Consider the following 134,284-nt stretch of genomic DNA (forward strand, 5'->3'; position numbering starts at 1 on the left):
ATGGAGTATTTCTTATTACTTTGAATGAAATAATATTTCTTATATATAATACGGAGTACTAAGTTGTCTTTACATTGTGATAATAGTCATATTAAATTAGGTCGTTCTATGAAGTACTCGTATTACATTAGAAGAATCATTAGACAACTTTCTTTATTAATTAAAATATGATACTTCCTCGGATTATTATAATCATACGTTTCCATGGTAGCCTTTAAGGAGCATATCATAAATAGTGAACAAATATCTAGTAACCACTTCTAATACTAATAATAATAATAATGGGTTACTCAAATTTACTTTGGTGTTTAGAGAGCCACAAGATCAATGGGTGATGAGAATCGATCACAGGATAACCAGGAATTGAGAGGGGAGCTCTAACCACTTAAGTTATCCCTCACTCTCTCTAAACACCTGTTTGTTGTATAATTGTCTTTTCTTTTTTATCAAATTGCCAATGTAACATAATGCAATTATTTAAAAGGAAATTAAAGATATCAAGAGATATGATCTCTCTTGCATTATTGGCATCATCATTGATAATACCATATCTTGTTATCTTTGCAAAGGATATTACTCCCTCTATTTTTTATTTGCATCACTTTTCTTATATGGATGTTTTTTTTTTTTAAATGCATCACTTCTATGTTTGGTAACTTTATATTACATTTTATCATTTCTCTCTCTTACTTTAAACCTCACTCAAATTATTTTATCATTTCTCTCTCTTCTATGATTCTCATTTAAATAATAAAAATATTTATCCGACCTCTCTCATATACTATCTCTTTCATGGTCCCCATCTTACTTTTACTATAATAATTTATTCATCCACTCACAATATTATATTACTCTCTTAAAACTTTGTGCATTCCCAAATGATGCAAATAAAGAAAAAAATGGAGGAAGTATGTTATTTCTTTGATAATATATCTTTACCCACTAATGTCCCCACCCGTACTCTCTCGTACTTTTATCATTTCTCACTCCTCCAATGTCCTCACTATCTCTCACACTACATTACTTTTTAATAAAATAAGAACATTTTGTCAATTACTATCGCATATTAATTAATGTCATTTTAAAAAGGAAAATTTGTTAAAAATAATCCCAAATTTCGCGTATTCGCTTTAAATAATCCCAACTTTGGATTATTATTATTATTATTAAATAATACCAAATTTGTGGTGTATTCGCTCAAAACAGGCCATGTAACCGGTAACCTATTAAACAGGTAATTTTTTTTAAGTTAATTGACACGTGTCATCGTGTTAACGGTTGAAAATATAATTAAAAAAAAATTAAAATAACTAAAATAAAAAATAAAAAATCCAACCCCATATGGCCAAGCCCCCAACCCACGACAACCATCGTCGTCGGGCCTGCCACCGGCCTAGCCCAAGTCCTCAACCTCAGCCTGCTGCGGCCAGACCCCTCCATCACGCGGTCACGTTGGCCCACGCTGGCACCGCCCTAACCGACACCCCTTTCCCTCAAACAACCAATCTGCAACCTTTACCAAATCCTTAAAATATCATCCCCCACCGCTAAAAACCACTAGCTGCCCCTCCACCACCATCGAAACCCTTGCGCTAGGGTTCCGATGGTGGTGGAGGGGCAGCTGGTGGTTTTTATGCGGTGGGGAGGTGATTTAGGGATTTTGGGTGGTTAGGTGGGTAGGATTTCGGGGGTTTTAGGCTACGAAATTGGTGGTTTTAGGGGAAAGGGAGCTACCGCCGTGAGAGACGGAATTCTGGCCGGCACGTGGGTGGGGAAGGGGGTTCCGACCGCCGCGGCTGTTGTGGGGAAGGTGGTTCGTGGGTGGTGGGGAAGGTAGTTCGTGGTGGTGACTAGGTTACATTTTTTAAAAAAAGTTTTTCTTTTTTTTTTTTAATTTATGAACCAATCACATGGTGACACGTGTCACCTTAACCTATTATAACAAGTTAGTAACCGGTTTGGGTCTGTTTTGAGCAAATACACCCCAAAGTTGGGATTATTTAATAATAATCCAAAGTTGAGATTATTTAAAGCTAATACGTGAAAGTTGAGATTATTTTTAATAAAGTTTCCTTTTAAAAATTACTACCGCAAATTAAAAATCTTCTGAATTACTATCGTAAAAAAATTTTAAAAAATTGATTTTACTACCAAACTTCTCTTTAAACCATTTATGACATCATATTTTCCCATTAACCCTTGGTTAACCATTTACACGACAAGGAAAAATAAAATCCCTCCTAACACATGGTTTTCCTAGCTAAACTACCCTCTTTCCTTTCTTTCTTTCTCATAACTCCACCTTTTTTTTTTTACAACCTCATAACTCCACTTTGACTCTCTGACCTTCAACCTCCATTGAAGAGCACTTTACAAATTGGCGTCACAATATTCCGCTATGCAACGAAACCTTTACTTTGCAAAATTGATCGAAATTTCGAGAAATGAAGGAAAAAGGAGGGATCCCTAAAGGAGGAGGACCGAAAAAGAAATAATTTAGGGTTTTTCTAAGTTATGCCCCCAAACTTCTTCGGTTTCTAAGTTGTGCCCTCAACCTCACTAATTTTTATTAACAATAACCTCTGACGTTAACAATAACCTTTTTATTATTGAATTTTCTGATTTTTAATTTTTTTTTAAAGTGTTAAACCAATTAGAACGGAACACGTGTCAAATTAATAACGCCACGACACCATTGTTGATAAAATAACTTAACTTTCGTTAACGGATATGACTGTCAAAGGGTATTGTTGATAAAATATCGTGAGGTGGAGGGCACAGTTTATAACTTTGAAAAAGCATGGGTACAACTTAGAAACCGAACAACTTGGGGGGCATAGCTTAAAAAAACCCAACAATTTATCATTCCACACTTGAATTCGTTGATAGCTTAATTCAAATAAAAATCACATATTATGCTTAGTTGATAGCTGTATTCAAAGAAAAATCACAAAATCCTTATGTTAATCAACCAAAATCATAATTCATTAACCCTAAAATTCGAAAAGAAAAATTGACAAGAATAATCTCAACTTTGCTCCGTCCGCCCAAAATAATCCCAATTTTTTTATTATTTTTTAATAGTCCCAACTTTATACTTCATCCGCTCAAAACAGTCTCGGGTGACCGATGACCTATCAAACAAGTATTTTTTTTAAGGTTAATGCACATGTGTCATCACGTGATTGGTCAATTTTTTTAAAAAAAAAACTAATGAATTAATTAAAAAACAAAAAACCAAATCCCTTCGCACCACTCCATCCCTTCCGCCAGGTGCCACCCTCCCCCATTTCCCTTGCCGGCACCAGGCCTAACTACCTGCGGTCGGCGCTAGACCTAGCTACCCCCACTGTCGGCGCCGCCCCAAACCCTATCTCGCCGTCAGCCCTTCCCCTTAAACCACCATCCCCTCACTCAAAACCCTACAAAACACCCTTTAAGAACCCTTCCTACGCCCGACCACCCCTTCCCCTACCCTCGAAACAGGGGAAAGAGCGGTCGGGCGTAGGAAGGGTTTTGAAATGGTGTTTCATGGGGTTTTGAGTGAGGGGATGGTGGTTTTCAGATGAAAAGGAGATTGGTCTAAGCGGTGCTGGCGCCGGTGGAGGGGGAAGCTATTTGGGAGGCGGCCGGCGCCTAGGAGTTAGGGGGTTGAGCACGGCGATGGTGGTGGCTAGGTTGAAGGCTGGTTGTTTTTTTTATGTTTTTACTTTTTCTTTTGGAAAAATTGTCATGATTAATCCCAACTTTACCTCATCTGCCAATATTAATCCATACTTTGGATTATTTTTTATTAATTCGAACTTTATACCCCATCCGCCAATAACACTTCCAAGTGACTGGTGACTTGTTGAGGAGGTAATCTTTTTTTTAAAAAAAAATTAATATACATGTGTCAGCATGTTATTAGTCGAAAAATAAATAAAAATAAAAGAAAAAAACCCAAAAACCTAGAAACCCAAAACCACCAAGGCCAGCCCCCCCGCCACGGTGCCACCACGACCATCCCCGCCCAACCCTTCCCCCTGAGTGTCTGCCGCCACCCACACCCCCTTCCCCTTCCCCCGGTGCCAGCGTTGCCCCGACCACTCTCCCTTTCCTCTTAAAACCTCCTGTAATACCTCTTCCTCCCGTCTAAAACCCATAAATAACCTCCCTGACCGCTGGAAAACATTGAGTCGCACCTCCCCGCACCGCCGCAGCAGCCTTCCGCTGATATTCCTTTTCTCTCTCTCCGCCCTAGCCTTCCTCTGTCGGATTTCGAAGGTTAAGGTTATGGTTTGGGATTTGGGGGATTTTTTATTTTATTTTGTGGTGATCGGGGCAGGTGGTATGGACAGCGCTAGTAACAGGGGAGGGGAAGAAGTCTGGACGGCGGCCGACGTTCGAAGGGGGTAATCTGGCATTTGGGTTGGTTTTGGTGTTTTTGTTTTTATTTATTTTTTTATTTTATTTTATTTTATTATTTTCTTAAACCAATCTAAAACTGACACGTGTCTTCTTATCTGTAGTATTAGGTTAGATGACCGGTTGGGAGTGATATTGGCGGATTGGGTATAAAGTTGGGATTAATAAAAAATAAACGAAAGTTGAGATTAATATTGAGTGATGGAGCAAATTTGGGATTAATCAGGGCAAATTTTCCTTTTCTTTTCCTTTTTTTTTAAAATTTTTTTTTAACCTGGCGTAGGATGACATGTGTCCGATAACTTGTAATAGCAAGTTGTATGACCAGTTGGGACTGTTTTGGGTGGATGGAGTATAAAGTTGGGATTATTTAAAGGTGATCAATGGGCGGGCCTAGCCAAGGTAAAAAATATGCCCATTCATCGAGTCGGGCCGGGCTGGGACAAACTTCGAGTCGAAAAATATGTGCCCAAAGCCGCCCAAACTAGGCGGGCCATGCGGGCTTTTCGGGCTGGGCCAAAAAAATCAACTAAAATTGCATAAAATTGATTTTCCAAGCCCACTTAAATTTTAAGTTTTTATAAATCGGGCCGGACTGGGCCCGACCCAAATTTGGGCCGAAAAAAGTTATCCAAAGCCTGCCCCAAATCGGGTCGGACCAACGGGGCCAGGCTCAACTTGATCACCTTTAGGATTATGAAAAATAATTGAAAGTTGAGATTATTTTGGGTGGATGGAGCAAAGTTGAGATTATTCTTGGCAATTTTTCCAATTCAAAAACCCTAAAATTCAAAAATCCTAATAGGCGACTATATTAGAGGCGAATTACATGTTCACTTGGAGCAATTGGAGGATCAATGAAAAAAATTAGTGTGAATTTGGAGCGAGAAGCTTGAAGGGTATTTAGCAATGGTGAAGGAAGAAGATTAGTTAGGTAGGGTAACCATGGTTTAGGAGGGTTGTATTTTTCCTTTTTTTGGGTCGTTTAAATGGTTAACCAAAGGTTTAGGGGAAAATATTGTAAGACTTTATATACTTTAAGCGGAATTTCATGAATCATATTCATAAGCATCTAATAACCAAGATCATTGCATGACAAATAAAGAACAAGTAATTATACCTTTGAAGTGTGATTCCACGTGCGATTGAGCGAGAACAATGGGAGATAAAGAACCCCAAACGTGATTCCTCTACTTGGTCCACGGGCACAGATTAAACCTCCGCTAATGCTAGTTAGTTGTGATTAAACGTTTCAATCAAGCTTCTACGGAGAGGAGAGGAACGAATCAACCAAGAACCACCACCACGAACACCACGCGCCACCTTAATTGGGTGGCCGGCCGTACGGAGGGGTGAAAGGGGAAGGCGTGCTTGAGAGTGATAGAGAAAGAGCTTAGGGTTTTGGGATTGGTTGCCTTGTTTCACAATTTATTGTAAGTTAATTGTGACTTAATGCAACCCTAGGCATGGATCTTATTTATAGATCATATCTCTAAATAAGAGTCCATGTCAAGCCCAAATACCTAACTCTAATCTAATTACTCTAGCCCAACTCCATTCATGGTATGTCATATCTTCATGAGGTCCAATAATGGGCCCTTAACTTGTTTAACCCAATACCCTTGTTGTGTGACCTCATAAAATCCATTCTAGTGGGCTTTGGATTATTTGACTAGCCCAAAAATCATTTATCATAATCTAGCAATAGACAATGATGACCCAAAAGAATAAACTTATTATCTCCATAATAGTGATCCTTAATATATCTAGTAATTGCACTTATCGAAGACATAATTCTTCAAATATGACGTCATAAATTGTCTAAAGGAGACTTTGGTAGTAAAATCAGTTTTTTTAAATTTATTTACGATAGTAATTTACAAGATTTTTTATTCGTGGTAGTAATGCAACCCCCCCCCCCCCCTCCCATCATTCCTTTCCCTAGATGAGTAAGTAGACTTCCGCTTTGAAAAAACAGCAAAAAGGAATACGACCCCTGAATTTTCCAAGGTGACCTCTAGGAAGACCTCTTTCAAGAATTCAAGTATTTTTGAAATCATTGTAAGTGACCAGGACTTACTCAAAACATGCTTTGCAATGTTGTTGGCATCTGCCTAGGGACTTGAGTTCACTGATTTTCTCGTCTATGGTTTAGACTATTTTTTTTATCACATTGAGCTAAAAGAGGGCTGTATCTGGGAAGGCGATGGATTTGCCCAAGTTCGGACGTAGTTTGATATGCCTATAAACTTGCTAGTGGTTTGGTGCAGAATATAATTGAAAAATCCAATAGAGGAGTTAAGACTTAGCTCCTTCTTCTCCGCTATGGAACCTTCAAAATGACATTAATACGAGGTAGTAAATGATCGACTATATGTGTCTAGGGGTGTTCAAAAATTGGTCCGGACCTGACCGCACCGACCTCGAATCGGACATGACCGAATTAATCGGTTCAGTTTTTGGGTTGAGAAATTCATTTTTTCGGTCTTTGGTTCGGTCCAAAACCCTATAAAAATCGGTCTTGGACCGGACCGGTTTTTTACTTAAAAATATGCATAAAACCTTCAATAATGATTAAAATTATCCTTAATATACCTAGAAAAAATTAATTTTATGAGCTTTTTATACTAATCATACATAAAAAGACATTATAATATTGTTTTTCCTTTATTTTTTTTTTAGTTCTCCATAAAAAAAAAAATTAGTTTTCCATAAAAAAAAAATAGATTTTTTCTTAATAAATCCTAAAAGTGGTCCAAAGTGGCCCGGTTTAGGTTTTGGACCTATTTTTTCGGTCAAGTCCGGATTCGGTCCCAACTTAAACGGTCCGATCATCGGTTCTTGAAATTTCTAATTTTCGATTTTCAGTCTGCTCCGGTCCGGTCCGATCCAGTATTGGGCTGATGAACAACCCTACATGTGTCGATGAAAAATAAACAATACATCTAACTTGTGTTGAATTTCAAACAACATTGTGCTCAAAATTTATGTGAATTAACTAAAAGTTAGAGTAGGATAAGTATTTTACTCGACCAGAATAAGTAGTTGAGTACTATTTTATACTTACCTCTGTTTTTTTTTTTAATTGACACGTATTCATTTTTAGTAAGTTTAATTTAAGTTGATAAATTTTCTTTTTGGGTTATACCTTGCTTTTTAGTGTACCCTACTTGCTTTATTATTCTCTCGCATTCTTTATTCACTCCTTAATATGTGTGCCTAAATTGAACGTGTCAACAAAATAAAAATGGAGGAAGTATAATAATAATAATATGAAAAAAGCTAAGATCAATAAATATACAAAGTCGCATTAAAAGTTGTTTTTCTTGTGAGGAGGGTTTTCCGATGTTATTTTTTTCTTACTTTTATTTTTAAAAAAACTTTATGTGTATATATATACAAAATACTTCATTTTTTTTAGGGATACAAAATACTTCATTTAAAAATAACTTTTACTCTGTATGTGTTTAAAGTTTAAACAACTTCATTTGGAAAAATACTTATTCATCAATAATGTTAATATTATAATTACCAATTAACTGTTGGTATAGTGTTATTGGGACTATACTTAGTAGGAAGGATCGTGTGTTCGATCTCTCACAATAACAATTGTGAGTGGATTGAAACCTAATCACCCAAAACTGATGCTCGATTCCGAATTACCCTAAAGGGTGAACCGGGAATTAATATATATATATATATATATATATATATATATATATATATATATATATATATATATATATATATATATATATATATATATATATATATATATTTTATTTTATTATTATTTTTTTTATACTACACCCGTTTTTACAGACAAACCAAGTGCCCAAATATAAGGAACTAGGGGTGTCAAAAACTCACCCGACCCGAAAGGTTCATCTAAAACCGAACAGTTTTCGAACTGGCTTAACCCGCGAATTTTTTATCCGAATTCGATCTGGAGTCAACCCGAAGTTAACTCATAACCGACTTCACCTGGTAATATATGGTCCAAACCCAACTTGGAATCAACTCATAGTTAATCCGAAACTATTAAGACTCGATAATTCAAGATCCGAATTCGATCTAATCCGAAACAAAATCTACCCGAAACCATTTTGACCCTAAAAGTATCTCTTTTTACCCGATCTATGTATTACCCGACCTCTATTTACCCGACTTGAAACATCCTTTGACCCAACTTAACCCGACCCAAAATTACTCATGTTTAATTTTTACCCGACCCTTTTAATTAACTTAATCCAAAAAATTTCATGACCATCCTCTCCAACCATTTTAAGTTGTGGGGTTCAAGCTTAGTTATAATTAGGAAAAGTGAGACATACACTATCACATTTACTTATATATCCTTTGCATTCGTCTAACTAAGCTAACAAACTATAATTACATCCAAGAGCCCATGATTTCACACATCTAAATATTCTACATTTCTACAACATTGCAAACTAAAAGCTCATGGATGACCAAAAATTTAACGCATGTACATTATTAATTAATTATTCTTGTCAACACCAATGCCAAAATCAATCCAATCATTCGTTAGAGTGAGATATGGACCTTGTGTTAACATATTTTATATAAGTTAAATAAATCTAATACTAATAAAAAAAAAGTTAGAATATATCCTCTGCATTCATCTAATACTAATACTATACTTATCCTGTGCATTCATCAATAGATCTAATACTTATCATCTGCTTGACTGCTTTCATCTAAATGATCAATAAATTATTGTATTGAAAAGCTAGAATTTAAAATTTGATAAACAAAAATAAAATTAATACTGCATTGAAAAACATGGAGTAAAAATTATTATGTAATTTTATTTCTAATGTCCACTACCGCTACCGAAATCAAATTACATTTATTTCGAGTTATAAAAACCATTGCACACAATAACAAAAACTAAAAATCTGGGAATGTAATCTGATTCATCACGCAGCGGCATCAACACTTCAGCAATGTTGAATGGAGTCAACATATTAGGGACAATAAAAATGTACAAATTGTCATTGATTGATATTAATGCATGGATTAGGGACGGTACAATGATCATTGATTGATATATTTAGACAATTAGTCTATGATTTTGCACTCTAAAGTCAAACAATCCAATATTATCATTATACCATCAAATATACTTCCTAAAATGTATAAAATTTGAAGTTTATGACATTAAATATGTATATATGTTATATTAATGTGATTAGGTGTATTATATTCACGATTTTGATGAATCTGAATTTATCTGAATTTATTTCAACTTAATTGAACTTATCTGAATTTATTTCAACACATGTTACATATATGGATTTATCTGAATGAATCTGAAATAATCTGAATTTAATTATTTGAATTTATCTTAACTAATCTTAATAAATTAAAACTTATCTAAACTTATATGATATAATCTGAACTTATTACACAAAGTCTTATATATGTGGCTGGTCACATCGTGTGGCAGGGGTTACTTTATTAGTGTAATCGCGGTTACTTGATCAGTGTTAAAGAGGTTACTTGATCAGTGTTAAAGGGGTTACTTCGTCAGTGCTATAGGGTTACTCAGTGTTATAGGGGTTACTAAGTTTGTATTACAGGGGTTACTTGGTCAGTTCGTTTTATATGAGTTACTTTTTTTTTAATAAGTGGTTACTTGATGTGGCTGGTCACACACAAGACGGGCTGCTGAACTTATAGTCTTGTATATTTCATCTGATTGTCATTAATCTTATCTTATTGCCGTATTGGCCTAGTTTAGGGTTTACATTGCATAAAGTTGTAAGAAAATTACAAGGTATGGTCCAAATTGAGAATTTTATAATATAAAGTGTAGTTAGTGGAAATATAATTAATTGTTAATATGAGTAAGAAATAATAAAATATTTTTGTTGGTAGGATTAATGAGGAGAAATAATAAAATATTCGTAGTAACGTGTCCTTACTAAATAAGATGTTAGAATTATTATGAAACCAACGTAAAGTAAATATGTGTTGCGATTATTATGAAATGGAGGGGTATAACTTCATTAATAATAACAAAATCAAACGTTACTAAAATATGAAAAATCTTGTATTCTTAGTCACGAGTTAGTTGCTAATATACAATAGACAATCTTGATACTTCTAATAATCGAGTAGCCAATGAATTGGCGATGATAAATAGCCACAAAGACGATGATAAACCAAAACGTAAGGAAACATTTTATAATATTTGATAATCACCTGATCAAGGAGATAAATAATCATTTTAATTTCTTTAATAACTTGAGTTGTCAATCTTATATCAATTCTGATAAGCCAATACAAAAACTTAAACGAACCCAAAAAATGATCTGAACTATATGAATAAAATCTCCAACAACAAAAATGACATGACTATTCTAATATAGCTAAAAGCCGAGTTGAACCGAGATTAACCCGAATTCAAATTATTCGATCCAAAAGAATGAGCTAACTATCGAAGTAACGAGATTCAATTTTTTGCCGGAAGTGAATTGATTTGAACCGAGATCTAATCGAATACGAAATGACCCGACCCAAAGCTAAATAAATCCATTTTAACCCAAATAAACCCGATAAAATCCGGACTCGAGTTCTTCTGAACTCGATATGACTCGACCCGAATTTGATATGGGCCAAGTTTGATTTGTATCTGACCATGCTTGAACTCAACTTTAACCCGAAACTGATTAAGCTCAACCTGATTTGATTTGGTTTGTTAAGTTAAAATGACCCATCATTACCCGATCCAAACATCACGACCCGTCGTGGGTCAACCCAAACTCAATCTGGGTACCCGATTTGACACCTCTATAAGGAACACTGAAAAAAAAAAAACCCAATAATTTTTTCATCACTCATAAACTTTTACAAAGCGGGAATTAAAAATCCAAAAAACTTTTCGAACCCACCCACAAAATCAAACCTTTCCCGCGAACTTCCATCTTTGACCCCACCTTGCCACGCTGGCAATCCGTGTTACTCCCTCTCAACCAATCAAAACACACCAAACCGTTCTATATAAACCAAACTCACCTCTCATCTCTCACAACAGTCACCATTATTAACCCTGATTTCTTTCACTACAACACAACCACCGCAATTTTCAACCGATCAATTTCTCTCTCCTAGGGTTCCGATCTCCGGTAGGTTTCCGGCAACAATATGAGCGGCAAAGAAGGCGGCGCATCCACCAAAGGCGGCCGAGGCAAGCCTAAGGCTTCTAAATCGGTTTCGAGGTCGTCGAAAGCTGGTCTTCAGTTTCCTGTTGGAAGGATCGCTAGGTTTTTGAAGGCTGGAAAGTATGCTGAGCGTGTCGGTGCTGGTGCTCCGGTGTATCTCTCCGCCGTTCTCGAGTATCTCGCTGCTGAGGTATTTCATTTTAATCCTCTGTGTTTTAGATCGTGTTTTTTGAAAGTTTTTGGAATTGATTTTGAGGTTTTGAGTTTGTTGAAGTTTTTGGAATTGATTTTGAGGTTTTGAGTTTGTTGAAGTTTTTGGAATTGATTTTGAGGTTTTGAGTTTGTTAAAGTTTTGTAAGTTGATGTTAGCTATGATTTTTCTCGTTTGTTTTGGTTGATGTTTTGGATTTGAGGAGTTTTTAAGCTATAATTTCTTTTGCTTATGATGCTAATCGATGTTCTTAATGTTCTGTATTTTTAATTTGATTTAATTTTTGGTTTTCAAATTGATTCTGTTTCATTTCAATCGACTTTACTTCAAAAACTGTACAATCGATTATTTCTTAATTTGACAATCAAACTTGATAAAGCTGCAATTAATTTTTCAATGAATTTGATTATGCTGATTTTTCACTTCAATTGAATCAATTTTTATCCAAATTAGCAATTCTAGGGTTTGTTCTAACAAATTTCTGGTAAATTATGAAATTGATACAGGTATTGGAATTGGCTGGAAACGCAGCAAGAGACAACAAGAAATCACGAATAGTACCGCGTCACATCCAACTAGCAGTTCGGAACGATGAAGAGTTGAGCAAGCTATTAGGGCAAGTAACAATCGCAAACGGCGGCGTTTTGCCAAACATTCATCAGACTCTTTTGCCTAAAAAGATTGGCGGTGGTAAAGGAGATAATACTCAATCTCAAGAGTTCTAGAATATTCTCGGATGTACTTAAAAAACAAGGAAATTAAAGTTTAGTATAATTTTTTTTTCTTTTTGGGGGGTTTTGGTTTTGGACTTTTGGTTTTCTTCCCCCTTTTGTTTTTAGATATAGCAATCAATGGGGGTTATAATGTTTATGTAATGTAGTATTAGTTAGTTTATGGGATTTTAATTATCGGATTTGCTATTTTCTAATGGAGTATTGTGAATTTTCTGAATTTCTTCATTTGTAGTCGATTTTCCAAGTATTTTCTGCATTTATTCATCATTTTACACCATAGAGTTTTCGGTCATTTTGCCTGCATTTGAAAAACAAATCTAGTTGCTTTTGTTGAGTTTAGGCTGTCATCTTTAACCATTTGAACTCTTGTTTTTTTTGGGGGGGTGGCTGGAAAGTTGGACACTCTGCATTAGGACTTGATGTCGTATTTATTAAATTGATGATAATTATTTTTTAAACTGATACTGAAACATTGTTTTTGGAGGGCAATTTGTTAATTGGATCAATCAAACAAACGTTGAATTAAGTATGTTTTAAGTGCGTTGTAGGAGATATACTTGTATGTAGTAGCTTGACAACAAATATGCTATAGTGACAAGAAAATGCTATGTGGAATTTGTCTAATTGGTTCTAGTATAATTTGCTCAATAATTACAGCATAACAATTGAATGATGATTGTTTCTTAACTACATTATCAACTAGAGGATCTAAATATGCCATTGGGTTAGACCAATCTTATGTATGGCATGGCCCAACACGAAAAGGCATAGTAGGTTGTGTGTATTGGGTTATGAATTGCCTTTATTTGGGAGAATTATGACCAAGTTTGACATGTTAAGACAAAATATCTTACGGAGTAAAATTTTGCTTAGTCGTGCAAGCACGACATGTAGTCATGGCAAATGGGCTTAGACAACCTTTTGAAAATTTTGACATAAGATGGCATGTAGCTTGTGGATTAGGCTTAGCTAACCCTAAAGCATGTGGGCTTGGTACGAGGCCAGGCGTTACTCAAATCAATTTTAATGCATTTTTAGCTTTTTTAAAGCCTTTTTGAAAAGAAATTGATCCAACACTTTGTATATTACTGGAGTATAATGCTAAGGCAATTAAAAATTACACCGATTAAATAGTGATTTTCTCATGTATTTTAAAATTAATATGGAGTACCATATTAGTTTATGCATTCTTTATTTATTTTATGACCTTGTTGAATATCTTTATTTTTGAAATATCAACCCCTTTTACTAATTGTGCAATCAAACTAAATTGTTTACTTTTAAATGCAACCCTTTTTGTTACATGTTTGTCAAAACATTATTTCAATCTTTAATACAAGTATCATTTAATATTACTCTGTAATATGTAAAAATTACTTTGTATATGAATTATATATTAATAAAATATAAACCGACACGAATCTAATAAGATTCACATGACTATATATTTTTTTTTTTACTATAAATTATCAAATCTAATCAAAGTGGAGTACAATATATAAATAGTGTAAAAGTCAAAATGTTGATTGTCAAAGAAATACGTAGGACATGTTCACATTTACTGAACTGAATTGAATTGAACTGATTGGAGCTAAACAGAAGTGAATTGAAATTAAACTGAAGTGAACAGGCCCGTAGAAGAATTATATATGAAGTATGACCTTATGATTTTAAAAAAATAAAAACAAATACGTGTTATCTTATTACTCCGTATTAAATCCGTATGTCCAAATGTAACTTTTTTTTTCATATTTTTTTTATTTTCATTGATAATATTGAATAATCGAATTTGAATAGAATTTTACTTTTACCCAAACTTAGATCAAATCCCATATACTGATATACGTAGTCACATTGTCAAACTATTCATAGATTTATTAGATTAGATTATTCACTAAGACAGAGATCTGCCAGAAATCTCCAGTAAACTTAAACATCAGTGACTTACAACAATACAAAAGTCCTTGAACTTCAAGTCTTCCCTTATTCGAGTCTTCATTCTTGAATAACCAAATCTTCTCTCTCCTCCTCATCAATGGCGGTTCAGTGGGCTTTAGTCTGCCATGGCATAATCACAACCTTAGTAATAGTCTCCTTTTTATGTGGGCAATGGCCAATTTTTCAGGGTACTTTCATCGAACGCATTCACAATTTCATCATTTTTGGCGCCTACGATTACTTCCTGTAAATCTTCTCTTCTATATCTTATTAATTTCAATTTTATTTCATGGGTTTTGAAAATTAACCCTTCTAATTAATTTGTTTGGATTTTTTAGGAGATTTGTGGGATGGGTTTGTGGAGATCGAGGTATGAATGCAGTTCTATCTGTCGAGTACTACTGTTGCTATCGTTCTAACCCTACTTTGCAGGTAATTTTTTTTATTTTAAGAGTGATTTTAATTTATGTTTTTATAATTAAATGTTATTGTAGATTTGTTTTTCTTGAATTTTGATTGGTATATTGATGTTTTGGGGTTTCTAAGAGCTGAAAATGGGGATTAATTAAGGGCAATTTTTGGGGTGGATCCTGCTCACTTCTTTGAGTTGAGTTGGGTCAATTGTTCATTGTTCTAATGTTCTGTATCATTAAGGATTGGTAGTTTAATTTTGTTCCTTTCATTGAATGTCTTGGCTATAAATCTTGTTTGATCAGTATGATCAATTTCGAAGTGAAGAGAACTGAGAATTCTTATCGTAGGAGAATCGAATGCGGGTTGCCAATTTGCCTGTTCTTTTGTATAGTTCCTTTTGTTGTTGGTTAATGAAATTGAAGGGATGAAGTTACTTTATTATTTGTCAAAGCTTTTCCCTGGAAAAAAGATGCCCGGTGATTGGGATTTGGAAACTAGGAAGTACTCTGTGTATGATGCTGTTTGATAATTTTAGATGTGCACCAACTTTGTTAACTTTGGAGATGTCATGCCAAAGTGTAGGCAGAAGCTTGGAGTTATAGTTTTATTTGAGCAATATTTCACTTTTAAATTTGTGAAGAATGAATTAGTAGATTTACGGCGGATGTTTTTACTCTGAAGCTGTCTCTTGAGCTCATTATTGAGATGATTGAAGTTAGTTATTGAGGAAGTATGATGCAGAACTGAACTCAAATCATAAGTTATGTTGATGTATACAATGTCTAATTAATGATCGATGTTGTAACTTCAATGTTACGAGGTAGAAGAACTTGAATGCTTTATAATTGAGTTTGAAGTTGAAAAGCTTAAAGTGCTTGGTCCTTATTCTTGAGGGTTCTTTAGCTAAAAGAGCAGTTTCTGCCATCATCAACTCATCATGGGTACACTGGAAATGGGTTTCTATTTTCCTGTCATGATCTTTAAGTCATATTAATTTAAGGCCTTAATATACATGGGATGAGCCTGATGTGTATTTAGAAGAGGATTTACAATAATGAGATTACTTACCACCTACTTCTTAGAATGTGGTTAGAATTAATTTTCGATGGAGGGGGAGAATGTTATGGATTGCCAGTAAGTAGTTTGAACTTTGAAGATTAAGGTCTCTTTGGCTTGACTTTAACCAATTTAGATTTCCAATTTTTTTGTTCACTTTATCTTGCATCAACCCTTTTTCTCTCACTCTTTACTATGCCATCTATTTACTTTCATTTTTACTCTCTTCTTCCACTACCTATGTACAATTTTTATTCAATTAGTAGTTTAGTACTCTTAACATCCATGCCAAAGTCAACTAATATTATCTTTGTGGGATGGAGTGAGTAAGTTCTCTTGACCTCATGATCGAACTTGGATAGAAGTATCCTACATGCCTTGGCCTAATCTTTATTAAAAAGTTGTTCTAACTATTCTTTCTATCTAATCTTAAGACTCTTAATTCTCTTATCCTGAACAACTGCTATGAAATATCTTTAAACCATTTCATCACACAAAGATCTGTAGTCTTTGTTATCTTGTTTATATCCTTTTGTTCTTCCTTTGAAAGTAACTTATAAAATACAAAGTAAAATTAATATACGCTTTTGCTTTGAATATCGAAAACGCTTCCTTTCCCTTTAATTTTGCATTTTTATAATCATACTTCCCATCTTTAAGTACCGTTCTTGTATTTCCTCAAACCCTTCCTTTACCCTGTCATTTGACCATGAAGTTTAGGCCATGTAACTGTGTGTCGGTACAGTTCCCCTGGATTCTGTAGAAGTTTCTTTGTATCCTTAAATATAGTTGTACCTTTGTCCACTTGGAACATGGACCTTTTGACCTCAACCTTTTGTATATGTTATTGATTAATTATCCTTTTTGGTTGTTTGTTTGGTTTGAGTTCTTATTCTTCTTAGACTGACTTTAATGTCTATAGCTGTTGTCTCAGTGTGTATATCCTTTTTTTATTTTTATTTATTTTTTTTTATTGGTAAGAAAGGTAAGGATTATATTGCATTCCATCAAATTTTGTACAGCAAAGAAATCAATTAGGATGAACCTTTGGGAAAAACCAAATTTTCTAAAAAAATAAAATACTGCCTTGGCTAAACAAAGCCTGAAATAAACTATTACAGCCTAATTATAGAAGGAGACTATCAAACCACACCATAGCTAGAACTCTATGCTTTACATCATTTTTTGTATAGAAGTCTTTGATTCTAAAAGACTTCATTCTGGAATTCGATATCTCCATATCTGGTAGATCATAGCCAGAGCATCGGTAATAATGGTGTTTCTGTTGTATTTAGAATCCCCCTGTCTTCTTTTTTACCCTCACTGCACTTTTCAGACTGTTGTGCTTAGGACCATTCCCAAGCCATTGAGATAGCTAGTCACAACATTTCCTGTTATTTATGCAGTTAAAAAATAGATGATCGTGTGTTTCAATCTCCACACCCTAGAGTAAGCAAGCACTAACAGATGCAAACCCATATCCTTGTAGCCTATCTTCAGTCTTCAATACATTTTTGGTAGCCATTCATGTCTTAAAACTATGCTCAGGGATAGCTATCCTCTCCAGACATAGATTCCCAGACGTACCTTTGGCTAGCAAGCCTCAACTCTTCATTAGGTATGATCTTACAGTTGGTCAACTGCATCTTTCAAGGATATGAGCATCTGAAAGCACAATATGATAAATTGTATAAAAGAGTAAAGAGCTCAAATTGTAAAGTCGAGGACTTTTAAAATAAACAAAGGAAATTTTGGAAGCAATTTGGAAATTCTGATCTTTTATAGGGTGTGGCTATTGCTAATTGTTGGATCTTGACCATCATATTGTCATGGTCCCTCAGACTTATATGTTAAGATGTCTTCAATTGATCACATAGATTGATAGATGATTCTTTTGGCTTTAGTTTACCTGCCTACATTGTGACATAGGATAGACTAATTCTGTAATGCTGCTGTCGCCTTCCCCTAATGAGCACTGCAGCTATCTTACCTATCTCAACTTTGAGTTAAACTTTTCATCTTCGGTAGTTCATAACCCTTAGTATCTGTTTAATACCTCTGCTGATACGTTCCAATCTTTCCTGAGACTTTGATTGGCATGTAAGATACAGTTATTTCGCTTACATGATAATTGCTATTACTTATTATGGTTTCAAAAACCATACTGTTATAGATCATGCATAGAATTGACTACCTCTTTGAGATGACTTAAACAAGAAGCTATTTAGGTTAAGAAGAATGCATAATGTATTTCCTTGTGAATTTTGAAACTTGTTGAGTTTGGTTGATGAATATGATGATTACAGAGTTCACAAGTGTTCTGTGATCTTCTTACTTTTATACTCTCCTACACTATGTAAAATGTGTTAATAAAACTTGAAATCTTTAATCATGAAAATACTTTCCTTTTTTTCAAGTATATATATGCATATATGTTTATAGTTTCACACTGATTTGTTTGAGCTCTATCTCATAAAGTAAATAACGAGGATGACATAATTGTGTTTTCAGCAAAGAACATGCTCCTTTTTTCTAAGTAGAAGCAATTTTTTTTTTTATTTTTTTTTTATTTTTTTTTTTTATTTTTATTGGGCCATATTAGGGCCTATGGCGAGATTCATATTATTAGATTTTTCCTTAAGACTTAACTGATCAATAGTTAAATACATTTGTGACTTAGGGTTATTGAAAACCTATTTACAGGAATTCATTCAAAAGGTAGTGTGAGGTATGTTTTGATGTGGATAGAGTATGTATGACTGGAGTAACTTACCAAGGGCCTAAAGTATTCTTTGAATATACTTGATTGTGAGGATGATGGTATGGTGTTAATTCTCTTATAAATAAGGCTGGGAAGCAATGTTGTAAGTGTAAGACTTGGGAGAAATATTAAGCATATAGGCTATGGTTGTATTCTCAGTTTAATGGTGCTGAATGCTGATAGCTAACATGTGTGGAGCAATTTATCAAGAGGGATGAAGTCCTGTTGAGATATTAATGAGATCTATCTTCTCATATTTTATACTGTCTCTGTGTTGGTGCATTGGCTGTGTTTTACATGTTTTGTTTTTATAACTTGGAGACAGAGCCTATCCCTAATAATTGATTTTGTGCCAATTTTTTTTACAGTGATTTATTTGTTTTTTGCAGATTTTTTACCTTGCAATACTTTCAACAACATACTACTTTATTGTGACATCTTCGTTTGTTTACATCCCTAATTATTATTTGGGTGAAATTCATAGGTAATATACCACCTGAAAATAATATACATAATGGATGTTACTTATCTATGATACTTTTTTAACATAATTTCTTTTGATTTGTCATCTATATTATATGTTTTTGCAGGTATATAAGCATATTGGCTGTTGGTGTAGGTGTTGTATTATTCTTGTTAACTAGCTTTTCAGATCCTGGAACTGTGACTGAGAAGAATGTATCCCAGTATATCTCTGCATATCCCTATGATGATGTCATATATTCAGAGAAAGAATGTTCAACTTGCAAAATTTGGAAGTGAGTTACACCACTTTATCTTCTAGATGTTTTATCGTGGAGCTTTTGCTCATTGTATATTGACAAGATCTCTGGTTGGTTTAGACCTGCAAGATCCAAGCACTGCAGTGTGTGCGATCGCTGTGTGGCGCGCTTTGATCATCACTGTGGATGGATGGTTTGTAAATCTTATGCACTTTTCTTTTTTAAAAATTGGTAGTGTTCAATTCTATTGACCAGAGTTGTTTTGCTGACCTGCAGAATAATTGTATCGGAGAAAGAAACACTAGGTACTTCATGGCTTTTCTTTGCTGGTGAGTATTTGTATGGGCAGTATGTGGTTTCTGTGCTGTGGAATTTATGATCTAACTTATACTGATATTAAGCGGGGTAGTGGGTATATATTTCCTTAACCATAATCAACAAAGCTGGCGAAGCAGAGTGTGTGAATAGTTTATAAGTCAAAGTGCTGCAAGTAAAACGAAACAAAAGAAGTATATAATTTGATAATCTATTAATTTTGAACTTAGACATGGGCCCATATAACAACAATACTTTGTGCTTGGAATTGGCTGTTGAATCTGGCCCTCTGTCTTCCATCATATTGGGGATTTGGGGTCTATTTGGAGCTATGTAAATGATGTCATTATATGATAGTATTTAAATTACAATGCTTGGTCGAAATAGAAGTTGGAAGAGGAATTAGGATATGTAGCGTGGTGGTATTACTCTTCTATTGCTTTAAAAATACAATTTCAGTTTTGAACCTTGGGAAGGTGAAGCAAAAATGTCGTGCTAGCTCCAGTTTTAACATGTGTTGTGCTCTTGCAGGCATTTCTTTCTTTGCCTATATGGAGCCATTGCTATAATTTTTATTCTGGCTAGTCGGTTGAAGGAAATGAGGATAATTCATATTCTGACAGGTTGATATTGTTAATACCTTGCAATTTGCATGATGAACCTGTCCATTTAGCATATTGTTTGAAATACTTTTTTTCCCTTGTGATCTGCAGTCTACTATGGTGTTGAAAATTCAATCCGAGGGTTAGCTCCTCATCTTGCACAGGTAAATTGGTTAAATTAGGCTAAGAAGCATGACATACTTTGATGATTTACCAATATAAAAATAGTTTAGTGTAGGCCTTTTGTTTCTAAAGACCATAGATACCTGTGAAAAATGAGTGTCTAACCTCCAGATTTACGCAGTTAAACATTTTTTACTGGGTAAAGGCTTACTTGTTTCACCTTGGAATAGTTAAACTCTAATCAATTTTGTCACTCAATGAAACAAGGATGAATACATAGATTAGAGAATGAAGAATAAAAAGTTAGAATACAAGATGTAGTCAATGGGTAAAAGGAATTACCCTGTTCTGCTGGTTATGGATGTATTGAGTTGTTTTGTTTTTTATTTTTATTTTATTTTTATTTTTTTGGTTGGAAGAATGAATTTTGATGACTTGTTGGCTTCTTGGGTCATTCAAGAGAGGATTGGATGGTTTATTAAGAATTGAACATACAAACAATATAGAAGCTAAATGTCTAATTGTACTATCAGGATTCCATTGATTTAGTTCCTGAGGAAGCCTAATATTGAATTTCTGAAACCTTTGGGGCTCAAAAGGTCTCATATACTGTTACCATTGAGCTCTAAAACTGAATCAGATCTCCACCATGTTTTCTTTTTAAGGAGTACAATTTTGGCATTTACACTTTTATCCTAACTGTTTTGATGTCCCTGTTCACTTCCATGCTTACATGTAGTGTGTGTTGAACTTTCCTGTCTATGCACTCAGATAGTCAGATTACTGATTCTTTCTATTCTTCTCTGTCCCTAAACAGTGGTTGTTGAGCTCCTATAACACTCAAATACTTCTGATGGTGTTTCTTGCCATTGTCTCTTTGCTAATGGCTGCTTTCTTCGGCTACCATGCAAAACTGTGTTTTACAAATACCACTACAAATGAGGTATGTCTGCTGTCCATTGATTAATACTATGTAATTAATACTTGAAAATTAAGGTTTGGGACCGTATGATGCTTCTTTCAGGGTTTAAAATTTTTAGTTTAGTTTCTGAATTGGCAATTCAAACAGTATGCCTTAACTAATAAATTTTTGTAGAAAGATGGGCTGTATCAAATTATTTTCACTGGTTCTTATGGTTGAGTCCTTTGGCATAAAAAAATGTCAGGATGAAAATAATTTTTTATAAGGGTACTGATTTTAATTTTTCTCATGGAATGATGTGAGAGTTCTCCATAGCTTAAACTTCTCAGTCCTTATATGCCTAAGTAACTATTTGCCGTAGTTCCTAGAACTCTAGGTGCCCTTGGGCCGCTGGAGAAAGACAACAAGAAGTCCTCTTTTCTAATCTCCGTTCCAAACTTAAAAAAAAAACCAACTAAAAAGGGAATATAAGAGAAGATCCAGGAGCTCTTATATAATTCTTTTGGTTCTGTTTTGTTCAACCAGACATACAAGTGGCAGGATCTTATAAGCCTGCAGAGGAAGATAAATGAAGCAAAAGCCAGTGCCGCGGCCCTCAAGTCAAGTATTAGTGGACTTAACTCTGAAAGCAAGCCTCCTGAGAGCAAATGGAAATCCTATTTCAGAAGGTCACCTTTGAGAGATGCAGAGGCAGTGGTAACGAAAAATATTTATGACAAAGGAGTTGTTCATAATCTTTGTGAGATTGTCTTCCCCTATTCTACAAGATCCTCATTCGTGCAAGCTAAAGAAAAGTCTGGTTAGAGGAAGATATGTACATTGTTGTATAATTTATAGCAGTTTTGGAATTTGATATGCGCTTCAGGGCTTCAACGTAGGATGTAGTTTAAAGGACGGGAAAGGGTTGGGAGCTTAGCAATGCTCATTTGAGTCATATCCTTGTGCGTATGCATTTATCGTTATAGGAGCTAGTTTGTTTGGACATGTGATGATACTTTTGGACCACAATGTATTAGCTAGTCTGTTATAGGAGCTATACGTTTATTCTTTGCCGATAAGGCGTGTAAATTTATGTTGAAGAAGAGCAGAAATAGGGAATGTTGGATTAGTGTTTATCTTTGCTTAATATGACTTCTGTAACGTTTAGATATTACGGAGTAGAATTTACACATTATAAGAAAGTTTAGTACTCTTTAAGTTCTTTTGCTGATGATATACATGTACTTTCTTTTATATTCTTTTGCTGATGTATATATGCACTCTCTCCGTTTTCTTCTAAATTATTTTGCAGATATACATGTACTAAACTTCAAATCCACCTCTTAGACTCCAAAAATTTAATTAAGTTATTTATTTAATTTAATTATTATTTTTAATATTTGAAAAATTACACTTAAAACCGCTTCTAATGTGATTAGCCAAACCAAGCCACAAATTACTTAGCTTCACCCACATTTTAGAGTTAATCAACTTATTTACCCTTTTAACACTTTGGCTCTCTTACTCCCTTTCAAGTTCCAATACCCCCTCAAAAAAAAAAAAAAAAAAAAAAAAGTTCCAATACCAAAAACCCGAAAAAAAAAAAAAAAGGGTTCCAATACCAATTAATTTCCACCGGCAACTAACACTGTCACCTCGAGCCAACCAGCACCGTAATACAAACTGCAAAATAATAATACGGAGAATAAAGTAATGAAGTGAACAAGGCTTATATTTGCGGATTAAATTCTAGCTTGGATAATTTTGCTTTTTTTTTTTTTTTTATTTTTTTTTACCAAAATTTAAATAAGTTTTATTAGTCTAAATGGTAGAAATATATATTAAATGTTCCTTCCCCCAAAGTGTATTTTAGTTTGGTGGATTATTTTTTTTGCACCTACTTTGGTGGATTATGATATGCAATAATAATTCACCTTCTCATTTGCTTTAAAAAATTGGATAAAAATTAAGTACAAGTAAAAAGATTTGAATCAGATTGGACGGAGCTTGTGAAAAGCTAAGCTTGGAATAAGATTGGACTCAACTATCCAAATTATAAAAAAATAACTTGGATTGAATAATAGATCAAATCATATTAGACTTAGGGCATATTCTTTAATTTCAATTCAGTTCAGTTCTTAATTTCCTTCAATTATAAATATTTCACTTCAATAAATCAGAACAGGTCATTAGACCTATCATCATTAAAAATACCGAGCGTATTCCAAGTGTATTTTGTTGCAAGGGAATACGAGTACTTCGTAAGTTCGTAGAATCGTATGTTTACATTTTTCCCTCTTTGGAGTTTTTTACGCTGCACCCCTTCTCTCTCCTTCATGGAAGCGTACATTAGAATTCTCCATTGAAGCGGCTTGTGGGCTTGAAGCTTACTCTGACTTCTCCATTGAAGCGGCTTGTTAACTTTCTCTCCTTTATTGAAGCAGATTCTGAGGTAAGTTATACTTTTTCTAAATCATTGAATCTCTATTTCACAATCTAGGGTTTAGTTTCAAATTAACATTAATTTTATTGTCAGCATAGTTAATTTTGGTTTTCTCTAAAGTAGATAATTGAACTATTGCTTATCATTACAGAATTTATGAACGATTATAACGAGAGGATTTATGTGCAATTTGTTTATAAATTCTTAACTGAGAAGAAATTTATGTGATTTTTCGACCCTAATTTGATATTTGAGTCAAATTTGGTTGCCATTGTGTTACATAAATCGACTATCGAGCCTAATTGAGTCCACAAACTGAGCTTTTGAGGCAATTAGAGCCAGCCTGAGTCGAGCTTGGGTTTTGAGGCTGATCAAGCTTTGAGCTTGGGCCGAGTCTACCCCAATTTGGGCTTGGCTTGAAGGTTTAGCTCCCCGAATATTGAGCACCCTCTTAATTCTTAAGAAGTTTGATGATTATCAAGGGCTCAATACCATTGAACCTCTTCGATCATTCAGCTTAATTCTGCAGAATTCTATATGTAACCCTTTTCTGTTAGGATGGAAAATAATGAACATTAGTATTTTCTCCTTGCGCCCATTGCAGACTGGCTGCCATCGCCCGTCCCTATTGCCCCGACTCAGGGATGGGGGCCTGTTGGCAGCATATGTTGAATGTACTAGTTAGTTTATTTATACTACTATGACTCTATGAGATATCGTATAGTTTGGCTTGTCACAATAGGCTGTGTATTTGAGTTGAATATAATCAACATTTACCTTTGTTACAGCTTTGCTGGGCATTGGTGGAAGATGATTTACACGGCAATCGACACCTTTTACTTGACGGAAGAGCAGCTAACTAATTCGCCTTCAAGGAAAGATGCCATTGATGAGGAAACCGAAACTACTCTCCGGATTTATGGCTGTGATTTGATTCAAGAGAGCGGCATCCTTCTTAGATTGTATCCTTCACGTTGTTTCTATCTTGAGCTAGTTTATTTCTGCTGTGGATTTCTCCATGTATTTTAATGTTACTCATACTCAGGTACTCTTGTTGGACATGGGTAAGTGTCCTAGTGTGGACTCGTAATTTTGTTTGTTTGTTTGTTTGTATATATTCCATGATTTTGGTCCAGTATGAAGTGTTGAAGTAATAATACCCTTGGTAGCTTGAGGTGATATGAAGTGCTTGTGCTCCATAGCCTTATGCCCTTGATAATAAACTATGGATTATGCTGTCCTTAATTGTGAAATCTTAGACCTCAAGCCGTTATGGCAACTGGCCAGGTTCTGTTCCATCGATTTTACTGCAAAAAGTCATTTGCCCGATTTAATGTTAAGGTTAATATTCTGCTTCTGTTGCTTTATTTTGATTGGACATGGAATTCTGTGATTCGCTTACTGTTCTTTCTGGACTGACTCTGCTGCTGAATCTTAATTTTACTGATTTTCAGAGAGTAGCTGCCAGTTGTGTTTGGTTGGCATCAAAACTTGAGGAGAGTCCAAGGAAAGCCAGACAAGTTCTCATTGTCTTCCATCGAATGGAATGTCGAAGGGAAAATTTACCTGTCGAACATTTGGATCTTTATTCTAAAGTACGTATCAAGTCGTGTATTTCTCTCATTTCTTGCTGCTTATCAATTTGACATATTAGTTACTAAGGATATTGGTGTATGTTTGTCTATTCTGTTAACTTGTATATCTATCCCTTAAAAGGAAAATTAGCGTCCTTGTCTTTCTAAGTTTGAAACTTTGTACTCACCATTATTTTTCATCCCTTTTTTGTAACAGAAATATTCGGAGCTGAAGATGGATTTGATAAGAACAGAAAGACACCTCCTGAAAGAAATGGGTTTCATTTGTCATGTCGAGCACCCGCACAAATTCATATCAAACTACCTAGCTGTCCTTGAACTTAAAGAACCTTCAGAGTTAAGGCAAGATGCTTGGAATCTAGCAAATGATAGGTATTTCTCACATCAATTAATATCATATATTTTTATGTTCTCTGTAAATATAATGGTTTTTTGTTGACTTGTGATGCCACCTATTGGATCTTTATGTTTTGACTAGAGTGCGTGAATTTGTGTTTATTTGAACTTGCCTTGAATACTTGAATTCTATCCTAAAATCATAATCTTCTTGAAGTTTCATGCATTCATGTCGTAGGTATACATTGATTCATAGTTCATTTTTTAAAGTCAGAAGAAATTAAAGGTCAGGAGTCTCAGGCAGCTCCTAATCTTTTGCAATTATTGTTTACTCGTTCAATTTGGGAGAGTGCTATGCCTCTTTGCTGGTTTTGGCAATGTAATGATATGCTATTCAATTAGGAGAATTCCTAATCCGTATCAAGTGCCGTAGAGTTTTTGTTGGGGTTTCTGTCTATAGTTATCTAGTCTGTATGCATGTGTTTTAACTTTTAGTTATCTTGATTGTGTGAAATTGTTATTATATATCCTAATTTACTTGTAGGTTTGCCTAGAATCTTTTCTAGAAGCCTCATAGACTCATAGATATGTAGTTTCTTTGTAACAGTGATCAGAAATAAAAGGTTAGCACAGCTAAGCATCTTCTGCAATTATGCTTTACACATTTTCAAGCTATGACCCTTGGCTGGTTTGTTTTGGCTTTGTTACTTTACACAATCGTACTTTATAATTTTGCATCCAATTATGAGGTGAGTTCATGCTTAGTCCATAATTGAGATGGTGTAAAATTAATTGTTTTTTGCTTAGAGGGTCATTGCTAGACCATTTTATGGTTTGCATATGCTTGTTGGCCTGGAGTGAGAAGGGGGCTGTAATATATATATATATATATATATATATATATATATATATATATATATATATATATATATATATTTGTGCTTATCCCCAATCTTCATGGACTATGAGATAGTTGTGTGCATTGCTGCAGATATGCAGGACATATTGCAGGGTGTCTAATTGTCTATCCTACACCCAGATTCTCCTTTCCACTTGCTTTGCACATGTCCATGCAGAAAAGAAATTGTGAGAAGGTATTAAATTACACCTGGGTGTAGGATAATAGTAACAGTATACGGATACATGGAGACTAGGAAATGGAGAAACACAATACCCGGTGTATAGGGAAACATATTAACAGTCATTACTCATTAGAACTATTATAGTATTTTTACCAAATAAAATCATCCAAATATTTAGAAGGTCAAAACAATTATTATCTTATATTTTCATTTTTTCTACTCTACTATAAGGCAACAAGGGAAGTAGAGAGCCGATAGGAGAAGTTAAAAAATATCAGCAGCTCAAAAAACTGTATAGCTGTATACACAATTACGCAATAATCTTGACTAAATTCTGCTCACTCCTCTATGCACTGTAAAATTTAAAATTTGGAAAATACAAATTAGATTAAATTACCTGCCTTTTATAATTATTTTATTTTCCTACTCTCGGAGTATTGTTGCCTCTTTTCTTGGTAATCTTGACCCAGACCCATGACCCGAAATTGACCCATAAAATTGACCTGAAACCCGAAATCGACCCCCGACCCGAAAATGGAGTTGACCCGATCCTGACCCGACCCGAAGTTGACCCGATCCGAAATTGACCCGAATTATTCGATCCGAACAGACCCGATACCCGATACCCGAAATTGACCCGAACAAACCCGATATCCGAAATGTCCTGAACTAAAATTACCTTATAATTGAACTTAAAATGTCTTGTACCAAAAATAACTCAAATTGTTCATCTTTAATTGTAGATAAGCTCATAAACTGAATTGGTAGTGTTTATTATAACAATAACAAAATATATACTGCGTATAAAATTATTGATTTCAGCTTGATTCACAAATGAAACAACCCGAACATGACCCGACCAGATTTTGACCTACCCGAATATGACCCGAAGATACCCGACTCGAAATTGACCCGATTCCTGACCCAAAGTTGACCCAAAACCCGAATTGACCCCACCCGACCCATACCCGACCCGAATGTTAGCTGACCCGAAATGACCCAACCCGAAAGTGACCCGACCCGAATGACCCATTTGCCAGGTCTACATCAAACTAGTGAAAGTGTGAAACTACAAACATAGAACTAATATATAAAGCTAAACTTTTAGCCAGGCCACGAGACAATAACACTTGGCGTTGTATCTTTTTGCCAAGTATCGCCAAGTGTCGCGCTACGTTGGCAATAATTAATTATTAGTATGACACTTGATTTTATTTTGATATATTTTTTGTAGGATAAAAAAGTTAGATACATTTAGTTAGATTTTTTAGGATGAAAAAGGTTTTGTTTTCAATAAAATTTGGATAGTTTTTAGGATAAAATTGTTGGTTCATAAAACTTTTTTCAATAAAATTCCAATTTTATGTATAAATTGAATTATAACTTTCAATAATTGTCTTATAAATTTTGTTTCAAAAAAAATAAAAATAATCATCTTATAAATTTAATATTTTTATGTCATATTGGTTTTTTAAATATTTCAAAAATAAAAAAAATTCAAGAGTGCTTAAGCCATAATATAAAAAATATTTCAGCCATTATTAAATATATATAAAGTTGTACAATTTGTCAAGTCACGATACTACAATACTTAAGCCATACGATTAGCCAAGGAATATTCCAACTTTTCGTAAGTGTAGTGCCGGTAACAACTAACCATACATGAGTATGTGGCTATGAGATTTGAGCCAAAAAGGAGGTTTCATGCAAATATGGTTTATAATTTGAATGTTTTTTTTTAGCAAAGCTTAGAATAATTTGTGAGTTAAAGGAACCTACATACATGTCAATATCAATAAACAACCCGGGCATCCGGGTCACAAAACTAGTAGTACAAATATACATGGTGGGGGGAACTTTTTTTTTTTTTTTGTTGTTTTTCTTTTTTCAAATGGATTTTTTTTTATTGTTTGCTAGATCACAAGCACGCTAAAAAAACATCCTCTTGCCCGACCAACTTAATGATCCTTTTATATCATACTTGGCCATCTTATGGGCTACGACATCCCTTTCTGTGAACTAGTGAATAATCGTAAACATCAATCTTAACAAACTCTAATATGTCAAATAGTATGACACTATGACCCAGTATGGGTTTAGGAATATCACTTTTTCATGCTGTCACACTATGGTAACACCGTCAAGCTGTCTTGAGACTGAAAATAATTTGTTGCCTCGTATGTCTATGTTCTGTAATACGATTAAAGACAGTTATCTAGTCATCTGTCTAGATGGGTAACGGTGATTATTGTGGTGTTTCATGTTAAAATCAAGGCCAAGTGCCTGGCAGATTTTTTGGAAGTAGGGCAGGATATGTTAGCTGACTGGGAAAGACAGATGGTCTAACTGGAGGGATGGAAGTTATTGCTACTTGCCTCACAACTCTTTGCACGTCACTATACTTTAGACTTGGCAAATGGGTCATTCGGGTCGGGTCGGGTCACCTTCGGGTTGGGTATGGGTCGGGTTGATTTGGGTTTCGGGTCAGGTATCGGGTTGAGTTTTAGGTCGGGTCAATTTCGGGTCAAGTATGTTCGGGTCATATTCGGGTGAGGTCAAAATCTAGTTGGGTCATGTTTGGGTTGTTTTATTTGTGAATCAAGCTCAAGTCAATGGAGTATATATTTTGTTATTGTTATATAAATACTATAAATTTAGTTTATGAGCTTAGCTACGGTTGAAGATGAACAATTTGAGTTATTTTTGGTATAAGACATTTTAAGTTCAATTTTAAGGAATTTTAGTTCGAGACATTCCGGTATCGGGTCTATTCGGGTCAATTTCGGGACGGGTCAGTTCGGGTGTCGGGTCGGGTTAATTTCGGATTTCTAATCGTTTTCGGGTCAATGTTTTTGGGTCAATTTCGGGTCATCGGGTTGGGTCATTCGTGTCGGGTCATCAGGTGTGGGTCAGGATTGACAGGTCTACTATACTTTGCTTCCTAGGAATTCTTAGAGGCAAAAGAACCTGCTACTATGATTGCAGAACTCAGCGTAGTGACAACTATCAATGGCAATCCTTGATTGATTTCGGAAGGGGTCCGTAAGAGTTCAACTCTAAGCTCTTTTTTTTTTTTTTTTCCCCTAATCTACAATTTCAGGATAAGGTTTTTGGCCACATTATCCAATTGTGGTATAAAGTATACTCCGGTATGACTAACAATTCTCTGGTATAACTAACAATTTTTCCCTTGATTTAGGGATTAAGAGGACGGTTGTCCCAAATCCCCAATACTAACCAGTATCCACTTCCTACCTTTAGAATGAATCTTCCCTTAACCTGGAACTCGGCTTCTGCCAACTGGTTTGAAGGACAGGGAAGTAATATAGATAAAGGAAATGGGCCTTGGCTTGAACGTACGCTCGTTGAATAGAGGAAACTGCAGGGTATGAAGGCTTGTCTATGCCAGACTGGGCTTGACTATTTAACTTGCTTAAGTGTTTTTCTTTGGCAACATGGAATGAAATGATGAATGGGAATAAGAATTTGTGATGAAATTTATGATGCTTAGTGAAACTTAAGCTGTATAATTTCAACCACACTACTCAACTCAATTACATCAATAGAACTTTCCATTTAATTAGGCATAACTATAATGTGCCTAGTTGCTGTTGCCCAAACGCTTACAAAAGCTTAGGCAAGGCGAAGCTAAGACTCAAATAGAAAGACTGGATGCTTTAAATTCATGTTTGCAATCTGTTTTACGCAGTTAATACTTGTTGTGTATTTTAGAGTAGTGTCTTTGATGATGTGCCTTGCCTCTTAACTCCTACGGATTTTGCCTAGGCTCTACAACCCTTTTTACTGCACCTTTTGCCTTGTCATACACTAGAACTGTCCATAGCGGGCCTTAGGAAAATAAATGTAAGTGAGTAGAGTGTAAATGACTCCTGCACTTATAACTGGAAAATTTGCCCCATGTAATTGATATTATTATTAATCCCTTGTACCAGAGAAGCCTTTAAGCCCCTTTCCCTACTGTTCAGCACTGAGTGATATTATTTAAAATTGTTATCTTAAATAAATTCATGGACAGATTATGCATAAGAATCAAGGATGTTTAATGCTGGCATATTCTATCTATTTTGTAGTATTGTAGTTGAGTCATGAGATAATGGCGTAATGAGCCGTTGAGGACTGTTGGTGATTGCTAAATTCTTTGGGATGAATGGAGCTTTAATAGGCCAGCATGTTAAATTTTAATTCATCAAATATTAACCAATGGAAATAATTAAATTGATTACTACCACATGCTAAAGGCATCGTATATCAACAAATACAAAATCACCATTGTGATTGCTATTTGTACTTTACTGGCTTTCTGCCACAATATGCCGTTAGTTCTATTTCCATCTAGTCTCCTACTTCACTAACTATTGTAGCTAGACTATGTTCACCAGATTGACCAGACTCTCTCCTTGTCTGTCTATCTGTCTTCCGCAGGCTGCTGCCTATTATGATATTTCTATTATTTATTTATTTATTATTATTATTATTATTTTTTTTTTATCTTTTGTGACTAAGGGCCCTGTGAGGGCTTAGACTTGTCTTAGGGACTATATTAATTAAATAATATGTTTGTACTAAAAAGCATATATGTTTGACTAGAGGTACTCTTTGTAATAGCTGAGTTCTTCGCTTTATATATCATAGCTTAACTCTGCATTTGTGTTTTATCTCAGTTTGCGGACTACACTATGTGTTCGATTTAAGAGTGAGGTGGTCGCTTGTGGAGTTGTGTATGCTGCTGCGAGAAGGTTTGGAGTTCCCCTTCCTGAGAATCCTCCATGGTGGAAGGTCTTCGATGCAGATAAATCTGGTATAGATGAAGTCTGTAGAGTTCTAGCTCATCTGTATAGTCGTCCAAAGGCCAAGTATATACCTGTCTGTAAGGAGTCAGTTTCCTTCACATCATCCAACAAGTCTTGGGATTCACAGAATACTTCAGTGCCCAAAGTAAGCACCACCCGTCTGTCATTTTAGCACACTGGCCCTACTATTAGGTCCATCAACGTTTATCTGACTGCCTCTAGCACTCATTCATATTTGTTAACTTTAATTACTATACTATAGTGATGCCTAGTTTAACTTGCCATGCCTTTTCTGATAGTTTCTGCATTTTTCCAGGAAGGTTCCCTGAATACACCAGTGGCTAGTGCTGATACTGGTGTGACAAAGACGGCTTCAGGTGCTGCAGCTAGTGTTGATACTGGGGGATCCAGAGACGTACTTGTAAAACAGGCACTTGACAAGATGAAAGATTCTAAGAGAAGTGATGACGAGTCCAAGGACACGGCAACGGACGGTGAAGGAAGAGAGGACATCATGGTCAAGTCGAAGCCTGAACTCAGAACAGAAACTAGTGGAGAACGAAACAGGGAGACAGAAAGGGACAGAGATAGGGATAGGGATAGAGAAAAAGACAGGGTTAGGGACAGGGATAGAGAAAGAGACAACAGGGAAAGACAGAAGTCCCGGGATCGAGAGAGGGGAAGAGATTCTGATAGGGAAAGAGAGCGTGATGATATTGAACGGGAGATAGTGAAAGAAAGAAGTCACCGATCCCGGGATAAAGCTAAGGATTTAGGTCAGTGCTTTTCCTTAACTTGATTCTTTAGCAGTAGCTTGTGACATCAATTGCAACTTTTTGTTCATTTTATTAGCTGGGATCTGATATTTCTTTCTTGATTCTGTTTGTCTTTTGTCAACGCAGGAAGTCATTCGGATAAATCAAGGCATCATTCTTCTCGAGGTATGACCTCAAATTCTTCTTACATGGAATGTGAGTGAGCATTTTTTTTTTCTTTTCTCGAGGATATGTGGTTCACATGTGTCATCAAAGTTGATAAAGTGAGCTTTTTTTTTTTTTTCCTTTTTGTTGCAGATCGAGATCGTGATTACCATGCTTACTCGGCTAGGGACAAAGATCGTTATAGACATCATTTGAAACAATAATTCAGATCTACCTGCTTTTGTATTAAAATGTATAGTAGAAATGTTCTACTGTTGCAGATGTTTTTGATGTCTGGATTTGTTAGAGCAAGTATGATGAAAACAATGTATGTTATCCACTTTGGATGTCTTTGAATTTTGCCAACAAAGCATGGTGTTGAAAGTTAATCAACTACTGTTTCACATGAAAGATACAGTACTGTGTTGAAACACCAGCTTGTTAATACCTCAAGCCTTCGGCTTCATCATCTTGATGTTGGGGTCGTTTAAAGAAACTAAATTGGTCAATACATAAAGGTTCTTTAAGGCTGTCTAGCATCTAAAAATGGAAGATTACAAATTTAAAATGGTCTACTTCCTTTTTTCAAAAAAAAAAAAAAAAAAAAAAAAAAAGGTTAATACAAATATTTTCACGTAGAGGTGTAATACTTGAACGTATTTGAGGATCATACAATTTTTAGTTCTAACCGATGAGTTAATGAAAATATCATGAGTAAACTTTTGAGGCATGACAAAATAGATGACTTTGCAAAAATAGGTATATTGACCAAAATTTGCAATTAGTTGCTCAAAGTCTCAAATCAAACTGGCCATATAGTAGGAAAAATTCAAGTATCTAATATTAGAGACAATACTTCGTAATATACAGTAGGTATCAAAGAATAAAGGAATTATGGAACTAACACCTCTCATAAACAAACCAATGAACACCTGGGAGAGATTGTACGTAGAATATTCTCTATCACCATCTCATCAATAAACCAATTAATACCTCGAAGGCTCAAACAAGTAACAACCACTAAAAACCTAAGCAGATATTTATATATATACACTTTGCACTCTGCAAAAACTACCAAAGCCTATACCCATATAAATGTACTTGTTACCCATCATTAAACTAATCCAGCAAACATCATCTTTGTTTGAAGCTAAATGGCATGGTCGATAAAATGGGGCACTTGAGGGAACGTCTTTACGATGTTCACATTAATGGCTTGATGTCTCTACTACGCATGTAAGATAGAAATTGCCCGGGTAATTCTTCCAAGAGCGCTTCAACCATGGGTTTTTGTTGTTGATAATGCTCCAACCTTAATTTTAAAGGATTATATTAAATGAATCTTGCTTTTTGGAAGATTGGTTTAATTAATTAGGCTTCTTAGCACTAATATACTTTGGCAAACTTAGTTGGGAATTAGACTAATCTTTTGCAATCGTGCTTTCCTTTTTGAAAAAGAAATTGAAAAGGCAACACAAAAGTTTATAGACAATGTCGTATACTTGAAAGGGTCTTGAAAAAGAAATTGAAAAGGCAACACAAAAGTTTTAAGTTTAAAAAGTTATTTTTAAAATGTATATATAATATATACGTAATGTGAAAATAAGTGGAGCTATTTACTTGGAGATTTAAGTTTATAGGAACCTAATCAAACTTTAAAGAGATCTTCCTAGCTAGTGAACTAATTGGTATGTTATGGGGTCTTCCGTCTAAATAAATGGGCGATTCTCCATCCTCGTTGTTTCAAGTATGCTTCAAAGGGCTAGAGTTAATTTTTTAATTTTTGGTTGAAATGGTCGATGTTGATGAGGGAGAAAAATGGTGGAGTTAAATGTAGTTGAATTGTTGTCGGTTATAAAAAAGGGACAGACTAAGGCAAACTTAAAGGGACAGACTAAAAAGGAAAATGGGGCAAAAAATAAGAGGCACATAGACTACTAAGTAAAAAGATAAAACATAAGCAATTTCATATCAATCCATCATTCTACCCTATTTTTAAATATAATAACAAAGTAAATTGTAAAATAAAGTGATACGTAGTACTCCCTCTTTTTTTTTTTTTTTTTTTTTTTCTTTTTTTTTTTTATGCATCAATTTGACTGGCACATTTGTTGAGATGCTATTTTGACCATTAATATCTTTAATTGTGTATTAGTAAAAATTATTATGAAACTAGACATTATGACAAATCTAATGATATAGTACATAATAACATTTATTTATTTTTTAGAGGGGTGCAAAAATTAAGTCAATTATGGTATGTGAACATTGCAGTTGTCAAAGTAATGCATTTAAAAAAAAATGGAGGGAATACATTTTCAAAAAATTGAATATATGAATGCTAGTCTTTTTTAAAAAAAAATCTTTATAGGTAGGGCAAACCCAAAACATTTGTCATCTTTCTCTTTTATAATGACAAGGCATTGACTTGATATGATATTGGTGAAGAAGAACATCATGTTTCTCTTAATAAGCTCTTACATCTCATTAGCAAGCTTAGCTTGGAAGCCACTCAATGTAGTTAGTACTGCCCCTTTTGGTAGCATATCAACTATCAAGGTAAATAGGCTCATAGCATTATTCAAAGAGGTCAACCTACCTATCAACTATCAAGGTAAATAGGCTCATAGTTCTTTATTTTGTTGCATGATAGAAAACACTTGTTATCTGTTTAAAGCCTATATGATGTAATCATGCAAACTTTATTGGCTACATAATAGGTTATTGCCTTATCGGCTGATTTATGAATCATAATATACTAATGCTACAACTTAATGTGGAAAATATAAATCTGAAATTGGCTGAAATTACAGAAAAGTAGTTTGTGTTGGATTCTCTCGTTTACAAGTTACAACCTAGTTGACATCTTCAAGTCTTAAACCAAATCAAAGAAAATCAAAAGGAAAAACCAAAAAATAATAAATGTGGGCCTCAGACCAGCACAAATCACTCATTTGTTAGGGTCCAAAAGCAGAGGGTGTGGACATGAATATGTTACAATGGACATAAAACCACAGTTATATAGTTCTGGCCCAGCCCACATTACCCAAAAAAAAAAAAAAACTACTTTTGTTTTTTATTTTGACATCCACACCCTTTGCTTTTGGAATACAAGAATGGCCCAAATCATGTAGCTTTAAACTTTGGTTTCAATCTCTTTACTCTTGTGTATAAGAACACACCAGCAAGTGCTAAGGCAGTTCCTGCATTAGCAAATTATAAACCAATTTTAACGATTTTGTACATCGTTTAATGTCTTCTAAGATTGATTAAGGTAGAATAATTAACGTTGTAACAACATTCTTAAAAACGACGTGGATTAATTTGAAAGATGGTCTTACCAAAAGAGTTAAGGGGTGAAATGGGTGTTTGGAAGAAGATCACTGAAGACACAATAACTACAACTCGCTTCAAGCAATTTCCCACCGAATGTGTTACAGCTGATACCATTCCTAATATCATGTAAGAAACCTTTCATCCAACACGTACAAATTCGTGTTAGTAAAATATAAAATATACTTCGTATTTACATAAAGAGGGTATTAGAGTTTTTACCTGTTGATAAGTGTGGAAACATAGCCCGGCAACAAGGGCTCTCACACACAATTCTTTAACATTTAACCCTTGACTTGCCTAATTAAGCAAAGTAAGAAGAAAAAAAAAAAAAAAAAACAAATAATAAACAAGTCATGCTAATTATATTTACATGATAATCTAGTGAATTCGAACTTGAGTAGCTAACTTACAGCTAATTGAAAATATGATGGTGAAAATTTGACACCATCTATCAAAATAGCTGTTGGTAGTAAAAAGACAAAGCAGATGAGAGTAATTATTGAGAATAGATTGATGTTGTCCAAACCCTCCTGTAAATATTCAACAAAGCAATCAAAATATGCTTGTATCCAAAGTTGTACACTTTCTCAAATTTAATCAACTACAATACATTTATACATGTAATCAATTGAAAAGATGTCACATACTTCATCCTAATTAAGGGAGTATGATTTAGTGATTTACCTCTTCTTTAACCATCAATTTTTTGCTTAGCACATTACGCGATTGATTAGTGAGATTAGAAGCCATTGCGCTGCCAAAACCCAACCTGTTTGCAACATAAATCTCATTATTCATCACTCTTAGTTCTGAACAATAGTTCATTTACTCAACACAAGTTATGTTCACTAATCTAGTAGCATTTGTATGCAATTTTACTTGAGAATATATTCATGGGTAGAATATGAGGCACAAAATTTTTAGGTGCACGTAGCTAGAATGACCATGCCTTTAATGCTCCCGGACATGATGTTACACAAAAAACAACATGATTGACATTGACTTGAGAATAATATCATGATGAACAATATGTTTGAAACAACATGAAAATGAACCAAAACTTTTGACGTGTATAGTTAGTTTTTTGTTTATATCTTCCTGATAATATTTGTTAGTATCTATAGCACGAATAGCATGGTGCTCCCGGAAGTACAATATAATAATTGTGAGATAGTCATAATTTATCTCAATATCTAGTATAGTAAATTAGTGATATCCTACAAAAAGTTTTTTAAAGCTCACCAATTGAAAGAAGACTCCGTAAATGAGGCCAATGCCACTCCACCAACAATAGGCACCAGAGTTAAAACCACCCAAATATTAGGCCTCTGTAATTATTTTTTTAAGTTAGCTTAGCAACAAATCAATTTGATTAAAATTATTGTACTTAAACAACTAACATTGGAATTTAACAAGTAATTATAACTTAAGGACATTTAATATAAAGCTGACCTCACCAAGAAAGAGCACAGAGAGAAGAACAGTGAAGAAGGGCTCCATAGCTTTGATGGTGTGTGTGAATGAGACTGCTACTTTTCCAAGGCTCACATTTGTTAGAAGATTGCCCATTGCATGTGCTATTGCTAATGGTAGTATTGCTGCAAACTTTATTTTAATTAATGCATAGACAAAAATCAAATTAGTCCATCGTTGAATAAACTAATGTATAAAAATAGTAAAGTATAACCGTAATGTGAATTGAGAATACTTGTCTCTTATTGAAGAAATTGAAGAAAGAATGATCAACTTATAAGATGAGTGGACTACTTTTTCAATTATCAATTGGTTATAGGATGAAACCTTGATAGGCCTTTACGTGATTAAGCCGATATTGACTTGTGTTTGGTGTAATGAAAATCTTTGATGATGATATAAAAATGAATGACCCTGACCCATAATCAATACACAAGAAAGGGAGGGCCCAATGACAACTTGAATAATGAGAGTATAATTGAAGATATGCTTGATATAGTATCCCAACAAAATTGTAATGACCTATTTAGATTGCAAGATTAAAGGTGGCACACATGTAAACTACATAGGGCTGGCAATTCCTGACCCGATCCGAAGTTATTGAGAGAAACCCAAACCCGATCCAAACCCGAACAACTCGAATTCGACCCGATTTGACCCAAATTTCATATTTCATAATAATATTAAGTTTTACACTATTTTTAATAATTTCTAAACATAACCCGAATCCGACTCGTTGACCCGAATTGCCACCCTATTGTAAAGGCGCTAACTAATATCTAAAAAGACTACAGAACTCGCCCAATAAAAAAATTATTGTTGGCTTTAGTGTGAAACTTCGTTTGGGTACGGTTTGTTTGTAACTGGATTGAACTCTCCTCCTTATTATTGAATTACTCAGGCCCATTTATGACTTTTCTAAATTGTAATTTCTCTCTATAAAATTCAAGATTGAAGTACTTAATTATACCTGTGAACGAGTAATCTTTGGTTTTGGATGAAGATTAAAACCCCACATAAGAAGAACAAGCAAACTCCCACATCCAAACTGGAATGCTGTGATGGTTGAAGGGAATGGATAGACCTTAAGAACCTGCAAACATGACTCACGTTAGAGCTTCGATTAATATTTCATTTAAAATTTATTTTTCGATTTTTATAGTTGTACGGTTTATACCATATTATTTATCTGTTACTTAAATGTGTAGACAGTTAATATCATGTGAGATTTTATTAGATGCTTCTTAACGTGTGTATATTACTCCCTCCGTTCCGAAATGATAGTCTTTTATGAGCAAATTTTAGTCCCAAAATGTTCACCCCATTTGCTTTTTCCAACAACCATTAATAGTAATATTTTTACCAAAATTCCCTCCAATTTGCAACAATATTTGTGCAAATTTAAATTTTCCATGTAAATTTTGTTTTCCCATGTACTTTTATTACTTTCTCTCTCTACTTTTTTGTATACTCAATGTCAATTTACTTTTTCAATGCACTTTTTTTTATTCTTATTTGTGTTTATTAATTTCTGTGAAAAATACCCATAAGAGACTAGCAATAGGGGATGAAGGGAGTATCTAATTACTGTTATTAACCTATGTTAAAGTAATTAACTATCAGAATTGTACATTGACAAATGAATCAAGTCAATATGATACAACTAAAAAACAGACTAGAATGCAAATTACCCATTTTGATTACTAACCTAAAGACACACAATAAGAAGGGCAATTAAATCAGACCATGGAATTTACCAGAAATTAAAATTATAGACAATGTAAAGATTATGGACCTGCTTGTTGTATATATTGAAGTAAATATTCAAAAGATACCAAAGGAGAAACATTCCACCAAGCTGCAAAGGAAGAGCTAGACTACTAGATTTGGTTTCGGCACCTCCATCCGCGCTCTCAGGGATCGAAACTGCTCGAACAACCAACAAATTTCTCGATCCATGCTTTGTTGAATTAAATCGAATAGGCGAAAATGAGAGAGCACACGACGCTTTGTAACACAAACTTCCCTCATTGGAGTAGGGTGAGCTAGGATCTGTAGTCAAGGAGCGAGCAATATTATGAGAATATTTCTGGATCCGCCACTGGTCATGACAACATCCTACACTAAAGATGTCTTTAACTCTGGATGTCAAACATAACGTCCGTGGATTCAAACCCAACAAAGGCATTTTGAGGAAGTACATACTAGTTGATTAAGACCATTGCATTGCAAATAACTAAAGAATTAGAAGAAAATTTTATTTCGTACGTTAAATTGAAGAACACTCAAATAAATTATATACATTGTATAAATGCAAGTTGAATGGATGGATGGTATGTTTGGCAAGACAGCACGTGCCCACGGGGTGTCCGTATGATGTTAACAAATTGTGAGGATGAGAGCTTCGACAAACACTAGTGAAAATTTTGTGGTTGGTACTTGAAAGCAAATAGTATAAGATAACCACAATTTTGAATCTAATTTGCCAGTTAAGATTTTACAAATTATTTTGTAACCTAGTGATACTTGTCCACTATAGATTATGACTTATGAAGTTATGATAATTAAAGATTTTGGAACTTGGTTTTCAATGCAAGAGGTAAATATTTTATTAGTACGAATAGTATTTTTTAAAAACAATAATACACGAGGTAAATATTACGGAGTATAATTTAAATAAATGAAGCAATACACACGTCTAATAATTAGTAGTGTTTTTTAAAAATGAGGCACTTGCGTTATTTTTTTGTTAATTCCAAGATCAATTCGGATCCCTAAGAACTTAAATAGCCCCTAAAACCATAATCGAAGATTTTTCGACATGTAAACCGATGAAAAAGTTGAATCGGGCTGCATTTTACAATTTATACGAACTTTTGGGCTGAAATTTGCAATTTTTTTTTTAATTGACTGCAATTTGCAAAATACGAACTTTAAATGGCTGCAATTTGTAAATTTTCCGTTTTTTAGTTTTATAATCCTCTTTATGTTTTGGTTCTAATAGCCGCGCTTTGTCTTTTCAAATAATCAAGTCAAATTGTAAGAACAGAATAATGAAGTAATGGGAATTTCAGGCTTTCAGCCACTTGTTTAGGTTCAAGGAGAACATAAGCCTAGCAACTAGCATATTACGGATATAGTCGTGTCTGCTATACAATTTTTCAAGCCATGAATCATGCCCCAACGATTAATTTGGTCTAGACTAATTACCCCACGGTTCATAATGCATCTCAGTCTCAGGACATAATTAAGAATTCATATGCGAGTCTGAGAATCATAGGTTATTCCTTAGCATATCAGAGCATCAGACTATCAGCCGATCACAAGACTCATAGTTTATATAAACATGCAAATATGCAATTGGTACATATTTGTCATACGAAGTATATGAAAAATTTATAGCAATCCGAGCTGGGGATAGGATTGACGAAACAAAGTACTGTGAGTTCAAACCAAAAAACCTGCGACTACAGTTAAGAAAATTTTTCGATCTGAAGAGTTCCATACTTACCAGAAAACACTAAATAAACCCAACTGTTATAATCACCGCATTCTATTGAAGCCATATATAATATACAAGTAGGCCTACCAACCTATATATGATGCAGCAGTGGTTTCTTTTTTTTTTGACAGCAGCAGTGGTTTCTTAGACAAGAGCATGAGCTAATCCAAGGCTAGGTAACAAAAACAGCCATGAAGATTTGATGTCACATTATATAATCAGTCAAGATAGACTTTAACATCGATGCCATTATCAATGAGAGACTGCACTACTGCTCTAATCTTCCCTTCGAATTTGTCTCTAGCCCTTGGGGTGTAAGAAGCTGTGTAAACATCTGCTTCTCTTGCTCTGTCAGCCAGAATCCTACCAACAGCCAAGCAAGCTGGTATATCACATCGGGACTTGAGAGCAGCTTTAATATCCTTGGAATTGGTACCAGAAACTGCAACCTGCTTACATGTCACTCTATGAGTAAGTGAGGCCTGGACAAATCGCTTTGAGATGAGTACATCCAGGGTAAATGGTTCCATGAAAGCAATTGTCCGCTGCTTAAATGATATGTGCTTTTGCGGATTCTTTGATTTCTTCTCCTTCTGGTACGTATATGGCCGGCTATTATTATCATCCAGGTAATCTTCCACCCCAAAGAAGCTCCTTGGAGAACAGTGGGACTGCAATGGGGGCCATGTCAGACAGGAATTAATTATCAAGGATTAAATCTTTTGAGTTATCTTGAGCTTCTTGGCATATTTATCAACATAGATGAAATACCAAACTAAAGGAGCAAATAAATACTACTTATTTTGGATGATTAGTTAAACAATTGGACTCTGAGCCACTCACAATGCAAGGAGCAGGCATGTAACCAATCGACATTGACCAGCGAAATATACTTCAGCCAAGAAATAAATATAAGGCCATCACATTAAGCTAATGAAAGCAACTAATAGAGTAGTATATCAAGTCGCATACTAAAAAATAGAGCCTACCAAGGGTTCAATAATGCCTCTCAAGCTTAACTCATCAGCTCACTTGGATCTATAGTTCAGGGCAGCATGAGCATCATATTTCACATGAAAATGATTGCCTATGAAACTGAGAATGCAATAAAAAAAAATGCTGGGAGAAATGTACCTTAGATAGCTAAATGAAAACACAAAGAAAGTAACCAATATGCACAGGGGAGTGTTCAAAGATGGCGGTTGCAAATAATGTAACAAAGCTGCTCAATTATCCCCAATCATAATTGTTTTTGAGCTCAAAACCCAAGATTAACTATAATTGCATGCAAATTAAGGGTAAATTAAACTCACCATTTAGAGTAAACTAAACCTGCTCATCAACACCAACCTGTATCCCAAATTCCCAACTAGTAAACAAGTTCAGCTCGGGAACATTATTTTCTTCTAAGCAGATATTGATCATCTTACTTGGATAACTTCATTAAACTCCATGCCATCAGGCACGATATAATAAAGCATCATGTTTTTGCAAAAGAAACTTGAAAGAGCTATCTTACAACCCATAAATGTAACCCCCATATTCACTCATAAGTCGTAACACTAGATTGAGCATAATTTATTGCAACTCGGTTCAAAATGAACAAAAGGCTTATGGCTCTTCAGATTGAGACTCAGTTCTGTTTAAATTAAGCTCCTATCCTAAACAGGGCACATAGAAATAAACAAACAACTAAACTTAGCATGCGACTATTACAGTACAAATTTTTTATAGAAGATGGGATCAATTCTGAAGGGAAAGACCCCTGATTTATTGATTCATGTTCCTGAACTAACATTTACCAATACTGGATTTTTTTCAGGATTGTGAATGTCAATGTGCTTTTCAGATTCAATATTTATTACGAAATATTCCTCACACCAGCCTAAGATTGCCCAGAAATCAAGCACCAATACTCACAGCTGCTTTTCCTTTTCCTACTAGCCTACTAACATTTTAGAATTGGTTACAATTTCAACTCTACCTTCAGGATCTATAATACATTTCGGGCTAAAGATCCGAGCCTTATCCTAGAATTACTCTACTATTGAACAATATGCTAGGAGTATTGCAATCCACCTCCAACGCCATCCCTACATCCCAAAAGGTTCAACATATAACAAAGAATAATTTTTTCCATATATAATCATGACAGAAGCTGCATCCTTCTGAAAACTAAGCTAGAACTCTAGCTATAATCAGAATTCAGATGTTTTTTATGCTCCCAGCCAAATTCAAAAGAGAAACGAGTCATGAAAAATGCAAAGAACCCCATCCTTGCCAATTCTCACATCTCATACATCACTCCGCTCAACTTTAGTCTATAATTCTCATGATCACAATCAGTCCATCTCTCACTATCTCGAAAGGAAGCTTATAAAGGATTGAAGTACAACGTATGACAAAGTGCACATCAGCCAAAACACCATAAATTTCCAAATGTAATCATAGGAACACATCTATAACAGCAAAAGAATTGTATATATGAGGCTAATATGCAAATCATGTAAACCATACAAGTAATAATCATAAAAAAGACGCAGTATACCTGTCCAGTGTGAATGTTATTCGTCATCATATACAAACAACGCATAGCTTTATTTCCTCCATTGCTGTGGAGTCCTTTACTAAACAGTTCACCAAATACACTCTTCAACATCGTAGAACCAACCAACAATCTAACTCCCGCAACAGCTCGAAATCAAAATTGAACTGGGATAGAAGAAACGAAACTAATCAAAACTATAACTTTAAAGTAAAACCCCACAAATTAAAGAACACCCATTTACTAACAGATACAACTGTTATACTAATAAGCAATAAACAGAAATAACTTATCTCTTGATGCGTGAACCAAACTGACAATAGCCGCGTCGTGGAGAACCACTGACCTAAAAGACGATTCCGCGCTACGTCCCGGTGCAGTAGACAATTGCGGTCGCCCTCCAGGATAAGCACGGCGCCGGAGTTTATGTGCACTCACAAACCCGACTGGAACTCAGAATACTTGCCCAGAAAACAGAACAGGAAGAACATGTGTTTAAATAATTTTAGAGAAGAGAGAAGACTGATTGTGTGTTATGTTTTGGCTGAGAAAACCACCGAATATTTATAGGGTGAAGAGGAAAAACGGGAAGCATAAAAGGTGGGAAGAACCTGGCCAAGAAGATGACCAGATTAATCTAGTCAGTCAACAAACGAGGCAAGAAACAAGGGAGTGAATTAATCAGCTAAAATCAAGGGATTAATGGCTGATTAATTCCCACAACAGTCAGAAAATCCCAACAGTCAAAAACGGATACTTGGAATATTCTGTTAACAAGGAAAAGGAAATAAAATTTCTCCAAAAAGATAACAAGGACCCACGCCCGCGCATCGCATTCCCCAAGACCCCAAGTCCCGAGGCCCGAGCCCGACCCGACCCGACCCGGCTCGGCTCGGCGCGCGCGCGCGCGTGTGTGTGTGGAGTAACACACACCTCCAACTTACTCAACTAAGTAGTGCTAAAGCACTACATTATAAAAACAAGGAAAAACCTTCCTCCCCAATCAATGTGGGACTTTTCCCCTTCCATTGTTTTTCTCTCTCTCTCTCTTATTTTTTCCTAACACTCTAGCATTATATCAAGAACTTCCAACAATCCCCCACAGGTTCGAAGATATGAAAAGAATGAAAGAAAAAAATGAATTCTGGGCAAAACAAAACAATTGCATAAGTGTCAATGTCTCGCGACTTGAATTAACACATAGTGGACATCAAGCTATGATCCCTCACCTACCAAGTGACCTTCGTCTTGAACTCAATAGGGAGTTAGGGACCCGTCACTTTGAGCCACACAATTGAACATGTATAATATTCTGAAATTCCGCGAATAAAGGTGACGCATTATACTGGCCATACGTCCAGCCTGGATGCTCATAGGTGCTCTAGAGTATAAGCCCACGAAATACTCATAGGAAGCGGCCACACTTCCACACCTAAGTAGGTGAACTCCATCAAGTGTGAGCTACAACACACCTCCAAAAATATGGATATGGGTTCATTAAGAGCCGTATGCTCATCCTCTTTCTCATATGTAGCTAAGCACAAAACAAACATCTAGAGATGGACAAATAAAAAATGTGCTTCCGAATTATTACATAACGTTCCCCTTTGAACTCATAGTGAGTAGGAGTTCATTATTTCACAATTCATACAACGGGCTTTAGCCCCATCTCTTCCGATGTTTCCAAAACTAGTTTTTTACATAGGCCTTTAGTTAACGGATCCGCAATGTTCTTTTCGGACTTTACATAGTCCAGTGATATCACCCCTTCAGACAACAAATTTCTGACGGCTTTATGCCTCAGACGGATGTGTCTCTTCTTCCCATTATAGGCATGGTTGTGTGCAACAGCAATAGCAGCTTGCGAATCACAATGAAGTGCAACTGAAGGAGCTGGCTTCCCCCACAGTGGAATATCTGCAAGCATGTTCCTCAACCATTCTGCCTCATGACCTGCCAATTCAAGAGCAATAAACTCAGATTCCATAGTAGACATAGCAGTACAAGATTGCTTACAAGATTTCCAGGATACGGCTCCACCCCCAAGGGTGAAGACATAGCCACTAGTGGAGTTAACTTCATCATTATCGGATACCCAGTTGGCATCACAAAAGCCCTCCAAAACTCCAGGAAATTTGGAGTAGTGCAAACCCCAATCCATAGTACCCTTAAGGTACCTAAGCAACCTCCTTAGAGCAATCCAATGATCACTGCTTGGATTATGAGTGTACCTGCTCAACCTACTAACAGAATAAGCAATGTCAGGTCTAGTGTAGTTCATAAGAAACATAACACTACCAATAATTCTAGCATATTCAGACTGATTAACTGGATTACCATTATTTTTCTTTAAGTGGAAACTTGGGTCATAGGGAGTCTTAACTGGATCGACATTAAATGAGTCAAACTTTTTAAGAATTTTTTCAACATAGTGTGACTGATTAAGACAGATGCCATTTGGAGTCCTTTTGATTTTTACTCCCAAAATCACATCTGCCTCACCCATGTCTTTCATTTCAAAGTTCGAACTCAAAAACTGTTTTGTCTCATTTACACGATCCAAGTCAGTCCCAAAAATCAACATATCATCCACATAGAGACAAATAATTACACAACCATGACTATCATGCTTAAAATAAACACAAGAGTCACCTTCATTAACATGAAAACCATTACCAGTCATAGTCTTATCGAATTTGTCATGCCATTGCTTTGGAGCTTGTTTAAGCCCATACAATGCCTTGACTAACTTACAAACCTTCTCCTCTTGTCCTGGAACAACGAACCCTTCAGGTTGGACCAAGTAAATCTCCTCATCCAAGTCACCATTCAAAAAAGCAGTTTTGACATCCATTTGATGAACAACAAGACCAAAAATGCAAGCAAGAGCAATTAAAGTCCTAATGGTTGCAATTTTAGTAACAGGGGAGTAAGTATCAAAATAATCAATGCCAAACTTTTGAGTAAAACCCCTTACCACTATCCTTGCCTTATACTTGTCTATGGATCCATCGGCTTTTAATTTTTTCCGAAAGATCCATTTACAAGTAATGGGCTTACAACCTCTAGGAAGTTCAACCAATTCCCAAGTGTTATTATTGAGAATTGATTGTAATTCACTATCAATTGCTTCTTTCCAAAAAACAGCATCAACTGACCTCATTGCCTCATCATAGGTTCTTGGATCATCTTCCAAAACAAAAATATGCACAAAATCATCATCAATTAAGGAAGATTCAGATAAATAAGAAGTAATAAAATCAGGACCAAAACTATTTTCCTTTCTTGCCCTTTTGCTTCTCCTTGGCTCCAAAACAGAATCATCGTTAGTAATAGGAGCATTAGCAATAGGTAAACTAACAGAACTACTAGCATGCAATTCACTATCATTAGAAGGAGACATTTTCAAAGGAAAAATGTTCTCAAAGAACTCAGCATCTCTTGCTTCAATGATATGACCACCTGCATAAGAGTTGTTAGCACCTTTAACAAAGAAACGATAAGCTGCACTTTGATAAGCATAGCCAATAAAAATAGCATCAACAGTTTTGGGACCAATTTTATCCCTCTTGAAACTAGGTATGCCTACTTTTGCTAGGCACCCCCACACTTTCAAGTATTTCAGGTTTGGCGCTCGACCTTTCCATATTTCGTATGGAGTCTTGTCAAGCTTCTTGTGAGGAACCCTGTTCAAAACATGACAAGCAGAAAGAATAGCCTCCCCCCACATGTTATTAGGAAGCCCAGAACTAATAAGCATAGAATTCATCATATTCTTTAAAGTTCTATTTTTCCTTTCAGCTATACCGTTTTGTTCGGGTGAATAGGGAGCCGTCGTCTCATGAACAATGCCAAGTTGCTCACAAAATGCCTTAAGAGTGTCAGGGCTGTACTCACCACCCCTGTCACTCCTAACTCTCTTGATCTTTTTGTCTAACTGGTTTTCTACCTCAGCTTTATATTTGAGGAACATTTCCTCAGCTTCGTCCTTAGACCTGAGAAGATAAACCATGCAAAAGCGTGAACAATCATCAACAAAAGTAATATAATACTTTTTACCCCCTCTGCTTTCGTGATTATTAAAATCACCTAAGTCACTATGAACAAGTTCCAGTACTTCAGTCTGTCTATCTACTGATTTAAATGGCTTTTTAGTAAATTTGGCTTCAACACAAACTTGACATTTCGAAAAATCAGTTTTAGAAAAACTTGGAATCAAATTTAAGTGTTTAAGCCTTTTAACAGAATCAAAATTAACGTGGCCTAATCTAGCATGCCATAAATCAATAGACTCAGCAATATAAGCAGAAGAAGTACTAGCATTCTTATTCATAGTGTCAATTTTAACATCAAGAGTAAAAAGCCCCCCATTACAAAAGCCCTTCCCCACAAATTCCCCATTGCGAGTAAGAACTAATCTATCAGAATCAAAGGAGAGCTTCAGTCCAGCTTTCATGAGCAAACTGCCAGAAATTAAATTCCTGCGCATTTCTGGAACATGCAAAACATTAGTGAGAGTAAGCAATTTTCCAGAAGTGAGAGTGAGAACGATTTTCCCTTTGCCTTGGATAGATGCAGAGGCTGAGTTGCCCATGAAGACATTTTCACCTTCAACCTTGTCATAGGTAGTGAACATGTCCTTGTTGGCGCAGATGTGTCTGGTAGCTCCAGTGTCAACAATCCACTCAGCAGCATTACCTGTAAAGTTAGCTTCTAAAACAACAGCAACAATAACGTCAGAATCTTCAATAAGGTTTGCTTGACTTTGCCCATTCTTCTTCTTGACCCTGCAATCTCTAGCTCTGTGACCAGTCATACCACACTCATAACAGATCCCCTTAAACTTGTACTTCTGAATTTTCCCATTAGGCTTAAGGTTACTGTTTTTGGCTTTGGACTGGTTGTTTGATTTGGGTTCAACAAGGTTGGCTTTGGCAGAAGAAGAGGAAGGGAAAACAGAAGGGGCTTTGTCTTTGATACGGTTTTCCTCCTCAATTTTGAGGTGGGCAGCAAGTTCCTCTAAGGTTAGGTCTTTCTTTTTGTGCATGAGTTGGTTACGAAAATCCTTCCAAGAGGGAGGGAGTTTCTCAATCAGAACAATAGCAAGGGTAGTATCACAAATAGACAGACCTTCAGCAGCCATATTAATACAAACACTCTCATAGGCATGAATCTGATCAATAATAGGCTTATCATCAACAACTTGAAAACTTAACCACTTACTAACACAATAACGTTTAGTACCAGCATCATCAGTTCCATATTTTTTCTCTAAAGCATCCCAAATATCCTTAGCATGATGAAAACCCATATAAATATCCAACAGACTATTCGACATATAATGCAACAACATGCCCTTACAAGTTCTATCATCCTTAAAAAACTTAATCTCATATTCAGACAAATCATCTTTATCAACAGGTTCAACAATATCATCAAGAACATATGCAACATCAATCTGCTCCAAATAAAAACGCATCCTAACAGCCCAACGTTTATAATTCTTTCCATCAAGAGGTTCTAGTTTAGACATATCAGGAACAAGGAATTTGGAAGCCATGATCGTCTTTTAGATTGTTATACTAATAAGCAATAAACAGAAATAACTTATCTCTTGATGCGTGAACCAAACTGACAATAGCCGCGTCGTGGAGAACCACTGACCTAAAAGACGATTCCGCGCTACGTCCCGGTGCAGTAGACAATTGCGGTCGCCCTCCAGGATAAGCACGGCGCCGGAGTTTATGTGCACTCACAAACCCGACTGGAACTCAGAATACTTGCCCAGAAAACAGAACAGGAAGAACATGTGTTTAAATAATTTTAGAGAAGAGAGAAGACTGATTGTGTGTTATGTTTTGGCTGAGAAAACCACCGAATATTTATAGGGTGAAGAGGAAAAACGGGAAGCATAAAAGGTGGGAAGAACCTGGCCAAGAAGATGACCAGATTAATCTAGTCAGTCAACAAACGAGGCAAGAAACAAGGGAGTGAATTAATCAGCTAAAATCAAGGGATTAATGGCTGATTAATTCCCACAACAGTCAGAAAATCCCAACAGTCAAAAACGGATACTTGGAATATTCTGTTAACAAGGAAAAGGAAATAAAATTTCTCCAAAAAGATAACAAGGACCCACGCCCGCGCATCGCATTCCCCAAGACCCCAAGTCCCGAGGCCCGACCCGACCCGGCTCGGCTCGGCGCGCGCGCGCGCGTGTGTGTGTGGAGTAACACACACCTCCAACTTACTCAACTAAGTAGTGCTAAAGCACTACATTATAAAAACAAGGAAAAACCTTCCTCCCCAATCAATGTGGGACTTTTCCCCTTCCATTGTTTTTCTCTCTCTCTCTCTTATTTTTTCCTAACACTCTAGCATTATATCAAGAACTTCCAACAACAACTACATTGTTCTCCTTTATTTTTTCAGTTCAAAACTCTCATGAGCATTTCGTCGAACATGTGGCATGCACTAGACTTCAAAACCCTCACAAACCACCGACATACAAAATAAAAAATAAAAAAATATAGCTAAGTAGACAATAGCACATGTTTAATGCGTATGTAACACGATGCTATAATAATAAAGCAGCAAAATTAAATCGGACAGTTTCAAAGTTATTTTTCAGCAATAATTTGAATGTATTATCAATTGTTTAATATACCGACGAAATTATTCAGCAATTAAATGTGTAATTAAACAACAATTTAGAGAAATTAAGAAGAAAGTGAAGGATTAATCAAATAATATATGCTTTATAATCGAAGAATTCTTACCTTCAAAGTTCAAACGAAAGCCCAGAAATGTAGAGGAACTTTTAATTTGGTAGCGAAGAGCATTTTGTACTTAGTTTCACAAATTAATATCAAATTTACCGTTTATTTATAAATTTTCGAGTTACTTGTACATCAACAGGGCATTTGGTCTAGTGGTATGATTCTCGCTTAGGGTGCGAGAGGTCCCGAGTTCAATTCTCGGAATGCCCCTTTATTTTTTTAAATGTATTGGTCTTTTCCATGCTCCAAATACTACTATTGTGTTTATCTTTCTTCGTTGCTATTTTTATCCTTGATTTCTCTTTTCTCTTCAAATCTTCCCAATATAATGAAGCCCAGTATGGTGAAAATTACAATTACTTCGTACTGGGCCTCATTTGTTTTGTGCGGTCCAAAAGGCTTAAATTAATTGACATTGGACTTCATTAACTGGGCCTAAATGAAACTAACCCGGTTTAAAAAAAAAAAAAAAAAAAAAAAAACACTAACCCAAAAACAATTGTGATATTTATCCACACGACCAGTTCACCATAAGATGTGACATGACTCGTTGAATTTTATCCCGTTTCATACTTTCATCATTTACTTGATTCTGACATGAATATTAAGGTAATACTTTTTCCGTTACTAATAGTTTGACTTTGACACTTTGTAGAAATCAAACGTTATTACTCCGTCATATGCTACTAAATTAGTAAAAGAAAGTACTCAGACGTTATTACTCCGTCAGCTACTAAGTATCTGTTCTCTTTAGCTTATTTTCATTTCAATTTAATTCACTTTTTAATTTCCTTTTCTCATAAAATATTCAGTTTAATTCAATTCAATTCAGTTCAGTTCAGTTCAGCTCCAATAAGTTCGGTTCAGTTCAGTTAATCAAAGCAGGCCCTAAATTAGTAAAAGAAAGTACTCTTATGCGTAGTATTTTTACAAATACTTAAGGATAAAACTAGTTTTTAGGCGGATGCAATTCCCTGGGTTAGTGGGTTATTACAGATTTACATGGGGTTAATCATTAATTTACGTTTTGATTTATGACTTAATTTTCTTGTAATCAAATTGTCATTCATTACATATTACTCCTTTTATTTTGTATTAATTACAACATCTTTTTTTTTTTTTCATGTGTTTCATATTAATTGCAACACTTTTATATTTGGAAAGGACATACCATTATTTTATAATTTCTATCTCCCACTAACTTCACTTTTACACATATCTTACTATTATTTATTTTTCCTATCAACCCCACTTATACTACTTTTTTTTCTTTTACTAACAATACAATATTATAAAAACAAAAAAAAAAAAAAAAAAAAAAAATCCTCTTTTAAACCCTATTGTATAAAATTTCTTAAACTTTGTAAACATCATAGTGTTGCGATTAATATGAAGCTGAAGGAGTAATATTTTGTATTCAAATAATAATTTTAAATATCACATATTTTGATGGTAAAGACACTTAATTCTCGAATTAGGGGTTGTATGTTCAAATCTTGTGGAGAACTTTTTATGATTGCATGTCATTCTTCAAAAAAGGATACCGTAATATGATGACGTGGCATGTTATGGTTGGTCAATTTTTCTTTTATTTTTAAAAGTTAAAATGTACCATACATATATGTATAATTGAAAATACATGTATTTTTTTTGTTAAGATTACATAATTATAGTATTTGAAAATCTATTTTTTATTTTTAAAATCATCCAGAAAATTAAATTATATAATCAAAATTTAATTTAGAAAATCAAATATTCATCATCGTTCTTGATTGTTCATCATCATCGTCCCCAAAATCTTGTACTCAGTCGGAACTCAAATCGAAATTCCGACCAACAAGTCATCCAAAGATCTGATTTTTTTTTGGGTTTTCAAATCTGCTTCTTTAGTTCTAATTTTGGGTGCGTTTTTGGAGCAGTTTTGGTGTGTTTACCGGCGTCTTTCCTGGTGGTTTATTCAATTTTTGGTGCAGTTTTGGGGTGTGTTTCTAGCGGTTTTCAAGCAAATTTACAAGGGTTCAGGCGGCTGTTTTCATGCGATAGCATAGGCATTCCGACATGGCAGTTCTTGGATAGTTTGGCGATGGTTTTAGGATCGATTTTGGTCAATTTCACGAAGGTTTCAGGCGACTTTATTGGGAATTTATTGTTCAGTTTTCAGGCGATTTTTTTCTTCTCCGGTAGCAAATTCGTGATCCATCAATCTGGTTGTTCGCTGTCTAGCTATTTCGTATGTTTTTGGTGCAAGGGGTATTGAGAATACATTAAAATGTTTGAGAATGGGTGGATGAATGAAGAACGTTGATGAGAATACATTAACAATGTTTGGGAATGGGTGGATGAATGAAGAACGTTGATGAGGAACAGTTTTAATTTTGTGATTTTTTTTAAAAAAATAATTGTGATTTTTTATTATAAGTAATTAATTAACAGTATAAATTTTCATAATTTATAATCATGTATTTCTAAAAAAAAAAAAAATCATGTATTAAAAAGAATATATGATATAAATACAATTTTAATTCATTATGGACATTAAAAATAATTCAAAATGAAAATAAAAATACTAAATACAGACCAATCAGATTTCGCCATATCAGCATTTTATAGTGTTATTTTTAAAGAATGACATTGTAGAATTATCAAGAAATAAATAGAAAGAAAAGCCACATAACGTAATGAAAAGGTAAGTGGATGACATGGTGTAATGAAGGTGTTTCAATCCTATTTTAAACTTTTTATGGTTGCATAAAAGTAATAAAAATCTTGCCAACCTTAAACATAAAATAATCAAAATACATTCCACCTAATAAATAAAATTTCTTACAATGACAAGCAAAGACCATAAAAAGAGCTCACTATAATAAATTTTAGACAAGTTTCAACGGATAATTTCTAGTTGATCGGATAACATTATGAGTGGGGTTCGTGGGGTCCGCAAAAGGCAACGGCTATATGATGAGTTGACGCGGAGCAAAAGGAGAGAGGGGGGGCAGGAGCGAGTGCAGTAGATGCAGCGGCAGATTCATCACTAATTATTCACTAATTACTCATCATTCATTCTTCTACGCGTCACCCCGATTTTCACCTGACCCACTTTCCTTTTCACGTGCCGCTGATTTATACCATTCTGTTTCTTTCATTTTTATTTTTATTTTTTTCTATTTTTAGTATTTTTACTTCGTTTTATTTCTAGGGAAGATACTTCTGATCGCATAATTTGTATCGATTTGTTTTAGTTACTCAATGTTTTTAGTGATCTTCGATATTTTGGAGTGATAACGTATTATATGCTTGCATGGACATCGTTTTCGTAGCATGAACTAGCACAAGTACAACAGATCCGCCTGTTTATTTTTAGGTAATGAAAAATGTAATGCTTAGGGTTATATATAATCATTTAATATACATAAAATGGAATTAAGTTAGAAATTTATGACAAAATCACGTGCAGATCGATGTAATTAATGTTACTTTTTTCTCAATATTTCCTTTTTTAACTTCTTAAATATAGCCCTAAGCTATGTTTATCATTTAACTATTTTTATTATAACATGTAGTAGTTAATTTAATAAAAATATAAAAATTATTAAGGGATTCTATTGGCCTAGCACGGACTCTGTGTATAGGAGATTGGCACGACTGCATGAGCATGTCATAACTATTTCTTGGTCTATTCTAAACATGATCCACTTGATCATGAGACGTGTTGGCACAACATATGAACCTACATACATTGTATATGAGTAACATGACTACAAACCATGCTAATCTAAATATATTTTTAACTTATTGAAACCTAAAAACCTTATATTGGCTTATTGAAACTTTATTTTCCTGAAATAATTGAATATTGGTAAAAATGGATACTGTTGAAGTGTGAGCAAAGAGATACAATTTATTTTTTTACAGGTTATTGCTAAAATTATTGTTCCTATGTAGATACGAAATTAAGGTCGAGGATAACTTGTGAGTAAAAACGTAAGTGTAGTGAAAATACGTATGAGGTGGGAGGTACATGACTATGCCATACACTCAAACTCAAGAATTTTATTTAGGTCATTAAGGGTCTATTCACTTCATCTTAATTTCATTTTAGCTCCAATCACTTTAGTTCAATTCAGTTCCTAATTTTCTTTTCTCATAAAATATTCATTTCATCTCTATTTAATTTAGTTTTAATAAAAAAATCTTAAATGGATTCAATATTCAATTATTTGTACGTTAATTTTAGTACCATACACGTAGTATAGATATTCTTAGTATATAATAACGCTTTATTTAGATTCGGAATATGAAAAAATTCAACTAATAGACGACTTTTGCGCAACTTTACGAGCCCCATAAGACAAAAACAAATGGAAATGAAGTCAAGTAAGAAAGTTGTCCCTCAAAATATATCACCTCCCCGCTAAGAAATGGTATCCACTACCGATAAAGGAAACGTATTAAAGCCGCATCTATCGACTATTATGCTGCTGATTGAAGCGAAAATATGGGCATGTGGCAAACTACCATATTCTAGTTATAAGATCCTTTTTTCATCAAACAATTATTGATTGCCTTTTTCTTTCTTCGAGACTCCCTTAGTTCTTTCCTTTTCATGCAAGTTTGCCTCTTTACTTTCTTTGTCTTTTTTTATATATTGTTCAATTTTTGGAAATTTTACGACAACATAAAAGGCTATGAATCTAAACAAGTGGTATACCGTGCAAAAATTTAATCCAAATAGAATAAGTTTTAGTTAATACAAATATGAAGTATAAAATATAATAATAAATCAGTAAAAATTAGATAGGTTCGATATAATCAAATGATGAGTCGTTCTATCCGATTTTGGTTACAAAACTATTTAACTTCATAAGTGATATAAAAGAATAATGTATTTCCTCAATTCTTTTTATTTGACTCATTGGCAATCTCAAGTAATCTTATTTTAAATAATATCTAATACTTTTACAATAACTTTTACGTTATAAGTCATATGAGATCTTTTATCGATAGTTACTATAGAAACAAGTTAGAGTGTGAATCAAATAAAACAATTAAAATAATAAATATACGGTTAAATTTTGGCCGATACAAATACAAAAATGCATGCATGCATGCATCTCCATTCCTCCGATCCACAACCCAAACTCTCACCGTTAAGGTGCCCTGTAGGAAGAGTGATGCGATGTGGCATGCACGGGTCAAAATAATAAAAGATGCGTACGTTCGTTACTCTAAAAACAAACCCAAAAAAAGAAAAAAAAAGAAAAGGTATACTCGACTTCGTAGTATCGTTAGATAGAGCCGAGTGAGTACTGAATCCTGACTCGTCAACATATGAAGTTAGAGAATTTCAGGCATAAATGTTTGTCTTGGGTAACCCACATTTTGTTATGTAAGTGTTGGGTCCAATTTCCAACATTTATTAAATCATTTATAAATTCATACAAGTAATTATTTTATTACAAAGTTTTTGCAATATCAAACTCTTGCAAAACTTATTAATCTATTTGCTTCTTTCTTATTTGCTCTTCGTCAGTTTTAACTGACAATCCCTTTTCTAGCGTAGATCATTATATCATCTGCAACCTCAAGATTTTGGGCTTAACAATTTATTATATAGATCTGACGTACTATACATTATTTTAATACATATATGGAGTAACTTTTAGGAATCCTTTTTTATTTTCATATTAAGAAATAAGGTTGGGTTTTGGATTTATTTTCATAAGGAAATTAAGAACTTAAAATATGTAGGACTTGGAAAGTCTTCAACTTGAGATAGAAACCAACAAAAAAGTTTGGTTAGTAAAAGATCTAATGACCTTTTTTTTTTTCAATATATAAAGGTAATTAGGTCTAATAGGAATAAAGGATAGGTCTTACCACAATACTGAAAAGAATAAATCATACAAAGTATGTAGTACTAAGTAAAATGTTGTTTCAAAAAAAAAAAAAGTAAAATGTTGTTTCAAGTATATGTTTAATTAGAAATCGGGATGAGCATTGATTTTTAATTATGAAATAATTAACCCAATTTGACCCAAAATTTATATGATTGAAATTGATTTTTTCACGTTAAGCTATCTAATAATCTTTTTTAATGATATATGACCCAAACAATACATCCATGCCAAACTCAAAGACTTCTTAATGTGGGGATAGCTAGCTTAGATGTGTTTTATTCACTTGATTTTTACTTATTTGAACTAAAATCATATTCTCTTTACGTAATATTAATGACTTAAGTTATTTTTGCTGATATCAAATTATATTTACTGAATTAAATTTTATAATGCTAAATTGTAATTGATTTTACTGAAATTAATTTTTCTAGCTAAACCTAAGCTTATTAATAAAAGTGATCGATTTGATATTATATTTATTCTTTAAAACTACTACTTCTTATTGATAAAGAACTATACTATTTAACTCAATTTATTTTTCTATAATTAAATGTTTTTTTTAAACTAAACTTAAATTAGGGCACATCTGTAACACCCTAGAAATTCCTTTATTTTAAAATACATGTTTTGCTCATTTTAAAACTCAAAATAGGAAAATGTAAGACATTATTGCCATCATGAAAACGGCTAAGGCAACTATCAAAGACACACAACGAAAGACTACCTTTTAAAACCATTTAAAATAATTCAACTTAAAAAGTCAACCAATGAAAGTAAAGTCAATCCAAAGTAAAACGAAGTCAACCTACAACTTGGAACCATTGTAGGCCCTTAACAAAATCGAACCAACTCAAAACCTTTGCATTAGTCTCACAAGCATAATATAATAAAATAATTAAAGCAGTAAACACATCATAAACTTATGGAAACTAGCATGATTCGCTCTTCACTCATACCCATCATGAATATGCTTTATCATCTGAAAAGCTTCTCTCTACTTGTTTCCTCTACTCTCCATTAAAAAATGGGTCATCACAGGGCCAAGGTAAAGACAAGGCCAACAAACACACAAACACACAAACACACAATCAGCAATGCTGAGTACATAAGCGTAATTAAACACACTAACTGACTAACATGCTATCACCTATCAACACACCACTTACCTCGTTGCACTTGTTTACAAGCATATGACATACAACATAACTCTCAATTAAGTAACTAATTGATTCATTTTTCATTGATTACGCATCGAACGAGTTTCCCCATAACCTGCCCCAATAAAGGGGTACGAACACGGGAGCTGACCGTGCTAGTATAAAATAACCACTCATCAGTGACGGAATTCCTGCGCATAATAATAAAAGGAAAATACAGCGTCCTGTACTCCCAGTAGAAGTTATGGTCAAATATAAAGTTGCATAACTCCCCCCAAGAGTTTTGGTGCGTAATCTCTTTCACTTTACATTATTTACATTTTATTAAACTTGGTGATGACTCTCAAACCATAACACAATCAAACATTATAATTATCCAAACAATTAAACATTCCAATTTAGTTCTTGAATAATTAGTGACCACATAATATTTAATGTTGAACCCTTTTTAAATCTACCTCGGTGTCAAAGACACCTTAAACGCGTAGTGCGCTATAATTCCTATCCCTCGGTGTTAGAAACACCTTAAGTGCACTAAGGCACCAATATATAATTTATTCCTCGTGTACATAGACACTTAAATAGCTCTTTTCTCAAGCTTATAGTATCAATAAAAATTATATGAACCATAGTAAAATTCCTTTTCAATATTCCAAACCAAATTAAACATTTAGTTTAATCAAACATGCTCCCTATCATGCCAATAATAAAAGTGTGGTTCATATACAACATGCCAAATAATTATTTCCATTCAATAATCCATCGCAAATAATTCATGCTTCATATTTCAATCACCAACACCAACCAAGTAATAAATTCCAATCAAAATCTATCATGATACTATTTGGAATTAATTATGCAAAGCCTAACATGTTCCTATATCACCAAATAAATACCAAGTACGTGAACGTACCTTGAATACGATCTTAAAATCGCCATGACTAACAGAAATCACTCACTTGAAAGTCTCCTACAATTCAAAATCATAATATGGCATTAAAATCTACCCCACACAAATTTCCAGCAATATATACTCTTATTAAACCACTCATAATTTAATTAAAACAAGCTAAAAATTAATTTAAAACCTCTTTAATCCCAATTAATGGGTAGTCAAAATTCCTTCAAGAAACTTAATTTTTAGCTTACTAACAAAATTTTCAGCAATATTAATTCATGAAAACTTGCTGTAATTATACTTTTAAACCCTCAAATTGAAGGTTTAAACCACCCTAAATCATATTCCTTCAATAATCAATTATTTACAAATCTAGGGTTTTAAATTTGGGGCTTTTTAATTAAAATTAAAATCTGAAAATTACTTTGCACCATACTTAAAATCAATCATCATAAAATCATCACAAAACTCATAATTAATAATTAGATTTAGGATTAAACAAAAGAAATAATGAAAGAATAAATATATTTTTTTTCGAATGGTGCACCAGACAGCAGCCACAACACCACAGCCGGCTGCTGCCGCCGGTTGCTGCTGGTGGTGCGCGGCCCGCCGGTGGTGTGGTGGTGGCTGGCGGTGGTGCGTGCAAAAAGGGGAAGGGGAAAAGAAAGAAAAAGAAAAGGAAATAAAGGAGAATGGAGAGAAAGTTTACCTTGGGTATTCTCCACTTTGGGCAAAGTTTAATTTGCTCATGTGTTGAATATTTATACCCTTATTCTCTAGAAACCCTTCTTACCTTAATTTCCCTTTCTATCTTTAATAATCCTTTTCCTAGTAAAACTTAACTAAACTAAAACTTTCCTAAAATAAATCCCAACTTAATAAAATAATTAATTTTTTTTTTGAGAAAAACGTAATCAGTGCCTTATATTGATAATTTGTCCATCAACACATAGGGAGAAACCTCACAAGGACTATGGTTCTCCCATACTTGGGGTCAACTCCAAATGGCGTTAAACAAGCCAAATTATGAGCTGGGTATTACCATCTCTTTTTACATGGCACCAAACAACAGAAATAAAACTAAAACACAAGGATAAAATATCATCAAGAATGGTATCAAGGTCTGTGAAGAAAATCGAGCCTTTGGACAAGTGGTTGATGAGAATTTGGCTGTCGGATTCGATGATGATGTCAGTCAAGCCGAATCTTTTTTCTAGCCTAATTGCCATAGCAGCTGCCTTTCCTTCAGCTATTAAAGGATTCCAATGAGCTCTAGATCGTCGAGAAGCCGCAAAAACAACCTTACCTTTCCAATCTCTCGCAATTACACCCAAGCCCACCCATCCATCATCATATAGAGATGCATCACAATTAAGTTTGATGGTACCTTCAGGTGGAGGCTTCCATGACTTGGGGCTGCTGTGGCTCTTGATTCAGGCACCACCATAAATTTTCTTTGCATAAGAGAGGCAGTCAGATGCTAGGCAAAGCGTACGCTCAATGATTAAGGGATGATAAGTTTCTTTATTATTAGAGATCATATCATTTCTACAGCTCCATATGTACCACATCAGAATTGATCCCTTGCTCATCTTTTTTGCGTCAAGCTTGCACAAAGATTTAAAAAGCTCCAAGAAAGACAACCCGGAAAGCCCTAGGGACATCTCCACACAATCACATTCCACCCATAGGTCTCTCACCGTAGGACAAGCAAAGAAAACATGTTGCATAGTTTCTGGACAGCCTTCGCACCAAGGACAGTCGATCACATCAGTCATTCGCCGAAAGTGAAGGTAAGCACTGCACGAACAGGCAGAGTGCCTGTGCTAACTCTCCATAAGAAATGCTGAACCTTTGGAGTGACATCAAGCTTCCAAATTTCCATACAAGCTTTGTTAAAGAGGTAAAGATTACAGGACTTACCAAGCATGTAAGCCGATTTCACGGAGTAGCTCCCATCCATGGAGAAAGCCCACGTTATGGCATCCGAATTGATCTTGGAGCTCAGTGGGATTACTAAAATGCTGCGAACATCAGACTCATTGAAAATGTTTTCAATGCGTTGCACATCCCACTCCCAGAATTCATGATCGATCAAATCACTAACCCGAGTAACCTCTTTAGCAATAGGAGTAGTAATAAACCTACTCTATCCATTGTCAATCCAAGGGTCACACCAAATATCCACCATCGACCCATTGTCAATTCTCCATATCATCCCCTCCTTAAATAAAGCTTTTGAAGACCAAATGTTATGCCATGAAAAGCTGCCCCCTACCCCCAAACTTGCTTCAAGGAAGGATTTCCCCGCAAAGTACTTTGCTTGTAGAACCTTGTTTAATAAAGAGTTCAGGTTGCTCACAAGTCTCCACGCCTGACGCCCCAATAATGCATCATTGAAAACTCTTAAATCTCGGAAACCCATTCCCCCTAAGCATTTAGGGATGCAAAGATCCTTCCAGCTCTTCCAATGTACTCTTCTCTTCCCTTCATCATGGCCCCACCAAAAATGGGCCATCATAGCATGAATGTCGTCGATGATCCCAACCGAAATTTTGTATACTCCCATGATGTAGATAGGAATGGCTTTAATGACAGATTTAAGCAGAATTTCCTTCCCTGCTCTTGATAAAAATTTTCCTTCCAACCCGACAGTTTTTTCTAGATTCGATCTTTAAGAGCCGAAAAAACCATCTTCCTTGATTTTCCGATTATGGTCGGAATCCCAAGATACTTGTCATGTTTATCAACTTGTCGCATTTCCTGAACACCCAATAATTCTTCTTGCATTGTATCACTGACACCCTTGCTAAAAGAGACCTCCGATTTGTTATAATTAATTTTCTGTCCGGAAGCTTGTTCATATATGTTGAGAATTTCGACAATTTTTGAACACTCCCTTCGGTTGGCTCTCGCAAATAAAAGACTGTCATCCGCAAAATAAAGGTGGGAAATAACTGGTCCCCTACGGCTAGCCTTAGCTCCATGAATAGAGCCATTAGCTAAAGCTTTCCGCAGAAAACCCGAAAAAACATCTGCCACGAGAATAAATAGATACGGGGATAAGGGGTCCCCCTGCCTGAGACCCCTGGAAGGAACAGTCGAGCCACACACATTGCCATTAAATATAAAGGAATATTTGACCGTAGTCATGCAGTCCATTATAGTCTTTACCCATCTTCTGGCAAAACCCATTTTTAGCAGAAGTTTTTCAAGAAAAATCCACTCTACTCTGTCGTAGGCCTTGCTCATATCAAGCTTCATCGACACCAAACCTTTCCTGCTGTTGCATCTAGTTTTCATCGTATGGAACAATTCTAGAGACATTAGAGCATTGTCAGTTATAAGCCTGCCCGGGACAGAAGCACTCTGGTTCTCAGATACAATATCAGGGAGCACAAATTTTAATCTCATGACTATGGCCTTGGAAGCAATTTTATACAACACATTGCAGAGAGCAATTGGTCTGAATTCCGTCATCAGAGTAGGAGATTTTACTTTCGGGATCAAAACAATGTCAGTATTATTTACAGGGCCAATAGACTCATTACCCTGTAGAATATTACTAACAAGTCTAATAACATCACCCCCAACAATATGCCAAAATTTTTTAAAAAATATAGCATGCATACCATCGGGTCCCGGAGCCTTGCAGGGGTGCATTTGGTTGAGGGCGACAAAAATGTCATCTTTCGAGAAGGGGCGCAACAGATCAGAATTGATTTCCGGTGTTACTTTACATTCCGTTGCCTTAAGGACCTAATCTCCATCTTTGATCTCCGAGGCTCTAGATCGTAGGAACCAATAGAGTTCTTGCTTTTTAAAGAGATCATCGAGTTTCTTCTCAAGTTCGGCACATTTTGTAAGGGATTCATCTGAGACTGTTCCCCTTTGAACGTCTCTCAACTCTTTCTCAAGCGAATTAATTTGTTGCTCTAGATTTTTAAATTTGCTTCTACTCCAAGTCTGAAGAACTGCAGCCACAAATTTGATTCTATCTTCCATACTAACCAAATTGCCACGCCAAGCCCCTCTTACAACCCATTCACATTCATCATCAAGTAGCCAAAAGGTTTCGAACCAGAACTTTTTCTTTTTTCTCTTTTTTTTCCTTCTGTGCGCACCAAACTTCAAGAATATTGGTGCATGGTCTGATTCACTACGGTCCAAATTCTCTACTCTCCGGTGATTTATACTGTCAAGCCATTTGCCATTAGCAACAAAATGATCAAGTCTCTCCCTGATAAAAGTGCGAACAGTCAAACCACGTTCCCAAGTATACCATTGTCCCTCAAAGCCTAGATCATGAAGATCTCAATCATGTAACACATTACGAAACTCCGGCATCTCTCTCCTTTCATTATCCGCACCACATTCCTTCTCATCATAAGTAAGGATCTCATTGAAATCCCCACCAAACAATAAAGGACCATCAAAGTTTTCACATAAATTTCTGATCAGGGATCAAGTTTTATTTTTATTACCCGACTCTAGTCAACCATAAATACCCACAAAACGCCAAAACAAACCGGAGCTAGTTTTGACATCCCCACAAATATAATTTTGAGAGTAAGAGACAAGAGAAAAATCAATAGAATCATTCCAGTAAATGCATAAGCCACCAGCCCTACCAATACTACTAACACCAAAAGCATACAAGTAATTAAATTTATTTTTATTATTTTCTGCAATACTTTTATTAACTTTCGTTTCTGACAAAAATAAAATCTTGGGAACTAAAGAATTGCACCACTTGCGCAGTGCACGAACGGTGCGAGGGCCAGCCATCCCCCGATAGTTCCAACATAAAGTACTCATTTCAAAGGGCGGGGTTTAGCCATGTCAACCTCTGCCGAACTAGTAGAGGAAGGAGTCACCCTAGAGATGGACTTGGTCCGTTTCCCAAGTGATGGCTCGTTCATTTCCACTTCTCCAAAATCGTCAATGTGTTTCCTTTTCCCTGCAAGGGCCAATCGGTCATCCATAGAAGAGTCAAAGTCTCTGTCTAGCATATCAATTGCAATAATCATTAGAGAATTTAAAGAATTAAATCAAGCATTAATGATATTCAGGTTCCGCTAGATCTTGGAACAAAGAAACTACTCACACATAGTCATGAAATCAAGAATGATATTCAATAAAGAAAACATAATTAACAATAATAAAATACGAGAATTGAGAGAAGAAACCAATACTTGGAATTAATTATAAAATCTTGAATCTTGAAGGTAAAACCCTAGAAAATATTATGAAAGAACGTAATACCCAAAAACTCTAAAATAATGTACGTAAAGTGATAAATAAAAATACTATCTAAAACCTATTTATATCCTAGCATAAAACTAGGTATTTCTATCTTAATAGGACTCTCAAACGCCACCAAAACGAGCTGCCACAGGTAGGGTGTGGCACAGAAGAATTCGCCACAGCCAGGTTGTGGAGCGGGCTGTCTTCGCTTCTCCTTTGCTCCAATAATAGACGCCCACAACCAGGTTGTGGCCGACAGGTTGCATGCCACAACCAAGTTGTGGAGCAAGCTGCTATGACGCTCCATTGATGCTTGAAACGCTTCATATAAAGAAATATCTCTTGATCAAAACGAATTCCACGCAAATCGAGCCCTATTCCTACGAAAACAAACAAGCCGAGAAAAGCAATATCGAAATAGGAAGAATAATAGCTCAAAAGGATCAGGAAAGTGAAGAAAACACAATAAAACATGGCCAAATATCACATATAAATCGTGTATAATATCGTGTTATCATTTATTTTACTTAGTATTATTTATACAAGGTGAAGAGAAAAGAGTCTTATTTTAGTTGTAAATTAAAATTGGATATTCATCATTTCTCTCATTTTAACAAAATTCTATCTTTTCTAAAACTTATCTTGCCTAACTTAATTAAACCAGCCCCATGTAAACTAATCAGGTTAAATTTGTTGTAATAATAACAATAGGATCTAAGGCCTTATCCTCTTTACCTTATTCAAATAATATTCAATCCAAATAATTTAATTAATTAAGTTTAATAAAAATAATTCAATTCTGAAAAATAAGTTAAGTTTGATAATAATAAAAAATTAATTAGTAAATCAATCATTAGTAACTTTAAAAAACAAATATAGTAAATCAATAAAATAATTTATTTCACTAAAAATAAGTTAAGTTCAATAAAAATAAGTTTAAAAAACAAATATAATAGTGATCAATTAAAAAATATGTTTTGATCAATAAAAATAATTTAATTTCAATAAAAAAAATTAAGTTCAATAAAAATTATTTAAATCCTGTTAAATTTTGGTGATGAACGAACATGACTTAAAAACAATACAAGGTAAGAAATTTACTGCAACACGCATATTATTGTATTGAACTTAACAAGGTGCCATATAATTACTCAAGAACATAATTTTGATCATTTGTATTTTACATATATGACATATATATAATACGAGTATAAAAACTAGCAATTTACATGTGCGTAATTTAATTACAATGAAAAAAAAATTAATGACAATGAAAGTTGGAAATTTAATTCAACAAAATTTTATAAGTAAATTGGTTGCTTGAAATTAAACAAAAAATGTGTAGAAAATTTTTATAAAAGGGTTGTGTGGGTACATGGGCGAGAAAAGAAAATTTGAAGGGAAAGGGGAGGGCAAAAAAAACTGTACGGGAGTTGACGTAGGGGGGTAAAATTATTAAGTGTTTGGTGCTCGGAGCGGTATAAATAAAATAGAAAAAGAAGAAGAAAATAGGAGATATAAAAGAAAGGTGGGAGATATTCCCTAAGACGAGGTCATAAGAAAGATGATGTGTGGTAAGAGAATGTATGTCAATGAGTTAGATACTAGTTTAAGGCCCCGTTCACTTCATCTTATTTTTTGTTGAATTGAAATTATTTTTACTGAAGTGAAATTATTTTTATTTAACTTAAATTATTTTTATCGAACTAAAATTAATTTTACTGAACTGAAATTATTTTTGCTGAACTGAAATTATTTTTTTTTTACTGAATCTCTATTATATTTCTTTTTTATATTTACTGATTTTTACTGAACTGAAATTATTTTTACTGAACTAAAATTATTTTTACTAAATATTATTTTTTTAAGGTGAAGTAAAAAGGGCTCAAGTCCCGTGCAACGCACAATTTTTACTAATGTTAATTCAACAATAATTATTTACCGAAAACAATACTCAACTATATTAAATTATTATATTTAAGTATATTTGGAAATATAATTTTCAAAATGGAAGGACCATATTTTAAGTTACAAATAAATCAATGAAGATGTAGCTAAAAAGGAAATAATTAAATGCAGGGAAAATTTTCAACCTAGAGATGACATGTGTCACTTTAGGTTTCGCTTTTAGTATAAAACTAGTCTTTTGGCTCGTACAATGTACGGGCTTATTTTGAGGATATTTTTCCAGCCGATGATATTGTTCTCTTTGCATATGTATGTTTTATATTTTAACTCTTTTTCTTGATCCCCCTAACGAATTTCGTTAGAATATTTTAAGTAATGGGACTTGTTACTTTGAAACGTGTTTATAAGTCAAAATTAGTTATTGTCTATGTAGATGCCAATAATTATTGTAGCATGTAATAAGCCTTTGTTTATAAGTAAAAAAACAATACTTTGTATGATTTAAGTTATTTGCAACCACTAAAATATTTATCCTAAGGCAACGAAGATGAAGGGTTTGATTACCAATATATTTGAACCCTTGATTTCTAATTTGTAAAGGTAATTGAAAGTGATTTTAAACTCATCACTAATACAACCCGGTTATAGTTTAGTAATTAAAATGGGGAGAAAAAAAAGAAAGAAATCATTCAACTAAACCAAACCCAAGAATTTCAAACCTAAATTATTTATTTTGTCAAAAGATTTTCAAACCTTTAATTGAAGCTTAAACCAAATAACAGATTAATAAGCCAAAGAACTTTACCTCTGAGAACCACCTTCAATTTGCTTCAACCTTACTACAAAAGCATACAACAATTTCCCAATTTGTTAACTGGGGATTTCAAGTAACAATAACTCATCTATGTTTATATTTTATTCCAATTTCACTAAAAATTAAATTAAAACTTAAAATGTAAAAAAAAATATGATAAAGAAAGAAAAAGATAATAGTCACTCACCAAATCTGCATGCAAATGTGACGGAGGTGGAACTATGTTAATTATAGGTAATATTGCATTGAGTGGGGTTAGTGAATTGTGAATAAATACCAAAAACTCATTATCATCATTATTATGGGCGGATTTTGTAACCGAAAAGATGATTAAAGAAATTAATTTGTGGGAATTAAAGAGGGGAGATGAAGATAAAGAGTGCGTGGGATCGATTATTGTAGGTTTGCTGATAAAGGTGAAGAGGCCATGGATGGTGGATTTAATGTTAAAAGATATAGTAATATACATATAAATATGTAATAATTAATATACAATTACTATGTACCTAGAGTTATAAACTGTTAATTATAAATTATAAATTTTTAATTAAATAATTACTTTCTCTTAGAATTAATAAGATAATAGTACACACTTGGCATATAGATTAAAATTATGAACAGTGGCACAATGGATTGAAATAGTGAACACTTGGCACATTCAATTGAAAAAGATAATATAGGATGGAGACATGTGTACATCTTGGTTTGAGTTTTTAAGTACTAAGTATAGATTATTGATTGATGATTAGGGGGGTGGTAACTACTAAAGAAGTTTCGCGCGATTGGAGAAGATAGAAGAAAGGAACATAAGTGAAAAAAAAGGAATGGAATTACTTGAAAAGATAGGGAATGCTTTAAATTAAAAGGCATTTGAGGACTAAAATAAAAAGGAAAAATGGAAAGAAAATGAAAAATTAGGCCCAACAAACAATATGAAAGGGAGAAATATTTATTCATTCTCTTACCTTGTGGGGTGGGGTGGGGTGGGGTGGGGTGGGAGGGGTGGGTTCAAGAAATTTAGGTTACATACATTCATTCATGTATCAAATAAAAGAAAAATGTTCATTTTCCAAACAAAATGAAATACATGATATATTTACTATAAGTACCAACCTTAAAAACTCATACTACTTTGGAAATCAAACGACGCTTAGATTAATATCACGAATTAAACATCCTCTTAACCCGAATAACTCATTTAGGTATCTTCAATGGTATAGATAAAAAACATACTTGTAAATTATCTAACATATATACCTGTAAATATTTACTTGTAGCTAAAACAAGCACCATGCTTGTTCAAGCTACAACTCTTATAATTTTTTTTATTAGCAAAAATAATGTTGATTATGCAAGGTTAAGATAATAAAGCTAGAGTGGGCATGGCCAGACCAACATGACTCATGAAAATAGCCCAACCCGACTTGAGCTCGTCACAATCACAACACTATGTGATATGCATGCAAATGGTTCATGAGCCGTGCATAGACTTTATATTCAAAATTTGGCATGAATTTGACATGAGTTTTATGGTCCTACCCATTAATTTTTGACCAATTGACTAAATATATAAAAATATCAAAGGGTCTATTGACATAATACGTGTGCTAATCGTGTATGGGCTCCTTTTATAAAAGACTAAAACAAATCTGACACTACATAACGATTTCTTAACCCATTTAGAGTACTACGTTACAACTCCTACCTACTTTAATCATAGGCTTCATACATTAGAAAATGTTATATATGGACTTAACTCACTTTAGATATTTGATGTGCCAAGCCAAACTACTTCATTGTTGCTACATGCTACCCTTGGAAACTTGGAATTGCTCTTGCCTTCACTTATACTTAACCCAGTTACCAAAAACACCCCACTAGAAAAAGAGCTAGGAACTTTCACATTTTACCATTAAAAATAAAAAAAACAAATCCAAAAAATAAAATAAAATAAAATAAAATAAAAATCTCACATTTCTTCCATAAAATAATAAAACTTCCAAAAATAAAAATAAAAAAAGGGTAAAGGGTAGAAAAACTCACTACCACCACCCTCCACCAATAAAACCATTCCTCCTCACACTCACAGTGTCTCTTTCTCACTTACCCTTTTTTGCTCCTCTCTTTCTCTCTCATTCACTCTTCTCCAACATTCTTTTTCTTTTGCTCAGAAATTTGCCTGGTTTAGGAGGGTTTAGTATCATCACCTAAACAATAAACCTTCTTTTTTTGTGCACAATAAAAGTAAAAATAATGGGGTGTTTTAGAAATAGATTAATTTCAACATTATTTCTAATTTTTTGTATTTTTAAGGAGATAATTGCTAATTCTGAGGTAATTAGTAATAATAATCTACCCATAATCTCATTTGATGAAGGCTATTCCCATCTATTTGGAGATGATAATCTTATGGTTGTTAGAGATGGAAAATCTGTTCTTCTTTCTCTTGATGAAAAAACAGGCATGCTACTTTAACTCTCTAATTTTCTGGGTTTTCATTTTTTTTTTTAATTTTTTTTTGGTAATATTGGGTAATTTTTCTAATATTTTCTGTTAAAAAATTATATGCCCAGGTTCTGGATTTATGTCACATGACCTCTACTTACATGGGTTTTTCAGTGCTTCGATTAAATTACCTTCTGATTATACTGCTGGGATTGTCGTTGCCTTCTATGTAAGTTATTTTTTTTAATATTATTTTTTTATTGGAAATGTTCCCCTGTTTAATTTTGTTGATTATTGAGCTGTATTCTTGCTTAAATTAATCTGCAATTTTTTGGTAGAAGTTTCTAGTAGTATTGCTAAATGGGCTTTTATTAATTGATGATTTTGAGCTCTGATTATGATAATTACTGTTGTAGAGTAATTAGTAAAATTTCATAAATGTTGAGTCTTGATTAATTAAATTTCATGTATGTAGTAATTTAGTTAATCATAATTACATCTTGTATCAGAAGTTACTAATCCTAGTAAATTTGAAGTTATAATCATCTTGGTCTATGAGCTGTGTGTTAAGTTTTTCAGAAACAGAACAATGTTTTACAATAATTTTCAATTTTTTCATAAATGTATATGGGATTATGTCAATGATTTCAGCAACTATCTGGTAGACTAGACATGCATAGTAGGAGTGTTTATTTGTGGGTTTATTTCAATTTTCAGATGTCTAATGGTGATATGTATGAGAGAAATCATGATGAGATCGATTTCGAGTTCTTAGGGAACATCCGAGGCAAGGAATGGAGGGTTCAGACCAATGTGTATGGAAACGGTAGCACGAGTGTAGGTAGAGAAGAGAGATACACATTGGGGTTTGACCCTTCGGACGAATTTCATCGTTACAGCATTCTGTGGACAGAGGATCAAATAATGTAATTCCTTTTTCTCTTTGATTCTATTCTTGTTTATTGGGTGTGTTGTGTTGTGTCGTGTTCGTTTTGTAATCTATCATGTTGTTGTCCTTCACATTGTCAACTTTACTTTATTTCTTGATGGTGCTTTTGTGTTAGTAGTTAATACAATTGCTGAAATTTGAAAACAACAAAAGTAGGATTAGTTTTAGTATGGAGTATGTAGTTAGATTACATCATATCAGTATATCACTATTGATAATGACTTAATTTGGAATGTCAATTACTAGCAGACAACTGTTAAGCACTTCTACTTATTATTTCGGCACTAAAGTTTTGATTAATCAATAGGTTAAAAAAGTTTCCTTTCTCATCAATGGAGAACTAATTCCTGAGAAGCATAATGTAACATTTTATTCGGTCCGATTATCTTCATGATATGGTGTAAATGGTGTGAATAATTCTGGTCTTAGTCTCTTACAGGCCCAGGACATACTGATATTTTTATCGTGTATTCGTATGTCATGATCGTATAGGTGGAAATTCCGAGTCACATTTGGTTGTTTCTTCCTGGACTTTAGCATAGCTTTAGATATTATTGATGTTATATCTTTGTTGGCAACTTAAAATTTATCTGGTGCTTGATGTAGTATCCCCTACCTCTTTTTTTCGAGGGGGCGCTTCTCATATGGTTTTCTGTGGTCTATGCTGATCTCTTTTAGGATACCTCTCTGGCAATTGTGTTTCCTTCTGCCTCAGCATGGACCTAGAGAATATTGGACCCTCATCTAATTTCATGACTTTATATGCTTTTCATTTCCATGTCATTTATATATTCCAGTAAACTCCAATATATCGAAAATGTACAGCTCGAAAAGCATCAAGATGATTTTATTGTTTGTGATGTTTACTATTTTGATGTTATATCATAGTTCTTCCAATCCATTGCAGATTTTATGTGGATGATGTTCCCATTAGGGAGATAAACAGGACAGCAGCAATGAAGCGTGATTTCCCTTCGAAACCTATGTCTTTGTATGCTACAATATGGGATGCCTCAACTTGGGCCACCAATGGTGGGAAGTATAAAGTGGACTATAGGTATGCCCCTTATGTTGCTCAATTCTCCGACCTCGTTCTCCATGGTTGTGCCGTTGATCCAATAGAACGGTCTCGAAAATGTGATGATATTTCATTGATTGATGGCTCAATACCAAGTGGCATCACCCCTTCACAAAGGATCAAGATGGCAAACTATAGGAAGAAATATTTGACCTACTCGTATTGTTATGACAAGGCCCGGTACAAGACTCCTCCTAGCGAGTGTATTCTTGATTCTCGGGAGGCCGACCGCTTGAAGAAGTTCGACCCTGTCACATTTGGAGGAGGCCGCCGTCACCATGGGAGGCATCATCACCACCGTGGTACCACCAAAAACGCCAAGGCTTCGATTTAAGTGGATAGATTATCATATCACACACCATTGCTAGCCACAATTTCTCCTACTAGATTATGGAGTATTATTTTTGGTCCATGGATGTTGGTCTCATATCTCATTAATGTTTATTTTGGATAATATTTGTCTTTAGGGGTCCTATCTTTGGTTCACATGAATATAGAGGAAAAAGACAAAAAGTAAGGAAAAAAGAAAAAAGAAAAAAAAAGTAACTGTGCGCATAAATATGTTAATGGGTTAGGTATCAAGTTTTTATATTATAAGTGGGTTCATCATATGTTATGTAAATAATTGTTACATTGTTGTTGGATTTTGTTTGACGATATGCCCATTCATGGCTTTTGTTCCTTTATAATTTTATTATTTTCTTTTTAAATATTGTAAGGTCGGTCGTATTGTGTATTTGTGTTTTATGTCTTGTGATTTTAATAAATTTTTAGCGTCTTATGTTGATTCCTTTGGTCAATAAATACGACAATACTCTTGGATCACAGAATATTTGATTGCAAGTGTATGTTTTTCTGTTTCTTTTCTTTTATTTATGAGTTTGCCCTTCTTAATCTAGTGTGTGCAACGTTTTGTTATACTTATTACTCCACGTTCATGTTGATTGTCAACTAGCTTAATAATCGATCAATTTCCATCGTCATCAATATTACTTTAACTCGTGTGTAGAATTTTGTTATACTCCGTACTTATTACTCCTTCCACTCTTATTGCTTCATAGGGCAAAGTTCATTTTATTAAGAGTAGTGAGGTAAAATTATGCACATAATGTTCTGGGGTTGCAAGTGGTGTTGATAAAGAGAGAGGGAGAGATTTGCAAGTGGAAAGTTCACCAAATAAGGCAATAAAGCCTATGGTGTATCTTGGCCTAAAACATTAGAGGGGCCAGGATTTAAATATTTAACCTCTTGTTCAAAACTAATCACTATGATCCAATATTTTATAAGTAAATATAGGTTATTTTAGTTCATTAACTAGTTAATTATAATAATTTACGGGGGAAGACACTCTAAATAGCCCCGGTAAAAGGTCTCCCCTCTGAATAGAGCAAATCTCAAAGGAACATTTCAAAGAGGAATGCTGGACAATCAAAATGAGACGAAGGAAGTGTATGCCAATTGCCAAATAGCTTTGTCATTTTTATGCCTAAGACTTCAGATCATCAGACTAATTTTCTACGGGCATTAATATTACACCCCTTTGTAAACTCTCTGTGCACCAAATATAATTTATATACCGTATTGGTTGATGATAATTGGAGGGTGTTTGAAAGGTGGGGTTGATCCTTGGTAACTTTTGTCGTGAGTTTGTCAAATCATGTTAAAACGTTTTCGGTGCAAAGTTTAAATAGTGGGATCCGAGGTAGGTTAACCCAAATTTGAATGCTTAAAAGTAAAATGGTGAATGGGGTCGACAATAGGACGTTTTATTAGTAGGGTGTGGGCCAAAGTTATGGGATTTTAAAATGAAAGAATAACATTTATGTATGATGATGATGTTGGTTTGCATGGATCGACTTATGATTAATTCTAGTGGAACATTATTTTCTTTTTGATTTCCTTTTTAGGTAATAGGTCCACTCTTTAGTCTATTTTGACATTTTTGAGAATGGTACTACACCAAAATGTGGAATTAGTTATGGAGTTATGATGGGTTTTCTCTTTAAAAAGATCTAAATGGATGTTTTTAGAATATGAAATTTGATGCAAAAGCCAAATAACAGGGTTAAAGTTTTTAAAGGTGATATTTAAAATGTAAACTCAATTACATTTTACGTAGTTATTACTTGTTATAACAAAAAAAATAATAATAATATTCATGTCTGGACAGTTAATAAAAAGGAAAAAATTGTTCAGTATACTCTTGAGGTATTAAAAAATGCACCATGTACTCCTAAAAACTTTCAAATGCACCGTGTATGTCCGAGGTTTGTAAAAAATTGCACCAAATACCCCCAAACTTATAATAAATGTTAATTTTGTTAAATTGAGACCCCCTATGTAACATCCCGTATTTTTTTTACGTATTTTATTTTAAATAAGTATTTTGTGGGGTATTTAAATAATTTAAAATAAATTATTTATGGCATTTTAATTATATATTTTAAATAAGTTTGAAAATATTTTATAAAAGGAAAGTTTTATTTAATGAATTATTTTATTAAGTTGGGATTTAATTTAGGAAAGTTTTATTAAGAAAGGGATTAGGAAAGATTAAAAAAAGTGAAAGTTTAGGGAAGAAGGGTTTCTAGAGAAAGGGTATAAATATTCAACACTTGGGCAAATTAAACTTTGTCCAGAGTGGATAATACCCAAGGTAAACTTTCTCTCCCTTCTCCTTTATTTCTTTTTCCCCTTCCCCTTTTCAACACTCACCACTGCCGGCCACCACCACCATCACCGGTGGGCTGCCAGCCACCACCACCAGCAGCCGGCTGTGGTGCCGTGGCTACTGTTCGGCCACCCCCTTCCGAAAAGAAAAAAATTATTCTTTTTTATTTTTCTTTTGTTTAATCCTAAATCTAATTATAAATTAGGAAAAATTTCTTTTAATAATCCAAGCTTTGACTGGTTCGTGGTTAATAATCCCAACTTTTGATTAATATCTAATAATCCCACCTTTATATGACATTCTCTTCTCCTGGTCCCATGAGACCGGTAACCTGTACGTTGGGTTTTTTTTTTTAAAAAAAATTTAATAAATGACATGTGTCACTACACGATAGGATAAAAAAAAAACTAAAAAACAAAAAATAAATAAAAATTCAAGCCCACAACACTTCACCCCCCTGTTCGCCACCTCCCTCTTTACGCACAACCCACACAACCACAACAACCACCGAACTTTCTGAGCAGCAACCCACAAAACTTCACCTCCCCGTTCGCCACTCTCCCCCTCACAGCCCGCACTCCCTCAACATCAACAACGTAGAGCGGACAACAGCTACCCAACCACCCCAATAACACATCGCAACCACCGTCGCGCCACCCACACAACTCTTATGCACATCAATGCTAACCCAAATTCGATCACCCAGCAGCTGTGATTTTTGAAGCATCGCAACCCCAATGTCCGCTCCACCATCGCATCATCAAATTCGCCCATACTCCCTGTGATTAAAAAGAGACGATTTTCGTTGGGTGAGGGTGGGGTAGGGGATGGATGCCGGAGAGTTTGGGGTAGGGTGGCGTGGGGGTTTGGGCCTTTGGGGTTCGCTGGTGGAGTGGTGGGTTACTTTTGTTTTATTATTTTTTTTAAAAAAAATTCTTAATTTTTTTTTTTGAAAAAATAACTATCAACTAATTATAAAGTGACACGTAGCAATTTAACATGTTAAAATATGTTACCAACAGGTAAGAGACCAATAGAAGAGAATTCACTATAAAGGTGGGATTATTAGATAATAATCAAAAGGTGGGATTATTAACGGCAAACCGATCAAAGGTGGGATTATTAAAAACAATTTTATCTATAAATTATGAGTTTTGTGATGGTTTTATGACGATTGATTTTAAGTATGATGTGAATTAATTTTCAGATTTTAAATTTAATTAAAAAGCCCCAATTTTTGAAACCCTAGATTTATAAATAATTGATTATTGAAGGAATATGATTTAGGGTGGTTTAAACCTTTAATTTAAGGGTTTAAAGTATAATTACAACAAGTTTTCATGAATTAATATTGCTGGAATTTTTGTTAGTTTGCTAAAAATTAAGTTTCTTGAAGGAATTTTGACTATCCGTTAATTGGGATTAAAGTATGAGGTTTTAAATTAATTTTTAGTTTGTTTTAATTAAATTATGAGTGGTTTAATAAGAGTATATATTACTGAAAATTTGTGTGGAGTAGATTTTAATGCCATATTGTGATTTTGGTTTATAGGAAACTTTAAAGTGAGCGATTTCTATTAGTTGTGGCGATTTTAAGATCGTATACGAGGTACGTTTGCGTACTTAGCATATTTTTGATGATGTAGTAACATGCTAGGCTTGATTATTTAATCCCAAGTAGTATCATGCTAGATTATGATTGGAAATTGTGATTTGGTTGAATTGATATTGGTGGTTGAATTATGAAGCATGATTTATTTGTGGTGGACTAATGATTGGAAAATAATCGTTTGACATGTTGTATATGAACCACACTTTTATTTATGGCATGATAGAAAGCATGTTTAATTAAACTACATGTTTAATTTGGTTTGGAATATTAAAAAGAAATTTTATATTCATATAATTTTTTATTGATGCAATAAGCATGAGGAAGGAACTATTTAAGTGTCTTTGTACACGAGGAATAAATTATATTTTGGTGCCTTAGTGCACTTAAGGTGTTTTCAACACCGAGGGATAGGATTTGTGTCGCATTATGCGTTTAAGGTGTCTTTGACACCGAGGTATATTTAAAAAAGGTTCAACATTTAAATATTATGTGGTCACTAAAGAATTAAATTGGTATGTTTGATTGTTTGAATAATTATTATGACTGAATGATTATGGTTTGAGAGTCATCACCAAGTCTAATAATATATAAATAACGTAAAGTGAAAGAGATTACGCACCAAAACTCTTGGAACGTATATACCTTGAGTATAAACATTTGGGGGGAGTTATGCGACTTTATATTTGACCATAACTTCTACTGGGAGTACAGGACGTTGTATTTTCCTTTTATTATTATGCGCAGGAATTCCGCCACTTATGTGTGGTTCTTTTATACTGGCACGGTTAGCTCTCGTGTTAGTACTGATAAGTCTATTTTATATATATTTTTATTCCCCGTCCCACGGTCATATTTGTGCTTATTTGAGCCCTGCGGAGTTATTTTTATTACTAATATACGTTTTCTAGTGTTTTTATAGAGTTGGTATTATTTTATAGGAATTTGCAGAATTTGGATAATTCCCGAGCTTATTGAGACACTACAAAGACATTGGAGTCGGACCGTATTTAATCGAATGTTTTAAGCCCAAGACCGAGTTAAAGGAATTTAGTTCGGTGATTATGGGCTCGATTAAGTAAAAGAGGTACAAAATTTCCCACACAAATTACGGACCAAACAAGAGAATAAATGGGCCTTAAGCAAAAGAAGCCACAAGGCCCAGCTCGTAGCTCCAGCTGACCGGGCCCGATCGGGCGAGGCCTGGCCTGGTCGGGCGGACATCTTCAGCATTAGGCTTGCTGATTGCTTTTGGGCTTGCAATTTTATTGGGCTTCTTCGCTGACGTTGGTTTACGGCTTTTAATGGCCTTAGCTCCAATTTCACGCAACTGTAGGATTAGTAGTTTTAGTAGGCTTAGATGTTTGACTTTATGTAAACTTCTTTTTCTACTCCTTTTCATATAAATAAGGGGTAGTAGTACGTAGAGCTTGAGCTTTTCTTTAATTAGTTTTTAGTTAGTTTTCTCTTTGTTACTCTCCTTCTCTCTCTAACTTTTTTTTTCTCTCTCCTCTCTTAATTAAACTCTTAGTATTACTTTCTCTTTTGTTTCTCTCTTTACAACTCTTGGTTTAATTCCATCCCTTATTTCCTTTAACTTTAGTAACGATTTATTCTCCTTTAATCTCAATAATTTGATCTCTTTCTTTGATCATGTCTTGTTTAATTGCTTTGATTAGTTTAGATTTAATTATGCGTGAGTAGTTTTCTTTCTAGGGTTTATGGGGATCCATAAATAATATGAAGGGGTAATTTATTGTTGTTGATTGTCAATGCTTAATTAATTTCCTATTGATTGATTTAATGCTATGCAACTAGACTTGCGCAGGTCTATTATGTATGAGTTTAGCAATATTGATTCGAGATTTGAGAGATGAGAATTAATGTTTAGGCTTAGTTTCAATAGGCAGGTTAATTTATAAATGGTTAAGTTGAGATTCGAGAGATGAGATTTAATACTGGTAGATTAATTCTGTGATTGTAATACGTAACGAAAGCCCTTTATGATCTGATTAATTGATGCATTGATGATTGATTATTGTGTTTTACCCTGGAATTTTATTTATTGGTGAACCTATGCCATAGGTCTTTTATTGATTGATTTCTCTCTACCTTTAATCTTAGTAATTTAGTCCCCATTCGATTTTAATAATTGGTTACTTAATAATTTAGATTGCTTTAATTAATTAGGAATAGAAAGACCAGTTTCTCTATGGATTCGACCCTACTTCCCTATCTACTTTAGTTAGAGGATTTAGGTAATACTTTTGATTAGGTGATACGACTTTAGCCTGTCAAGTACCTCTTTATTAGGGCAGGTTAGGGGGAAACCCGTTTGATGCGTAATCAATACTAAATAAATTATTTAGTTACTTAGTTGAGAAGTCTAGTTGTATGTTGTGTGCTTGTAAACAGGTGCAACAAGGTAAGTTGTGTGTTGATAGGTGAAAGCATGTTAGTGTGTTTAAATACGCTTATGTACTCAGCTTTGCTGATTGTGTGTTTGTTGGCCTTGTCTTTACCTTGGCCCTATGATGACCCATTTTTAATGGAGAGTAGTGGAAACAAGAAGAGAGAAGCTTTTCAGGTGATGAAGCATATTCATGGTGGGCATGAGTGAAGAGCGAATCATGCTGGTTTCCATAAGTTTATGATATGTTTATTGCTTTCGTTATTTTATTATATTATGTCTATGAGACTAACGCAAAGGTTTTGAATTGGTATGGTTTTGTTAAGGACCTACAATGGTTCCAAGTTGTAGGTTGACTTTGTTTTACTTTCGTTGGTTGACTTTTAAGTTGAGTCGTTTTGAATATTTTTAAAGATAGTCTTCCGTTGTGTGTCTTTGATAGTTGCCTTAGCCGTTTTCACGGTGGCGGTAATGTCTTAGATTTTCCTATTTTGAGTTTTTAACAGAGCAAAATAGGTATTTTAAAAGAAATGAATTTCTAGGGTGTTACACCCTAAGCATCAAATTCTATTAAAAATGCTACTAAATGATAAACCATTTAATTATCAAGTAAACTTAATAAATAAATCAAATTCTAACACCCAAAAGTTTAAGATTTATAATGATCAATGGAGTTCAAATTTGGGAAATTCTCAATGGTACATACTGTTTCGGGGTTTTTTTTGAGTCCCTTGGGAGAGTTACAACACTAAGACTGGATGCTCGCTTGGATGCCTGTACCTGCAAAACAACGGAGCACCGAATGGTCGGTGGTCCGCCTCCGAAGCTTAAGTTAGTCTTAGTCCGAAGAATAAGGTGCGGAATGAAAAGGTTATCTGCTCGGATTCCGAGCTCGGGTGTACTGTTCTCTTGAGAGTGACAGTTCTGACAATGATTAGTAATCACTGAATATTCCTCGTAAGGAGTGTAGAAGGTTTTGTTGTACGTAAAGACGTATTCAATGTAGCCATAAATAGGAGGTCATCTCCTATTTATAGGCTTCTCGAAAAACGTGCACTCCATAGGGTTTCGTGCCCTAGGGAATATTCACGCAGCTTTTGCAGACCTCGGGATTTGGGCCTGAAAGCCGCCAATCCCAGGTCCTTTTATCCATCTGCCACGTGTCGTTCCCTGGGAGGTCCAAGGTGGCGCCCCTTCCAGTGACACGTGACGGACTCTGATTGGGCCAACTGGCCTAGGGTATTTTTACCCAAAACATTTGCCCCTCACAGGTGACACGCGCTTGCCACGTGTTGCCTGTGACAGGTGTAAACATCCGATTGGTCGAATTTCAAAAAATTATTGTGGAGGGAAAGTTTAGGGTTTTTAACCCTTTTATAAATAGAAGGTTTTCACCCCCTGCATTTTTTACACCGTTGCGAATCTTTGGAGAATCTTGGACTTTTTGACCTTAAGAATCTCAAAATTCCCTAAGTGTTTGTCTTCTTTCAAGCATCCGACACTCGGCCCGCTGTCTGACCGTTCTTCAGCCAACCAAGCGTCTCTCACCCTTCTTCTAAAGGTTACGCCTGTTTCTTCTTTTACTTTTCATTTTTTCTTTGTTTTCGAAAAAATGGTATCCCAATCGCATGCGGCACAGCATAGGATAGTGATCAGCTGGTCACCAGGGACGGCTGAATCTAGAACTTGCAGTGCTGACTGCTTGGCCAGCGACTGTGCTTTGCGAACTTCTCCGAATCCGACTGGTTTCGTGTCTGTGCAGGACACTATGGCCAGAACCAAAAGAACTGCAAGAAAACCTAACTTCGATGGATCTTTCTTCCCGTCAGATGGTTCAACTCTTTATTCAGACGGCTCAATGAGGGTGCCTCGAAGTGAGGTTTCGGAACACCCTGATAGCCCTTCTTATCTTCCTCCTACCCCCACCTATTACCATTCGTCCACTTCAAGTGGTACTCCTAGTGATAGGATACTGGAGGAGGCGGATGAAACCTATGCATCCGGGCCTTCTAGATAGGCACCGGAAGAGAGTTTAGGGGAGGACCCTGCTGGCACCAGTCGGCAGTCCCTTAGCTCTGATGAGAGCTCTGATGACGAGTCGGCCTCGTCATCTTCTTCAGATAATGCCTCCGTTTCTTCTGGGGAGGCAAGGGCCAGAATAGATACTGCCAGGGAGTCCTTGGCAGTTGAGAGGGGGGAATCTTGGGCCGAGCCGAGTGCTTCCAGGCGCTTGGAGAAAGCCCCCTACCATCATCATGTTCCGCAAAGCAGGCGGAACACCATGGCAACCGACCTTGCAAGTTTTAGGCGCAAGGTTGTTTTGGGCCATGGCTTTACTCTGTGCATCCCCAATAAGGACGACACCATTACTTGGCCGAGTATGGCCAGCTACGAAGACCGAGCATTCGGTTGCTATGAGGCGGCCTTCCAGGCTGGCTTGCGCTTCCCTCTCCATCCGGCCGTGGAGAGGATTTTGGATGGATACCAACTTGGTATCTGACAACTTGTACCCAACTCCTGGATCAACATTCTAGGGTACGTTGCCGCCTGTGAGATGCTGCAGGTAGAGGCGAGTTTTGAAGCATTCGCCCACATGCATTATCTTAGCAGGGCGCCTGCTAGGGGTGGCGAGGGTTGGTACACCTTGACTACTTGCAAGGGGTACATGATGGCTGTTGGCAAAGAGAACAAGTGGAAAGACTGGAGAACTAAGTTCTACATAGTCAAAACCGCCGACAGCCGCCTGAACCAAAAGTATAACAGGTGGAACAAGGATCCACCTCTCCTAGCAGGCAGGAGTGCGTTGCCAGCTCTTCCTAGACGAGCAAAGGAGGAGATCATGGACGCGGGTTTGTTCACCGTGTCCGTGAGGACGAATGATGAGGGGGACAAGGAAGTCACCCCTCAATGCTATCTCCCTTTGTACAAATGGTTTGAGGAAGGGACGTTCTTGGCCGCTTGTGGGCTAAGTACTGAGATGCCGAGAGGTAGTCGGTCGTCTGTTTTATATGCACTCTTATTTTGCTTGTCTTCACTTGTTAAATGATTCTAACACTTGTTCGTTTTTGCAGACAAAGCAATGGAGAAGCTCTCGGCCTCCAGGAAGCCGGCTGTATCTGCTGCTAGATACAGATCAAACGTCCTTAACAGGGCGGAGGCCACCACTACAAGGGTGGAAGAGCAGCGACCAGTCGGTACCCCAGGGGTGAGGCTTTTGTACTTAGCATTTTTCTGATTAATGCTGAGTTCGTCCGAATGTTTTCTGACTTTGTGTTTTGTCTTTATTGATGCAGGGTACCTCCTCCAAGTCCCCATCAAAACCATCCGACCATAAGCTCCAAAAAACTAGGGCGGGTGATGTGAGCGCATCCGGCAAGGGCAGCCGGAAGCACATTGCTCACAAGCCCAAGAGAGCCCCAGACGCCTCTACCGGTGAGAAGAGGTTTCTGGGGAAAAGGCCCGCCTCTTCTGCCGGTGAAAAGAGGGTTCTGGGGGAAGAGGAGGAAGAAGAGGACGACGGTAAAGACCATTCGTCCCCCCTTTCTTTTTCTCCAAGTTATCTATACTTGAACGTTTTTCTAACTTTTTTTTTTCACAGTTCCTGTACAGAGGCCGACTGTAGTTCAAATGGCCAAGTCCATGCTGAGGGCAATTGATCCGGATGATAAAGCATCCGTCAAAGGAGTCGGCACCCTAGACTTAGATGGCATTATAGGGAACCTTTGTGAGGTAGACTTAACCTTGAACAACTTTACATTTGTCTCTTTTTGTTCAAGTCTTTATCCGCCTGGTTTTTAACCATCCGGCTTCTTTTTGCAGGCCATTCTGCGCGTCCAAGGGCTCAGGAAACCCCTCAAGGACAAGTCCAAAGAGGTAAAGGCCGCTAAGGCTCAGGCCGAGTCCGCCTTGGATAGGGCTCAATTTGATATTGCTCAGAATGAATTTCTGATGCTTGATATGATGTATTCACAGTCGGAGGCCAATCTGCGGGTGAAGAAGGACCTGGACTCGGCCCGCCTACAGGTCTCCAACCTTAAGAAGAAGATCAAATCTCTCAAGGCGGAGCTCAAGCCCCTTCAGGATGCCAAGGATGAGGCTGAGAGAGCCAAACAGAGGGTGAGCCGCCTGGAGCAGCGCCTCACAAATCAGGAGCACCAGCTGAAGGCCAAGTTTGAGTCCCGTGCTGAGCAGGATAGAGCTGATCTGGTCAAACAAATGATCAGTGACAATGAAGCCATCATGCGGGACACTTGGGCGGCTATGCAGCCAGGCTCGGACTATCAAATTTGGAAATCCAAGTTTGATGAGCTCAGCAAAGCTCTCGACGATCGCCTCCTTGAGGAGATGGAAGAAGCTACCAAGGCTGATGCCGAGGCCGAGGCTGACGAAGACTCTGGGTCCGACTCTTCTGGGGAGTCGTCCTCTGGGGAGGAGGAGGATCAGGAGGAGGAGCGAGAGAAAAAAGATGAAGAGCAGCCGAAGGACAACAGGCCGGCTGCCAATGAAGATGCTCTCCCCTGATAACTTAAGCTTTTTATTTTTTCTGTTTCTGCGGCTGAATGGCTAAGTACTTGAAGGAATTATGTCTTCGATAAGTGCAATTACTAGATATATCAAGGATCACTATTATGGAGATAATAAGTTCATTCTATTGGGGCGTCATCCTCTGTTGCTAGACTATGAGAGATGATCTTTGGGCTAGTCAAATAGCCCAAAGCCCTTTAGAATGGATCCTATATTGGTCACACAACAAGGGTATTGGGTAAAGCGAGTAAGAGGCCCATTAATGGGCCTCATGAGCAATTAACTAATCATGAATTGGATTGGGCTAGCATAGTTAGATTGGAATTAGGTTTTGGGCTTTTGACATGGGCTCTTATTTAGAGATGAGATCTATAAATAAGATCCATGCCTAGGGTTTGCAAGCAGTAGTCATAATTCACACACAGTGAATTTTGACATCAATGCAACCAATCCCAAAACCCTAATCCTCTCTCCAACTCACGGCTCTCATCCTCCCCTCACGTCCGTACGGCCGGCCACCCCTTGGTGGCGCGTGTGGTGGTCATCGTGGTGGTTCTTGGTTAGTATGTCTCTCCTCTCCGTTGAAGGTTGATTGAAGCGTTCAGTCACGACTAACTAGCATTAGTGGAGGTCTTAATCTGTGCCCGTGGACCAAGTAGAGGAATCACGCTTGGGGTTCTTTATCTCCTTTTGTTCTTGCTCGATCGCACGTGGAATCACGCTTCAAAGGTACGATTATTTGTGCTTTATGTGTTATGCATTAGATCCTTGGATTAGGTACTGTATGAATATGATTCATGTTTATTTCCGCTGCGTAGTACCTATAAACTCCTACAGTGGTATCAGTTAGCCTATTGCATTTACGCATATTGCCAATAATTCTTTGATAATCCACAATTTTAATTCAATTAGGAGGGAGAATAATTAATTATGGTTCAATCTTTATATTAAATGGAGATTTAATTTTTGGGTTATGATTAAATATGATTTAATTGCTCAATTGTTCTAGCAAAATCCGAATTAAGCCCTAGTATTTTCGAAAATTTTGATTGAAATAAAGCCCTAAAATTTTGATTTTGTGCTTAGTTTTGATTATTTTCGAATATTTATGCTTCATAATTTTAATTAGTTTGATTTGATACATAAAATATGATTTTTTTGTATAATCAATAATTTTACCTAAATGTTAGATTAAATTTGAATTAATTTTGTGAAGAACCCTAGATTTGGAATTGAATTGTGAATTTGATTTCAAAATTGAATTGGGCATAAATGTTGTGTTTTAATTTAATAGACCCTAAATTAATTTAATTCAACAAATGTTGTTTAATTAGATTAAATTTTCTCAAAAAAAAAAAAAAAAAGGAAAGATCTGATTTTGGGAGGGGGCAGCCGTGGCTGGGTGGATGCACCACCGTTAGGTGGCCACGGCGGCTGCCCAGGTGGTCGAAAGGGTGCAGCAAGGAGGGCGGCGAGTCGCGGACAGGTGGCAGCAGGAAGTGCAAACGTTGCATTGTCGCAAGCTGCTGCAGCCAAGAGACGCAGGTGGCTGGGCTTCGGCCTAGCTGCGACGCGCGACGGCAGACTCCAGACAACCGCGGCGAACTCCGGCTGGAACAGTTCCAGCTACGTTTGGTTGGAGCGACGCCGTGGCTGGATCTGTTCTTGGCTGCGGTTGTGCGTCGGTTGGGGCTTCCTGACTGACGCACAATGTGCGTGGCTCAGCTGTTTCGTTGGCTGGGGATTACTCCCTGGTTGACGTGGCAGCAGTTTTAATTTCAAAAAAAAAAAAAGTTTTTATTAAAATTATTTTATTTTAAATATATTTCAAAATAAAATCTGATTTTATTTTAGGATAAAATCAAATTTCAAAAGTTGGTTTTTGGTAATTATCCTTAATTAAAGTTGTTAATTTTGGATAGGATTTGTTAGAATATTCTGAGCATATTCCAAAAAGATAAAGATTGATTTAAATAATGTGATTATCCCATAATTATTTTTGGATATAATTGATTTAAAATATTGTGATTGGCTAGTAATTAGGATAGAATTTCCTAACTTTCTTAGGATAATCTTTGAGGATAAATATGATTTATCTTTTAAGATTAAAATAAGATTTGATTCTATCTCATGACTAATTTAGAATATATGATATTTTATTGATGATCATGAATAATATATGATATTATCTAATTACATTAATTAAAATATGAGATATTTAGATGCCATGTTTCCTTAATTATGATCATTCGATGTTATAGTTTAGGAAAGCATGATGAGTGATTTATTATGTGGCAATTTTATAATATATAATGTTGTTCATTGCTATATAATGACTAGTATGGCCCAGTAGATTGCTAAATACGATCTGCGCATCGTGATGTATTTTTGTAATCTTAGTACGGTCTACGTACCGATAAAGTATTTTGTAATTTTATTTTATTTTATTTAAGTAGTAGATAGAATGGATAGAATTACAGGTTGCAGTTAATCCAAGAAGCCCATGAAGTGAAGGCCCAAAGGAGCAAGGTGGATGCGATCCATGATGATTCAAGTGGGAGCATTTACTTTATTAGTTTTCTTAGGATTAGGGGCCATGCTATGTCTTATTTATGCATTCAGTATTTTATGCATGTTAGATTTTATTGATGTTATGTGATGATGCGCTAGAGTTCACTATTTAATCACAACATAATAAATCTAGGTCCCAGTAATATTGAGGCAGCTTTTCCAATTAAAAACCCGATGAAACCTTTGACATTTATGATGGGTCATGCCAAAGCTGGGCATCATATTTTTCATTGGGGAGTGGGGGTAGGACAAATTCTACACTTTTAATTGGTTATACTCAACAAGGTTACCTAAAGATAAAGTTTAGAACCTTGAAGCTAAGGGTAATAATTAAACATGTGATGGTTAATTATTCAACCAAGAATTACAAAGAGTTGTAATCAGTAAAGAGTTTACTCACCTTGAAAATGTAATGGTTGATGGCAGGGCCAAAGTCCGATCAATTATTGCACGAATAAAGGATCTTGGAATCATTTAATTCAATTGGGATCAATTAACATTGAATAGAGTGTTTTAAAGTTACCAATTTAATAATCGCTTATGGTACTTTAAATTTAATAAACATAATTGAATTTTGCGTTTACTTATAAGTAACATATCGTTCTAATTTTATTTTTATATATAATCTCCTCGATTGAAAATAAAGTTGAGAAACGTTCTCAAAAAGTTTAAAAGATAATCCATAAACCTATATTCTAATTTTGCTAAGATTGTTCTAAAAGGCAAGTTTTAGAAATCCATGTTACATGTCTAAGGTTGGTTTTATTCAAAATGTTTGAGTAAAATACCAACACATCTTCATTTTGAAAAATGTTTCAAGGGATATAATGAGATGAGAGGTACAATCCCTCAAAAGACAAGTGTACAAATCCAATAAAATCTCTTATCTTCAATATGATTGAATATGAGAAAGTGATTGGAAATCTCTATGATCAAAAGTTGATCAAATGATAGTATTCTTCATCTATTTTATATAGAGTTTTATACTTGATTAAACTCAAATATAAATAATGATTGAATAGACTTAGCAAAATCATGAAAAGTGCTTAAAGAAGTTAAGCAAAGCATCAATTTGAACCTAAGAGAAGTGTTCTAAGTGGCTCAAATGGAAAGGTTTAGGAATATATGAGGATTGCATTAAGAAGTTATAGGCCAAGAATTGCAAACAAGTTGCTACTTCTCAAACCTAGAACTACTTACATGCTAAAAGTTGTTATGAACAACAAATGTTTCTAATTTAATGGATCTATTCCAATTGATTAGATACTACCTCATATAGTTGGAAGGTAAAGAATGGAAATGTTCCAATTTAAGAATTATATTATAGAAATTGATTTAGCATATTGCTACTTCTTGGACATATGATGTCTTGTTTAGATCACTCATCGCACAATTTGGTCGAACTAAAGGAAGAAGTTATTGCTAAAGGAGAAATAAATCTACAAGTTTAGAAGCAAATGTTGCTACTTCACAAGTAGAATCTATAAGTTTGGAAGCAAAAGTTGCAACTTTACAAGTAGAACCAGTATTTCACCACTAATAATTGGCTAGAATTCAATAAATGTTATTCATTCTTGCCATTATCAAAACACTATTCAATGTTAGTAATGACTAAGCATCGAAGATTCAAAAAACGTGGAATAAATGTTATTCTATGCTTCTTTGAGTCATAATGTGTTTTGAATTGCTAAATAGGTTTAAAAATTCTATATGATAGAAATAATTAAACAATTTCTATATATATATAAATTGTCTCTAATATGTCAATTAATTCAAATGAAAATGAAAATTGCATGCGGAAGATCCAAAGGGATGGACTTTCAATATCATTGGATTATAAATCCATTGATATATGTAATTATCATTCTAATTTGAAATTTTGACTAAGTCACCATTTAAATAAATGATGATGCGAACTCGAGGTCGAATACATATCGATGTAAGAAAACCAAAGGTTCAAAGACTAGAGATGGACAATGAAACTTCATTTGTGATACGATCACTACTTGTGCTTGGTTGAAGCATAAGAGTGAAGATTTTGAAAAGTTCAAAATGTTCAGTATGAAGTTCAGTATCAACTTGACAAGATAATGATTACACTACAATATGATTGTTATTGTGAAAATTTAAGTCAAGACATGTACTTGGCAACACATTCAAAAATATTGCGATATGATCGTAATAATGAGAATTTAAGCCAAGACATTGATAAACATCCAAGAGTTATAAAATCGTTTTACAACAAACTCCGAAAGAAAACCTTGTGAAGTGTTTATGAAGGAAGCTATCAATCTATATGAGATATATTTTGATAGTGGATGTAAGTTACCTATCTTCCAACCATTGTTCAAGGGATATACTTTTAAGATAAGCTACAAAACTAAACAAACTACATACGTCAAATCAAATGTAGCAAAGGCTTCATATGAGATATGGATAAGAAAGTTCTTATTAAATCTTTCTACAAAGCAAGGAATAAAACATGTATTAAACCGTTTGATGCACGTTCGATTCCTATATAGAGCACTGGGTACTACTATACAACCATACTTAGCACAAAATGTTTGTTGCTCAAGTAGGTGCCCTTATGGAAATTGTTCCAAAAGGTCAAGTGGGAGTAGTATAAATCTCAAAAGAGTTTAAGAAAAGCAACAAACAAACGTGGTTCAAACCATGATTGGTTCACCCTATGCTAAATATGTCTCCTCAAAAGGAAAGTGGGAGTATAAGAATCTTGAAAAGTTCGAGAGCCTTGAAAGAGTTCAAGAAAAGTGATTTCGAAAATCTCGAAGAAATTTGAGAAGTTATCGAATAAAAGCAACAATATGAGCATGATTCACCTCATGTTACAAATGACAACGCGTGGTCTCATTAAGTGTAATGGGATTAATAACCATGTGTCGAAGGTAGTACATTCCAAGTGCACATCCTCTATTGTCATTTCTCATTGAAAACTAAACAAAGTTGTTGTATGAGTTTCAATTGTTGCATAAAAACCCACAATGATGACTAGCATATGTAAAACTTAGCCAAAGAAATATGATTTCATATTGACTAAGAGTTCTAAAATATTTATTTTGGAACACTATGATTATGCAAGTAATAAAGATGATTTGACAAGTTATGACTCCAAGTGGTTTAAAACCATGAAATCTAAAATAGATTCTAAGTCTGTAAGCAAGTGTATGACACTTGAATAATTTGCCTAAATTGGGTGAAACCCATTGTAAGCAAAGCAGACAAGAAAGGAAAATGTTTTCTAACTAAAGCAAAGACTTGTTGAAGGATTCAACTAATTCATAGTATGACTATGACTACGATGAAACCTTTACATTAGTCATGTTGCAAAGATCTATTAAAGATACTTTAGTGATTTCTACCTAACAAGATTTGGTAGATGGATTTTAAAACATTTTCTTGAAATTGTTCATGAGATAAGATTTGTATATGATACAATCAAAAGTTTGGAGATCCAATCATCCTAGGGATGCATAGAAGATCCATAATGGATTGTAGTTAGCATCAGGGAGTTAATGTTCTTAATTTTGCGAGTTAATCAAATCGTTTGATGTTCTCGTAAAATGAAGAAAAGGTCTTGTATATACAAGACGTTTAGTGGGAGCTATGAAGTCTTCTTGGTCTAGTATGAAGAGCAATTATTGCTTGAAGAGTCAAGTGGTGGGTAATGCATTATGTATGAAAACCTTGAAGAAGAAGATGAGTACATTTGGGATTCAAGATCTATATACATAGGTCTCGAAAGATGTTTGAGTTTTGGTTAAGAAGCTTATATTGATAAGATTCTTATTAGGTTCAACATTATATTGAAAAGAGTTTCAATCCCTTGTGACATGGCACGTTGCTTAATAATTCAATGCCTTGAGAAAGGTTGATGAAATTAAGACTTTGAGTGATGATCCTTGTGCAATTCGCAAAGGATGCATCATGCATGCCATGGACTATACTCGTCTATTTGATTCACGTGTTTTAAAGAACAAGTGATGATAGATTTCAATCGAAATCCAATGTGATGTTGGAATACAAATTAGAAACCTAAGTTCATTCCTTGCAAAAGGGCGAACGAAAATTCTTAGTGTATGGAGATGAAAATGATTATAAAATTTAGAAATTGCAAAAATTCATGTTTATGAGAATGTCTCATGAACTCTACTTTCTAAACCCCTTCCATGACCAAGGTATGAGAGTCATACTAAGGTTCTTGGATTGAAGCAAGTTATGTAATTTTAGTTGTGTATGTTTTGAGAAAGCATATTACAAAAGTAAATACATTAGCTTGCAGAATTATGTTTATCAATTGAAACAAAGTTTCAATCTTATTTAATCGTGGTTTCAAGATTAAATAAAATGTCTAAAATAATTATGAATTGATGGGCTCACTAGGTTAATGACCTTTTGAATGAAACCCCACAGGTGAACTAAATTCATATATTATTTAAGTTCCTAGTTCGGAATCATTAAACTGGACATACATGATTTCCAATAATGGACTAGCATGTTAAGATTGATTAGATAGCGCAGTTTCATGGGCTATAGGAGCGTAGTGATGCTCGGTCAATCACATGGATATGCATGAATGATGCATGATCGAACTATTGACCTACTTTGAAGTTCAAGCATTGAGCTTCCGGATATATTAGTGGATTCCTTTGACATGAGTGGAACATTGATCTCATTCAATGGATGTTATAACTGTGGTACATTCAAACGTCTTCCCGTAACTGGAGATTATAAAGGGTGTTTCCCGGTTATTTCAGAAGTTGAGCGGGAGCTTTGATTGCCAAAAGATTGGATAGAGTCTACCTATTTAATTAGGAATGTGTCTTGGCCCCTTGAAGAGGGAGAATTCAGAAAATGCATGGCCGTGCTCAAATGGATTACATAGTAATCATTTGTTTTGTAATTCTAACTCAGATTTCAAGAAAGATTTGTAGATTAATATGATCACGACATAAGATGCAATCATATTATCAAATCGACACACATTGACTTAAGGAATTTGAATATTGCGCACTTGTCTCAGACAAGTGGGAGATTGAAGGAATTATGTCTTCGATAAGTGCAATTACTAGATATATCAAGGATCACTATTATGGAGATAATAAGTTCATTCTATTGGGGCGTCATCCTCTGTTGCTAGACTATGAGAGATGATCTTTGGGCTAGTCAAATAGCCCAAAGCCCTTTAGAATGGATCCTATATTGGTCACACAACAAGGGTATTGGGTTAAGCGAGTAAGAGGCCCATTAATGGGCCTCATGAGCAATTAACTAATCATGAATTGGATTGGGCTAGCATAGTTAGATTGGAATTAGGTTTTGGGCTTTTGACATGGGCTCTTATTTAGAGATGAGATCTATAAATAAGATCCATGCCTAGGGTTTGCAAGCAGTAGTCATAATTCACACACAGTGAATTTTGACATCAATGCAACCAATCCCAAAACCCTAATCCTCTCTCCAACTCACGGCTCTCATCCTCCCCTCACGTCCGTACGGCCGGCCACCCCTTGGTGGCGCGTGTGGTGGTCATCGTGGTGGTTCTTGGTTAGTATGTCTCTCCTCTCCGTTGAAGGTTGATTGAAGCGTTCAGTCACGACTAACTAGCATTAGTGGAGGTCTTAATCTGTGCCCGTGGACCAAGTAGAGGAATCACGCTTGGGGTTCTTTATCTCCTTTTGTTCTTGCTCGATCGCACGTGGAATCACGCTTCAAAGGTACGATTATTTGTGCTTTATGTGTTATGCATTAGATCCTTGGATTAGGTACTGTATGAATATGATTCATGTTTATTTCCGCTGCGTAGTACCTATAAACTCCTACAGTACTTGCTTTTCCGGCCTGTGTGCCGAGTATTTCTGTATTTTTACCGACCGAGGGGTTTGGTAATTTGACAATTCTTCTGGCTTTGCCAGATAACAATTTAAACCAGTCGCTTGGGGGCGATTGGTCTTTTTAATTTGAATCCTTCAACCATTTGGCTGAAGTTATGCATATTATTGTCCTTTGAATTTTTTAAATTTTTGCATGTTTTTTGGCCAGGTATTATAACCTGTATACCATGCGAATGTTCTTGCCCCTGGACGGATGTCGAGTGGTTTCGGTTTATGGGATTGATTGACTTAGAAATTATTGATACTTAGAAGAGTATTCATGGTTTCTGAGTCAATCAATCACTATGGTGATTGCCCCAAACCACTCGGCAGACGTCCATCCAAAATAGACAAATATAAGTGTTCATTCGGCCATTGGCTCGAACTAAACTCAAATTTCCAACTTAGCTGAAATGCTAAGGAAAAATCCCCGCCTGTTCTGACTCATAGGCAAAAACAGGCGCATCCGGCCCTTGACCTCGAGATAAAAATGCTAAATTTGTAACTTAGCCAATTTTCTTTAAATTAATTGTCCGCCTGTCTTGCCCCATAGGTAAGGATCAGGCGTCATCCGGCTGATAACCTCAAATAAGTGCTAAGTAGTTAACTCGTGTATGTAAAAATATTCCGCCTGTTTTACCCTTGAGCTAAAACAGGCGCATCCGGCTTTATGCCTCGGTTAGCCTCTACTTATGAAACAGTGACCATTTCTGAACTGTGTTAGAACAGATAGAAAATTTTGGCCTTTTAGATTTCACTTTCGATTAGAACTAACGACTGCGAATGCTTCCTTAGCATTCGGTAGGGCCGCTTGTTATATTCGTAGAGCAATGTGCCACCCAAATGGGAGATGCTTCTCCTCGACAAATTCGCCCGAATGGACGTCACCGGTTATCTGACTCATGTTGGAGCAGACGGTCATACTCATGTTGGAGTAGACAGTGACCATTCGGTCTCTTTTTGTTTTTATCTGGCCTTTGGCCTCTTAATTGATTAAGTAAATGTTGGCATAAACTTAATGAAATTTCGTAGGAACGACTGTTTTAGAACAATCGGCTGTAGGCGTCTGCTGCTGGGACAGACGCTTTCCAAGCATGTTGGCCGTCTGTATCTGGTACAGGCGGGGCTAAAAAACTTTTAAAAAAGACAAGTTGGAAAATGGAGGCATATTCTCATTAACAAAACTTGAGATAACAAAATTTGAAGTATTTACATTCGTACTTAGAAGTAGTTCTTTTTCAAGTTGTCTACATTCCAAGTTCTGGGCAGTTGCCTGCCGTCTGGTTCTTCCAGGCGGTAGGTGCCGTCTCTTACTTCCTCATAGATTCGGTAGGGGCCTTCCCAATTTGGGGTTAGCTTTCCCTGCTCATTCGCCCTACCGACTGCTTCCATTTTCCGTAGCACAAAGTCCCCTACTTTGAGAGGACGCTTGTGTACTCTTTCGTTGTAAGCCCGAGTTATTCTCAGACGGTATATCTCATGGCGCAAGGCAGCATTGCCCCTGCGCTCTGGTAGTGAGTCCAATGCTAGGCGCATGGCCTCCCAGTTCGCCTCTTCACCATACAACATGATTCGAAGAGTCGGCTCATAGTGTTCAATGGGCAGGACAGCTTCTGCACCATACACCATAAGGAATGGGGTTTCTCTAGTTGCCCCTTTAGCAGTCGTTTTGATCGACCAGAGGACGTGTGGTAATTCATCCGCCCAAAGGCCACCAACCCGTTCAATTTTCTTTTTAATCCCGTCTGAGATTAACTTGTTGAAGGCCTCGACCTGGACGTTTGCTTGAGGCCGGCCGACTGATGCAAAGAAGCTAGAGACCCCCTGGTCTCCCAGCCAAGTCTTGAGTTGAGACGTTTCAAATTGAGGACCATTGTCATCAAAAACCATAGACATGGGCACCCCGAAACGAGTGATTATGTTCCTCCAGATGAAGGAAGTGACATCTTTTGTTTTAATGTTTTTGACTGCCTCCGCCTCTGCCCACTTGGTAAAGTAATCCACAGCCACCAATATGTAGCGCCTGCCGCCTGATGCAGCTGTATATGGCCCCAAAATGTCCATGCCCCATTTGGCAAAGGGTATTGGGCTGTGGACGGCCGTCAGGTCTGTAGCCGGACGATGAATGAGCTTGCCAAATTTTTGACACTTGTCACATTTTTTCACCAATTCCATTGCATCCAACTCCAGGGTTGGCCAGAAGTAAAGCCGCCTGGCCTTGGCAGCGAGGGATCTGCCGCCTATATGGGAGGCGCAGAATCACGAATGCAACTCTTCGAGGACTTCCTTACCCTTTTTGGGGGTAACACACTTCAACAGGGGTTTCAGAAAACCAGCCCTGAAAAGTTCTCCTTGTCGCAACTCGAAGTTAGCCGCTCGCTTTTTCAAAACATCCGCCTCTTGTGGTGAGTCAGGGAGCGTGCCGTCTGTAAGATAGGCCCGGATGCTGTCCATCCAGGTTGAGCTTCGGTCAAGAACTCCAATGGGGTCTTCCCCAGATATACTTCTTTTTTCCATGACCTCCCAGAAGACTGACCGAGGCGTCTCACAGGAGGCGGATGATGCCAGTTTGGACAAGGCATCCACCTGATTGTTGGAAGACCTGGGCACTTGACTTAGAGTGAATTCTTCAAGTGTCCTAACTTCAGCTTTGACCGCCTGCAAATATTTTATCATGGCCGGATGAGTGGCCTCGTACGTCCCATTGACTTGGAGTACGACCAATTGTGAGTCCGAGCAGGCGTCAATTTTCTTTGCCCCTGCTGCCTTACAGTACCGAATGCCAGCAAGCAGGGCTTCATATTCGGCCTCATTATTAGAGACCTGGAACTTGAACCGTAGTGCATATTCATATTTGTCCCCTTCAGGAGACTGACAGATAATCCCTACACCACAGCCGTTCGCAGTGGAGCTCCCGTCCACATACACTTTCCAAGCCTGACTATTATCATCCGGAACGACCGGCCTTGTCATTTCCACAATAAAGTCGGCGAATGCTTGCCCCTTTATTGCTTTTTTGGGTTCGTAAGTGATTTCCAATCCTTGCATTTCAATCGCCCATTTGAGCATTCGTCCAGAAGACTCCAAGGTTGTCAGAGGCCGCTTGATCGGCTGGTCATTATAGACCACTACCGCATGTGCCGAGAAGTAGGGTTTCAATTTCTTGATGGCCATGTAGAGAACGAGGCCAAATTTTTCAACCATGGGGTACCGAAGCTCAGCGTTCCTGAGAACATGGCTGATGAAATAGACCGGGAGCTGAGTGCCGTCTCTTTCAGCTAAGAGAACAGCGCTGAGGGCATGATCGGAGACGGCCAGATACATGAAGAGCGTCTCTTTGGGCAAAGGGCTAACAAGCCTCGGCAAAGAGTGCAAATGAGTTTTTAACCTTTGAAAGGCCGCCTCTACGTCATCTCCCCATTCAAAATTAGTCTTCTTCCTAATTTCCTGGAAGAAGTAGAGACACTTATCGCCTGACCGACTGAGGAATCTCCCCAAGGCCGCCAGACAACCTGTAAGCTTTTGAACCTCTTTCACAGTACGGGGCGACTGCATGTCGATGACCGCCTGTATTTTCTCAGGGTTGGCCTCTATTCCCCTTTGATCAATCAGGAATCCGAGAAACTTCCCAGATTCAACACCAAAGACACACTTTTTTGGATTTAGCATGACCTTGTGCCGCCTGAGTGTGGCGAATTGGAGATCAGCAAGATGATCCGCTTGTTGTTTGGATTTGACTATCATGTCATCAATGTATGATTCTACATTCCTCCCAATCTGATTAATAAAGATCGTATTAATCATTCGTTGGAAAGTAGCAGGCGCATTCTTCAAACCAAACGGCATCACAGTATAACAGAACAACCCCTGATCAGTGACGAATGCTGTCTTCTCTTGATCTTTTTTCCACAGGGGGATCTGGTGGAAGCCTGAATAGGCGTCCATAAAACTCATGAGCGCATGTCCGGCTGTTGAATCGACCAGACTGTCGATTTTTGGCAATGGATAACTATCCTTCGGACATGCCTTGTTCAGGTCGGTGTAGTCAACACACATCCGCCAAGTTCCATTCGGCTTTTTTACTAACACAACGTTAGCTACCTAGTCAGGGAAGTTACACGGCCGAATGAACTTGGCGTCCAGCAGCTTTTTAACTTCAGCTGCTGCCGCCTGACTTCTTTCTTCGTCGTGATTTCTCTTCTTTTGCCGAATGGGCTTCTTTTTGGGATCCACGGCGAGTTTGTGGACAGCGAGATCCGGGCTGATGCCAGGCATCTCTTCCACTTCAAAGGCAAAGATGTCTTTGAATTCTTTCAGAAGCTGGTGTAAGCTGTCACCTAGCTTAGAAAATGCAACCGTCCCCACCTTAACAGTCCGCTCTGGCCGAGTGTTGTCCAGAGGGATATCAATGTGTTCACCAGTCGGCTGGGGACGGAGATCATCTGACCGTTCCTCGGTCAGTAATTGCTACTGCTTCTCTTTTTTGACTACCACCAGTTGATCAACTTTTCTCTTTTTCTCAGCTGGTGGGGCCGCCTGGTCTTCCCTGTTGTCATCAAGGTCGACTGTTTGTTTGCCCCGGAAGGTTGCTGCAACCGCGGGCTTGATATCCGAGAGGTAGCACTCCCGAGCTGTCTTTAGGTCCCCGTTAAGGGAACCGACTGTGCCATCATCCCTCTCATACTTAACAAGCATGAGAGCAGGAATGATAACGGCCTTGCACTCGTTCAGAGTGGGTCGACCAAAGATGAGGTTGTAGGCAGTAAGCTCTTCAACCACGAGGAAACGGATGGTCATACGCTGACCGTTTCCCTTTTGCCCCAGTCGGATGGGCAGCTCTATCCGTCCGACTGGGTGCACAAGTCCTCCCCCAAACCCTACAAGGGTGTGGGAGACCTCCATCATGCTGTCTGGCTTGTACTTGAGATTGGACAAGCATTTGAGGCTGATGAGATCAGAGGAGCTGCCTGTGTCGATCAAGATTCGGCCAACCAGCTGGTTGGCCACTTTGCATTCAATGACCACAGGGTCATGATGCGGCCGACGGACTTTGCCTCTGTCCTTTTCGGTGATGATGATTTCGGGGAAGGCGGAGGTGCCTGCCGCCTCTCCCTCTTCAACAGAATGGATCATTTTTTCAGATGATCCTTGGTGCCCCGAATGGTCGGGCCACCTCCGGCGAATCCGCCTGCTATGGTATATACCGGCTCTTCATCGGTGTCGGTACTAACAGTCGGTTGGGGAACCTGTTTTTTGGGCTGCCCCTGATTCGCCTTTGAAGTCACTTTGGACTTCACATAGGACTTCAGCTGTCCTTTGTCGGCCAGACGGTCAAGCTCTCGTTTGAGGCTGAAACAGTCGTTGGTGTCATGGCCGATGTCTTCATGGAAATGGCAATGTTTATTTTTGTTCCGATTTTCAACGGAACCTCTCATTGGAGTCGGCTTCTCAAGGGTCAGCCGATCCTTTACTTCCATCAAGATGGAACAGCAGTCCGTGTGGAACTCGTACCTTGGAACGTACGGTTTCCACTCTTTCTTCTTTTTCTGGGCCGGCTGATCAAAGTTATCAACGGCCCAGACTTGCTTTTTCTTTTTGCTCTCTTCTGGCTTAGGGGCCGACTGAGCAGGCCGACTCTCCTTTTGTCAGTCGGACCTCTTAGAGTCCGACTGCCTGTTGGAGGAGCAGAGCTCGGTCGCCTGTATATAGGCTTCTGCCTCTCGCAGCGCTCCCTGCAGGGTGAAAATTTGTTTTCGGACAAGTTCATACTTGAAAGTAGAACCGTCCTTCAGACCCTTGAAAAAGTCTGTGAAGGCAACCTCATCAGACAGCCCATGGATCTGGATTCGCACCAGATTGAACCGCCTGACATAGGAACGCAAGCCCTCTCTATCTCCCTGCTGCACATTGCCGAGATCAAGGCTTGTCTTCTTGGCAGGGATGTTCATAGAGAAGTTGGAAGCAAACAAGAACGCAAGCGTCTTGAAGCTATTGATGCAACCAGCCGGCAAATTGCCGAACCACTGCTGGGCTATGCCCTTTAGGGTGGCTGGAAAGCAGCGGCACCATGCGGCATCATCCAACCCTTATAAATACATGAGGTGGGTGTATGCTAGCAGGTGGTCTTCGGGGTTGGTGGTCCCATCATAGGTTCCAACCAACACATTTTTAACCTTAGCCGGCTGTTCGGCATCGGTTATTTCCTTAGAGAAGGCAGAGGGTTGATTTCCAAGGTGCTGCAGCCTAAGCTGCCAATCCATGGGCTGATAGCCGCATGCCGCCTGTCCTCCAAGGAAGGCAGGCTGGATGTAAGGTTGAGCAGGCGTTTGGTACAATGGCTGAGCCATGTACGGAGCCGGCTGAATTACATGAGGTCCAACTTGAACCCGGGGGCTGCTTATTGGAGTCTCATGCACAGATTGTGAATACCTCGAGGTATTTTGGAAGCTGTCGTGATAAGTCGACGTTGAGGCCGACTCCGAAAGCTTATTCCTCTTCCGCTCGATGTAATGTCGAGCATCAGAGAATGTTTTCTTATTACCATTCGGCTGAACATGCCGAATGGCTTTTCTTGCAACCGTTTCTGGGAAACGGAGTCTTGAAAGGTCAAACTGAGGCCGGGCCTTTTCCTTAGGATGAGGAGTCGGCTGACGGTCCCTGACCGATTTGTGCTTGCCCATCTGGGCTGACTTCTTGGCCGACTGCTCCTTGGCAGGAGTAGCCGACTTCTTGTTGGTGAGTTGTTTTATCTCTCCACAGAGAGTGCTCACAAGCTTCATGAGCTCGTCTCTGGTAACCGGGTCTGACCCTTCCGTCTGGGTAGGATCAGTCGATTTCTTTGGATGTCCGGCTGGTTTGCTCGGAACATTCTGAGAATGAGGACGCTCCCGCTTTTCCTTGCCGCGGATGCGCCTGGAGATGAGGGACCCATCTCTGGCAGTATAGGTTTCAACGTCACCGTCGTCACCTGAGTCATAGTCCGACTGGACCAATACTTCTTCCAGGACCGATTGGTCTCTGGTGGCTGTCTGGTCTCCGGTGGCCGATTGGTTTCCGGAGGCCGATTGGTTACAGAAATTGGTACAGTTTCCAAAGAGGCCATCTTAGAGGTACTCTCCCCACAGACGGCGCCAAATGTTTCGGGGTTTTTTTTTAGTCCCTTGGGAGAGTTACAACACTAAGACTGGATGCTCGCTTGGATGCCTGTACCTGCAAAACAACGGAGCACCGAATGGTCGGTGGTCCGCCTCCGAAGCTTAAGTTAGTCTAAGTCCGAAGAATAAGGTGCGGAATGAAAAGGTTATCTGCTCGGATTCCGAGCTCGGGTGTACTGTTCTCTTGAGAGTGACAGTTCTGACAGTGATTAGTAATCACTGAATATTCCTCGTAAGGAGTGTAGAAGGTTTTTTTGTACGTAAAGACGTATTCAATGTAGCCATAAATAGGAGGTCATCTCCTATTTATAGGCTTCTCGAAAAACGTGCACTCCATAGGGTTTCGTGCCCTAGGGAATATTCACGCAGCTTTTGCAGACCTCGGGATTTGGGCCTGAAAGCCGCCAATCCCAGGTCCTTTTATCCATCTACCACGTGTCGTTCCCTGGGAGGTCCAAGGTGGCGCCCCTTCCAGTGACACGTGGCGGACTCTGATTGGGCCAACTGGCCTAGGGTATTTTTACCCAAAACACATACTTATCAAGTTTTTTTTTTCCTCAATGGTAAACACTAAAATTTCAAATTATCTTTGATAATTTATAATTTATAAAACTAATTTAGTGGTAACATTAGTTAAGCATTTTATGGAAATATTAATCATGGTTAATGTTTTAAAAGGTAAGGAAAAGAGGAATGCCTAAAATACCCTTATTGAAAAAAACCCACCACCTACTTCTTCACCCGCCACCCCCTGCCCGCCCAGCCTCGACTCTTGATACCGGTCGGCGCCGGCCATGCCCACCCATGAACAGAACACCACGTCCTGCCTTACGCCATCAATCTTCTCTCACCGATGTCAATGACTCACAATCCCCATTAACAGAACACCCACCACCACCATCATCATCATTTTTATCCATTGGAGCAAATTCGATTAGCCTTCAACAACTTCGAGGAGGCGGAATCCCAATATTTGCTTCTAGATGTTCGTCGGAGGTTTTACCGCAGGTAACATGAATCTGGAGCTAACTTCACGAACCCTAGGTCGAGATCGACGAGGTTATTGGTGATTTGTCGGCATTGGAATTGAAAGTTTAGATGATATTTGGGGTTTAGGGTTTTTCGACGCCATTGTTGGTGGGCTCATTGTTATTGCAATTGAGGAAATTTGGGGTGAATTGGGTGAAATAAAATCGATTAGGGGATCGTCTCGGGGGGTTTCGGTTGGGGTATTTCAAGGGTTAGGGATGGTTTTTAAAGGGTTTAGAGTTTCGTGGGGGTAGGGAGGGGGCTGGTGGTTCGTGCGGCATCGGGGGAAGGGAGATCGAGGCTGGGGGCGTGGGTGGTGGCTGGCAATTGGCTAGTTGTGGTGGCTAGGGGAAAGTGTGTGTGGTTGATGGTTTTTATTTTTTTTTTAAAAAATAATTTAATTGTTAAAAAATGAAGGAAAAATCTCATTTTTAAGGGTATATTAGTCAATTCACCTTTTAATAACTATGGTTAGGCCTGAAATTGTAGATTAAATTCATTAATGTCACCATTGAATTAGTAACACAAGTAGTTGATTACCTAAGATAATCTGATTTTTTTTTTTTTTGCTATTTACCATTGAGAAAAATAAAAACCTTAAGAACACCATTGAGAATTTCCCTTCAAATTTTGATATAATTTATGTTTTTGGCGATTTTACTGCACAAATATAAAGTACTAAAAGTGAGTCAATGTGTGGGCATTATTATAGTTTGATAAGTCAATGATATGTGCATTTGTTAGATGATCAAGATATTTGATGCATTTTTGTTACAAACCTCAGGGATACACAGTGCATTTGAAAGTTTTCAGGCTCTATTCACTTCACCTTAAAAAAATAATATTAAGTAAAAATAATTTCAGTTTAGTAAAAATAAGTTCATTTCAGTAACTATAAAGAAGAAATATACTCGTAATAGAAAATAAGTAAAAATAATTTCAGTTCAGTAAAAATAATTTCGGTTTAGTAAAAATAATTTAAACTTAGCAAAAATAATTTCAGTTCAGTAAAAATATTTTAGTTTAGCAAAAATAAGGTGAAGTGAACGGGGCTATTTTACTATGCTCTGATTGATATGATTATGTGAATCATACATTAGCATATAGTCAGATTACTCAAATATATTTTTATGTACTCCGTAATTAATTAAGGATGATTTGGGAGATGGATATATATATATATATATGGACAGGGAGATGGATATTAAAGATTTTTTTTTTTGGTGCAAATGAGGGCCAAGCACCTTTATTCAGATGGATATTAAAGATATGGTATTGTTTGTTTTTATTTTTTATTTTTTTTTATTTTTTATTTTTTTTTATTATTTTATTTATTTATTTTTTATTTTTTTTAAGAACTAAACCTTTATGTATCATATCTTTAATGTATTATGTCTATGTACTTTTAATATTTTATTTTGTTAATCAAATATCGATAATTTTTTTAATGGATTGTTAACATATATAGTCTAAATGATATTTTTCTTATTGCAGTTGATTGCTATTTTACTCTTTCTAAAATTCAAGATATAGCCCATAATTGATTTGCATGTAAATAAGGTTGTGTACATCTAAATTAACTTATATTACACATTGTAATCATTATCTAGATTTTCCTAATGTGATATTATTTTTATTCTTTCTAAAATCTAAAATTTTGGCTATGATTGATTTACATTAGTCAAGGTATTTTTATATTTGTTTTTCTCATTAAAAGCTTACATACTTTCCAAAAAAAAAAGGCAAATCAAGATGGAGATGACAATATGACTTATGTCATTGCTTATGTATCTTTTAGTATATAGTTATTATTTATTAATGATTAATTTATTGATTTGTTTTTGGCTGATTTTAAATTGGGTATTTGACATTAAAAGTGTTAATGCAATGAAGGAGGTGCCTCTACTTATATATAAACAATATTTTGGACTTTGGGCTAAATACAAACCCCAATAATCTTATACAATAATCCATAGTCTACGATCCATTTTGGTGACCGTGCCGAAATTAGTGGGCCTTATGTCCAACAAACTCCTATGAATGCAAAATTAAAGTACATTATTTATTCTTGAGCAATATTCACCCATTTTTATATTTATATATGTGCAATGAATTAGCATGGTGGACAAATTACCAAGGGGCTTTTCAATGATTCTGATGCATCATATACTGTATTAATCTGCATACTAGCCATTAAGCTAAGGCCAGCCATGGTTGATTGCTTCGTGAGCTACGGTGGGCGGGCGAGCAGTCAGATGACTAGTTTTTGATTATCTCATATGACTGTTCAGACTTAAACAAGGTTTTTGCTTAACACTATTATGTGTGATCAACTTACAAATAAAATTAATGCTTAAGACTCACCTTAATAAAATTTGCAAATCAAATAGATAATTCAAATTTCTTAGGAAAAATTCTTAAACATCTCTTGCTTAATGACTGAACTCCAAAAGTGTGATCAGCTTACAAATACAAAAGAAGTATGTTGTATGATTGGGCACCAAAAAATAACAGTCAAATGAAGAGTAGAGTTAACTTTAGAAGTATGTTGTATTATAACTATTACTTAAAGTATGATAACACAATAGTTACCAACAAATATGACATATGATATTATTAGGAAAACATAAAAACTGAGGTAATTAACTATTCCGTATTTAAGTATTATTCATCAAAAGATTCTAAATCTTATAGCGTGACAAAAAAAAAAAAAAAAAAAAAAAAAAAAAAAAAAAAAAGAGAGCCTAAATACTTCATTATACTTTTGAGTTTTGACATATTATTTTAACGCAAAAGGGAAATACTATATACACACATACAAACAATATATTTTTGAGTTATATGCAATGCATAATACAATAATAGATGTATACTTAATTATTATAGATTATTAATAAGGGTGTGTTCTATTCACTTGATTTATCTGAAATTATCTGAACTTAATTTAACTTATCTTAACTTATTAGAACTTTTTTTAGTTGTAATTTGAACTTGGGTAATCCTTATTAGAACTTATTTTAGTTGTAATTTGAACTTGGATAACCCTTATTAGAACTTATTTTTCCTGAACTTAACTTATTTGAACTTATTTTTCCTGAACTTAACTTATCTGAACTTATTAGATCTGAAATAAGTGAAAATAAGGTGAACAGAACAGACCCTTACTATATATGATTTCATGATTAATTACTTGTTGAGTTGTTGATTTTTTTTTTGGTATGAATTTTATTCAGCAATATATTTGTATAACATGGACATATACACTTCGTACTATATTGTAGACGCACTGTTGGTTACATTTCTAGAGTTGTACTCTATTGTCTCCATGGGTCATAGTAGGAAATAAATCACCCTGTAAAAAAAAAAAAAGGAAATAAATCACAACAATTTTAATGTATGTAAATATGATTTCATAATTTTGGAAATAAATCACTTTTGATTTAATAGCTTTCACACTATGCATGCATGTCTAATCTTGAACATAAATAAATCGTTATCCATTTAATTAGAATAATTAATATTATTAATACCTTTTTTTTTTCCTATATAATAGCCATAAAAGGGTTACAAACTTACAATATATATCATCTTTCATTTGCATTATTCATTCCAAGGCTATCAAACGTTCCCTAGGAAAAAAAAAAAAAAAAATCAAAAATGGCACCAACAAATTTCATTTTTTTCTTATACATTATTACTACATCCATCATATTCCCTCAAACAAGCTCATTTTCTTTGCCGATGATCCCCATAGACTCAAGTGAATTACAAATTGTACCTCAAAGTTTAACCACCCAACAACGCTACCAATTCCTTATGAATATATCTTTGTCACGAGCATCAACATATCGTAAAAGAAGGGGCTCGGACTCAAGTACAAACTCACTCGAATCCACCGTATGGTGGAGGCTAAGCAATTTTTTCGTAACGCAAGTCTTCTTTGGCACAAGCTCAAATCTTTTCGGCCCTTATCTTCTTTTAGACAGTGGGGATGACAATACTTGGGTACAATGCGACGGATGCAACCCATGTTTCGAGGTAAGTGGTGGAAACCCTCGAGTTCAAAATTCTTTAACGTATAAATTACTTAGCCCTGATGATCCGCGATGTGAACCTAAATACATTTATGATAGATCATGTGGGTTTTTGAATGAATATATGAACGGGGCAGTGTCTTCCTCTGGTCCCATGGGGACGGACACATTTTTATTCCTTAATCCAGAAACCCAAAAACCCAAATTTATTCAAGATCTAGCATTCGGGTGCGGTCTCATCAACAAGAACATCAACTTCGGGCGAAATGATGGGCCCCAAAATACAATTTCAGGGTTATTTGGGCTTTCACCCGTCATTCCTTAACCAACTTGATGCCCAAATTCAAGGGAAGTTTTCCTTTTGTCTCACATCTTGGGCCGAGCCGAACCTTGGCAAATCTACAATGTATTTTGGTGATGCGGCCAAGCTAGAAGGACCTAATGTCCAACAAATTCCTATGAATTCAAGAGATAGATACCATATATATTTTAGTGGTATAAGTGTAAACGGAAATAGACTCTCATTTGATCCTTCTATATGTGCATTAACAGATGATGACCCTTCTAAAGGCACAGGGTTCTTCGTCGACTGGGGTGCACCACCCACAGTACTACCTAGAAGTGTATATCAACCCCTACGTGCAGCCATGGTGGACTACTTTGCTCAATACGGTTGGCAGACTATCGAAGAACAAGCCTTTGATCTTTGCTACACGTCGACACCTAAAGAAGGCCAAAGCTATCCATCCGTGGTCTTTCACTTTTCGAAAGGAGACCAAGGAGGGGAGGTCGATTGGACAATGGACAAGGACAACATGTTTGTTAAGCTCGATGCAATCGATGGTTTTTGTATGGTAGTTGGCCAAGTTCCTGATCCAGGACCTTGTCTCCTTGGTGCTTATCAACTAGCTAACTTTAAGCTCTCATTTGACGTGAAAAATATGATTTTATCTTTTGCTCCTCAGAGATGCCAAGAGAATCTTTAGCTTCATTTTAAATCAAACTTGTTATTGTTCTTGTTAATTTACCATGTTAGCGTAAATTAGTTTATGCTCATGGTGTGTTCAGAGGACATAACTATAAAAATGTTGTTTTCAAATAAATTATTAAAGCCATTTTGCTATATACATATTCACAATTTAGAAAATATTTTACGATGAACGATTTGTTATTGAACTTTTGCGAGTTACCCTTACCGGCCAAATACACTCATCAAAAAAACGCTCTATACATAAACATTTATCAACTGCTCAATAGTACAAAGCCCCTAAAATATTTAAGACGACCCTATACAAAGCCCCTAAAATATTTAAGACGACCCTATACAAAGCCCCAAAAATCCTAAATATTTAAGACGATCCTATTACATTGACATTTATCAATTGCTCAATAGTTCTATAATCATCTGCTCCTAATTTAAACGAAACCTTGATAAATTCATCTCGATGTAAATCTCTTAAATATCCAAATTTCAGATAATTTTATTAATACAAAATTAAAGATGAACGAGCAACAATTGGTAATAAGAAGTTATGTTCTGATAACTTTAATAACAGTTTATTAGTTAAAATCTGATCTGTTACAAGAATAAGTACTTGTAGGTAATAATCACGAGTAAGCGAATTTGTATGATGTTACACAACGGTTCTTATAACATTTTTGTTCGTCAGGTACATATAGGATTGAGTCTAAGCTCACATAGACCAGGTATTTAAACCCAGCTCATTGTAGCCGGCTAGCCTCGATACTGAGACCACGAATTCAGAAGGTGGGAGCTGGGAGTTCTATACCATTCACCTAATAGGCTAGTAGCACCTTAAATTGGATTTCAATCTAAAGCTCGTTATGTAAGTAACGTAACTGAGATCTTTTAGTACTACCAAGACTGGTTTTTGTTACAATGTGCAATTATATGGCCTGTTATTTGTGGTAACTTTCGTCTACCACGAATGCTAGGAATGTTTGAGAGCAAGCTGCCTTAAAACCAGTAATACGGGTTTTATAAAAAAAAAAGGTGTGTTGCACAGTAAGTTGGTAGGAGCACCTGAAAACTTCTCACCATTGCAGGGAGTATAATGATACATTACTTATTCAATACTGGAGGGCAAAGCAGGAACAGAAACAAGGTTTCTAATTAGATACTCCCCTTAACTATGTAAAAATAAGATACATTGGCCTATAGGCCCTCTATAACGGCTTTACTCTACAAAAGAAGCCTCCAGTTTTGTAGCCTCGTGCCATTTGAAAAAAAAAAAAAAATGTTTACAGGCTCATCGTGCTTACAGGAAAAAAAAAAAAAAAAAAAAAAAAAAAAAAAAAAAAAAAAAAACACAATTTGGTACAAAAGAATGGCTGGGAGAATATAATGGAAATACCTAACAAATCTGTCATCACATGCTCTTTTCCAGGACTGACTTCATTAGTTCCTTTGGGGCTGTATTATAGGCAATACAGAAGTCAGCAAGTGCAGAAGAAATAGATCAGATGATCAGCAGAAACATAGCAAAAATCAATCAAGTGGAATTGAAGCATTCATAAAGGGTGTTGCTTAAATCTGGGATTTATTTTGTGGTAACTGCCAGAATAAAGAACATTTATCCTGCTCTCCCTTCCTCAAAACTCAACGATGGCATAAGTTAAGAGAAGCAACTCCAAGCAAGTATATCCAGTTATGAATCTTACCAGGCAAACCAGTGAACTTTTCATACTGTCTGAAGGCTTGATTAGCAAGCATTTCTGTACCATATACAATGATGGCCCCTGATTCTTGGGCTTCTTTTAAGAGTCTGGTTAATTTTGGTGCATAAACCGCATCAAAAACAAGAGCATAGTTCTTCAAAGCTTTCTGTGGAAGACATACATGAAAGGAACATGGTTCAACTTGATGGTGAATCAAAACTGAGCATGAAATAATGTAAAATGTTCACATTACTGGAGAGCACGAGACAAAGCAACATTTATGTAGTGATATTGCAGCTTATACATTGCTACTATATGAAGCGCAACCCCGTTTTGTCAAATTTACTCGGAGTAATAATGATTGACAATGCTGCAATTTTTTTAAAAAAAATGATCTCTATGTCTCCTCCAAAGCTGGGTTATTGTTGAGCTTAATGTAAGAATTTAACAGGATGGTACACTAAAGATGTCAACATCACATCATACTCTTCCATCCGGTGATTCAGATATTACAGTGATGTAGTTCCAACACCTCTTTTATTATTATTTTTATTTTTATTTTTTATTTTATTTTATTGTAATACACTCAGTTACTTTATTTCAGCTTTCTGGTAAGGGATAAGTTGATAAACAATAGGCAAAGGTCTCATAAGAAATGAGTACCCAAGCACAACAGTCACTCGGTTTATACATGGGCACAGGACAAGCAAAAAACCATCTAATGGAAACTGAATTCCTAAGTTAACACTCTGCTTAAGTTTATCTGATGAGATGCACAGATCAGGTATGCGGGAAGAAAAAAGAATTGTATGGTGGTGGAGGGGAAAAGAGAGGGGTTGGGGGGGGGGGGGGGGGTAAGGGGGTGTGTGCCTTAACATATTACTATTCGGTCAAATGTAAATGCTTTTCCAAATGACATTTTCTTGGCCAAAGGTGGCGATTATTTCTGGACAAATGACCAGTTTGTAATATCCACATTGCAATTGTTTTAGATGAGGGCACCATCTAGAACAAATGAACTAAACCACTAATAATATCATGATGCTCTTGATTATGAAATAAAGTCTGGTGGTCAAATGTCTGAAACATTGCCCCTACAATGGCAGAGCGACGTGAGCTGTGATGCAATAAACTACCATGATTCCCAAAGAAATCATTTTGTATCCCAACATCATAGATTGCCATGATTCTCACGGAAATCAAACAAACAGGGAGGGGTTTTTTGTATTCCCACAGAAATTAAATTTCCAGCAGAGCATAGGTTGTAAATGCTGCATTGAAGAATACTTGAAATAATTAAAGGGAAAAATGCATTAGAAAAAGGAGAGGCCTGAACCTTAGAAATAGGTGTTTCGGATATTTTTGGTTTCATCCCAACAGATGTCGTATTTACAAGAATCATCCCCTCTTCTGGAGCAAAGTCGTCTAATTCATCAAGACTGATAGCTTTTCCTCCAACGTTACTAGCTAAATCCACAGCACTTGCTTATATCAAACAACAAGAAAGCAGCAAATCCCTTTAATACAAATCTAAAAGAATATACAAAAAAAAAACAAAGGCATACACAAACACAAACAGATACAAAGGCAATATTTCGGCAGTGCAAGTGTGCAACACAAACAGAGAGCTAGTAGAAACCTTTAGCTACACGTCATATCCAAAACAATTCTCATTCGTATCTCAATTACCAAGGACTTACAAAATTAAATAAATAGATGCCTTAAAAAAAAAAAAAAAAAAAAAAAAAAAAAAAAAAAAAAAAACCTTTGAGTGCTTCAAAAGTTTACGTTAATCCACTGACATAAAATTTTATAATATTTTCATTTTCTGCAAGAAAGACAATATCTAGTATCTTCAACCAAAGATTGGCATCAAAATTATATTGTTTTCCTCTACATGTTTGAAGCCCACATACACATCACTAATATGCCTAGATGGCTAGATCACTAGTAAACCACTATGTTTTCTGCCGTAAGAGTACAACAGCAACAGAGCCTTAGTCCCAAAATGATTTGGGGTCGGCTAACATGAATTGTCATAAGGATCCGTCCGATATAGAAAAAGGATATAACAAGATAATCAGTCGAAAGAGTTTGAAAAAAGGTGTGTAAAGTAAGAAAAAGAAATAGCATCCGAGTAAAAATTTGAAGAGTTTTAAAAGAGAACCGAGAATAAGACTCAAGAAAGTTTTAAAGGAGTGGTAAAAACGTGTGAATAAAAACAAAATAAAAGCTTGAGATTTTTTTCCCTATAGTAAGAGTAATAATTATCGATTATATAGCTGAGTTGGTAAGCCAATATCTAACTTGTAATGCAGTAAGGAAAATACTTACCTAGTGTGCGATTAGCTATGACCACCTTAGCTCCTTTAGCTTTTCCACCATAGGCAAGTGCCTTTCCTGCACCACCAGCTCCAATAACAACAAAAACTTTACCTTCCAAGGGCGATCTTGGTGCAATGCTTCCACCTTCTAGACTTGCAAAAGGAACAGCGTTGTGTTATATGATAGTGTGATGAAAGAATTCAAGGGGATAAATAAAATGTACTTGATTAAAAAACCTTGCAATCCTTCTTCAATAGCTTCAATAGCTCCCACATAATCAAAATTGAAACCTGTCAATTTCCCGTCACTTGGTCTTTTAACCAAGCAATTTACGGCTTCAATTGCCTATTAGAATTTGGGAAGAATTAGTTTCATTCAATAAACCATTAATTCGTGCATTTAAGGGGCAAGCATGGAGTGTATAGAATTCTGCTCACCTATTTTGACTTACTTCAACTCTAATAAGTTCAAATTAGTTATAATAACATAACGGCTAATAAATTCAGATGAGTTGTGAAAATATAAGATAAAGGCTAATAAGTTCAGATAAGATATAGGTTAATAGGTTCTAAAAAGATCTAATAACACCTTCTACAGTGTCTAATACGACAAGATAAAATAAGATAAGGATTCATTAGTTCAAATAAAATAATAGTTTGTATAAAATAAGGGTTAATTAGTTCAGATTAAATAAGTTCAGGACTAATAAAATAAGATAAAATGAGAGAAATATAGGTGGAGAGAGCACTGCCTACACCAAATCAGATTTTGAAATGATGAATCGGTGTAGTCCCTCACCTATAATTACCCTCCATAGAAGACAAACTTAGTAGATCATAAAAATATAAAATTAACCAGACAGTTGCACATTGATAACCATGCGAAGAAAGAAGTCCATGAGAAGAGGAAAGGAAAAAAGGAGAAGGTAGTCCACTTTGAAGCTCTTAAAGTTTCCGATCAATGACCACGGAAATTAAAGTATGAACAAAGCTCATTCACAAAATCAAAGCAAAGAGGGTTGCTATACCTTAGCTATGGGATCAACCTCTTCAGAGCACTCAAGTGCAACCATCTTGTGAGGTAGTGTGACACTGCACAATATGCATCATCAGATGAAAATGTAGCGTAGTATGAAATAGCAATAGAACTATGTTTATTTGTTATTTAGGAAATATAATGATACAGTAAATATGCTATTTCCAATAGCAAAACGATGACATAATATCACAAGCTAATTAAATGAATAAGTAACTTTACATTGACTAGTGTTGACATCGGCCACGTCACAAAATATCACAAATGGCGTGCTGAAATATGATTTGTTAGTAGAGTTCATAGTCAGGCTAATTAGAAAATTTTGTAAGAAACTGTAGGGATATAGACATCTACAAAATTTTATTTTCCCAAGTGTACATGAGACAAGTGGGGTTAGCAGTTTTGGAACTTACATAAACTATAATAGTAGTTGATGAGTAATTTGAAAGGTAGTGGTACCTGAATCCAGCAAAATCAATAGAAGAATATGTCTTCAAAAAGTTAGGTAAACTGTCCACCGGCAAAGGCAAATAGATTCAATCAAAGCCAATAGACTTAAATGCTGCATTATACATATGCGGACTCTTACTATGAGCAACAGGATTCCCAATGACTCCAAATACTTTAGTGTCAGGCCCTATACGTCTGAAATTATACAAATCCAAGAGATCTTTCATAGTAGGTTGGCCAGGAGCTGAAATTACTGCTTCCTCAAGGGAACCAAAAGTAAGATAACCACCAAATTTGGCACAAAGTATCCTTGACATCAATCCTTGCTCACGCATAACAAGTCCAATCATTGGAACCTGAAAATGTAAATGTAAAATTCAATCAAATACTCAACATGACAATAAAATAAAAAACAAGGAACAAGATCATTCTCACTTTTGTACAATTTTAAGTAAAAAATTATGCTTCAAATTATTTTGTACGAATTAGAAACCTTGTACTAAGGCACGCCTATACTTCAACCCCCACCCCCCCCCCCCCTCCCTCTCCGGTTGCCTGCATGAAAATTGAACTTAGGCATCATGTTAAAAGATGTAAGTTTCATCAGTGATCTCCTTCCAAATTATATGACAGTATTGACAGATATTATCTACATAAATCATCGGCGTTTTTTTAACACACCTGAGAATGTGGAAGTACTTGAAGAATACGTGCACAATCTGTAATATCTGTAGCGGTTGTTGCAATCTTTACAATGTCAGCTCCAGTTGCTTGTATCCTTGATACAAGATTTCCTATCTCTTGAACTGATGGTGTGCTTTGATAGTTATGAGAGGAGACAATAATTGCGGTCCTTGAAGGCTTCTTTCCACCAAAAGAGTCAAAGAACTCATCTGCTACCTACAAGAGGAAAATGATGAGAAATTTTTTCCTCATTACCAACTAATTCTCAAACATTCAAGTCCCATCATCTAAACACAAACAACATAGGGTAACAAATACCCATGTTAGTTAACGAAAACCATTATACATAAATGACATACTTGTGCAATAAAAAATCCTAAGATTCATTATAACAAATCCTATTGGTGATTGGTGAGATTTGAGTCAAGACCTAAAGGAGACACGATAGCTCTTTAATAAGCATTATATAAAAATAACCATAAACATAGTGGCATATACCATGTAAAGTCAGAAAAAGTGTATAATTCCCTTTGCATAAGTTTTATGTAAGATAATTACAATAGAGGTCTAAGAAATAAATTAATTCTATTTCTACTTGCCCTTTTAGGTTTCAAAAGTGTATCATGGTCCTCAATGGGGTACTACAAATAAATATATAAATATAAATCTATGGATCTTGTAATGTTCTCTTTACCTTATTTTGGGAATATACTACCTCCAATTTTTCTTTTTAATCCACAAATTTTGCATTATTCACATACTTTAACCAATGTTAGTAACTTATACGTAAGGAATACATAGTTAAGTGAGATCTTGTTAGAATGTTAGGTTAATTTCATTATATACTTTCAAAGTATCAAATTATTATAAATATTTATATATTAATGGTCAAAGTTGTGCAATAGCAAATATGAAAGTTGAATTAGGGAAAAAAAAAAGTGAGAGTTTTATTTATTCTTATTAGAATTAAACCATATGAACCACAAAGATTCAAATTAAACAGTCTTATTAGAATTAAACCATATGAACCACAAAGATTCAAATTAAACAGTGTATTAGTAAAAATTGCAAAAATAATATATTTGAAAAATTCACATAGAGACAAACCTAACAAGACCGCACATGACAATATTTTCTTAAGAAAATTAGTCAAAATATGGTTTGAGTTTAGTCAAACCAAACCATATCATTATTATATCAAACAACTTCTTTAGGTGAAATGACAAATTGATAATGGCCAAATCATGGACTACTTTGCTTATGGGGGCAGATTACATCATCTATCTAAAACATCGTTCTTCATCTTTATCCTTGTATCCTAGTTAAAGATGCTCAAGTCTCTTCATTATCTTTAAGACTAGAGTGTTGAGAATCTTGAGATATACTTCCTCCGTTTTTTAATAATTGCAACACACTTTTTCACGGTATTTAAGAAATGTGGGGTTCACATGATATAATACTCTTTAAAATGAGGTGAGTGGTTGTTAGAAGTGTAATTTAGTGGGCCATGTGCTTTAAATAAGGGAAATTAGACATATTTACCCTAAAATAACTTTCCATTTGTAGTGTGTTGCAAGTATTGTGACATTTCCATTTTAAGGAAGTGTTGCAAGTATAAAAAAACTAAGGAAGTACAAAGTACTAAACATGCAACTCTATTTTTCTCATATAAATAGTTTTCACGTTTTGTTGCATACAATACTATACTTACTCCAATCAGCTAAACATACCTCTCACATCAACTTGTCAACAACATGAAAACTAATAAATACAAGTTTAGATTTACAACACAAAAGACAAAGGAATAGTATAACCTTAAGCTCGACGTCTATATAGTCAGCTCCTAGTTCCATGGCTCTGTACAATGCATTCCTTCGCTTGCTTTCATCACCATCATACTGACCACCTTCCCATGTAGGTCTAAATACCACATGAACAATTATAAATAATTATGAAAAAGTAGTTTATATTGTACTTCGTATTACCTAATTTATGAATTCGAAATTCTATTTATAACAAACTATTTTGTTTTAATAATAATTCCGATATTCAGTATTTGCCGATAAGTAAATAATTCCGTCTTACAAGAATAACATTCTTTGACCATCTAAACTTTACAAAAGTGCATATTGGGAATGTCTCCCCTGCTGAAAGCATCATCTCACTCTGCATTTCTCCACTCTCAAGAGCCATATCTTTATCACATTTCCAGTCAAGTTTTTGACTCAAAATTCACAATGTTCAATAGTTCAAATATACAATACACTAATTCTGATAAGCACAAAATTCTAAATACCCAGAATTTTAAAACATCATACAATTAATTAATACTTCATGAATCAACCTAAACTTACACAACTCCCAATTCATACTTTAAACCCAAAAACCCAGAATTTTCATAAATTCAACCAACATTCGTCACGAATACACGCCCTAACAAAATTAAAATGAATTTAAAGATTACCTGAAAGTGATCAAAGTAGGCAAAGAACTATTTTGAATCAAAAGCTGAAGATCATGATCTGGGTTGAAATTCTTCAAAAAATCTAATCGAAGTTCAACCAAATCAGCACCTTGTTCCTTAGCTTTGTTAACTTGAACCAACATTTGATCCGGAGTATCATTCATAATGGGTGCACATATCAATGTCGGATTTCTTCCAATGTATTCCCCCATTTGAAGATTTAAGATTGCTAACTGAAACCAGAAACACAAATATCGGCCCAATAACTCAATAATCTACCTTAGAAGAGCCCTAAATTGAATATACTGACAATAGAATAAACGATTAACAACTACATTTTGAGATTGATATTCGGAGATTTAAAAAGAAAACAAGGGGAAATCTTTTTGGATTATCAAATTTTTAGTGTAAGAGGTTAGGTCAGTGGCGATTCCAGGATTTGCTCGTTATGGGTTCGGACTCTCCAAACAAATTATGGGATATCAAATATCATAATTCAAAATAAAATTCGGGTGTGCACAATACATGTCAATTACAACAACAACAAAAAAAACAAATTTAAATAAATTACAATTGAACTCGACGAGTCTTCATGTTTTGAAAGCGATCTATTACATCATCATCTTTAACTAGGAAAAACATATCTTTCTCAACAAATGTGACTAAACAATCATTTTGGAGATTCATTTTCTGGAATTGGAGATTCATTTTCTGGAATTGGAGGTTCATTAAATTCATTTTGAGGTGTTGGAGGCTCATTTTGAGGAGTAGGTCCTGTGGGGGATTCATTTTGAGGTGTTGGAGATTCATTTTGAGGTGGTTCATCAATTGGAATAGAATTTGGGGATGAACAAGCTGATGATTTTTGTGATTTTGACACACGTTCTTTCCAAAAATATTCTAAGCCTTTCATGTCCAAACTGTAAAATACAATGAAATCAATGAATCACATGTTCAATTAACAATTTAACATTCTACATTTTACATTACATTCACAGAATCACGTATTCACAAATCATAATTCACAAATGAGTGAAATTAAATCACAATTTCAATTAACAATTTACAAAAAAAATAGATTAATTAAAAACTAAACCTGTCGAAGAGAGAGAACTCCGAGAAGGGTGAAGGCGGATTGCGGAGAACACCGTTCCGCCGCCGACGAATTGCGGCCAACGTCGATCTGAGTGGCGTCGGTCCTTCAATGACAGTGAGGGGAGAGGAAGTCAGGAAGAAGCTAGGGTTTTTCGATTTTTTCTTTCTGTAAAATTGAGAATTGGGGGAAATGGGGATAAGTAAAAACCCAAAAAAAAAAGAAAAAAAGAAAGGAAGTTAAGGTGTTGGGTTTCGAACCGGTGACCTCTGTACCAAAATATAAGGCATTCACCACTAGAACGCGGGATGTCTACTGGAATCGCCACTGGGTTACGCGAATGTGATTGAATGAGGAAGGGTAGGTGTCGTTTTCTGTAAAAATAACAAAAATCTAGTGGAAATAGAATAGTGGATGCGTTTGGTGGGGACAGGGGAGTCAATGGCAACGCATAATTCTAACACGGAGTACACCGAGACAAGAGAGTTAGGGCTTGTTCTGTTCACTTTAATTTCACTTTAGTTTAGTTTAGTTCAGGTTCTAATTTTCTTCTCTTATAAACAATTTATTAGTATAGCACCCGTGCGATGCACAGTTACTAATAATCTTCATTTTTATCTCGCGTAAAACCTTAAATTAATTGAATAATATTAGAATAACAATTAATTTGTATAAATTAGTACATTAATCATAAATTATTTTTAATGTTAATGATAAATCAAGATACGAACCTCTCAGAAGGATAAAATTAAATGATGTATGGCCAGTACTTATTAAAACAATTTTTTAACTCTTACGTCTAAAGGATTCAAATTAAATGCAACAATTTAAACTTACAGTGTTTTTTTAGGTGTGGCTACACCGTGCAACAAGCTGACACACACTAAAACACTGACCGAGTAACCCCTGACCGATCGAATAGCCCTTGACCAACTCAGTAACCCCTAACCGACCGATCGAGTAATCCTTGAATGACCGAGTAGCCCCTGACCAAGTTACGCCTAACTGGCTAAATAACCCCTAACTAAGTTATGTCTAATTGAATTGACTGAGTAGCCCCTGACCGACCGAGTAGCCCCTAACCAAAAAACCATGGGCACCCCTTGTGGTCAGCCACATATGAAAATGTGTGTTTAACTTAACATCTAGTACAATAGTTTTGTCCTAATTCACCAAGGTATCCATACCCAATTAATACGCAATCACTCGCCTATCACCTATTATGTCTGTACAATCCTTGCCCCTGCAATTTATTTCTAAGATATTTATATCTACTTATAATACATGCAATGTCTCATCACCTCCTTAGTCCTTATTTGATCAATAACTTTTGAATTGAAAATATATTTTTTCTAAACCTTTCAATTTTTTATATATAAAAAAATAATACATTAACACAAAATAATAGTTATTAGTACCCTTAAAAAAAATAGCTCAGTTAGTTAAAGTTTCTCTTTATTTTTAGGGGATCCTATGATCAATTTTCATCACATATCCTCGTGGTTATCTAAACAACAAAAAATTACTTAATAGTAAAAATGTAATAAAAAAATACTACAATATAACAATGGACTTTAATTTTAATATTAATATATCTATTGACTTTGTGTTCGATTATTGTTTAATGCCAATTTCATATATTTAACAACTAATATTTACATCAAATACATACTTAAACAATCTATGTAAAAGCTTGTGTGGCCTTACAACTAAACGAATAAAAGTAACAGAAATTATCTGACAACATAATTTAATTATGTGTATTTATTTATTTTTTTTTCAAAAAGGGAATGTGTTGTATGTAAATAATAAAATTCAATATTGTACTGTCAAATAAATTGTATAAACAAATCACAAATATGTATCTTAGTCAACTTTACAAACTATCAGTTATGGGTAATCAAATACTAAGAAAAGAATTATAATTTAGTACAACCACTAAGCCAAGACATCTTTGATAAAGTTAAACAACATCTCAAGTTCTCAAGTACTATGCGCGTTAAAGCATATCACCTTGTATAGTCATTATTATTAGATCAGACCAAATTAAAGTACGTACAAGTTAGATTATTGCTTAAATATGAACATGCAATGGAATTTAGAAAAAAATTACCACCAAATTAAAATAACATCTAAAACAAAGTAAGATTAGCTAGTGATGGTAGAGTGCATGATTAATGTCTTGAGATTGCGCTGCTATTGCTTAGTTCAAGTAATAAAATATTTTGCATTATTTTTTTTGTGCAAGAAGAAAGGATGGGATAATGCATATGCTTTGATTAGGAGGATGATATAAGTAAGCAAATTATTTTCATGTCGTTTTCTGTAAAAATTAGGAGACATAGTATTTAATATGACATTCTTCCGTGAAAGCGCGCAAGCGGCAAATGGTGTATTTTTTTTAATAAAAAAAAATCTTCAAAAGTATTGTTTTAATAAAATGAGAGATATTTGGGGGGAAAATGTGGTAAATCTATAGAGGAAATAATAAAGGCTTTGTTATTTTCCAAATGATATATTAGACCTTCCTTTTTCAAGCTTGTAAATATTTCTCATTATCAAATATTTATTAGAAAAACCGAAAAAAAAACCAATATTATATACAAATTAAATCATTCATATAGATCAGATCATATAAATTGATCATAGAGATTCTTTGTAAAACAAAGTAATGCTTTTCACTTTATAACTTTTTGTTGAAAATACTATATTTATTTGACAAAAATTTTATACATGTTTAGCGTTGACCAAGATTATGTAGAACTCCTTAAAACTAAGTACTTTAGTAAAATAAGATTTTATAGGATTTTATAGTTATGAGAAATATTCTATAATATGCGATAATATATATGAATAAGATTTTTGACAAATATACACCGAGATATTTTTTAACCCCAAAAAAAAAAAAACCTAAATTAAACTAAAACAGGGACATGTGTCATCCATGGAGCTAGTGTACCCTGTTTTAGTATAGTATATAGAATATTTCAATCTATTCAGTTCAATATTAATCAGTTCAGTTATTTTCAGTAAATCAGAACAGACCCTTAAATGCAACTGGTTGACTTTAGTTTTTACGTTATTATGATAAAGAGCTTTTTAGATATTGTCTACTGACTACTCGTTTAGCTTGACTCATTAGAGGTTTGATCAAATAAAATAAAAATTAATTGGAGTGTTTGGTAAATAACTTTTTGGACTTAAAAATTTCTTTATGAAAAAGCTTAAAATAATAAAACTTTTTAAAATTAGCTTATCATTAACTATTTTTTTTTTTAAAAATAGCTTATTAAACATTAAACTCTTTTAGTTATTACATACACCAAAACGACTAATAACTACTCCATATTTAATACTCGTAAACAATTAGTGTGTAGCACGAGTGATGCTCCCGCCTCCGAGTCATAACTATAAATATATAAATAAACACCCTAATTAAAGTTACATATATAATTAAAAGCACTAAATATAGAAAGTATAATTAAAAGTTGGTTAAGTTGGTTAGACTTTCAACTTAATTATTGTTCCTCATAAGTTCAAACACTATATAGATCTTTTTTGTTTTTTTTTTTTTTTGGGTTGCAACTTTTGAAATTTTGCATTTTTTTTTTGTTGTTGTTGTCATTTTTATGTTTTTCTATTAGACTAGCTTTATAGTCATGTGGAATTAGATTAGATTTGTCAAGATATAAGTAAATTTTCATAATATCAAATACCAACATTTTATTTTTACTTAATCTTGATTAATTAAAGATATTAATTGTTAAAATTATGCATTGACAAACATAAAAGTTGGTTTGTAACAAATAGAATGAAAGCAAGGGAAGTACTGTACGTACATGGTAAAAGGGTAGTGTGTTAAAGTGTTAAATTCAGATACAATAATACAAGTAGAAATATTATGGAAGAAGTATATACACACGTATTATAAATTAATTTCATACATATTCCGATTTATAATCATCTATCAATCCTTTTTTACCCAACTCTTCATATTGAGCATTGTTATTTTTGCAGTTTAAACTATACAGTGATATAAATACTAAGTATATTTTCTTAGATAAATTGGGTCACAGCCTTTAGAGAATTCGTACCTGATTCCCTCCCTACAACTTACATATTCTTTAAAAAATCAACACTAATGTAGATGATAATTAATCTCTTATATCAATTAAGCTAAAGTTGCATACTATATATATGCGACGATAACATCATTACACATTACGTACATACAAAATAATACTCGATTTTACAAATTTCTCAAATTTAGAAGTCAAATATAGCTCATATCAATCCTTATTATTTGTTCCTTGTCAAGACTTCTCTCATAAGTTCCTTTGGGGCTGTGTAATCAAGCGAAACAAACATCATGAGAAAACACATAAAAAGGAAAGTAAGAAGTGTTTAATTGTAGCAAGAGGTTGCATGTATATATAATCGAACATATATCATATTCATATATGTACATTTTACCTGGCAAACCAGTGAACTTTTCAAATTGTATGAAAGCTTGATTAATGAACATTTTTGTTCCATAAACAATAGTAGCTCCTGAATTTTGAGCTTCTCTCAATAGTTTGGTTTGTTTTGGGGTATAAACTGCACCGAATACAAGGGAGTAATGCTTTAGAGCTTTCTGCAAAAGAAACACAAATTTTATTCACATTAGTACTATGGAGTATAATGAATATAAAGTTCGTGCAAACTAATGCAAATTTAAATGCATGCATTCCTAATCAATGTTGTTGAACTGAACAAAACCCTTATAAAAACAAAAGATGTATGTGCATGTATATATCTATTTCATTATAATGAATACTCTTGAGAAACAAAGGAAAATAATAAGTGAATCATATCCTTCAAATGCTTAATCTATCTATGACACAAGGTCATCAATATTGAATTCTTACCAATAGATCCATCATGCCTGTCAAATTTCTCCTTATATTATACTTTCTCTATTTCTATATAATGCCCATTAGACATTTTTAATCAAAAACGTTGAACTTTATCAACTTTTTTTTTTTTTATTATAGGGCAATATTGTTGAAGTATATCCTACCAAACAACGAGTGTAAGTGTCCCACATTAATAAAGTTGAGAGAGTCAAACACTTTTTAAGGCAAAAGGGCTAAACCTCCTAGTGCCATATGATTTTGGAATAGAACTTCCTTTGGACTTGTGAAGTGGACTATCTCTCTTGGTTTGCAGGTGCGGCCACACCCATATTTTACATGTTATGAAAGCTAGACCCATAATTTGGGGCCTTTAATGGTTTGAGTATACCGATTTTGGGATGAAACTTCTTTGACCCGTATTTGACAAATATGGTTTGGTAGATTTCACTCATCACAAGTAAGATCATTGACGATAAAGAGTCAAATATACTATGGTATCTACCAATTGGCTGTTGGTGTAGTGGTGATTGAGACTACACTTGGTAGGGGGGACTCGTGTTCAATCCCCCGTAACAACAATTGGGAGGAGATTGGAACCTAACCACCCAGAACTGATCCTCAAATCCGAATTAGCCCAAAGGGTAAACCAGGTAAAGCACTAAAAAAAATATACTACGGTATCTTATTTAGGTGTACAGGTATTAGGATAGATGGGTTACCTTAGAAATAACCATCTTATCAATATCTGGTTGCATTCCAATAGGTGTAGCATTTGCCAAAACTATGCCCTCTTCCGGAGCAAAACCTTCTAATTCTGCAAGTTTGATGACTCTTCCACCAACTTTACTTGCTAACTCCATAGCTTTTTTTGATATTTACACCAAGAAATAAACAATAATCTTTTAGCACGACTAAGGGCCTGTTCTCATTGACTGAAATGAGTTGAACTGAACTTATTAGAGCTGAACTAAACTGAACTTATTAATTAGTGATTTTTAACTACGGATTAATGATATTTGATTATTTATTATTATTTATATGTGTATATACAAATATACATATTAAAATATTTAAGAAAAATATACTATATAAATAAAATATTTATGAAAAATATATTAAAAACATGGAACCCCAAAATATTTTAAAAACATATACTATATAATTAAAAAAATAAAATATTTAAATGACAAAAGAACACAAAACACTTTTTAAAAAATTCTCAAAATGAAAAAAATAAAATAATAAAAAAAAACAAAGAGTTGGGCCGGTCTTATTTAAAAACTAACTTGATCATATCCTATTTTTACTCCTAACTCGTCAATTAATGAAATATGGTATAATAGTCATTAAGTGAAATATGGTATGACCGTATAATAGTCATTATTATTATTATTATTATTATTATTATTATTATTATTATTATTATTATTATTATTATTATTATTATTATTATTATTATTATTATTATCGTCGTCGTTGTTGTTGTTGTCGTCATCGTTGTTGTAATATAAGCTTAAAAGTATGAAATTTGGCTTTATATCATTAGCAATATCATTATATGTGAACTGAACTGAACTGAACTGAACTGATTAGAGCTGAACTGAACTGAAATTAATCTAATGAGAACAGACCCTAAGAGTTTATCCTAATAGGTAGTTACAAGAAATATAATATATGAGTTAAATAAACAATTGTATCAAACATATACTATATACTTCATGAATTTACTTAATTAATTATTTTTCGTGTTTAAGGACACTAAATAAATGCCAATAAATGATTTAAACAATAATCAATCAACAAATAATTACATGTTCCATAGTAGCGGAACAAACAAGCTAAGTAAACCAATCAACGACTTATTCTAAAATGCTAATATGTTTTCAGGAAAACTATCTATTATGCAATCAGTTACGACTACTCTTGTGCCTTTAGACTTTCCTCCATAGGCAAGTGCCTTTCCCGCACCTCCAACTCCAACGACAACCATGACTTTATCGACCAATGATGATTTCATCACTGAGCTTCCATCCCTTATACCTAAGACTTACAAATTTCAAATAATACATTTCATGACATTGTACAACAGATAATCACTTTATACATATCTATAACATATATCTGTTCAATTAACAAACAAACCTCGTTTTAATCCTTCTTCAATAGCTATAACAGCACCCATGTAGTCAATGCTATAACCTATTAGTTTCCCATCAGACGGTCTTCTAATCATGCAACTTATTGCACCAATTTCCTACAAAATCTTATATATGTTCATAATAGGGATTTTTCATTTGGTACCATTGTAGTTTTGGTCTTTCCATTTGGTACCCAATATTTAGTTTTACTCCGCAGAGTACTATTGTAATTTTGTCTTATTCTTTACAATAGCATTTCGTTAAATATAACATTGGTTTAGGGCGATTGTGGTCCTTTAAATCTAATTTCGACAGCAAATTTTGATCCTTCAAGGTCATAATGACTTCCAAAACTTTAAATCGAAATATACAAATTGAGACATTTCTCTTGCACATAATTAAACCGCGACATTTTTTAGCGTTTATTATTATTATTATTATTATTATTATTATTATTTTGCTAATTTTGACTTCAAACTTGAGCCTTAGGGCCGCTAAGAACCTTGTCTTAAAATTTTTAACGATCCATTTCAATGACACCTAAATCAAAGAATACATAATATATTTGGGGGAATGCTATAGTAAAGAATAAATTGAAAGTATAATGGTACCATTTGAAATAAAATTAAAATTTGGGTACCAAGTGGAAAATTCAAAACTACAATGGTACCAACTGAAAAATCCCTTCATAATATTATATATGTACGTGATTTAAATTCACAAGGGTTTTTTATACACGGAAGAATTTGGATCCACTGAAAGAGTAGAAGAGTTATGCACGTACCTTTGCTATTGGATCCACCTCGTCACAACATTTAAGTCCCGCGATCTTGTGAGGAATTGTGAAGCTGCACACGGTTGTCATGGGCTTAATATACTCATGAGGTCTATTTGCTTGCTGCCTTGTTGGGGATGCCCCAATTTCTCATAGTCTCACATGACATTTTCGTAAATAAACCAATAACTTTATTCAATTATGGAGCGCACAATAATGAAAAAGTTATTGATTTATTCAAGAAAATGCCCCCATGAGAATAAATTTCGTTTCTCAATATGAGAAACAGGGAATTGCCCTTGCTTAACTGGTAATTATAAAATTAGATATACATACACTTACTAGTTACTATGATGGTTATAATGCATGGCGATTTTTTAGTACTAGCTTAATAGTCCAGTAAATGTACATGTATCCAACGAAGTCAGGAGATGAATAAGTCTCTAGAAAGTGAGAAACGCTATTCACCAGCAAAGGCAAATAAACGCCATTGAAACTAACATACTTGAATGCCGCGTTGTATAAATGAGGGCTCTTGCTGTGAGATATAGGATTTCCTAACACACCATGAACTTTGGTATCAACCCCTATTTGCCTGAAATTGTACAAGTCCAAAAGATCTTTTATAGTGGGTTGTCCAAGGTCTGAAATTGATTCTCTACCCTCAAGGGTTGCATATGTAAGGAATCCTCCAAATTTCGCGCTAAGTATCCTTGACATTAGTCCTTTCTCACCCATAACAACTCCAATCATTGGAACCTAAGAATGTAACACAAGCATTTAGCTAATCACTATTCACTAAGGGTTAGTTCGTTATCAATATTTTGTTTCCATAATTTTGTTTTATAAAAATCTGAAAAAAAAAGACTATATGAAACCACAAAAAGTATTTTTCAGACTCTTGCTGTCAGTTTTCAAAATAAACATAATTATTGTAGGGATATATTACTTTTTATAAGTTCACGATTTTATTTAAATTTTATGACAACTTTCAAGTTCATTAAAACCAAAAATTGAAAGCTAATTAACATTGATGCCAAACGAGCCATAACTTTACCAATCGATTTAGATTTGGTCATTTGTAATAGTTAATTGAAAATGATTAAATTTGTTTTCATCACTAAATATAACATTGTGTCTTAATTACTTGTTGAAAATGATTTTAATAATGCATTTGTTTTCATACGGTAAGGATAACAAGACCCTTTGTACAGTGGTACTTACGCACCTGAGAATAAGCAAGTATTTGCATAATACGTGCATTGTCTGTAGTATCTACAGCAGTTGTTGCAATTTTTACTATATCAGCTCCAACAGCTTGTATACTTGCCAAAAGTCCTCCTAATTCTTCAAGTGACGGGGTGTTTACGAAGTTATGAGAAGAAACTATGATGGTGGTCTTAGTAAGCTCCCTTTCATCATCGTCAATGGACTTGAAAAACTCATCTGCAACCTACAAGAACCAAATGACTAAGCCTCAATAACTTGTTTGGCCAATGTGTATGTCCTAATTTCTCATACATTGTATATGTCCACATATTCAAAAATTGGAAACGGTATACGGAGTAAATTTTTTTTTTTTAATCATGTGCATTAACACAAGTGCATCTTGCTATCACAATTAGAGCTGTCAATTCGGGTAAACGGTTCGGGTAAGAGTGGGTCGGGTCAACTCAGGTCGGGTAAATTCAGGTTAATGCCGTAACCTATGCGGGTTGGGTTGGGTCATGCTTGAGTCGGGTCACTTCGGGTCATACATCTTATCGGGTTTGGGTCGGGTTAATAACAAGTTGGGTTACATTTGGGTCAGGTGAACAATAATTCGGGTTAGAATCAGGTTAAAACGGGTTTAGGGTAATTCTCGGGTTCGAGTCGGGTTCGGTTCAAGTCAATAATTTGCGGGTTAGAATCAAGTCGGGTCATTCTCGGGTTCAAGTAGGGTTTGGTTCAAGTTAATAATTTGCGGGTTATAATCAGGTTGAGTCATTTCCAAGTCGGGTCATTCTCGGGTTCAGGTTGGGTTATGTTCAAGTCAATAATCTGCGGGTTACAATCAGGCCGAGTCATTTCCAAGTCGGGTCATATTCGGGTTCAACTAATTATAAATAGATAATATCATTTTTATCAAGCTAATTATTTCCTTTGACTATAATATATATGGAAACATACTAGGGAACTATAATGTATAATTTAGGAAGATAATTATCTCCTTTGACCATACAATAAATATATACTATATTTAATTCTTAAATTTGGGGATGATGCTCATTTCTTTTGCTGGCTGGACCGACTTGGTCTCCTTAGACAAAATGCTTTGATTAACAATAATAAGGTGGTCTAAATTGAATTTAAGGTAATTTGAAATCCGATCAGGAATAATTTGGGTTGAATTTAGGTCGGGTCAATTATAACACCCCCAAATCTTCCTCTACGGAAATACTAGTATAATACGTATAATTATACCGTAGAGATAGACTTAGGCGTATTACCACCGCGTGATTACGCAAGGCTACTCAAACTCACTAAATAAACCAATACTTTGCAGCGGAAACTTTAAAACTCTTCTTTATTTAATAATAGACCAAAAATAGTAACCATTGTCATGAGTACTCAAAATAAACACAAGACCAACATTTCCTAATCTAGGTGAAACCATTCCCGGGACTCCATATGCTTAATTATGGACTCCACCTGAAATTAGTCAACACTACTTACCATTAAGGTAAACAGGGCGAACCAAAACAAAATAAGAAATACGGATTAGCAAAATATGCTAAGTACGGTAACACTACAAAAAAATATCCATATAGAAACGGAATTTTAGCGACGGAATTTTATTCGTTTCTAAATTAGAGACGGAATCAAAAAATCCGTCTCTAAATTAATTTAGAGACGGAATTAAAAAAACCGTTTCTAAATTAGAAACGGAATTAAAAATTCCGTCGCTAACTTAGCAACGGAATTGAAAATCCGTCTCTAAATTAGAAACGGATTTTTTTTCCGTCACTAAATTAGCTACGGATTTTTTTCCGTTGCTAAATTAGCAACGGATTTTTTTTTCCGTTGCTGAATCTAGCAACGGATTTATTTTCCGTTACTAAATTTAGAGACGGATTTTTTTTCTCCGTTACTAAGTTAGAGACGGATTTTTTTTCCGTTGCTAATATGAGCGACGGATTTTTGATTCCGTCTCTAGATAATTTTTGAAAATAATTATGTAAAATATTACATTAGAGATGAATTATGTAAGTAAAATTCATCTCTTAACTAGAAACGGATTTTCAAATCCGTCTCTAATTTAGAGACGGATTTTAAATTCCGTTTCTAAACTAGAGACAGATTTTAAATTCCGTCTCTAAAATTTCTTTCATTTATTATCATTTATGTGCGTAAAAGTAAACAAATAATATTTGGTATAGTTGGTAAGAGTTTCACTATGTGACATTGAGGTCACGGGTTCGACCATTACCAATTGCAATTCTTGCGATTGGAGATTCAAGGAGCCTTACATGGAAAGCCGAGTCGGGTTGACCCGAGTGAGGTCGACCCAAATAGCAGCTCTTTTTAGATTCAAAATGTTTTTTTCCGTTGCTGAATCTAGCAACGGATTTTTTTTTCCGTTGCTGAATCTAGCAACGGATTTTTTTAATCCGTTGCTAAATCTAGCGACGGATTTATTTTTTCCGTTGCTAAATCCAGCGACGGGTTTATTTTTTCCGTTGCTAAATCTAGCGACGGATTTTTTTTCCGTTGCTAAGTCCAGCGACGGGTTTTTTTTTCCGTCTCTAAATTCATTTAGCGACAAGGTTTTTACCAACGGAGTAATTATGTTGATATATCCGTAGCTAGCTATGTCCAGCAACGGAATTTTAGCCATTAGCAACGGATTTTACCTGTTGCTATAAGGCCAAATTTTTGTAGTGTAAGTGTAAGATAATTAAACTCAATTTATTTGCAAACATGCTTTTGAAATCTATTCCAATAATTAATCCAATAATTCCAACTCATGATTCAAAACCGATTCTCAATATTCCAATATCAATATTCAATAAAACCAATACCAATTATTTTAAAACCAATTCCTCATATTAAAACCAATTCCTCCATAATAAACCAATTAAACCAATTCCTCTCCCAAGTGTGCACACCCCCCAAGCTAGTCTCCTTATGTAACAAGGCTATTCTTGAGGAAAGATCCGGTCATACAAAGTCTAAGGCCTTATCAATAAACCAAATCCGCATAGTGGGATTACCAACATGCTTATAAAGCATTAATAATAAATTTAATTCAATGATTCAATAAATCCTCTTTTGAATCCAATAATTCCAATTAATTCAAACTCCTTTATTAAATTCAACATGCTTTCAATGTCAAACCTTTTTAAAACATGAATAATAATTAATTCATTTAAAACATGATATAAAATCAATACTCCAATTTATTTATTAAAACCAATTTATTTAAACACACTTTTATTTCACAAAACATAATTCAATTCAATTTAATTCAATTATCACAAGAAATCATTCAAACATGCTTATTCAAACCAATCTTTTTTCAAGGTATCTAACCACCTAACGTACCTTGATCCTTGCTTAGCAAAACACACTAAAGGGACCTCAAGATTCTTGATCGAACATATCCTACAAATAAATATAACCTTAATTAATATAAGGTTAACAAATAATCACAATAATTAAATTAAAACCCCCCAACTATATGTACATGAACCATTTAAATTAATTTTCATAAACATCATTAAAAATCTAATTTTATATAATTAAAACTACTCATAATAATTTTTATAAATCCCCCATAATAATAATAATAATAATAATAATTGAATAAGAGAAGAGAAGAAGAAAAGATAAGAAACCAAGGAAAAAAGAAGAATTGGATTTTCGTTGGAAAGAATAGACAGAACTTGCAGAGGCTATAACTCCTTCGATATAACTCTGAATTGGGTGATTCTGGAGCCTAACCTCAAGGATTTTTTGAGATGAACAATCTTCTGTGAAACAACAATACCCCAAAAACTGACCAGAAGTGCCCGAAAATTGGCTTCAAAGATAAACGGGATGATTTGTGTAAAAAGAAGAGAAGAAAAGAAGAGAATTGGTGTGAAGAATATGAGAGGTATGGAGGGGTATTTATAGGCTATCTCATGCAAGAATTATAGCAAGAGAATGTGGGAAGAATTATGACAAGTAGGGTTTAAGGGATTACTTGGAGAAGTGAATAAAAGAATTAAGGAAAGTTTTGATATTAAAGAGATTGTGTATAATTGAATATGGAAGGTATGTATGTCATGAAAAATATTAAGGAAATTGGAATTACTTGGGGAATAATTAAGAAGAATGAATGGCAAGAAAATATGATGATTGGATATTAAAAAAATGGAGAATTAGAATTAAGGAAAATAGGAGATTTTGGGAGATAATTAAAAATATAATTTTACCAATTAAATTCCCCCAAAATATTTCATGAGGGCCGAAAATATGGAGCTTACCATAGCTCAAATTTTCGGATTCCTCTAGATATATTTAGGAATATTTTGCTCGATTTTTAAGGAATAAAATAATTGTATAAATAATATAGAATAATAATTAAATAATTAATTAATTAAATACCAATTATTTACCAATAAATAACCAAGAAAAATCAGATTTTCCATACATGGAAAATCCGAAAATCCTAGCTAGTTATTAGGTAATTTCGGCCATAATAATTAATTAATTAAATAATTATTTTGCTTTAATTAAAATATCCGAAATATGTAAATAATCCGATTTTTAAAATAGGATAAATGGATAATAAATCTTATCCAAAATAATAATTTGTTTTTAAAATACTTTTGGCGCCAAAATTCAAATATCATTTTGGCTCCAAGATTTAAATAGTAAGTTGAATTACTAAAATACCCTTTTTAGAAAATAATTAATTAATTAATTAGGAAAATACGTATAAAAATACGGGATATTACATCAATAACAAGTTGTGTTGATTTCGAGTCGGGTTAGAAACAAATCGGGTTGAATTTTTTGGTCGGGTTAGTAATAGGTCGGGTAAAATTCGGGTCGGGTCAATAACAATTCGGGTTGAATTTTGGTTGGGTCAATAGCAAGTCAGGTTGATTTCGGGTCGGGCTAGGAATGGGTCGGGTTGAATTCTGGTCGGATTAGTAACAAGTCAGGTTAAATTCGGGTTTTGACGGGTTAAAACGGGTTTGGGTCAATTTCGATTCAAGTCGGGTTCAATTCAGGTCAATAATTTACGGGTTACATTCAGGTCGGGTCATCTTCAGGTCGGGTCATGTTCGGGTTCGGAACTCACATACTCGGGTCAACTCAAATCTAGGGTTGGTTTCAGGTCGGGTTTGGGTTAACATTTTTTTGGGTTCAGATGGGTCGATTAATAATAGAGTTCGGATCGGATCTGCTTTTAACAGCTCTAATCACAGTACGGAGTATATAATATGAGAGTTAGTAAGGGCAAAAAAGTACCTTAAACTCAACATGGATGTACTAAGCTCCTAGTTCCATTGCTTTATGCAATGCACTTTGGCGCATACCTTCGTCACCATCGTACTGACCTCCTTCCCATGTTGGTCTAGAAACCAATTAAACAACTATAATCATATGTGTGTATTATTCCCTCTTATTTTATTTGTTATCCCATTTTCCAATTACAAAGCTTTAAAAAGTCCTTTTCATTTAATACTCCGTATTTTTGTAAAGATTTTTTTTAAAAAATCTTCATTAATTTTCCTCCATATATGATATATCCGGTGAAGGTGTCAAAATTTATAATTTTTTTTCCTATTTTTTATATAAGTAAACAATTTTGTACTATAAGTAAAATTTTTAATCATCATTATTCTCTCATCCAGCCGCTAGTCCACCACTATAATTACCTTGTCTCTTTTAAAAAAGTAGGACTATTTAATGTAAAATTAGAATCTTAATTAAGTCAATGGTTTCTCTCTTCTTAAGATCCACCCTGTAATTTTATATTCCCTCCGTCTCCAAAACTTCGACCCTTTTAGGTTGATTTCGTGGGTATTAAGAAAGTTAAATAAAAAGAAGTAAAAGTATATTGGAAAGATAAATTTACACGAGGTTTATAAAAAAAGTAGAGAGATAAAGTATTAAAAATACATGAAAAAACAAAATTTTATATGGGAAGCTAATGTTGCACAAATATTGTTGTAAATTGTTGGGTATTTCAATACAAATGGGTCAATTATTTTGAGGTTAAAATTAGGCCAAAAAGGTTGAAATTTTGGGGACGGAGGGAGTATGAAACAACAAATAAGATCGGAAGGGATATTTACTCAGATGCAATTATTTAACATCCAATTCAATCCTCACTAACAATTAGACCAACTAACTAGGTAAGTCTCAGCAAAACCATCTTTCCCTATTTGTGTTAATTAAATTGATCAATGCAAACAAAATAGGTCAATATTAATAATATTGGCTCAGAACTTCGATGCAACAGTTCATTAAGTGGCAGCTTCAATTACGGAGTGTAACAGTGTGAGTGGCCTTAGCTTAATATATTCAATTTGCGCAACTCGTCCCATGCATATATTATTATTCGTATTATCTCATGTGATTAAAGCCTTGTTTAGTTCACCCTATTTTTACTTATTTTAGAAAAAATAAGTTTAGATCAGATTAGAGAAAATAAGTTCAGATCAACTTATCGTTTTATGTGTAATTTTTTATCGCTAAATATCTTAATTTCGTAATCAAAAAAATTATGAAGATTACATATTAATAAAATACACATTATTACGAATCTAACAAGATCCCACTAGATATATTTTTACCTTACAGATTATCGTACACTTAAGGTCAAAGATTGATAAAATCAGACAATAAGTTCAGATCAGACCATATCAGATCAGCAAAAATCAGGTTAACTAAACAGGGCCTAAATCAACAGAATTTATGACAAAAAGATATGTAATTATTATAATTATTTTATTATTATTATTATTATTTTTTTTATGTTAGAGAGCCATAAAAATGGGTGATGAGCCAGGATCTCTTGGAATAAGGAGGAAATTAAAGCTCTAACCAATTGAGCTATCCCTCACTCTCAAAGGTTATGTAATTAACTAATTATGGATATTAAATTCAATGTAGTTGTTCTAATTTGTAAATTGTTAATTTATCAAGTTTTAATTTTATTTTTTAGACAATTGTAATTAGTTCATAGTGAAAAAGAGATGTCAATATACAAGAGGCAGAAAAAAAAACAGCTACAACTTTAATCAACTTAATTAAGTACCTGAAAGTAACCAAAGTGGGTAAACAAGTATGTTTTAGTAAAGCTTCAAGATCATAATGTGGATTGAAGTTGTTCAAACACTACTACAAAAAACCCCTATCGAGTCGCCTGTAAATGACCTAATGAGTCGCCTCAAAGGCGACTCTACAGCCACCGACACGATAGTTTCCAACTTTAGGAGTCGCCTCAGAAGCGACTCGATAGCTTTTATATAAGTCGCCTATTAGTTGTTAGGCGACTCTATAGGTTAAGCTATTGTGTCACTTGTGTTGAAAGAGGCGACTCAATAGGTTAATCTATGGTGTCGCTTGTGTTGAAAGAGGCGACACGTAAAAAATCAACATTTTTTTCCAACTACTTTTATTAGCTCATATAATGTCAATGTTTATGCTACTTAGCATGCTTGATCTCTGGTTCTTTGCCTAGAAGGTTGAAGTTCTTGCCATTGTGCCAAAGTTACTATATATTGCCAAAGTTACTATATATATATATATATATATATATATATATATATATATATATATATATATATATATATATATATGATATTGTAACTATTTTAAATATATTGTAAGAATCAACTTATCGAGTCGTGTCTTACGTATTAGGCGACATATAAGGTAGTGGTCACATAATAAAGCACCTAACAAGTCAGACTTTTAGAGTTGCCTGTAAATAAGGTGCGACTTGTAAGCATATCGAGTCGCCTCATACTAATTAGGAGACTTGTTAAGTTGGAGTTAAAATCAACAAAGAACCTAACGAGTCACCTAATATACATGAGGTGAGTTGATAGGTTTACAAGTCGCATCATATATGCATGTTATAACCTGACTTAATTAGTGGCTTAAATTAGATTTTCAAAGTCACCTGTATAAAAGGTGCGACTCATTAACCTATTAAGTCGCCTTATGCATATTAGGCGACTCATTATGTGAAAGTTATAGCTATCAAAACTCACCTATTAAGTCGCCTAATATATATAAGGCGACTCGACAAGTTTTGGAGTCGCACCTTATGCACAGGTGACTTTGAAAATCTAATTTAAACCACCAAGTCGGGTTATAGAGTCAAATGCATATATGAGGCGACTTGTTAGCCTATCAAGTCGCCTCATATATATTAGGCAACTCATTAGGTGCTTTGTTGATTTTAACCCCAACTTAACAAGTCGCCTAATAAGTATGAGGCGACTCGATAGGTTTATAAGTTGCCATTATGTACAGGTGAATCTAAAAGTCCGACTTATTAGGGGTTTTTTTGTAGTAGTGAAACAATCTAACCGAAGTTAAACCAAGTTGGCTCCTTGCTTCTTGGCTTCCCTTACTTGAACCAGCATTTCATCAACTGTTTTAGCCAAAATCGACGTACAAATCTGTAGGAGTTATAACAATTTACGAATTGCTAACTCAAGTAGTAAGGATATATGAAGGAAATACAAATATGGGTTACAACCAGGAATATAAAATAAACTTCTTCTGAATATATATATATATATATATATATATATATATATATATATATATATATATATATATATATATATATATATATATATATATATATATATATATATATATATATATATATATATATATATATAATTTCAAAATATAAACTTCCTCTTATATCTCCTTAATATCTCATATATTATTTTTTCTTTCTTCTGCTTACATCTCTATTTACAATGAAAATAAATATTACATTTATAATAACCTTTGTTTTACTAAATAATAAAAGAATGAAAACTCTTCTAATTCACAACCTCTCACTAATTTATCAAATGTTATTTAAAGTGAACTAATTTTATCAAATGCTTATTATAGTTTTCTAAATTAAAGTTTGAATTTCAACAAAATCAACGTCGAGTTTCTCCTTACATTTTCTCCTACACCAACTTCCAAGGGAGTTTCCTAGAAAAACATATATACAAACAATGAATGTGTAAGTAAGTCTACCAAAATGATGAAAAAAGAGCTAGAATACAACAATGTGTGTGTACGCGCGCATTCTCGTAGCGAGGAGATACCCAGTTCCAGTAGTCGGAAGTAAGAATCATTGTAGTGCAAAAATGGAGAAGGATAGACAAAGAAGAGATGAGTTGATTAGAGGTTTGTTTAATGTGTACTAACTTGGCAAAATTACTTAATTAATACTTCTATAGTACTCCATCTATCCATAATGTAGTGTATCTGTGTATGTATTTCATATAAGGTGCCCAATATTGTTATGTTTGTTTCTAAAAAAATCTTTCTATTACACAATAATATCTTATAATTATATCCATCAATAACAACTTTTCTATCTTTTTCATATAATATATCACCAATAATTCCCTAAATTTCGTGCTACTTCTACTTTTAACTTTCACTAGTAGAGAAAAGCAAAAAGGCACCCCTTAATTGCCACCGGTTCAGTCCAAACCGGTGGCAAAAATAGGCTAAAAAATGGGCGAGTTAATGAACCAGTAATAATGGCACCGGTTCAGTTCAAATCGGTGGCAAAAACATATAGCCCACCGGTTTGAACCAGTTCCAATGTGAACCGGTGTCATTTAAAAAAAAAAAAACCCGCCTTCTCTCCTTCCTTCCCCCTCCTTTCTTCCTTCTCTTTCCTTTTTCATTTTCGTTCTTAGCTTCACTATATTGCATTCCAGAATCCCAGCAAAAACCCTCACTATCCTTCTCCCCTTTTCCCTCCACCACAACCGCCACCTTCAACGGCGGAGGTTCGAAAACCCTCCACCACAGCCGCGCGCCTTCTCTTTCTCCACTGTCCTTCTCTTTCTCCCCTCAACCCCCTCCACCTCTCTTCGTTTCCCTCTTCATTCGAGGCTCTTTCAAGGTTCGCCGCCGCGCCACCGCCCTGAGGTTCGCCGCGCCACAACCCTGAGGTTCGCCGCGCCACTGCCCTGAGGCTCCTCCACCACCAAGCACGGCTGCAACCCTCCATCTCTCCTTCACTTCATGCTCTTCAACCACAAGGTTTTACTTATATTTTTTTTTGCTTTTTTCACAATTATTTTCCAATTATGTACTTATATTAATTTCTTTTGCATGTTGAACGATTGTTAGGCAAATTAAAATTTAGGTTTGAATATAATTTTACTCCAATTTTTCTCAATTTTAGGTTGTTTTATTGGGAAATTGTGAAAATATTAGAGATTAGTAACCTTGTTACTCAATTAGTTGGATTTTATTATGTTTTAGTAGTTAATTTAATTTGTTTTGATGGGTAATTTTGAATAAATTAGAGAATATTAACCTTGGTACTAAATTTGGTATGTTTTAATGGTTAATTTTAAGTTGTTTTGATGGGTAATTTTGAATAAATTAGAGATTAGAAGTCTTGTTATTAAATTAGTTGAATTTTGGAATGTTTAAATGGTTAATTTTAAGTTGTTTTGATGGGTAATTTAAATTAGAGATTAGTAACCTTGTTAGTTTAGCAATTTTGAATAAATTAGATGAATTTTGAACAAATTAGTGAATACATAGTTTAGCAATTGTTAGTTTGATGAATGATGTGTTTTAGCTTAGAAATAAGTTAGTGAATTGACATGTTATGAGAAAGAAATAGTACATACATAATATTTAACCTAATTTTTGTTTTTGTTATAGATTCATATGTGAAGCACGAGTTTAGCTTGAGGACTACATATTTAGCTCAAGTGGGAAGTTCATAAGTGTTGAAATCATTAGAGATCATGTATTATGTCATGGGTTTAGGCATAAATACCGTGTGTGGATTTGGCACGGTGAAGGTGGAGAGTACAGTGGGGATCTTGATCGGAATGATGTGCGTGTTAGAAGCAATGAGATTCATGTGGACGAGGAATATGAGAATGATGACTATATTGTTGATAATGGTGAGGATGGAGCCGATGATGATCAGACGGATGAGGTCGAGGATGAAGACGTGGATGAGATGTTGCATGGTGTTGAAGGTGGCGTGTTTGAGTTATTATCAGAGGCTTCCAAAAAGCCTTTATATCCTGGGTGCAAAAAATACTCCAAACTATCGGCCGTGCTAACACTTTTCAACATTAAGTCGAAGCATGGGTGGACGGACATTAGTTTTACTTCTTTGTTGACTACATTAAGTGATATGTTGCCTGATGGGAATGAAATTCCTAAGTCTTACTATTATGCAAAGAAGCTCATGTGTCCCTTTGGTTTGGAGTATAAGAAAATACAGGCACGTCCTAATGATTGCATTCTTTATCGAAATGAGTATGAACAATTGCAGGAGTGTCCACGATGCAAGCTGTCACGCTACAAGCGCATGATTGCAATCCTGGTACAGAGGGACCTCCTGCTAAGGTGTTGTGGTATCTTCCCATTATTCCAAGGTTTAAGCGTCTATTCTCAATACCAAAAGACGCTGACAACTTGAGGTGGCATGCAGAGGGAAAAAAGAAAAACAGAATGCTGAAGCATCCAGCTAACTCCCCGCAGTGGAAGAACATTGATTTGAAGTTTGAGAAATTTGGTGATGAAGTCAGAAATTTAAGGCTTGGGTTGTGCACGGATGGGATGAATCCATTTGGCACTCTTAGTACCCAACACAGCACATGGCTGGTACTTTTAGTGATCTATAATTTGCCTCCTTGGTTGTGCATGAAACGTAAGTATGTAATGCTTTCATTGCTAATAATGGGGCCTAGGCAACCTGGAAACGACATAGATGTTTACCTTGCACCACTTATTGACGACTTGAGAAAGATGTGGGACGAAGGGGTTTTCGTTTTCGATGCTCATAAGAACGAGATACATGGAGAAGATGTGCTACCTGAGGTAGTTTCAATTGTATTAAAAGTTTTAAAATATTGAGTTACGTGAGATCTGAGGTTGCATGATTGATGAACTATTGCAGGTTGCTACTCCTACACATGCGGACTCGAGGGAGCTTGATAATCCAACACCACATGAATATCCAGATTTACGGGTGATTTGTTTG

General features: G+C 35.1%; 7 protein-coding genes, 1 non-coding gene and 2 pseudogenes across 10 annotated transcripts; 6 read left to right on the forward strand and 4 right to left on the reverse strand.

Moving 5' to 3' along the window:
* The first annotated feature begins 11,478 nt into the window (after positions 1–11,478).
* Positions 11,479–12,767, forward strand: LOC145576259 (histone H2AX). The gene is made up of 2 exons (XM_081634043.1): positions 11,479–11,787; positions 12,315–12,767. Exons 1-2 carry the CDS (start codon positions 11,581–11,583, stop codon positions 12,531–12,533), a joined length of 426 nt encoding a protein of 141 aa, XP_081490169.1. The 5' UTR covers positions 11,479–11,580; the 3' UTR covers positions 12,534–12,767.
* Positions 12,768–14,460: 1,693 nt separating this feature from the next.
* On the forward strand, positions 14,461–22,612 carry LOC145574549 (putative protein S-acyltransferase 17). Its single transcript, XM_081632369.1, has 10 exons — positions 14,461–14,726; positions 14,819–14,912; positions 19,101–19,195; positions 19,302–19,469; positions 19,554–19,626; positions 19,710–19,762; positions 20,280–20,371; positions 20,462–20,514; positions 21,291–21,416; positions 21,921–22,612. The coding sequence occupies exons 1-10, from the start codon at positions 14,578–14,580 to the stop codon at positions 22,197–22,199; spliced, it is 1,182 nt and encodes a 393-aa protein (XP_081488495.1). The 5' UTR covers positions 14,461–14,577; the 3' UTR covers positions 22,200–22,612.
* Positions 22,613–23,669: 1,057 nt separating this feature from the next.
* LOC145574548 (cyclin-L1-1-like) lies at positions 23,670–32,954 on the forward strand. 2 transcript variants are annotated; one of them, XM_081632367.1, is made up of 9 exons: positions 23,670–23,826; positions 24,606–24,779; positions 25,077–25,158; positions 25,272–25,412; positions 25,609–25,784; positions 31,513–31,786; positions 31,958–32,417; positions 32,544–32,612; positions 32,715–32,954. In XM_081632367.1, the coding sequence occupies exons 2-9, from the start codon at positions 24,628–24,630 to the stop codon at positions 32,783–32,785; spliced, it is 1,425 nt and encodes a 474-aa protein (XP_081488493.1). In that variant the 5' UTR covers positions 23,670–23,826; positions 24,606–24,627; the 3' UTR covers positions 32,786–32,954. The 2 variants fall into 2 exon arrangements, with proteins under 2 accessions (XP_081488493.1, XP_081488494.1); XM_081632368.1 differs by having other exon boundaries at positions 23,671–23,826; positions 32,544–32,582.
* Positions 32,955–35,338: 2,384 nt separating this feature from the next.
* On the reverse strand, positions 35,339–39,688 carry LOC145574550 (phosphoenolpyruvate/phosphate translocator 2, chloroplastic-like). Its single transcript, XM_081632370.1, has 9 exons — positions 39,166–39,688; positions 38,341–38,463; positions 37,350–37,502; positions 37,140–37,225; positions 36,582–36,666; positions 36,308–36,427; positions 36,117–36,194; positions 35,903–36,032; positions 35,339–35,764 (listed from the first exon to the last, which is right to left on the reverse strand). The coding sequence occupies exons 1-9, from the start codon at positions 39,571–39,573 to the stop codon at positions 35,688–35,690; spliced, it is 1,260 nt and encodes a 419-aa protein (XP_081488496.1). The 5' UTR covers positions 39,574–39,688; the 3' UTR covers positions 35,339–35,687.
* A 1,112-nt stretch (positions 39,689–40,800) lies between these two features.
* LOC145574551 (uncharacterized) lies at positions 40,801–50,323 on the reverse strand. Its single transcript, XM_081632371.1, has 3 exons — positions 50,197–50,323; positions 43,421–43,584; positions 40,801–41,543 (listed from the first exon to the last, which is right to left on the reverse strand). The coding sequence occupies exons 2-3, from the start codon at positions 43,529–43,531 to the stop codon at positions 41,091–41,093; spliced, it is 564 nt and encodes a 187-aa protein (XP_081488497.1). The 5' UTR covers positions 43,532–43,584; positions 50,197–50,323; the 3' UTR covers positions 40,801–41,090.
* An 11-nt stretch (positions 50,324–50,334) lies between these two features.
* TRNAP-AGG (transfer RNA proline (anticodon AGG)) lies at positions 50,335–50,406 on the forward strand. Its single transcript has one exon. It is a non-coding gene; the product is annotated as a tRNA-Pro (tRNA).
* A 17,758-nt stretch (positions 50,407–68,164) lies between these two features.
* Positions 68,165–71,379, forward strand: LOC145574552 (putative xyloglucan endotransglucosylase/hydrolase protein 28). Its single transcript, XM_081632372.1, has 4 exons — positions 68,165–68,581; positions 68,694–68,794; positions 69,283–69,491; positions 70,422–71,379. The coding sequence occupies exons 1-4, from the start codon at positions 68,374–68,376 to the stop codon at positions 70,924–70,926; spliced, it is 1,023 nt and encodes a 340-aa protein (XP_081488498.1). The 5' UTR covers positions 68,165–68,373; the 3' UTR covers positions 70,927–71,379.
* Positions 71,380–102,889: 31,510 nt separating this feature from the next.
* LOC145575186 (aspartic proteinase nepenthesin-2-like) lies at positions 102,890–103,471 on the forward strand. The gene has a single exon (XM_081633088.1). The coding sequence runs from the start codon at positions 102,890–102,892 to the stop codon at positions 103,469–103,471; it is 582 nt and encodes a 193-aa protein (XP_081489214.1).
* Positions 103,472–104,553: 1,082 nt separating this feature from the next.
* LOC145576260 (bifunctional 3-dehydroquinate dehydratase/shikimate dehydrogenase, chloroplastic-like) lies at positions 104,554–112,352 on the reverse strand (annotated as a pseudogene). Its single transcript, XR_014098344.1, has 10 exons — positions 112,123–112,352; positions 111,473–111,578; positions 109,656–109,874; positions 108,984–109,330; positions 108,517–108,580; positions 107,726–107,834; positions 107,499–107,636; positions 106,501–106,649; positions 105,168–105,330; positions 104,554–104,919 (listed from the first exon to the last, which is right to left on the reverse strand). The product of XR_014098344.1 is annotated as a bifunctional 3-dehydroquinate dehydratase/shikimate dehydrogenase, chloroplastic-like (transcript).
* Positions 112,353–117,514: 5,162 nt separating this feature from the next.
* Positions 117,515–131,384, reverse strand: LOC145575187 (bifunctional 3-dehydroquinate dehydratase/shikimate dehydrogenase, chloroplastic-like; annotated as a pseudogene).
* Between the last annotated feature and the right edge of the window lie 2,900 nt (positions 131,385–134,284).

The sequence above is a fragment of the Chenopodium album genome, chromosome 13, assembly GCF_948465745.1.
Source record: "Chenopodium album chromosome 13, dcCheAlbu1.1, whole genome shotgun sequence".
Taxonomy (NCBI): domain Eukaryota; kingdom Viridiplantae; phylum Streptophyta; class Magnoliopsida; order Caryophyllales; family Amaranthaceae; genus Chenopodium; species Chenopodium album.

Bases quoted from the DNA above. Each gene is read 5' to 3' on its own strand.
- LOC145576259 (XM_081634043.1), top strand. From the start codon at position 11,581: ATGAGCGGCAAAGAAGGCGGCGCATCCACCAAAGGCGGCCGAGGCAAG. The intron at 11,788-12,314 runs GTATTTCATTTT...AAATTGATACAG, and splicing joins TCGAGTATCTCGCTGCTGAG to GTATTGGAATTGGCTGGAAA.
- LOC145574549 (XM_081632369.1), top strand. From the start codon at position 14,578: ATGGCGGTTCAGTGGGCTTTAGTCTGCCATGGCATAATCACAACCTTA. The intron at 14,913-19,100 runs GTAATTTTTTTT...TGTTTTTTGCAG, and splicing joins GTTCTAACCCTACTTTGCAG to ATTTTTTACCTTGCAATACT. The intron at 19,470-19,553 runs GTGAGTTACACC...TGGTTGGTTTAG, and splicing joins TCAACTTGCAAAATTTGGAA to ACCTGCAAGATCCAAGCACT.
- LOC145574548 (XM_081632367.1), top strand. From the start codon at position 24,628: ATGATTTACACGGCAATCGACACCTTTTACTTGACGGAAGAGCAGCTA. The intron at 32,418-32,543 runs GTCAGTGCTTTT...TTGTCAACGCAG, and splicing joins GGATAAAGCTAAGGATTTAG to GAAGTCATTCGGATAAATCA. The intron at 32,613-32,714 runs GTGAGTGAGCAT...TTTTTGTTGCAG, and splicing joins AAATTCTTCTTACATGGAAT to ATCGAGATCGTGATTACCAT.
- LOC145574550 (XM_081632370.1), bottom strand. From the start codon at position 39,573: ATGTACTTCCTCAAAATGCCTTTGTTGGGTTTGAATCCACGGACGTTA. The intron at 37,226-37,349 runs GTCAGCTTTATA...AAATAATTACAG, and splicing joins CTGTGCTCTTTCTTGGTGAG to AGGCCTAATATTTGGGTGGT. The intron at 36,195-36,307 runs GTAAGTTAGCTA...TTGCTTAATTAG, and splicing joins CATCATATTTTCAATTAGCT to GCAAGTCAAGGGTTAAATGT.
- LOC145574551 (XM_081632371.1), bottom strand. From the start codon at position 43,531: ATGTTGAAGAGTGTATTTGGTGAACTGTTTAGTAAAGGACTCCACAGC. The intron at 41,544-43,420 runs GTATACTGCGTC...CCCCCATTGCAG, and splicing joins ATAACATTCACACTGGACAG to TCCCACTGTTCTCCAAGGAG.
- LOC145574552 (XM_081632372.1), top strand. From the start codon at position 68,374: ATGGGGTGTTTTAGAAATAGATTAATTTCAACATTATTTCTAATTTTT. The intron at 68,582-68,693 runs GCATGCTACTTT...TTATATGCCCAG, and splicing joins TTCTCTTGATGAAAAAACAG to GTTCTGGATTTATGTCACAT. The intron at 69,492-70,421 runs GTAATTCCTTTT...AATCCATTGCAG, and splicing joins TGGACAGAGGATCAAATAAT to ATTTTATGTGGATGATGTTC.
- LOC145575186 (XM_081633088.1), top strand. From the start codon at position 102,890: ATGTATTTTGGTGATGCGGCCAAGCTAGAAGGACCTAATGTCCAACAA.